Genomic DNA, 139304 nt, shown 5'->3' with positions numbered 1-139304 from the left:
TTGATGTTCAGTTTCCTGAAAATAACTGGATTAGCCCGGAAAAGCTTTCAGTAAGTAGTTTTTCAAGCGTAAATGTGGTGTCTTGACAGAGTGTGCAACGAACCTATGTTGTACCTCATGGGCTTGCTTTTAGTGCTTAAATTTAGATTCAAGTTCTTTTAACCTTTTTTATGGGCCATGTGTTACATGGAAGTACCCCTTGAAAAACGAATTTATGGAAGCTGCGTTTAAGAGCTGTGCAGATGGTACACAGACGAGGGAAGGAGGAGAATCTTTCTGTTGCTGTGTGATAAGTTTACAGAGTGCAACTGTATTTACTGATTGCACTTTTGGTTGATGATACGAGGAGCTGTTGGTTTTATGGAGGTGGTGTCTTGAAGTTGTGGGGAAACCGGTCACTTTATTTAGGAGTTGTAGATGCGATACTGAATGCATTTCCTTTTTTGGGGCAGGAACTTGAAGATCTTCTGCCAGCTAGACCAGAATTTCCCAATGTAATTGGTGATGCAGAAGAGGTAGATCTTCAAGAATTTGATACCACTCGTGGTTCAGGTGGTGGCCAGAGACGTGAAGCTTATAATGATAGTTCTGATGAAGAAAGCAGCCATCATGGACCTGGGGTACAGTGTGCCCACCAGTAAACATTTGTCTAAAAAGTTGCACAAGGATTTTCTTTCAAATTTTGCCTGACTTGTTTTCAACAATCCAGCTGGATTGTATAAGTAATCCAGATGAACCAATGGACATCTATTGCTGTATGTGTAACTTTTAAATTGGTCTATAGTATCTACAGAGTGTAATTTAAACTAACCACAAGCTTACATCTTCATTTTGACTGTGTAGCAGAATAAAGCACTTGAAAGGAAGACGAGACTCCTTTTCACATGGGTTTTAAGTTTGTCCTCGTATCTGTGCTTGATTTTTACCAGTTTTGTGTAGATTTTAAGTTTCATATTTTAAATTCAAATTCTACATTGTAAAGTTTGTGTACAATTTGTCCTGAGGCTTGGTATTTGGCTGCACCTGCATAAGCTGCTACAAGTAGAATCAAGAATTTCATAGCCTGTATCTATCATCTAGATGCATGGTAAATGGGCTTTGCACATAATGGGTTTAGAGCTGACTGGGAACAATGAAAGACTAAATTAGAAGTGGTTGTAAGTTTTTTTCTACCATCTTGTGAACGGTTTCTGAAATTAAATAAAAGCAGTTGGTGTATAATATATTTCTTTTGCCTTGTAACTCTTACTTTTCCAGTGGCTTTAACTAGTCTGTGTATGAAGAGACTATGTAGATGATAGATATTTTATAAACACAGGGAGGCTGAAGCTGCTTTAAGACTAGGTGAAGGTTGGATAACAATTGTGTGCCACATTCTCAGGTCTTCCTGAAAGAGATGACTAAATGGGCACAGGGAAGGCTGCAGCCATGTCCCCTTTGTGTGAAGAAAACAAGGATATCTGAATTCAGTCTAAAGATAACAAGCCCCTTAAATGGGGAATGATTAAATTCTGAAATAATGGTGTCTTTCTCGTAGCCTTTGAATCCTATTCAAAGCCTGATTCAGCCTCACTTCCTAGAGAAATGTTTCCAGCTGAAATAAAAATTGTTTAAATTGGAAACGTAATAAATGGTAGATGGTTTTGTTACTTTTCTAGTAGTTTGCACTTTGGTTTAAGTATGAAGATACTAAGATCTCCAGCTGCAGTTCTATTACTATTAATTGGCAAAAATGCCAGAACAAAGCAAAAATGTGACCTTAACTAAGGAACTGTTGTGCATGAACAGTGTTGGGTTGGTAAGCTGCCTCTATAGCAAGGTTTCTCTCCTGTTTAAGTGAGAAAGTTGAAGCTCTACTTTCCTTTACAAATCTGAAGTGTGACTTGTTTAGTTATTTCTCTGATAGTTGTTGACATTTTATTGATGAGGTTGGAGGGACGAACTCCAAGGGTTTCAATGTGCTTGGGTAGGCATTGGCATTTGAGTGTTGCTGAACATCCTTGTTATAGACTCTAAAAATGAAGCAAAAATAAATACTGTTTGATCTGTATTTCAGTACTGACTTATGACGTGGCATTCTCTAGTGGGTCTTTTATTTTCATTTATTAAAACTTGGGGTTGCTTTTTGTGAAGCCATGGTTACATGCTGACCCTTTCTTCTGACTGATCTCACCAAGGAGTCAGTCCTTGTAACCGGCAATGCTTAAACAACTGCAACACCTGTCTTCTGCTTGTAAGTCCTTGCAAAATAGAGTAATGCTCAAAACCTTCACTCCCCATCAGATTGGTTTTTTTGAAGGGGAAGAGAGGAAGGGATTCATGGTAACTTTTCTCATTTGACTGATGTAAAGGGGTGGAAGAAGATCACTGATCACTGTAGGGCTGTTCTGCTTCAGTCCTCAGCTGGCATTAATTTGGGCTCCTGCCAGCAGCACCTGATAACAAATTCTAATTTTACCTGTCATCTGGCACATTACTGTCATGTCATACACAAGACTGAAAATAAATTTTATTCCTGTGTTAGATTCATATTTGCTACCACATAACTAAAGTGTCTCAAGGCTATTCAAAAACTTAGTTCCTTCTACTTCAGTTTATTTGTGAGCTGAATATTAGAGAAACTTATTTTCTATACAGCCTCTTACTGTTCATTTTGCTGTGAACTTAGTTAAAATCTAACCTAAGCCTTTTATAAAGAAAAGGTAGCATTTTCCTCTGCTTTGGTATCCTTCATAACAGGAACTTAATAAGACACATCACATGATATAAAAGCTTATAAAAACATTTACTGGGCAGTATACAGCTTTATTAAGACATCACAGACATAATTCCAACACTTTGGAGGCAGCAAGCACGAGCAGTCACAAATGTTCTGTAGTCACAACAGTTCCATTAACTTGGTTTAGGTGTTACCTTTCCACATAGTACAGTCAGCTCACTCTGAGGGGGGAAAAAATTCATTTTAGCTCAAGCTACCCAAAAGAAGTTGGAAGAAGAAAGGTCCCTGCTGTAAAAGCAAGCTGTGAGCACTTACTCCCCACTGTCTGCCTGCAGAGGCAGGGCCAGAACAAAGTACACAGAACAGCTCCCACACCTCTGGCTTGACCCAGCTGCCCTGGGCTCTATCCCTGCACAACTGTAAACTGGTTAATGCCTCTCATGTCTGCATAGATTTGCATTTCTTCAAACAGTGGCCCAGGTCCCCTCATCTTCAGGAGGGTTGGGCAGTATGTGCTACAAAGTTCTGTTCCACTTTATTTTGCTTCGCAACCATTGAGGCAGTTCCCGTTCAACTGCAGCAGAGAATTACCAGGTGTATAGTTCCTGCTCAGCAAGGGACACAGAATAATGGATTGTAAGAAGAATCAAAACTGAGCCGTAGCTTTGTCAGCCTTTGTGAATGAGAGATAAGAGAATGACAGTTTGCTCACGCGGTGGCACAGCCACCAGAGCACTGCAGAAGGAAGAGTTTATGCTCCTGTGGTCCCCCAGGCTATCACCAAACTGCACATGCTTATGTAAGTGCAGTTACTTTTACACATGATCCATGTGCAGCAGTTCTCCCCTCCCTCTTCCTCCCTCCAACTGATGCCAGCCAGTTTAGGGTTAAACTCCAAAGAGTTTCAATTTGCATTCATGACAGAATGTGACATGAAAGCCTGGGACCAGGTGTCTAAATCCACAGACCCGAAAGCCTCAAGCTTACCACCAGGTTATGGATGTGCTGTACTGTGTCCTGATGGAGGAGCTGCACATCGATATTCCGGAGGTCTCCACCAGCTGTACAGAGTGTCTGTGAAGACAAATAATTATAAGATTAAAAGATTTTTCCTGCATGCCCAGCTTCTCTGGAACTCATATGTTCCCCCCTACACCGCAAAACTTTGGCAACCATTTTTCCTTTTGTTCAGCAGCATCTCATTTAGGAATAGCAAGAGCTAACACTGTCAGACTATTTGCATTGGTCAGCTACTGTAAGCTGAAAATGTTAAAATAGAAAAAAGATATACCTGTCCATCAGCCAGGGGAATGTTGACAAATGGAACACTTTTATGTTGGGGTACTGATTTACTTCTTTTTAACATGCCTTGAACTCTTCCACTGGCAGGTAAAGTTCTTGAGACAGTCTGTTGTAATCCAGCACTAGAATACAATGAAAATGTTACTCTGAAGTTAACTTTCTATGCTCTGCTGGAAATTTTCAAGCATGAAGCAAATACAAGTAGTAGGAAATACACCTAGGAGAGAGGCAGTCATGTTTAAATTTTTCCTGTTCTGCCAGGAGACTACAAAAATCCAACCACGGGCAGCACTCGTTGGCACTGCTGGGTAACGTTTTATGACCCTGCCACTGCAGTAATCTTGTAAGCTGTGACACAAGATGACATTTTGGCCTCTCAGTAACAAGAATATCCACTCTCTGATATTAGCAGTGAATGTTTACAGTTTTGGGAAGAGGAAACTTCATGCCTCAGGGCTTGAGATAAGATGTGCTTTATCTGTCTACTACAGAGGGAGATACCAATAAATACCAAAGCTGCTACCTCTCAGAGGCACAGGGCATGCCTTATGCCATGCAGAATTCCTAGGTTTTCATGATACAACTGTTCTTATTTTACTTTAAAAATGTAAGATTTGTGTGTGTTCTGCATGGAAATAAGCCTCTGACATTTATAGCACGACAAGGTGAAACTGAACCACTTACTGGTTTCAGGACCCATTTAAGTTGTTCACCCCCTCACTTCAGCTTGTGCCAAAAGCAAACTCTGTAGTGTATGGAGAATGATAACTGAAAATCTTGGCTATTCAAGATGCCAAGAACTGACTATCAGTGTATTTGGTTGAGGAGTTTGTGGGGATTGGTTTATTTTAACAAAGCAATATTGGGGATATTTTAGTCAAGGTTGGGCTCTGAGAACAAGTTTGAGATGTAAGTCTGAAAATAGTGAGTGAGAATAGAATTTATACTCTAAATACTTTTTTTTAAAACTGACTTGCTTAGGACATCAAATCCTGTGCCTCTGTGATAATGTAAGTTAACACACCAGAGCAGGAGGTGTAACTGGTTTGGCATCCCTACTGTCACATTTAGTGACAGACCACAAAGATCTGCTACATCTAGATTGATAATAATACAGATACATAGTGGCTTGCTATTGAATAAAATTATTTATTAAGAACAAACTGAAAACCCCTTACCTTCTAGCTGCCTTTGGAGTGGCTTTGAGGTTTGTGGCACTGCAATGAAAACAGAGAGACTTAGCATCCTTCTGCAAGCTACACTAGCAGAGGAATAAACAGAGTAAAAAAAAAAAAGTAGTTATTGGTTTTGTGTTTTGTTGGGGGCTTTATTTTGTTAGTTTACTATTTTTATTTATTTCCTCCTCATGTACTTCCACTGTAAAGTTTTAGCTAGGATGAAGAAGTGCCCCATGGCAGGGATCTAGTGTGAAAAACACGTGAAAAAGCCCTCCTGAGGTAAACATGACATAGTGGGACCTAGACCATAGAGGAACACAATAATTTGTGTTATTAGAGAAGGGTGGGCTGCAATACCCGAGTTAGGTGTTTATTACACAGCAGTTCAGCAGTACTGGCACAGCAAAGATGCTTTCCTTCCATGCTCTCTTCCATTAGTATTGTTTGGGAATCTGCACTGCTCCCCTGAGTTCAGAACTGTGCGCCTTTATGCCTTCATCAGCTCCAGGTGCTTTTTTGTTCGGGTTCACATCACCACAGTGCATCTCAGTCAGGTTATGGAAGAATCCTTATCAGATGTATTCCCATTGGGCTCAAATCTCAGCTACCATCTTTAAAAATAATTGTGTTCAGCACTCGCAAATTCAGGTGAGTTAAACAAGCTATCAAAGGTCAGTCTTACCTAGAAAGAGAGTTCAGTTTGCCACTTAAACCAGAGGCCAAGGAAACCAGCGACCTGGTTTTGGAAATCTGAAATTTTATATGTAAGACTGCAGTTAAAAAGGTGACATTTGAAAGAAAAATGATAGGTATTTGCAGGAAACAATACTGTAAAAATTCCCTGTTGTACAAGGGTAGTTAAGCCCCATAGTGCTGCCTTTTATATATATATATATAAAATACCAAATATGCATTCTAAAAGAAGTTTCATAATGCCCAAACATATTTATTCCTACTGAAGGTCTGTATAACCACCCAGCTGTCTAATATACACCCTTACAACTTCTAAACCTTTTTACAGGAAAAGTCTGTAACTGCACAGAATCTTTTTTGTATTTGTTGTCATCTTGCTACATCAGTGTCAGGCTGAGGAGCTACACTGCACAGACAGACTGAGGTGGCAAAACTAGAACACTTGATTTGGTTTAGAGACAAGAATGCACTACTCAGTTATAGAAAAGGATGGAGTAAACACAAGATTGACTTAAAAATTTTTTTAAAAAAAAGTTTCAACAAAATATGGTTCCTCAAACCATCAAGACTTACTGGCAAGTCAAGAGAGAATGGCTATGCCAGTACTTGCCAGCCTATGTGAATTAGTCACTAGAAGTGCAGACACTATATTTCATTATGAAAATAATTTACTGTTCAGCCTTGCTTAGCTTCAAATATGTTACATTTAAAATAACTGACTTTTCCAACAGGGAGCAGAGCACTGGCCTGCCTGGTCATGGATCTAGCAGGGTTTGTGGCAGGTCAGAACTGATTAAGTCCTTATGTTTTTTGAATAAAAACAGAATAACTTACTTTTTTAGTTATTTTCTTTGCAGAACTGTGCTTGGCATCTTCATATTCGACAATTGTAGTTACCTTAACTAGAAATGTATTAGCGGGACAAGAAAAATAAAGATCTCATGACGAGCAGAAAACACCAGCCTTGTGTCTGAAGCCTGTTTCCCCCCTCTGGACAGCTTTGCCCCCTCTGCTGCCATCCAATGTCATTCACCTGGGACACAGGTCACAGCAAACCGTGTGCTCATCACAGGCACTGGGACACAGTTAAAAGACCCCAGATAATCCCTCAGCCCACAGACAGAACAGAACTACACCCCAGTGGTATTGTCCTCGTTATTGCATATTTGGGGATGTGAAGAGAAATGGTATTTTTCTTACAAAGCTTAATGGGTGGAATGTCAAGGGAAACCTAAGAAAAGAGGGGTGACTTTCCTAGCTCTCCTGCTATACTGTAAAGCCTTAAATCTGTCTCTTCTCATCATTCTCCCTGATAAATACAAAGAAAAGAAGCTCTTAGCTCATGCTTTAAAGTAACTCTACAGTAGCATAGCTCATGATCCTGCACACCGAATGCTGGGGGGTCTGTTGTGCACATTTCTCTCTTGTATTCTACTTAACATTCATTTTAAGAATGCTTAGTTCAAACCAGTAAAAAAGAAAAAGTAAGAACACAGGCTATATGTTAATGAGTTGACCTGCCTTTTTTGCTGTTGGTCCTCACCAGTTTGGGATTTGGCATGTCTTCTAGAGAGCAGTCAGTCTAAAAAAAATGTTTACCCAACAAGGGAAGGTTGTCAGATTTTTCCCAGTCGATGCATATTATGTTACAAAAGGCAGTGATCTAAAAGGGCATGAAAGCAACTGAGAGAGAATGGGACTGGCTAAACACCAGTTTGGGGTTTTGTTGGAAACATCTGAATTTCTGCCAGCAGATGACCCTAAAGCTTTAGGTAATGTTCACAACTGCACCATGGCTGGCTGTCTAGTCTTTTCATATCATCTTGTATTTAAACACACAGCCAAACAAAATCATTTGTCTGAAGTATTTACAGCAGGGAAAGAAGAATTCTATATTGTAAACTGTGATAGAATTTGAAAACACACTTACCACTGCAGCAGCAAGAGCCACTTCCTCCCGTCCTTGCAAATCTGCAACTCAAGAAATTATAACCTATTTAGATACTATTACTTGCATAATTTTTATCTTCAGATCCTTATCTTACGGGCTCGGAAGCCAAACAAGTAATTCAGGATTACAGTGGTTAAATAGATAACCTTAGGTCAGCAGATGTGTTACATTTGAACAAGATTCCAGTCTTGTAGGACTGTGGTCACTCCTACAAAACAACAGCGAAAATCTAAGGCCGTTTCAGGGTTTAATCCTTGAAAGAATCCTGAGTGTAGTCACACAGGGTGTCCCCCGAATTCAGAGAGCCACCACATTGCACTGCAGACAGCTAATGCTCTTAAGGCAGGAGTTTCTCCAGAAGGACACCAAAATACATTCTCAGCCTTACAGTTAAACTCAAGTTCTTCCAGAGGTTCAGGTTTGATCTCTGTGTGGCCTCTACAATTTCCATCTGCAAGGCAGATTCCAGAAACATCAGTTCTCAGCAGAATATACATCTGATGCTGAGTGTACACATCTTAAACCTCTGCATCAATGGGAGTTAAACTTGTTTGCTTATCGTCACAGGTCTATGACTAGCTTAGAATGGCTCAGGAGAGTTCAAATTGACAGAAAATAATCTCTGTGGCTAAGGACAAACAGATTCAGATGAACAAAAATGCTTATTTTTACACACAGAAAACACTAGGTTTGTAATTATTTCTTGTCTCTTCAGACTTTAAATAAGATTACTTAAGTGCACGCAGAACAGTACTCTCCAGAATAGTCACCAACTAATTCTATACCCTGTGATACACCGATCAGTCTACTTGAACATGAGCGCTCAGCGAGCATCTGCTGGGTAACAGCGCTGCTGATCTGCTGAAGTACAGGGCAGACAAAGCAAAGCTTTTCACGGAAGCCACGAGGTTCCCAGGTTTTCTCCCGTAGCCGCGGGCACATCGCTGCCCGCACCCCGAGCGCAGGGCCACGCAACTCTCACCGAGCACCTCTCTCCTTTTCATCTTCCTGACGGCAGCCGGCATCGTCAGCAGCTCCACGGCGAACGCCTTCTCCGCTGTCTGCAAAAGCGAATCGAGCTCCTTCTTCATCTCCTGGACGTGCTCTTTGGCTTGAAAACAAAACGCGCTTTTATCGCCATGCGTGTTACACGTTTCCAAGTGCAAGCGCCGCAAGACCGCGCTACAAAAGAAAGTTGAAGCGGCGGTTTATCCGGAGAAATGCGAGCTGGGGCTCGGAGCGCCTGGAGCCTCCATCAGCCGCCAACCCGGGGCGCGGGGCAGGCGGCCCTGCCCGAGGGCCGGGCTCTCCCGGCCCGGAGCCGCCGTTCCCTCCCCACCCCGGGCAGCCCCGGCCCTACCCTGCTGGTCGAAGTCGCTGAGGAAGAGCGCGATGCGCTGGTCCTTCTTCTTCTGGGAGAGCGCGGCGCGCTGGTCCCTGTCCCGGGGCAGCGCCCCGCGGTCCGGCTCCACGCCCGAGTCGCTGCTGCGCCGCCGGCACGGAGCCTTCCCCGGGGCCATGGCCAAGAGCGGCGCCGGCCGGACACACCCCGGGCCGGGCCGGGCGGGGCCGGGCAGGGCCGGGCAGGGCCGGGCAGGGCCGGGGGACGAGCGGAGCCCGCGCTGCCCGGGCCCGGTCGGAAGGGAGGGCACGGCCTGAGGGGAGGGAGGTGTGCGAGTGCCCCGCCTTGGCCGTGCCTCAGGCGTTGGCACGTGTAGGGGACGGGCCAAGGAGAAACGGGCGCAAATCGAAAAGGAGAAAGCCGAGGTTAGATAATAGAGAGAAATTATTGACTGTGAGGGCGGTGGAGACACTGGAAGCCAGGGAGGTTGTGCATGCCACAACGCTGGCAGTGCTCAAGGCCAGGCTGGGCCGTGTGGGAGCTGCCCCTGCCCGGCCGGGGGCGGTGGGACGAGCTGGCCTTTAAGGCCCATTCCAACCTCTCAACATTGGACGATTCTACGATTTCACGATCCTTACGGCCTGGCAGGAGCTGGGCAGGCCCACACACACAGACGTACAGACACGACACGCTCGGTGCCGGCGGCACAAACGAATTGCGCTGTCCTGTTCCCTGTTGGGAGCGGCCCAGGTGAGCGTTTCCATCCCGGGCACTGTGAGCCGAGCCGGGCTGCCCGGGGCTGGGGCAGGCGGTGCTTGTGCTGCCAGGGCTTCCCCACGTGCCGGGAATCCTCCGTGCTCCAAAGGAAGGCGCCCGTTTCAGAGCTCAGCTTTGGGTTTAGCTAAATTACTGCTCTTCAGTGAGCAGAACAGGCAGGGTTTCAGAGCTAAGCAAGGGAATAACCTGCCCTCTGCAGTGCAAACGGTCACAGCTCGTGCAAATTCTGATCAGGTGAAGACAGGATTTAATAGACACATAGGAACAGGGAACATCAGAAAGGCATGGCTACGCTAAGTACTGAATATATAAAAATATTCAAATTCATATAGTTAAAAATAGAATTCCTTGAAGAAACTTATATGTATCTAAATTAAAAAAAAAACAACAGAGGTATGAGTATGTTGGGTTTTGTACAAATTTGAGCAAGGAACTGTGCAAAAAGGCTTTTAGATAATGCTTTAGAACGCTAATGGTTTTCACAGGCTGTATACGGATGCTGCAAGCTCTCTGAAGTGAGAAGCTTTTTCTGTATCATATGCATCTGGCACATCTCCTGAGCCAGATGGGACCCACTACATCACTCAAAAAGAGCTGTAAAAAATCTGACTGACAATTCATAATATAAGCATTTTGTATCAGGTCACCTTCGTGTTTGTAAAACAAACAACATACTCCACTTCCCACATTCATCCAAAAAACCCTTCCAGACAAACAGATGTTTCTGTTCCAGAAAACACTCAAAATCCTGATATAAAGAAAAGAATATTCTGCTTTTGGTGGTTCTGGCATATGCATATATGTTTACGGAAGCAGGGCTAGTTTCCTTTTCCCTAAATTTTGTTTTCTTTGAAATTACCAAACAAACACCACTGAAGTAATTCTGAGGCGTCACTGCAAAAAGACAAGATAGTGTTGCTCTGTAAGTTTAATCTCCTACAAGCCATGTAAGAAGTTTTTTAAAAGGAAATTGACAACACCAAGCAAACCTCTCACCAAAGCTTTCAGGACACAGTTGATCAGCTTCAGCTGCCTGGCTGATCCTCTCTGTGAAGAAAGAAGTCTGCTTGACTCCTGGTTACAACTCCTTACATTACAGGATTAATCGTGAGCATGAACTTGCCCAAGACCATCTCTATTTGCAGTTCTGCCCTGGCAGGGAATAGTTTTGCGGCAATAAGTTGGACAAACATTAAGTCCAAAAACTGGAGTGATGCAGAAATTAATGATCTGGTACATGGGTACTAAATATGAGTAAATACTGGTTTGAGCATGGGATTAAATGTGTCATAGTGTGATCCAGCTGGTGTTGCTCCAGTGACATAGAAAATGGAGAAGTATTACCATTTTTTTAGCATGTGCTTTATTATTTGGAAGTTTCATACATCTGAAGTACTGTTATAAGGAGCACCTGGAGGAAGATCAAACCTAGAAGCATGCATTTGAAAGGAAGGATTGTCTGTTATTTATGAAATATTTCAAAGACATGGAAAACGAGCCTTTTTGTTGTAGGTTTACAGGATTGTTCCACAAAAATGCACATTAACCTTATCACAATACATACAAATGTTGTGGATGGACAATAGAAATCACCACCCTTCCATATGAGATGCATCAAGAATAAATTGTTATCCCTTATGTCAGAAACAGAAAAGGCACCATAATAGAATGTTTAGAAAAAACTCAGTTTATGCCATTATAGTTTGATTCAAAAGAGTAAGAATTGCTTTCCCGACTTAAAACAAAAAGCCTTTCACACCTGTAAATCATCATTATAAACTTGTAAATCTTTACATTTTTTTCCCAGAAGTATCAGGTGCAAATGCAAGGCAAATATAAAATCTATTGACTTATTAGATTACAAATACTACCCCATGAAAAAGCTGTAGTTACAAAAATATAAAAAATATTCTAACTCCCATTGTTAGATTTTAGTTTCAGTCTACACTGCATTAAGAGTCCAAAGCCAGATTTGATTTGGACACATTCCTAGAGTAGGAAAGTGCTGTTTGTCTTATTTTCACATCATTATTCTGACCTCCTCCCACAGTTTTGCTTTCTGGGTTTGCTTTATTAGTGCATATTAAGGATGCCAAGTGGAGAGTGCTGACAGGTTGTATTTCTCAATGGATGGTAGCAGCATAAGTGTTCTTCTCAGTGTGCTCTCCTCCCAGAAGTGCACTGCTCTGAGGAGAAAACCCTAATTTTTTTCCCCCCAATCCTCCACAGTAGTTTTGTGTAGCAGCCTTGCCATTTTCATCCATAACCTGGGAGCTCTGGCAAGTGACTGAGAGAAATAAATTCTTCCCACAAGCCTCAGTAAGGAACTGTGAGAAGCTGCTAATGCTGGGTCACAGACCGGGGCTGCTGGGCAAGGACAGTTATTGGCAACACCTCGTCTTCCTCACGTGATAAATTGGCACAGGTTTATCTGGACGGTGTTTCTCTAGCCCTTGGCTTTAGTAAGCTGCATCAGCAGAGGGTGTTGAACCAGCTACAACAGCAGCCTCACAAAGTGCCAGTGGACATCAAAATGAGTTTACTTCTAAATAAGAACTTCAAATGAACGACTAGATTGAATGTGATATTCTTGATGAATAAACTCTGTAAATGCTGCGCCTAAGCCTGACAAATGCTAATGCTTCCACATACGAATACTGAAAGCTCTGTTTCTTTAGCCCTTCATCAGAGCTAGCAGAAGGTGTCCAGCTTCCAGCTCCAGAGAAACAGAAGCTGTCTTTTGTTTTGCAGAGAAGCTGGCAGAGATTAGTGGAGTCACTCAGCTGTATTCCTAGATAGCCACCTTGTTCAGCTGACCTTTGAGAAGCACTCAGGATCATTCAGCCAGCAGTAGGACTGTGGAAGATTCAAGTGTCAGCTTATCATTATCTTTAGGTTTGGTGCAAGACATTTTCCTTTAAATACCTTCCTCTTCATTGGAAATCGGCCCCAGCATTTCTCCTGGTAGCAACATGTCAGTCCTTGCAAGTTCCAGCTGGATTTTGGCCAGCTAGAGGGGCTGTGTGATGTTTCCCAACAAATGCTGCCCACAGACAGAGCAGCTCTGAAAGGGCTGTGTTTTACCCTACTTGAAAGGATTGACTGTACTCACATCTGCTCTGGGACAGTAACTTACTCTGTTCCATGTGTATAAAAGATGTGAGTTTACAGGAGACTCCTGGAATTGCTATGGCAGGAAGTGTTCAGTGCTCTTGTGCTGGAATCATGTGTTGAACAGCACAGGAAAAAGACAATTGTATTCCTTGTTCTGTTTCAGTTTCATAAAAATATGGTTCAAGCAGACACCACGGTTCACTCCTCTGATCAAAACTGTATATTCCATTCCAGCTATGCTGGGATGGCAGGATTTCTCTTCAGCACAATTTCAAAGGTATCTGCACACATCTGCTGAGGATTTTTTAAAATAAGCACGCTGTCCCTACATGTTGATCAGGTTTGGAGAACACTTCACACTTAACAACAAAAACAACAAAAAATCAAACCAAGCGATACCTATAATGTAGGAGTTTGGATTTTTGTTTAGTAGAATTTTAAGATGGGAAACACATTCCTATCTAAACAATTGAACTTGGCATTTCCATTTTGTTAAAAAACCCCACGTGACTAGTAATTTTAATGAGCAATTCCCTTCCCCAACCTATTGAGTCAAAAGTTCACAAATGTAACTTTCAATCAAGGCACAAAAACATTTACTGACTCTTTCTTCTCACAGCTTTCTTCACATTCTTCCCCTTCCCCTTAATAAAAAAAACAAACTTGGTGTAACAATGTCTTCTACACCAGACATAATTTTAATAGTCCAATAAGTTGGAGCAGTATCTGAGTCTGGTTCTATCTATTTTGAATTTAGTTTAATTAGATAAAGAGCACATTCTCAGCACATCATTGTTCGTCGTCTGCATTTGCCTTGAAGGGGAGGGGATGAGGGGGGAAAAGCCACAGAAGTTTCATGCATATTTTTCAAGAAACTTTATGTGGAAGTCTTTCACTTTCTCCAGTAGGATCTTCAGCTTCTCTACTGGAGGAAGAATGGTCATTCTGAAAAATAATATTTAAAGAAATAAAAAAACCCAACCCATATTATCTTTAGAACCAACTAAACTGTGATCTTTGCACACATCTTGATTCATCTCAAGGCACAGCAAATAATATATTAACATCTGTTTTGATGTGATTCTCTCATTTTTTGCATTTATGCTTTAATTGAACTACACTATAAACTAGAGCAATTTGTTTCTATTGGTTAGAATACAGGAATTCAAGAACTGTCAAGATCATCAGTAAGAAATAACAGCAACTCACTTTCCACCATTGGGCAGTTATGCCAAATTATACTCAGTTTTTTGAACTTTAATAATTGTCAGTTAGGAGTAAATGTACATTTTTTCTTTCATTAAAAACTGAGTTCAGAAGCACTAAAACAATGCAACATCCCATTCTGCATGTTTTAGTCCCTTTTTCCCTTCGTCTTTTCACACCCTGAAAATCCCATGGGGTGTGGATGCCTGGCTGTGTGCATGACCCACAAAACACAATGGTTTTCCCACACTGGTGCAGGAATGGATGCTCCTGGCTTTTCCTGGAGCTGTGTGTACTCAGGGATCTGACCCAGCTGGCTTGGGACAGTGTTGCAGAACTGTCAAGGCTAAAGATACCTCTGCTGTGTTGTTTCAGACTGAGGAAGACTAAATTCTGTGATAAATTCTAGCTATCAGTGGCTCGGCTGGAGCAAAGTTCTGTTTATTGGAAGCAAAAGCAGCAGTTTTGGTATTAGAATACTTAGTTCAACATCTTGTTTTGGTAAAGTTATACAGAGTGTTTAGGAGCAGATTTATAGGGAAGATACTGCATTTTTCATGCAGTTTCTCCATATGGAAACACAGTTTAACCCCCTCCTCCCCCAAAAAGAATGCAGGGCAATTTTTGCAATTCCAGAGCCAACTTTAAAATTAAAGTCTAAACTATTACTATTGTTTGTATTCAGGGAGAAGGCATTTCAAATGCCAGTATGTAAAAATAGAATAAAATCACGCCAGCAAGCTGTGAAAACAACATAAAAACTTGTATAGCTCATCCGGCAGACCATGTCTTTGACCTTGCTGTCAGTCCACAGAAACTGTCCAGTAGAAACTGAGACAACATAAACTGAAATAAAAATCCTTGTATTTAATCAGAAGAGAAAGAACTGGGATGATAACTTTGCTTACTACTGCTAATTTGCTTTTAAATAAAGAAAGATTGTACCTGAAATGGTAGGTTCCTTCTCTCTGGCCAAATCCACTTCCAGGAACAACACATATTCCAGTCTCTTCCAGAAGTTTCATGCAATAGAACATATCAGGTGCCATTTTATGAGCCTGAGGGAATGGATGCCTTGGAATTATTGAAGTCAAAATATTTCTAATATATAGAATGATTGCTTTTTCCCCCCCTGAAACCTAATGTCATATTATTAGTTTCTTATTCAATTTACTAAAGAAGATAAGGAACAATTGCTAATGGGGCAGTTCACACTGAATTAAATAACAGTACTTCATGGAGGAACAGGGCTGAAGAACTTACAAAAAACTCACTTCAAAAGAAAGGGTTTAGGTAATTTTGTTATTCCCCTTGACTTGCTTGTAACTTCTGTAAAAAGTCTGAAAGTTGCACTTGGAAAAATCTAAGGCACTGACATTTGATAAGATTAAATTAATTTGAGAACTGTGTGTTCCAGTTCTGTTGGCAGTTACTATTTTTTTCCCCCGGAATAATCTGCTGCCTAGGAAGTCCCCTGATTAATAACTATGAAAAGTTCTTAAATATATACAGGTTATATACCTAATCAAATAAGCACCTGATAAACAGTCCTATTTTTGTTCTCAGCTGTGCTAATAAAATTCCCTTTACAAAATGAATATTACAAATTAGGTTTCAGAGCTCTACTTAGGAACAGAAAGACTTATCATTTATTAACACAGGTTACTGTCCCAAAGGCAAAAAGGTGAAATTTGTGAGGAAACCTCCAGGCCTGTTTCCCATTCCTGGTGAATGGGGCTTCTCTTGTAGGGCCAGTAGCACACTGCCACTCACACATGCTGGTCTCCTTAACCCAGGCATGGGCAGCAATTTGGAACTGCACAGGACCAGCTACTTGTGTGACTTAAACACCAACATCCTTGGGGACACTCTCAACGTGGGAGCCTTAGCACTGGGATGAAATGATCTGTCCTGTTCTCCTCCCTTCAAATAAAGGTCATGTTATATTTAAGATCATACACAGCCCATGAAATACTGCTTTTGAACTCCATCTCCGGAATCAAAGTTCATCATCAGAACTGGCAGGCACAGGTAAGAGGAGGTTGAAATGGATTGGGGTAAGAATGACTGACTGACCTTTGCTTCCTCAATGGCTTTGGAAGGAATAAAGATCCGTGGGAAAGCGTACATAGCTCCTTGAAGGGGGTTGCAGTGAACTCCTGGGATCTTGTTAAACATGTCTTCTGTTAGTTTGGCTTTTTTGGCAAGATTGTTCAAAACAGATTCCTTCTCCTGTTTAAAAGGAAGATGTTCGGTTGGACACATTTCAAGTAGCGATAAAAACACTGGGAGAAACAATGATGTTTCAAAAGGGCTTCCCCAAATGAAACACCGGTAGGGCTTTGCTGAGCTGTTAGAGCAAACCATGTTCCAAATTCCAGGCCTGCTCTTAAAAACTGCAGTACAAAAAGGCTTCAGCAGGGTACAATGACAGTGTTGCAGACAGATAATAACCTGCAGAAGCCTCTGTGTGTCCTCTTCTTACAGTCTTCTTCCTCAGCATCCACTCCTGCCTACTTTTAGAGACCATGTTAATTGAACCTTTGATCTGACTTGATAATGTAGTATCTTAAGGCAGACTTAGCTTCCTTTTTACAAGTGAGAAATTATATGTATACTTCAATACAGACTTTCATGTTGCTCAGTATATAGAGGCAGTGGATATTTAAGGTAAAGATTGATTTTATAACTTAATTTAAACTTATATTCCTGTTTAGATTTTAGTAACAGCAAATCTTTTTTAGTAAACCTTTTGTCATATTAAACACAGGAAAAATGCTGAATGTATCAGAAAGCAAGCTGATTTGATAATGCCTTCCTAGTATCTTTGAATGTCACACCGAGTTAATTTTCAATACACTGCATAGTTCTGTAAATTGGTGTTAAGGCCACATTGTTCAAGGAGAAAGGAAAGAAAACTCTTTGGTCTCTGTGCATAATCTGAGTTCCCAATAGTTAGGATAGGTTTGGGAAATGCACCAAAGAACAAGCACGTTATTGCTGACCTTTATGAACTGTGCATAAGATTCTTCTCCAGGTACTGGAGGATTCACCACGATATCCATGGCTGCTTGTCCTGAGACTGGAGGACAAAGGCGAACAGAAAGCAGCTTAACGAGCTGTCCTTTAATTTCTGGGTGCAAGTTTATGACCTCCATGTAACCTCCTCTGTAGCCACATCTGGGACAAAGTGAAGAGAAGCGATTGGTTAAGCTCAAGTCTCTAAATACAACAAAACAATGAAAATGACTGCACAAGTGGAAAGACAATTGATGAGAATCTCACAATAGGTAAGATACAGCTTGTTGAAACAGCTGCCACACTGATAATGGTTTAAGATGGAGCTGCATGACATGTCATTAAGTCTTAGTACCCCATACACAGATAAAGGTGGACATGCAGCTTCTCTGGTAGGCAAGTTAACAATTAACATGGATCTTTAATCTTCAGAACAAGAGCATATGGCTGTAGCAGCATACATTTAATCAAAAAATTCTTTTTCTTCCATCTCCTCCTCCCCAAAACAACCAAACCCTAACATTTGTAATATCCCAGTGATTATTGAGCTGTTCCCTTGAATGTTGGAGGCCAATTTTCCTTTATCACAGGTCCAGATTGGGACTGTAGGATTTCACCTTTGGGACTGAGGCATTAGGTGTCTGAAATAAATAGGCTTTTTATTTGGTTCTTTGAAAACCACTGAGTTAATCCATTACTCTGTGCTTGTTTTTCTTTTCTTAATAGTCTTTAGTTAAAATTATTAGAGGATTAATTATGATGGATTACCTTCAGGTCAGTAATATGAAAGGGCTGTCCAACCGGATTAATGAGGAAGATGAAATAGAAAAAAACTAAATCAGACTTACTCGCCCATGTATCCCTTAGAGGTGGAGTGAAAAGAGGCCAGCTCAACATTGTTATAGTACTCGGGTCCCATCTCATACAGAATCTTTTTGAAAGAATGAAACTGGCATCCTTCAGAGTACACATTGTCCTGGTAAACCTGAACAGTCAGAAGACATTAATGTGCTCTGTTCCCCCAACTAAGAATAAAACACGGCCTTTTAGAGAGGCAGATCTGAACTGAAGAAACAGTGCTTACACTCACGACTCAAAAGCTGTTAGAAGACACAAGGTTCTTTGTTAAGTAATAGTTACTGTAATGATACTTTTTATCTGATGTGACCACACTTAAGGGCTGGGCCTTTGGAAGAACAGTGAGCTTCTCCGGATGATTTAACCTTTACTTGTATGTTTAAATTGATTTTTCTTCTCTTTCTTCCATTTGAAGTGGTTTGAGCACCATGTAGGTTTTTAGGCCTGTTCCAGCAAAGTTCTTCCTTGTGTCCTCTACACTTTCTCTCCAGTTCAAACCCAGATCAAGCCACCTGTTATACTGATCCTTTGATATTAAGAATCTTATATGTCTGTTCATGTCTCAGTATGATAACAGCGAGTCTCTTCCCTGTACTTAAAAAATACCAATACCACACATGGAACAAAATTATACCTCATATGAGTACTCATAGCTGTGCTTTTGAGAGAACAGATTATTCCATTACCTCATCAGCCAGAAGAAAAAGTTTCTCTTCCCAAGCAAAGTGTATCACATCTTCAATGCACTTTCTGTTTTGCACCTGTCCTGTAGTTTGATTTTTAAAGCAAGAAGAAAGTTAGTGGAGTGTACACACACAAGTCTTTTCACCCACACCTACTGAGATTAGCAACTTTTCAAGAAGATATCCCTCTTCCTCAGAGAAGTGCTACTGAACTTCAGAATTCAGTTCACTGAGTATGAAATTGAGGAGCATTTTGGGGAGAATTATGGTACAACTTAGTCCATCTCAAGCAAAGAGAGCGTGAGATACAGTAATCAGTCATGGCCTTATTGAGAGGACTCTCTGTGTAGCAAATCATTGTAAATGCTCACATGCATGATGGTTAGACGGGAAATAACTTCTCACCAATCAACCTCAACTACTCAAAAAGCTAAATTCGGAGGGAGGCTTGCCACTGAGTTCTGAGTTATTACAGTCATTGCCTCTCAGAAGTCAAGAGGCCACAGGCCGTGCCAGAGGCAAGATCTTTCCTAAAGTAACTGAAAGTCATTCCACAGGTCTGGAAAACTTCAGTGGAAGCGCTGGCTTCAAATGGGATCCAGTGAAGTGATTCTGCTTCCTCCTTTCCAGGGTTCCATGATACTGAAAATACATTTCTAAAAGTAAAGCATACTGTCCTACTTAGAGCACCTAGCAATCACTGGAATTCAGCCTGACATATTTGATCTATGCTTAGGATTTGCCTGCAATGTCGAACGAATGAAAAAGGAAAGAAAATGGTCTTAAAAGCTCTTCATTAAGCAAAATTCCTACAGACCTGTGGGATTTCCAGGGTTGATGATGCAGAGGACTTTTGGATTGCAGTATGCCTTAGCTTCATTCAAGGCACGGCGAAGTTCGTTCACATTTAGAGCCCAGCAATTTTCTTCATCCAAATAGTAGTTCACCTGGATAGCATCCAGCTCAGAGATGGCTGCTGAGTATAAGGGATACTGGGGTATAGGAATCATCACTCCTGTTCGGGATTTGCCACCTCCTGAGATCAGGATCTTTAAAATTGCCTGGGGAAAAAGTAGGAATTAAAAAAATAAAAAAGGTCACGCACCAGAGTTAATAGTATACTCTGGAATAAGTTACTAAACTTCCTTCCTAAAAAAGTGTAGAGTTAAGGTGGGTTTCTGTCCTAGAAGCAGATAGTCCAAGAGAATTATTTTTTTCAAGTTGTTACTGGCTGGGTGAGGATGGCCTAAGCTTATTGGAATCCTCTCATGTCATAGCTTCCAAAGATCTGCCTGATCAGCCGCAGAATTTAGGAAGAACATTCTGAGCACAAGGCTAGAGGGCAAGTTGGAAACAGGAATATCAAGATCGTCATTTTTTCTGCTGCACTCTGTTGTAAGCAAAGAAGCTTTAGCTAGTTCTTGCTCATTGCCTTCCATTCATTTTATCTCATTAACCACAAGAGACCAACAAATAAAACCAGAAATTAGAACTGGGGCCTGTGCAGATTCTTCCTTGGAACAGAGAAACCTGTTTCACATTAGGAGCAATTATGTTTTCATTTTCCAGTAATAGAACAGACCAAGATCTGCATGTCTTGGTACGGAAATAAAGTCACAGGTAGCTTATGGCCAGAAGATACAGGCAGAAAGGTAATGCTTGTGCTAAGGTCAGTCCAGACAATTTCCTTGTGCCCAGTGTCTGGGTGATGTGGAGACTTTTTACTCGTGAATTAAATAAAACAGCTCCTGAGGGGCAGGAAGCAGAGAGATTTCTCGCCTTTAGAACCACGGGAGAACTCTGAAGTCAAGGTGCAATCAAAGCAAGCATCCTTATCAGCATGTAACTGGCATCTAAACCCCAAAATATCTTTTCTCTCAGCAGCAGTTTCCTTTAGTTTCTTCATGGTTCTAGTACAAAATCTGCTGTTCTGTGCCTCTCATCACATACTCAGCTGCTAAGCTAATGATTTATAATCAACATAATTTTGTACCCACCACCGGTTTAAAAATACCAAGCATCCAAAACATATAATCAGGACCAAATGCATATTTAAAAACTCCTTAACACCCTCTCTTCCCTGAGGTGTGAAACAATAGTTGTTTTATCTTCAGAAGGGCCAAAGAATGAGAACTCGCTGTAGTGCTGACTTTACATCAGTGGTGAAATCAAATCAGCATGGTGCAGCTTCGATGCGCTGCACTGCCATTCCTGACAAGCTGCCAGTGGCAGAAACTCTGGAAAGCCCATTGCCTGCAGAGCTCTGGAGAGCTGCTCCTGCCGGATCGCGGTCGTTCTGAGCTCTGCCACTAGATGTCCTTTAGAAAAGCACCTTCACCAACACCCGGTCAAGGGCTGTCCCCAGAAAAGCCAAACTGCTGCTCTACTATCAGTAAATGTGTCGGTGTAAAGGAGCAGTCTGACAGAGACTGGCATTCCTGTCTTAACAGAGGACCATCTTTGAACCTTGGTTGAACCCAAAACCTGAAGTTTTTCTCAAACTACATTACACAAACAGAAATAAATCTTCGGGATTTTCACTGGCGTTGATCTGTACTAGCACAGTTGACCTGGAAGAAGAGCTGAGACTTCTCACCTCTGAGGTCATTCCCTCTTCCCTCTGCCACTGATTGACACTCTCTAATCTTCAGTGTTTGCGTCTTAACCACTGAGAACAACCATTATCTAGTCTGAACGTACTGAATCTTCTAAATTTTTATTTAGGCACCTGTAGTTCACTCCATATTACCTTTACAGAAAGGTACAATTTAATGTGTACCAAGAGACTTTGCACACACTTTTTAGCTGGCTCCTGACATTCGCACTGGTTCATTCACAGTATTGGACAGTCATTGAACGTGGCTCCAGTATGTGCCAGTATGTGCCAAACTCACAGGACTTTGTGAGACCAGAGGTTCAACAGGGATCTGTATTTGCAGAGGTAACTGCTAAGCTACAGTTTGTACCAAGAAGGGACAGGTTTCAATTGAACACTTACAGAAATGCCATCACTTGCCCCAGTGGTGAGATAGATGTTATCTGGATCTGCAGGAACCCCTCCATCTCTCCTTTCAATATATGAAGCAACATCTTCACGGATGCAATTTATACCTTGACTGGCAGTGTAGGATCCTGTGAAAAATATAGAATGAGATGAGAATTGAGTGCAATGTACATCAGATTTTCTGTTTGCTAGCAAAACTCCTGAGCTAGTATTGAATGGAGTAGTTTGTATATAGGAGCCATATTTATATGGATGCCCAGGACGGGCTTGCTTTTTTTCCATGGAGGAGGAAAGGGAGCTGGTTTGTACCTAGAGCAAAAGAACTAATTCAGAAGTAGAAAAATACACTAAGTATTACTAAAATACAAAATAACATATTGGACTGGTAAAAAGTGTGATTTCAAACCGATTTTGCTAACTGGGACAGCAATCCCGTTTTTACTATCTTTCAGTTGCTTTCTTTATGTTGGAAGCACTCCTGAATGTAAACATACTCCTATTTAAGTAATGGGAACAAAGAACAAAGGTAGTATGTGCAACAGAAAGGAAAGTAACTTCTTTTAATCCATGATAAATATAAGGGGTTTATTTGCAACATGAAAATAACATATCATTTTCTCCCACAGTCTGAAACCAAAAAAATCCCCAACTGCTTCTCTCCTTCCCCCACAGCATCTCCCACAACCACTTTTCAGCAGAAATGTCTAGAATCACCCCAATCTCATGTGCAGTTTACAGAGCACAACTAATAACTGGAAATAAAATGTTAGATGCCTGTGTGCATCACTGCTGAGAATGTTCAACAAATAAAGAGTAAAAATAAGCCTAGGTCGAGGTGAGGAATGAACTCAAGCTATGAAGCCTAAGACTGATGGACAAAGAAGTGACAAGCGTACATCTATTTTAGAACACTGTCAGGAAGCTGCAGAATCTTCTTTGCCTGTTGGGTGGAGTGGAATAATTACGCCTGACTTAACTACTCGGTTATCTGCTGGTAGTCTGCCTGGGTGGACTTCCATGAAAGCATGATTTAAAAAGAAAAAGAACCTTTGCAAGTACTGCAAAATTGCATGGGACAAAATGGTGATTCAGGGCACGAAGTTCCCTGATGTCCTAAACGTTTACTTTTACAGGACTAGAAGTTTTATTGGGTCTGTACAGGGATCTTTGATCACAGCCACGAGGATGCTGTTAAGGGAGGAGAACAAAGCTACGCTGTCATTCTGCCTTGTGCTCCATTGGGTGCTGAGTCCTACCACTCTGAGCATATACAGAACATTCAATTGCACTGTACTTCTACACTTAACTGTACTCAGTTGATGGCTGTGACTAGAACCCTTGTTTGCACTGTGGGATGCAAATAAATAAACCCAACCCAAAAAGCCGCATGTATTATGTATTTTTATATACAGGAGCCATGTCTCAAATTCCTGGAAAGATATGCCAGTTATCCCACATGCAAATTAAGTGGTGTCAGTAGAATCCCAGAGTGTTTGGACACAAGAGAAGCTGAGGACACATCTGAGCCTTCATACATGGCCTGGGAGTAGCAAGGCTCAAAATTGTGAGTAGGGTTTTGCCAAATGAACACTCACTGGAAGTGAGGGTACTCTAGTTCACTTCCAGAGAAAATTTCATATTCCTATTACCTTTGCAATTAATACCTTTAAATAGGCTGGTATAGATATGGGTGTGACACTTCAAAGGGCTTTGACCATATGTAGTGATTTTACCTTTGTGTTGGATTGACAAATTGGTTGAAAAATAAGGTTTCGAACACGACACAGTGGGGCCAGTTTTTAATTTTTGGTTTTTCACAAGAAAGGCTGTTTCTCCTTCTCAGCCATGAAGAGAACAGCAGTTAAGTTGTCAGATTACCAACAAAGTGATAGGGGTGACTTCCATTCAGCTGCATATCCCTGTGCCTCTGACTGTGTCTTTTGGGATGCTGTACAGAGGCTGAGGAGCTCCAGAGGCCAAGAGCTGACACACGGTACTAGAGACAGGCAGGCTGGAGAGGGGCAGAAATCAGCACAACGCATCAGTAAGGTCTACAGTGGTTTTAGTTGTCAGGAATTTAGAGGTACAGCTGTTCTTGGTATCAGTAATTTCAAGATTAAAAAAACATTTAGACTCCAGTTACTTACAGAACTTCAATTTAGCCACTGAAATTAACAGGGAGTGTTCAGAATTATCATTTTATTTGAATACTGCAACCATTTCAGGCCTACTTCTCAGGATCTAGTGAGCTAATAGAAATGACGGGAAATGTGTGATCTTCTGAAGAAGAGGAACATATTTCTGAAATATTATGCAAGGCTGAACTCCTCACATCTTCCTCCAACACAGGGCTGTGGTGTCTCACACTACCATGCCCTTAAGGGGAAGGGAGCACCAAGGGCCAAGACTGATCATTCTGAGAACTCCTTCCACATCCCTGAATTTGAGAATCACTACAAAGAAAGACTGAGTCAAAATTCAAATGTATCCCCAGTCACTCCTATGTGCCAACAGTACTTTGTGGATTTACTGTTCCACAGTAAGACAGGAAACAGATTTGTTGAGCTAGAGGAACTTCTCAGTTTTGATAAATGTGTTTTTAATGGTCTACATTAAAAGACAAATCAATACAAAGAAGGTGAAGATAAAATACATTCTGTATTAGGCTGTGTTGTTAGCAATAGTCCAAGCTTGAAATACTGCTAATGCAATCACTGTTTATGTTTTATTTTATTATATTTTGTTTATTCTATTAAGTTTCACAGCATCTACTGTCAAAACATACCAGCGCAAATAGGCACTGCAATCACAAAGATTAAGAAATATGCCAATTACTGTAATAAGTCCTCTGAAATGTCATTGTTTGCCTACTTGAAGGAAGGTAAGTGTGCCAGATTCTTTGCTGCACCCAGCAGCTGTAGCAGTATCTGCAGAGTAGAAATTCTCATGGCATTTGCCAGGTACAGGTAGGCAGCACAATCACTAGATAAGAAAGGAATTGTCTCTTCCACTTCCTTTCTACTGAATATGCAAAGTTTGTACTTATGTGGATGTGACATGTACACTCTTGTAGGGACAGTGGTTGAAGAACAGAGCTCTGTAGTTCTTTCAAGAGTTTTCTTAACTTGGACAAAAAGAGCTTCGACACTTCAGTCAGGTAAAAGACTACCACCTTTCATCAGTGTAGCTTCCTTTCGCACAGGATGCACCCTGGTACCTGAGTTTCTGATACCCCAGAAAACATACTTGAACTGATGGTTCACAATTAAGATCCAGGAGTGTGCACTGGATCAGCCAAGGTGGACACACATTGTTGGCACCAGCATTACAGGGACAGTGGACTCCTTGGCAGAGAAACAACTGGAGAAGGTAAAACTGTAAACCTGCCCCCATGAGCTGCAGGTATTGAAAGCACCTTTGTTGTTTCTAACAGCAACAGGAGCAACTGGAGGAGAGCCTTACCTAAGCTGTTTCCTCCACAGCCCTGCAAGATCCGCCTGGCGCGCTTCTTGGCGTCTTCTGGAAAGCTCGGGCTGTCCAACAGGTTTGGGTATGTGCACAGGGCCACCACCTGGAGTGCCAAGAAAATGCCAGTTGGCCACTTCTCAATGGTTCTTGTTAACTTGATGATATTATGTTAACTTTCCTTGGAAATGAAGGTCACAAATACCGGCTAATTTAAAAAACAGGTTATTGGTGGAGAGTTTGCAGTTGGGTTTTTTTAAGGGTTGCGCTCACAGAAGAGAAAAAATCTTATCAGGTTCCAAGTTAGGCTATAAAAACAGTTCTAGAATTATTAACTATTTATATTACAGACAGTAAAGATTCCAGGTGAGCTAAGCATAGTGCAAACACAGTAAAGCACAGTTAATTATTCCTTGGTTATCTCTAAGCAGGTCTATCCTCCCCTCTTTGTGTATTACTAGCCCACTTTTATTGACAAGAAATCAAGACTTTAAATATGAAGCAGAACTGAGAAATACAACCAAATTGTGAAGTCACAAAGGTATGTTCTAATAGTCCTTCCCCAAAATAACTTCTAGTTCTTACTGATTTGAATTAATGGGAAATACTTAATTATAAAAAGAAATGGTGATACAGAACACAGTAAAAGTAGAAACACAACCCAGCAGAATTAAGTTAATGAAGGAATGTAAGACACAAAGAATTGAGAGGTCTCTCTCGAGATCAGCTTAATATATTCCAGTCTCTCTCATTTTTATGCTTACATGGTGTACTATGGCTAGGCTGTTGTCACGTTGTGGGAAAATGACAATGAATTAATCCATGTGTGCACACAGCCATGGGGAGAAAGGATTTCCCATTCTCTTTAATAACACTGGAATGACCTGTAATACATTTGAATGATGTCTAAGAAGCTCAGGTCTCCCTAGTATGCTGCATGGCTCAGTTTCATAATCTCATCACCTGGACCCTCGATTTGGTAAGACTTCCATTTGTCCCACAGCTCTCTGAATTAACATCATTATAGATAGAGGATTTTACATGAGGGTGTGAGGGATGCTCAGTAAATAAGATAATACTCATTTTAACCTTATTTGTGTTTTAGGAATAATATGCAAATATGAATTCTGTTGTAATCTTTCCTAAAAGTTAACCTACCAGTTAGGTTGACCAGAGGCAAAATGTGCAAAGTGAGACACAGTACAAGCAGTTGAACCCAGCTACGTGCAGATTTCAAAGTATTTTTTTCAGATGAAGAAAGGCTTCTGCCTTTTTCTTTAAAGAGAACCACTTCCTTTCTTGAAGAGCATTATTGATAATGAATGTGCTGACTGATAACACAGAAGTGGCAGGAAAAAATATGGGTGGGGAATGATATGGAAACTAAGGAAAGCTACTGTGTTAAAAGAGAACAATCAGCAAACAATGGGACTTCGGCTCAAAGATGAACATTTTTAATTCTTTACCAAAGAACTATTTTAAATCTAATTGCATCTAGGGAATCTTTTATACTACTACCTATACAGACAGCTTTAAGGCATTCTAATTTAAAAAAAATGAATAAATATTTGATAGTAGTCTTACCTGACGGAGGAAGGTGATTGGTCTCTGTCCCATTGCATGTGCATCTCCAATGTTGGCTTTAATCACTTCAGTAAAAGGTTTTTTGATTCCCTAGAAAGGGATCATTCAGAATGGTTTGTTAGGCTGAAGTAGAAGATTCTTTTTTAGTATCTGTCATGTGGTTTTAACTAAACAGTGCCTGATCTCAGAACAGCTACAGTGTTTAATGTAAAGCTTAACGCATTTCTTATACAATACTGCCAGTAAATCTTGAATGGCATACAGAAATTGCGTTGACTGTGACACATTTTTAAAAGATAGGCTGGCTTTTATTTTTCTGCTAGCTGCAAGTAAGAGACTGACCTGGCTGGAAACTAGCATTGAAGTAGAGAAGATGAAAGAAGGCATTTTAAATTGTCCATATTAGAGCAACTTCTTTGAGATACCTAAGGGAGGGATGGATCAGTCAAGAAGCTAGAAAGACTTGAGGATATTTGAGAAACCACCAACAAAGGAAACCCCAAAACCTTTAGTTCTTTCAGAGTAAAAACAGTAAAGATACCGCTTGCTTATTTATTTTATATTTAGATTAAGTATTCCTTGTATGATGACCCCACTTTTCCATGCAGAGATGCTTCACAAAATATATCATAGTGAGGCTCTGTATGATAAACAGCAGAAGTGCTAAATAATCACCATGAATATTTACAAGCTTCCTAGTCTCCAAAATCTGAACAGCCAGCCATTTTTCCTGTGAGAAACTGAATGCATCATGAGAACACAGGGAAAGAAGTTAATGAATGTTGATTAGCAATCACAGCTCTTTAAAAAGCAAAATAAAATAAGGGGGAAAAAAAGGCAAGGAACTGACTGGTTGAAAAAACCACCAGTGGTTTAAATAAAAAAAAAAGATTAACTGCAAGTAAGGGCCAACATTACAAGAAGAATAGGTGAGAGATGCAGTAATAAATTTTGAGTTGTTCTAATGTCTATTTCAGAGATAGCAGAGAGGCATCCTAACAGTGACAGAATTGTCATGTGGACTAAGGAACTGCAAAATCTGACTGGTTAGTTTTCTGTAGAAAATCATCTATAACAACTTGCTCTGGGTATGAACTCAGAAAGCCTCTTCCAGGTCCCTGTATTTACAGCCAGTTACTGGATTTGGATATAGAATATGTGGCTGGCAAGCCTTAAGTAAATTTTGCTTTTCCACCATGGACTATGGTGTTGGACTTCAATAACAGACAGAAGCCAGATGTGCAAATAACAATAGTACAGGTTGTCACCAGGGTTACAGAGTCCCAGGTATGCCAAGATTTGGAGGTTTAAGGCCACACAATCCCCAGTACCTCACTGGATGGATCCAGTCCATCATATATCTGAGAGCCTTTGGGGATTTTTTTCTTTTAAAATTAATTATGGAGTTAGAAATGGCATTAGGACCAGACAATTGGGCTTACATGATCCTGATTGAAAAGGGCCGATTTTATATGGCCTTACATTTAGCAGCAATTGAAAAAAAAACAGAAGTTCACTTAAAATAATTGAAAGTGACACACTGAGTCCATCAAGTCATTTGCTTTTATGCTTGTTGATCTAAGTGTCCCCCAAATTAAGAGGGGATTCAGCTCTAAAATATTAGAAAGAGGGATGCCAGACAGACATTATCTTATCTGAGGCTGACTGACATTACACTTATCTGAGGCTGAAGTTTAGTAATTTATGAGTAATATAAACAGCTAAAAATGTGTTCTCTTCAAGCTATCTGGGGTCCACTGACAGCACAACACTGTTTCATTCTAATTACAAATAAGCGGGAAGAAAAAGGTGTATGTAGAAGAACAAATCCCATTTGCTTGAAATGAAGAAAAATTCCCAAGTATTTTGGTTGCACTTGGTCCTTCCAGCAAATTGAATCAGTTTCACTGGATTTGCACAGTAATACAAATCTGTTAAGGAATATGGATGATACTTTCTTTGCCTTAAGTTAGGCAGTCTGAAAAGACAGCAACATGAAATAGAAATACTCTGATTTATCAGACTAAAACCAAAACAAACCAACTCCTTAATAATAGAAATACATTACCTTAGACTAATTAGATTTTTTTGCTCACAAATCCTATTGTGCTCTGCAATAAAAAAACAGCTGCTTCTTTGGTTGGGGAAATGCTGAAAGGTACCTGGCATTTTAGAATGTACTTTTGGAGTTTTTACAGTGGTACAGCCTTTAAAACAAAGGTAACAGACCATTTTTGGTGCCTGTGTCAGGTTTATCATAAATAATGTTGCAGCTTATTAGCATTGATGCCATTTATATCTTTACTAGGGCCAAACTCAAGTGTTTTTGCCATCACTGCAAGTGTAGAATCATCACCTACTCCACAAACCCCACACTCCCTTTGCTTCTCAAATGATGGATCTGGAACAAATAGTAAACCATACACAATAGTTCTCCCACCATAAACTCTTGTTAGAGAAGGAATGCTGCATTTCCTGTGTGATACACACAGTTCCCACGAGGGCTTAAAGGCCTATGGTTCTCTTGACTAATTTATATTTCTTTGTCTCAGCTACAAGAGCTGTTGTCTTTTTTGTCTTTCAAAAGAGAAATACTTTTAAATAACCTTCTCCTTCCCTGACAACGAGTTAAATGTCAGCAATTCTTTAGAACTGTCTTCATGAGACTCGCTATATCCTCTCCTAGTGAAATCTATACAAAAATTGCCATGGCCACTTAGGATTTTTCTATTACTTGCTTTCCAACCTCTCTATGGAAAAAAAAATAAAAAGGAGTATCAGAAGTTGTTCAGATTTAATTTGGAATAAAAAGTTCTAAACAAGTTCTTTAAAAAAAATCTAAAGAAGTAATTTAGAACAAAAAGTCCCATTTTACCGTTTTAAAAAAAAAAAAAAGGAACAGAAAGCAACAACAAGTGCAAGAAACAAGTGCCGAATGTTAATGGGTCAAAGTGTCAAAGCAGGATATCAGAAGCTGGCAGCAAGGGAAGTGTACACAGTGCCTGTGACTCTGCAGATGGGCTCAAGGCAGAATCCTGCCCAGATCCTTCAGACACAGCAGAATCAGTCACTACTTGTGTCAAGGTTTCTCCTGTGGTGATGGGTGTGGGTATCCAAGGGAAGGGTTATGCCAAATATCTTTTGGAAAGTCTGTGGAAAGATCTGTATGAAAGGAGGAAATGCGAATGTGATGTTGATAACCTCAATATCAAATTGTAGAGCAGCAGGAAAAGGGCTGCAACAGGTCATGGATTTATTTCACTGCAGAAGCCTACACAGGTTTTAACCATGTCAGCAACACACCTGAGCTGAGCTATGTCCCTGCAAGCCAAGGCAGACACGGGGGGAGCAGGAACTGGGCCACTGGAGCTGTTTTGCTCTTCTCTCGGGATCCCTCACCACAGCACGCTAGCCTGTGCCTCATCCCCTCCCTCTCTCCGGGGGCAGGCAGGCTTACACAAGGTGTGCTCCGGAGGCAGCCAGGCTGCATGGACACAGGCAGAGCTTTGCCAAAGGGAAGCTTGCATAACAGGAGCTCTAATAACAAACTTGTGAGCAGTAAGTTCCAGATTGATTCTCCTGCCTCGTGAAGAGGGTAGAAACCACATCAAGGAGGAGAAGCAATGCCCAGCCCTACAAAACAAGCTCTGCTCCAGCCTCCTGCCCTTGGCGGCACCACACACTGTGCTCACAACGTCATCCAGCTCCAGCTCGGAGCCAGCCAGGCTCCTGCCACTCTTCTGACAGTGGGAGCAAACACGTTCATGATAGTAGCGCTTTTTTAACGCTGTGGAAGCCATTTTCACTTCCACATGTAAAACATGGACTTTTTTTGTAGCCATCTTCTGCGTAATGAAAGGATTTTAATGGAATAAAAGAATCTTCCAGGATTTGGAATATGCTCTTTGGAAATTGCTTCCTTCAATGCTAATTTCCGTCTCTGCTCTTTTTAGAGGAAATGGATCTTTTAAGAAACTTGGTGAAACCTGAAGCAAGCCAGACACAATTATTCTAACAACTGTATCTAAATATCACACAAGGTTGGAAGAAGGGATTTTTATCCATGAACTAGAATTCGTCGGTGCAAAGTCAAGACAAATCTTTATGCAGTTAACCAGGTTTGGGGAAGGTTCCTCTTCCCTAGACATCCCCAGAGCCTCAGGAAAACCCATCGGGAAAGAACAGTATGAAATGATGAGCTGCCTCTCAAGGAGAGAGTCATGATGCAAGAAGTGTTGGGAGAATTACTTGATCAAAGCAGCAATGTGAGGCCAGAACATACACCACCCCAAAGAGCCACCATGAGGGCAATGCCCTGCCAGGAGCTGCTCTGTCTCTTAGGAGTTTTAGTGCACCTGGAGGTCCCCTTTATAAAGGTACCATCTGACAGTGCTGCCAAACTGCAAAACACCACCGTGCCCAGAGAGAGTAAAGAAGGGTGCAAACCGACCTGACACTGTCTTTGTTAATTCTTCAGCAAATTTCAAAGGAAAACCATCAGTCTGGAGAGAGCATGTGTGGATTTGGTAATAGCAATAGGAAAGAATTGAAAAAAATTCCCTTGAGGAGGCCACAAAAATGTGAGCTGCTTTTAATCCCAGAATAGAACCTTGATAAAACAGCTATTTCTGAATTTCAGAATTTGCCTGCTCCTGGCTGCTCCCAATTGTTTCATTTTCATCACCACTGCTTTGTGCCTCTTCTTGACGTTTATCAGGCACTAACATCACACTGTGAAACACTGTGCTGTTTCCCTGAGACTGCTTTTGCTGTGACTTGCACAAACAAGCTGAACAATCAGAGCTGGCAAACCCAAACATTTCAGCATAGCTGAGATCTACGCTGTAGTAGCCAAGTTGCTTGCTTGCTTTTTTCTCTCCTCCTCTCAAGAGGCCAAGAAAGCACTGCCCAGAGGCCCTTAACTAATTGGGACCTGAAGACCTGAATTAGCATTCCAATCTTTTTATTAAAACAGCTCACAGCAGAAAAATAAACCTGACCTGCTTACCATGGAGTAAGGCTTTGAGTTTGTATTGTGCTTGGGTAATTCAAGCTGACATGAGCTGTTTTGGGGAGGAAGGAGAAGGCAAATTCTGGAGTTTGACTTAAAATGGCAGTGATGACTTGCATGCCCCCTCATATCACATGACAAAATCGGTGGGGCTGACCATTCAGTGGCAGATCTGATTCAGAGATTACAGAACAGGACTTGTCCTCATGTTACTTTTGCCTGACACATTGATCAAAGTTGACTCGCATTCAGAATTTTTGACTATATAGATAAAGCACTAGATTTCATAACAGAATGAAGTGACAGAATTAAAATAATGCTCATTAGAAAGTGATTAGACATTAAGACGCTCTTAACTTGAGGAGTTATTGGAAAATGTCTATTTTAGAATAAATTTTGCTAATGTATTCAACCAGAAAATACCAAAAACTGGATTCTGTGGGTTGCGAGCTTCTGAACACATTATTTTGATAATTGTGCTCTTGAAACCAGTTTTCTTTCACCTTCATCTGCAGTAGTTTTTGCCCTCTTAAAAACCATGGGGTTTACTACAGATTCACTTATGTATGCAACGTGTACAGACAACTGAGGAACAACAGTTCTGTCTTAATGAGGTCAGATGCTCTTGCCTGGAAGATACTTTCTTCGTGTGCACACAGTCACGTATTCAAAGCAGAAAATTATAGGATGGTAATTTAAGCTTAACATCTTTCATTACTGGGTGTACCAGTCAATCTTGTATCTTTTTCTTGGCATGTTAAATCATATTTCTGCATGTCATTGTCTAAATTGTGCTTTATCTTTCCAAAACTCTCAGGGACACAGTCAACTCACATTTACAATGAAGGCTGGATTCTAAGTCAGATATTTTCTATTCAATTTAAAAACCTGATGAATTAGTGAGGAAAAAAAAAATCTACAGTATTTTAACCAAAATACTTTAGCAGACGCTGCCTGAGATTTCAGCTACCAAAGCAGAAGGATTTTGGTAGTTTTATTGTCTAAATAGCAAAGTAGGGAGTGAACAAGTGGCTTGAATAAACGTGAAACAGGAACCTATTTGCAAGAGTTATGCAAATGAAAAGCGTGGGCACAGGAGATGAATGTACATCCCTTTCAGTGTAAGGGTAACATTAAAACAGGGGCTTCAGTGTACAGAAACTGTATCATGCCATTGAAGGCCCATGGCTCCAGGCCCAGGGTTGGGATGTGTTACTCACCTGTGCTATCTGAAGGAACTTCCTACATGCTACAAATATATCCCTGCACACCATCCCACTCCCCCTTTCCACCCTACAACTCTCTTTCAGTAGCTTGAAAGTTTGGGAGGACCTTGTGTGCCTTTCCCTGAGCCAGGCACTGCTCCCAGTGTTACCTGAGCTGACTTGTGGATCCTGAAATGCTGTTTAATACGCACACGCTTTGCAAGGAGATGCGAGGCAACTTCACCTAACACAGAACTTGACATCACGTAAAACCCAATCAGGAATCGGGGAGAAAAGGAGAGTATAAGTGAAATGTCAGAGTAACAGACAGATATGAAGGGAATTTCCATAACAAGGTCAGTTAAAATTAGCATGGATGCAAAGCACCAAATCAGGTGTGTGTCCTGCCTGTGTAAAGATAGCTTACTTTGTTACTACTGATTAGGTAAAGAAAAGGGCTCTGTTCAGAGATTGCATTATTCTTGCATTGAATTTGTATTCAGGAGCAATTTTCTAGTCTGAAATGTAATTAAAGTCAATACTTGATACCGTGGCCATCTGTTAGCAAGTCTACACAAAGGGGGTAGAAAAAAGGTCTTATTTGACTCCTATTTAGAGTGTAATCATTTATTAAAACATGCTTCTGATCTAGCTTGCTTTAAAAAGTTGCCAGAAACACCAAGGAAAATGATGGGAATCGGTTCTTTCTGTCATCTGAGTAACTCGGAATCAGCTGATTGCTACCAATAGCAGAGGAAGAGAAAAAGGGTTTTCACTTTCGAGGCATAACACAATTTCAAAATTATGACCAAAAAAAAAAAAAAAAGGTTCAGGAAAGTAATTCAATCACTGATTTTGCATGAAGATTTCCATCTTGAAAGACTTAATGTAGATCAAACCCCTGATTTTCCACCTAGAAGAATACAGGTCACAAGCCAACAAAACTTGTGAAATCCAGCAGAGCATGCCCCACCTGTATTGGGCAATCAATCTGCTTTAATTGAGTATTTTACTTGTCACTTACATTGGCTTAGTCCCAGGCACGCGAGCTAAAACTAATACCTCATTTTTATTTATTCTCTTAAGGAATATCCCTTCAGTTGTCCAGTCAGAGACTCCTTGAGTAACATTATAGTGCTTATTTCTGTGTGCACCGTGGAGTTACAGCTCCTGTTGTGATCATTTGCAGTTAATATAGAGAAGCAGCAAGTGCCAGCAGGAATAACAGAGGAGCTGCTCTTTGGGATCTGAGACAGCAGAACAAACCTCAAGGCAGATGAAAGCTTACACCGTGCAAACAGCTGCAAGTAGCTGTTTTACAGTCTCCATAACAGCTGTATGAGTTACACAAGTATGAAGAGGAACCCAATGGAACCACGTTTAAACAGGGAGAGCCTCTATCACATCTGATTAGACAATGGCTGCATTTAGTTTAGGAACAAATTACCTAAAGGCATCTGGGCAGAACAGGATAAATGCAGATTTACTTCACCCCTGCCTGGTTTTGCTACCCAGAGCCACTGCAGCGCTTCCACCTCATACCAGGGAGCCTGCGCTCTCCTGCCTGTGCGAATCTCCCTCCCCATCAGATGGAGAAGAGTTGTCATGGGGCCATTCTTGCTGTTAGTGAAGAGTGGCCATGGATCTAGACGTGCTGTGGGCCATCCCCTTCCCCTGTCAACCACTTCAGCTCTTCCCTTTATCCAGCAGTGTTAATTCTGCTGGCAGTACTTGGCCTAACTCTGTGGGCTAAGATTGAGAGGGATGGAAAAAGCTGCGCAACTTGATAAAAAGGAAACAAAGAAGTGCCACTGACGTGTGAGCACACAGAATTAAATTTCAGACACACATGCATGCAAAAAATAGACAATTAGACAACCTATAATTTTTCATTTATAAGGAACCCAGGTATTACTCAACACTGTATGCTTTAGCAGACAGCTTGATTAAACAACAGAATGAATAACAGCATTTTTATCAGAAAAGCAAAGAGGAATGAGTAACTTTAGAAGAGCAGAAACAACTAAATTATTTCTTTAAAGTAAAGCACTTCTGCTCCCTTAAGTTGATTAGTGTTCTCTGCAGATCCACGGCCTCAACTTTTGCAGTAATTTTGTCCTCTTTCCCTGCCAGCTGGGAGGTTTGTTTGCCTTACTTGTGTTAAAGCACAGTCACCTCTCGGAATGTTGGTAGCCATTATCAATGGCAAACATTATTTCATGAGACCGGTTCCAGGGGAAAAAAAAAAATTCAAATGGAAAATGCCACATTAGTAGGCACAACACAAAACTGACATTAAAATCTTTTAATAAAGCGATTGGCAATGATTTGCTGTTATATTTTTTCAGAAGTGCACAGTAGATTTTTCTCTCTGCCAGTGATTCAGCTGGTAACTGGAGTAAGCAGGGGAGCTGGGAGGAGTTTGTGAAGGGCCTTTTATATTTGTTTTGTCAAGTAATATGTCCAGCTCTGTGGTGTTAACTTGAAAACAAACATACTCAGTGAGAACACTGGAAGATTTTATAGTCTGGAAAATGCATCCACTAGGGAACCTAGTTGCATAAACACAATGACACCTTTATAAACAAGTTTTAAGGCAAAAATCAAAACTGATGTTCCGAAATTAATTCTTCATCACCACTCTACAGTTTTCAAGTGGAATTCTAAAAATAAAAAGAAGCTGTTTGCAATAATTATTGAGTTATACATAAATAGTTGATGCATATACTACAGTGAACTGAAAACATGCTTTACCTTCTAAAACAAGGGAAACCAAGTAACATGAAGACCAGAGAATTAATCACTTAGGGTTAGAATTGCTGTAGCACTTTTTTGTTCAAAGCACTTTACATGAACTAATGAAAAGGGTCTTGCAGTACCTGTAATAAGACATTAGAAAGACTCTCTAAAGCAGTGACAGCAAGGAATAATATCTAAAATTACAGAAAAACTGCTCAGACAGATGCTTTATTCAAAACAAAAATGAGCCCTTGTGATGAGAGGGGAAGCTGTGGTTCGAACAGTAGAAACAAAAAGCCATGTCTGTATTGCTAAGGGGGTGTTTAAATCTTTTTTTCAAGGAATAAGAAAGAAATATGAAGAACAAAATACAAGCACTGACCGATTTGGATGCTTTATTTAGCACATACTGGCCCAGACCCTTAGGATCTGCTTTATTATTTGATCGGCCAAAGCGTACCAACCACCTACAACTCTGGGCAGCGTTACTGAGTGTTTGTGCTCTGAAGGTTCGTCCTCAGGCACCTCAACTTCTGCAACTAGAAGAAAAGGAGCATATTTTCGGTGATCTCCTTGGACGACCCAGGGCAGCGCTGGGTGAGGCTGCGGAGCAGTGCCTGGGAGAGCCGGGCCAGCTCACCTGTCAGGAGCCCGCTGCCTCCCTGCCCCGGCCGAGGCAGTATCTCTAAAATCCTCATGAACGACTTCAACGCTCTATCAGCATGATGCAAGCCGGTCACTCACCCCCTTGTATAACACAAAGGACACAGGATTGCAGCAAAGGGTCAAAGCGGCCGGAGAAATGTAAACAGTGCTTTACGGGGATGTCCCGTATCTGCCTTGGGCAGCCAGCGACACCAGACAGACAGTAGCCGGCCAGCGGGTTCCTTTGTTTGTGCCTCCGCCGCCTCCCGTGGGAAGGGGCGCGGGGCCGGGGGTGCCGCAGCGGAGCGGGGCCGGGGCGGGAGGCGCACAGCGCGTCCGGCCACGGCTCGGGGCAGCGGACGGGTGGGGGAAAGGCTGCTGCGCTCTCAGAGTTTTCAACTTGGTAGGAGGCACTGCAGCGGCACTCGTGGTGCCTCCCGCTTTCCCGACGCTTCCACAGGGTCACGTCTCAGCCCCGCGGGGTGTCACGTCCCCGCCGAGCCCCGCGACATCCCACCCGGGAGCGGCGGCGGAGGAGCGCCCGGGGCAGAGCCGGTGCGGCTGCGGGGAGCGCGCCCTGCCCGGCCCGGCCCTGCCCTGCCCCGCCGCCCCTGCCTCACCTTCCGCAGCTCCTTCTCGATCTCCCCGGCTTTCAGAACGATGGGGCCGCGCACCGCGTATTCCACCGCCTTCACTTGCGGGTTCATGGACTCCAGCGTCAGGATCTTCTCCCTGCTCGCCTTCTCGTTGATCTTCACGGCGGAGGGCTTGGCAGCGCTGCTCCAGCGCATCGCCCCCTCCCGCCGGGGACCCCGCGGCTGCCGCCCGGCCGCCAGCGAAGCGGCGCAGCGCAGAGCCACGTCCGTCCTTCCGCCCCGGCAGCCCCCCGGCCCGCGGCCGCACAGCCTCGCCGCAGCTTGCCTGGCAACCGAGACAAACCGATGCATGGTCGTTCGGGTAGTTCCCAAAGCCAGATTAAGGATACGAGTGCCGGGGATCGGCGGATTTTGTAGTCGGAACCGGGCGCTAGTCAGATGCAGGCGAGCAGGAGGTGCGGTCAGGAGAAATGCCGAAGAGCTGGCACAGTTACACGTACGCGCTCGATCCTCTCATGTCCAGCTCCCGCAAACTTAATTGCAATGGATACAACTGATCTTGCAGCGTTGCGATGCCACCACGGGAGCAACAGATCCCACCATTGCATCCGAACAGCGCTGCAGCCCCCTGCCCCGACAGAAGTGCCCGCGCTAGTGATCTGGAAGAGTCCCGGGCAAACCCATCCTTCTCCCAGCCGCCGCTGCCCCGGCCCCGGGGCGTGCTAAGGTGTGATTGCACCAGCCGGGCTGCGGGCGCGCTGCCTGCCGGGAGCTGTAGTCCCGGCTGCGGCTGCCCACGGCGTCAGGTGATGGGCAGAGAACTACCGCACCCAGAGGCCTCCCCGGGCCGCTCCCGCATTGTCTGCAGGGCGGGGCGCGCTCCCGCTGCTGGAGATGCCGGGGGAACCGGGGTCAGGGCAAGTCCGGGGGATTTTCCTAAGGGAAGGGCGAAGCCAAGCGTTCCCGGTGCTGGGGAGCGCTTCGCTGCCGCTCGGAGCCCGCGGTGCCGCCGCCTGCCCGCGCACAGAGCGCTCCCTTTGTCTGGGGGTGCTTTTCTGCTGTGGGTGTGAGAAGCGCGGCGTTGCCCACGCCGATTCTCCTCTGGCCCTGGGGAAAGGCCGCCTGCGCTGGTTTCGCAGCCTGGGCGTGCGGCGGGGGCTCTGCCCTGGGTCACCTGTTGCGGGGCTGCTGGAGAGCGGCTCCGGAGTCGGGCAGGCAGCGAGGCTGAACGAGCGCCAGAGCCCCGTCCCTCACCCTGTCACTCTGCCAGGGGAGCATTTGCTCCTGATCCTTGCCTCCCGCAGGAACAAGCCGGTCCTCTTTCACAGTTTCCTCATTGTTTCCAGATGATGAAAATGTTTTTATCTCTCGGGTTCAGTTCAGCTTTCATAGCAAATGACTGGAGGTCTGCCATGAAATACAACAGCAGCAGAATTCAGTGGGGGAGAGAGGTAAATGCTCTCTCCTTCTTGCTGCCCGTGGGGAGGAGAAGGCCCTTTTTACCCGTCCTGGGTGCCCAGAAGTGCCTCCTTGTTTGTGCTCAGAGAGTGGAATAAGGGATCATTCACTCGGGAATATTCCTATGACCTAATGTTACCTCCCTGAGTAGGAGCCTGGGCTGTAAATCAGCCTTTTTTGTGAATTGTTTTTGTAGAAGCTTCTTTTTACTTTCTCTTTCTCCACTTAAAATATGGCAACCCAGCTTCCTAATTTTAGGTGCCTAAATTAAATGGTTTGAGACTTGGGTTCTCTTCTGTTTTGGTGTTTTCCTCCTCAGATGAAGAGCGAGGAAGCTGCTTTTGCTGTGTTTGATTTTATTTCATTACATACAATTATGTCTTGAGCCTTTTTTTTCTGTCTTTACTACTTTTTTTTTTTCTAGCAAGCTTCTGCTTGCCATAGTAGTTTCACTAGTAATTTGCTCCAGTCCTTTTTCAAGTGCAGTATTTTTCAGCACTTGCTTTGCGCTAGTTTAAAAATAATTGCTACCTGAGGATTTTAGTCGATTCACAGTTAACAGAATAACAGAGATGGGATTTTTTTTTTTTTTCTGCTGAAGGAACGTTCTTGAGGTGGTGCAGAAAACTCATTTGTTTTTTGTTTCCAGTCATTGGTCTGATTTTATTAAGAGCTCTTTCTTGTTTACTGTTCAGTTTGTGAAGGCCACGTGGAGTATTTCTGGCCCTGCTTGTCCTCCCTCCAAAATTCTGCCCACAGAATGACCCAATAGAGTGTTGTGTTAGAAATTCAAGTTCCAAGAACTCCATTTTTGTTTACTTGAAGCCGCAGCAGTTGTTCCAGGACATTGCATCTGATTTTTTTCCCCCGTATTTTAAGCCTTTTTAACTTTTGAAATGTCAGGTTTTGGAACCTGTATGTTTTGACACTTTACTTTTAAAGTTGTCATCAGTCATGTATCTGGAAAGCCGGGTGCTCTCTGAATCTGGCAGTTTGATAATTAACAGCATCATGGTGCCTTTTCTCTAGGTTTGATAAAAAGTAGTTCGGAAGAAAATATTTCAAGCTATGGTGAGACATGTCAAGGTTGGATTTACTACAAAACCAGATTGGATTTTATATTAAGCTTTTATCAGATTACCTGAAATGTTCACATTCTTTTTAATTCTAATATTGCATTCAGTGGATACAAGTAGACTTCCTAGGTATCTTAATTCAAGTGTATTTCATGGTTCCTTAGAAGTCAAGGTTGAAATGCTACCTAGACTATTAAAAACCAGTTTGGATTGTAATTGGGAAACACTAATTTTGCTGGGGGAAGTACACAAGTTAACCTTTGCTCTTGGTCCACGCTCTGCTGTTCCACCCCCAATCCGCCCCCCCAGAAAGAGCTGGCGTAGCAGAAAGTGTCCAGCCAGCACCGCCCCCGTGTCTCTGATGGATCCCCCACCAGTAAATGTACAGATCCCTGACATCTCTCTTTCTCTACTGGTGACAATCCAAGCAAGCCCTCAGACCTTGCTTGCAAATCCTGTAAGGCTGCTGGTTAGCGTGTAACGCGGGGCAGCCTTGGAATGGAGCTCGGCACCTGCAAATGCACTCGGCACAAGCCAAAATGGCTTTAGTGAAACATTGGAATAAATATATGCAAAAACCGGCATTCAATAGTCCGGGTAATGCCTTAGAAATGCACACGGGAAATAAAAGGGATGAAAACAAAGCTTTCCCATGGTAAATGCAGTATGAAGTGGTGTTAGAGAAAAGTCTCTCTCTCTTTACAGGTGGTAAGTGTATCTCCAAAGGTTATTTTAATACAGATGTTTTCCTGAAAGTGAATAGTGTAGGATGAACTTGCAGTGTTGAGGCAAAGTCGTTCCCAAATGAATGTGCAAATCGTATGAACACAAGTTTCAGACAAACCAGACACTCAAGGTGGGCAGTGCTGCTTACCAAGGTTCTCTGATCTCCATGTTTCATTCCACCTTTAGTCATAAAGACACAGGCTGCTTTGCTTGCAGTTATAAGAAGCTAAAATACTGAATTTCACATTGATGGCGCTGAGCTAGAGATACAGAACAGCAGCAAATGCATAAATACATAGAAAGGTGGATGGAGACTTGTAGAAATGAGGGCGATAAACAGACTAACAGCTGCTGTCACATGTTTCCATTCTGACAGACCTTCAACGAGCTGCTTTGCCATGAATAGCTGCATGGTTTAAACCCCATGATTACAATAATGACATGTGGTAACTGAGCATTCATTCTGCTGCTGCTGTTTCATTGAAATAGACACAGGATAGAAAACTGCTCGCAGTAGCTTAAAATGCCAAAGTGTTTTTTAATGATATTTGGGAGTCTTTGAGCACGCTAAGTAAATGGAAACCACATTATGAAAAGGCATTATTTATTCAGACAAAAAGAGCAAGGTTTTCTGTATTCTGTGTTTTACAAGTAAGGAGGATGTTTTTTTCCTGTGGACTACAGCTCATGGTAGCAGTTCAGAATATAAGGAGCATCCTCAGAGAAATTACTGTGTCTGCTGTTCTTCAAACTGAACATAAAACTTCAAGATTGGGTGCAGAGCTCAATGCAGTCCACTGCAAAAGTGTCAGTTAAGTGACTTCATATCTTAATGTTTAACAACTCTCATACAAAAAAAAAAAAGAGCCCAACCTCCTACCCCAAAACCAAAGTCAGATGGAATGTGTAAATTAATCTTTGGAATTCTCTTCATAAGAACTAATTGAAAAGATGCTCTATGAAAATAATGTAGGCTTTTGGTGAAACTATATTAACTGGTAGAAACGGAACTGTTCTGAACACCATGTGGATTTTAAAAAAGTTTCCCACAAAAAAGGCCTGATATGTGAGAATAAAATGTTGGAAGCCTTTTGTAGGGAACAATAGGTATTCCTGCTATTAAATAGTTTAAATTATTGATTTTTAAAGAAAAGCTTCTTTTTAAAATCTAAGGCTGTGGCCTTTTTTTCCTCAGGCAAGCTTTAATGTGCTCAGCTGAGCCAGAGTCAGGAGCCAGCCTAAGCCTAGGCTTCCTGAAACCAAGAGGCATCAATGCTTAACAACTGTGAATTAGAAAATGGTTTGTAATTGGGAGACACTCAATATTTAGCTGTACTTGGAGAAAAAAGCCAATATTGGTGCCGCCTAAATGTTGGTCTTGCCCAAATTCAGAGTAATAGGATTGAAGCTTGTCTGTATAATCAGTGTATTTTTCATACAGTACTTTCTTCTTGCCAGTTGAATACTGTCACATAAAAATATTATTCATTCAATAACATTCAATACTTTCATGGTAACATTGCAGTTATTATCATCCAGCCCTTCCTGTTATTTGTAATTTTGCTCTCATGCATCCTAACCTTGTATTTTAGATAAAACTTAAGAGTTCTCTAGACAGCACATTGGCCGTGGAAAGAATAATACCCCTGCTGACTATGGCTGACTAATTAGGAAGTTGTTACTTAACCAGGATGTGTTTTATAACCTTTTTGACACAAGGTTGCCCAGCACTTTAGGAATTTGATTTCTCAATCTGCTGTGTTTTGTCAGCACATTGGGGCTGGCAGAGCCCAGGGCTGTCAGCTCTCCCAAGGTACACTGCAGGAAAGTGGGATGCTTCCAAATTGCCTGGAGTGCTGAGCAGAAATACAACTCAAGAGTGCTTCTCTTTCCCACTCTAAGGTGGATGAGATGTGTGAATTGTTCCTACTCTGGAATTTTTGTTTCCTTGTGAAGTTGTAGTTGCACACCAAAATACTGCTGTGTGCAGGCAGTCGATGTGTCAGGAACTGGAAACATCTGAGGCCATTCAGCTCAGCTGGAGTCTGTGGTGGCAGCAGCAAAGAAAAGAAGCCATCAGGCATTTCCAAAGTCATGTGCAGCTTTTCATAAGATAGAGAAATTGCATCATTTTCTTTATGTTCTATTTTAAATTGGTGTAAAACTCATTTTAAGTGAGGCTTGGTCTTGCAAAGTGCCTTGACTCTGTTAAGAGAGAAAGTACCTGTACCCTTAAAACGGTATTTGTTGTTTTTATCTCAGTGCTGGATTAAACTTCTGAAATTACGTAAAATAAATAGTCTTGGACTATTTCTTTTCTAGGACTCAAAACTAACATGTTAAAAGAATTACAATAACATGAAAAATACATGTCTGGTAAATCAGTTTTCTAGCTAGGAACTCTCTTGTTTGCATTCAAGAGGGAAAACATTTTTGGGTTTTTGGAGTAGTTGAACAGCTATCCCTGACTACTTTATTTGCTCTACAAAGAAAAGCAGGGTGTTGTCACAGATCTCCGTGAGCTCTCATGTATATTCATTAATTTATTTACCAGATACTGTTATTATACTCAGCAGAGCCCCCTGCCGTTTTAAATCCTCCTCAAATACCTTTCTATATTTCGCTGCGTCTGGACCTTATCAATTAAGGAAAAAAAAAATAAAAATCCAAATGTAAGCTCAAGGTCCTGGTTGCATGGATTTGTTCTGGATTCAGGAATGAAATGTGGACGTTGTGCCTAAATAGAACACATTTGCATTTTGGCAGCGCTCAGAGTTTATATGGAAAATAAACGTGTCTTGTCTCTGTGTATCTCTGGAGAAACACCTGTGCCAGTGGACTGGTATAGGCTGGAAAAAAATCTTCAGGGAGAACAGGGAAACAAATCCACCCTCTGAGTCATAACTTAAAGACTGAGGAGGAAAGGAAAAGGGCAAATGAGGCAGCTTAGGAACTGTGTACACAGCCAAAAACCACCTCGCACGGGGGGAGCCCCGCTGCTCGCAAGGACAGAGCAGGACGTTCTCATGCCCTCGGTGGGAACCAGGCCCAAGGCAGAGACTCGTGGAAGAGGAAGAAAAAAAAAAAATCAACAGGTAGTACTGGCACAGGAGAGGACATTGCAAACAATGTTTGATTCTTTATTCATCATCCTGTGTTGGTAGGAAGGATGGAGAGGGCTGGCGTGACAATCCGGAGGATACTCGCTAGGACGTAAATGCAATTTATGTGTCAGAAATTCAGGCCCGGCTGAGATAGATGTTCCTGTTGCTCTGGTCCTGGTCCTGATAGTGGTCTGGCAGTGGCACACTGATGTCTGAGCACATCGTACTCGAAAACATGCCATTTGTGAGCGTCACGCCACTAAGAAGCACGTCCAGACAAACAGCTCTTGGACCGCCAGCCACCCAACGGCACCACCAGTGCAGTCTTTTTCTGAATTGAGATAGAGACCAGAGAAATGGTGTTTGGTTCTTCCCGTCGGCAGGCACATTTCAGCCGGCCTCCGTCATCCCCGCTCCCCTCAGCGATCCCTCTCCTCCCTCAGCGCCCGGGCCGTTCCCAGCGCGGCCGCCAGGGGGCCCCGAGCGCCGCCCGCGCGCAGCCAATCCGGCGGCGCGGGCGGGGCCGGCCGCTCGCGCGCAGCCAATCCGGCGGCGCGGGCGGGGCCGGCCGCTCGCGCGCACGGGGGTGGGCGGGGCTTGACCTTCGTCGGGGGCGCGCGGGGCTCCTCCCGCCGCCTCCTCCTCTGGCCGCCTCCTCCCGCCGGCTCCTCTCTCCACCTCCTTCCTCCCGCTCCTCCCGCCGGCTCCTCTCTCCACCTCCTCCTCTGGCCGCCTCCTCCCGCCGGCTCCTCTCTCCACCTCCTTCCTCCCGCTCCTCCCGCCGGCTCCTCCCGGGGCGGGCGCTCCGGCCGCGGCCGTGTCAGCCCAGCCACGGCAGCAGCGAGCATGTCCTCCAGTCGGGCCAAGAAAGTGAAGATGGCCACCAAGTCGTGCCCCGAGTGCGACCAGCAGGTGAGCGGCTGCCGGCGGGGCGCTGGGCTGCGCAGGGCCGGGCGGGCGGAGCGGCTCCGTGCGGCTGCCGGTCGGTGTTTGTGTGGGCTAAACGGTTGTTGCCTCTGCAGCTTCTGCATGGGACGTGGGTCGTGGAGCGGTTGTGTTGTGCCGAGGGGCTCTCTGCGCGACTGCGGAACCTCTTGTTTATGTGCTTGCGCTGTCGATGTGCTGTGATCTGTTACAAACACGATGAACCGGGTGATTTATATAATGCACTTTGCCCTTTGGATGGCTGGGCTGCGCGGGAGAGGGCTCAGCGGTGTTCTTTTCCCCGGGGTGGTCGGCAAGCGGCGAAATCGAGACCTTTGCTGCGGTTTGTGCCCAAGTGCCCGCGAGAGCTGTTGGTGTCCCGCTGCGGGTTCTTGTGTGCTCAAAATGGAGCTGCTCACACACACACACACACACACACCAGCGGCGGCTGCCGTGCCGGGAGCTTGTCTCCGTTTTCTGGGAGCGATGCGAGTGTTAAAAGCCGGCGGGTTCGCTCCGGCGGAGCCCCGAACAATGGCCCGGCGCCTGTCACACGCGCTCCTGGGGACATCGGCGCTGGGATGTGACCCCGGAAAGCCACCCCTCCTCACGGGTGTAGCCGTACTTACCGAAAAAATAAATAGCCTCATGTAATTTTTCTCTACTTGCATCGCTTTAAAAACAAAAACAAAAAAAAAAACAAAAAAAGGACGTTTTTTGTTCTGACTTGCATAGTTTGTGCAGCATTCCTAGCCCTCCTGGCACGGTTGGGAGTGCTGAGCCGTGTGTGGGCGTCGTTTCATGTTTTAACCAACGGATCAAGCGCTGCGAATGCACGCTGGGCACGTCACTGAAATACTATTTCTGAGAAGGAAATCGTGTGCCAGGTTCTGGGTATTCCGCTGGTGAAAGGAGAAACGAAAGGAGAAGTCGTACATGAGAGTGGTGGTTTTTCGGTGTGTTTTGGGTTTTTAAAATGAGTGTAGTGAATGTCAAACTGCAGACAATAAGTGAGCAAACGTGGGCTCTTTGGGCTGACGTGAAAACTGTCGCTTTGATCTGCACTTACATGCGGATCGTGCGTTTGAGTTTTTGTCAATGCAGATGTTCTGTTAGCAGCTCTTCTGCGGCTTCCATGGATTTTAGGTGCTTACATGTCCTGCCCCTGCACACATTGCTCATAGGACCACGTTTTCCACTGCCAAATATTTGAGGGGGAGCAAGGAACTAAGGCCTACGGTACAGGTCCACCCTTGGCAGAGTTTGAGGAGACTCTCATATAATTCTTAACCGACTGTGTCGTGTACTGGTGTTTCTTAAATTCTTCCATAAGCAAGGGCTTAGCATTTGTTTTTGATTTTTTTCGGTTGAAGTGGCATGCGTGGAAATACTTAGACAGCCACAATTATTGGAGCGAAATATTGAGTAACACTTTTTAGACTTCAAAACATTTTTCTGTTGTAATTTAGTTATTATATCGTATTTCAGCCTTTTTACAAAGCGCAGCTCCATTAAACTAGGGAGCCTGAAGTACTTACAGTCAATCTGAGGAAATAATTATCACTTCTTAATTTAGCATCAGGTAAAATGCCTTGTATGAGAAGATTTCCTTTTTGTAGGAAAATGTTGAAACCGTGTGAAATAGCGCTTAGGACTCTGTTGCCTTGATTATGTTGCGGGATGTTATCAGCTTGGGTCTTCAAAGGATAACTGATAGGTTTCAGTGATAAGCCCCTTCCCCCAGGCCCCCCGCCCTGCAGTGGTGCACACCCCTACGAGCTAAACCTGTAACACGAGAACAGGATTGTTCTCTTCAACGCAGCTGAGTTGGTTGAAAAATACTCACTCTGCTCCAATCCCCTTGGGTGGCTTTGCCAAAGTGGTTTTTTTGGTTGTTGTTGTTGTTGTTTTTGTTTAGGCCAAGCCTGGAAAGGTAATTATTGGAGAGACCCAAGTGTTCGGGAATGGATTTCGCTGGAGCTCTGTATCGCCTTTAGAACACACGCAGATTATTTGCAGGATAGTGGCGCTTTAGTACTGGCCTTTAAAGTTCAGTGAACCTCTACTGGACTCGCTTTTGTTATGTCAGTGTCTCCATAAAGGGAGTTAAAATTTCTAGTTCTGCAAAACCCGGATCAAAAACTCTATCTGTAAGCTTTTTGTCGGGTGAAGTGCAGGAGTTCAGATGTGCTACAGAAAGCAAAATAATTTGTTTATTGTGAGTAGCAGTTTAGTTCCCCTTTACAAATTGACGTACTAATTTGGTAGAGTTTTTTGAGTCAATTGAACTTTGGAACTTGGTTCTTCTCCATGTCTGCTTAAACTGGGGAGGCAGCTGTGGTTCTGTGCTCCTGTTCGTTTCAGTGGACACTGGCAAACTTGTAGTGACCTGTCTTAAAGAATTAACATTTGAGAAATTACCTCCTGCCTTTTTTCCCCCCCCACTATCATGCTTCAGCACGACTCCGCTTTAATGCGTGTTATTTAATCTCTTCCAGATCTTTGCCCAAACTTGCTTTGATTTGTGTTTTCAGTCTCAAACCTAATCAAAGCAACGTGGTGTATCCCTTACTGCTCTAAAAGATCTCAAAAGATCTTGGCACTGAGGTAATGAGTGTAGTGATTTGTCGGTGTCGCTTTTTAAAAATTGCTCGGAGTGGATTTTTGTTATTTTTCGTATTAAAAGTGGCGTTTCTTGTTTTACATTGTTCTTTCCTGGGGGAGCATGCTGCTGCTGTCTGCCTAGCTGACCAGAGGCGCTGTACTCTCTCAAACTGCTGGGCCTGCACTCAGTTCTTGCCTGCCTGGGCTGGGTTATTTGCATTTTGAATTAACGAGGTCCTTCTGTACCCACCCGGCCCTGTCTGCAGCGCTGGAGCGCAGTGTGCTACGAATGCATCTGTTTTGCTTCGGGCTCTATTGTGCCTCTGAAGCTGCTCCTCTCTAAAGGAGCTGCTTTCAAATGCTGCTGCAAGCGGACGCATTCACAATGTACTGACGGGTTTAACTCATAATGATTTTTTTTTTTACAAGTAGAGGAAGCAAAACTGGAAACGTCTGACTGATTTGACTGCTGATATTTGAGAGCTCTGAAGAGAAATTGTAATTCTATTTTAATTCAGCCTTCCTTTAATGCTCTCTTCTTTCCCCCCACCCCCTTCCTGTCAGTCTGGGGGAAAGCAGTGCAAAGCAATCACAACAGCTGTACATTTCAAGCCTGATTTTTAACAACTGCATAAAGAAAAGGCTTGGTGAGTGATTTACAGCAGAATCTGGTTTTATTGTGTTTAAATACAGTAATAGGACAGGCCTAGCTTGCAGCACAGACTGAGTTTGAAGAATTATCTCTGAGGACAAAATGTGAGTTACTAAGTGTGGTTTTCTTTTTCCTTCATGGGACAGGAATTTTGTCATAATTTAAAATCACCTGAAAATTTTGTCTTTTTGTTTTCCCAGGTTCCTGTTGCATGTAAATCATGTCCCTGTGGCTACATATTTATCAGTCGAAAACTCTTGCATGCTAAACGTGCTGAGAGATCACCACCCATCACAGGTAATACTTACACAGGGGGAAAAGGGAGCAACAATTCTTTCCCCATATTTCCCGGAGGCAAAGAGAGGGTGTTTTACTTCTCTGTGTAACTTGACTGTTGTTTTCAGCTCACTTTCCCTGGAATTTGTGAGTGGTGGACTTCGAATATGTTAATTTTTCTTGAATTTTGGGGAGAGGAGGAAAGCTGATGGTTTCAGTCTTCCTTTGTGCTGGTGATGTTGGCGTTTATTCTGTGTATGGCCTTGCTGCACACATTGATCGTTATGCAAAACAACCCCTTACAGAATGCTTTGTGTTAATCCTGTTTTGAAGCTAAATGCATAGAGGCCCCAAAAGGATCTGATTTCAGAGCACATGCTGATTGAAGCTGGGTTTTCTGAAAATAAAAAATTGGTCGTAATGTTTAATCTAAAACTGGGTGGACCTTGCTTCTCTCTCCATGATTAAATTAAATAGTGCTTTTTTTGGTGCCTGTCTTGTGTGTCTTTTGTTGATGGACGCAGTAAGAAGTCAGTTGAATGTGCTTTCTGGCATGAATAGCATTCTCCTTGTGTTCATTTCTATCACTTCCTCCAGTAGTAGGAATTAGGCAGAAAAAGAGCTTGACAGGGAAGATATATATATTTAAAAAACAAACAAACAAACAAAAAACCTGACCCAAACCCAACAAATATCTGATCTATCATATCTACTTTTTAAAATGATCTGCCGGACCTACAAAATGGAAGTCAGCTATTTGATGTTTTGTATCAGTGTTTTGAAGGAGAGCTGTAGATTACCCCTTGTAGGAATGAAGTGACATTATGCTGACAACTGAACTTTGAAGGTGGAAGAGGTTAAGAAACGTCTGTGGTAGATTGGAAGTGTTAGTCAATTTTCTTTCCTCTTCCCTCTTTTTTGATCAAGTTCCCAAACGAAGGCTATAATCTGGTTGTATAATTCAGCTTTGTACGGAGGAAATGCACCAGGGGAGGCAGGATGAATCTATGCTGGGGGCCATCCTGCTGGGAAGCAGCTCTGGAAAGTGCTTTCTGCTGTGAGTGTGAGCAAGCACTGGCAAAGGTTGTCCAAGAGGTTGTGGAGTCTCCTTCCTTGGAGGTACTCAAAAGCCTTCTGGACATGGTCCTGGGCAGCTGGCTCCTGACCCCCGTGGGTCTGCAGAGGTTCCCCTGCTGCCTCACCCTGGCTGTGACACTGAAATAGGGCTCCTGTAGGAGCGTTAGTGAGGGGACCCTGCTGTCCAACTTGTGCCTGTGTCTGTGCAAGGTTAATGGGACAGCTGCAGCCAAAGGACATCAGTTCCTCTGAGAGACACAGGAGGAGACTCTGGATGCCCATACTGTGCTCCTAAGGTAACCACAACGTCTTTTAGAAAATGTTGTTGCAGCATTTTCAGCAGCGCAGTTACTGTAGGGTGGGTGCTGCAGCCTTACAGTGCAGCTAATCCACCAGTGTGCTGTGGTGACTGTACTATATTTGGTACCCAAGCTCATTAATACTTAACTTCCAGATAAAACTCATGTAAATGCTCCTTTCTTTGAGTGACTTTGGCGTTCAGGAAAGCAGTGCACCTGCTGGGCAGTGAGCATGAGGAGGCCCTGTCCCAGGCTGGATGTGGTGGGACACGTGCGCTGTGTTTTGTGGCGTTTACTGACAGCACCATTGACTCAGCGTTCAGAAATCATTGTCTGAGCAGCAGCAATGATTCCATTGTCGGCGTCATAAGAAGCCCAAGTGCTGTGGCGTTTGCTGTATGATAAACTTCTCCTTGTGTAACAGTTACAATGGGGTGTCTTAAAGGCTGTGGTGCGTGCAGTTTGTGTCACCATCTTATTTGGGAAACAGCTTCCTGTGTACCAGCAAACATCTCGTGCTGCAAAATGCTTTCGAGGTCGTTAAAGGTTTGATCCTTGGAATCGGGAAGTGAAGTGTCCTCCTGGGTCTGGCACCTTTATTTCTGCACGGATATCACGCAGATGCGATTGTTGTGTAAAGGTACAGGCGTCTGACCCCTTCAAAGGAAAGGGTTGATAGGGTGGGCTCAGCATTAAGAGTGAATTAAGAACCAAGGTGAAAACAACCCTGGATCATGCCATGTCTGTTCATTTGCACAGAAAACAAGAGTGAGGCCAAAAGGAGGCGGACAGAGAGAGTTAAGCGAGAGAAGATAAATTCTGCAGTAAATAAAGACTTAGAAAACCGAAAAAGATCCAGGTCTAACAGCCATTCAGATCATAGCAGACGAGGAAGAGGAAGACCTAAGAGTGCCTCAGCGAAAAAGCACGAGGAGGAAAGAGGTATGAGAGCTGGAGAAATCTGTTTGTTGGATTTTCTGTTTGTATCTTTTTTTGATCAGTAAACCTTTATACCCGTCAAACCATTTAACTAGACTAGTTCAGCCAGTACCTGATACCTTAATGTGGGGAAGGGACTGATTTGCATGTGTAGAGACCTCTGGTTTTATGTTTCAGTGTCCGATGAAACTAACTGCAAAGATCCAAATCTGTATTTTTAGCCACTGTATCAACTTTCAACATGCAGGTTGAAAGCCATTGAGCTGAAGTGTTAAGTAGGTTTTTTTTTTATTTTTATTTTGTTGGGTTTTTTTGTTGTTTTGGTTGTTTGGGGTTTTTTTTGAGGTGCTGCTGCTCTGCATCACAAGGACAAACCATATAATGATATCTGTTGTCAGAGAGAGGATTAGGATGACTGGATTACTTTAAAAGTTTCTTCAAACCTTTTGAAGGGCCAAAGTAAAAAGGGCATCTTGAAACACTACTGTGACCTGAATTTTGGTCCCATATTTCTGGAGGAAGGGATGTCACCTTGCCTGTTAAAGTTCCTTGGTGCCCTGCTGGTTTTAATCATTATACAGTAAAGAGGCTGTTACATAGCAAGAGTAATTCTAGAACCCCTCAAGAATGTCACTGTCACTTAGGGTTCCTCTTGTTTTAAGAGCCTATTGACACTGCGTTTGCTCGCTGTGTTTTTGGAGATAGTAATTTTAGACCTGAATTATGAATCCAAAACTTAGCATGGGCTTCAGAAAGTTGGAAGGCAGATAAAAGGAGAATGGCAAGACTTCATACAAATATTCAGCAGATATTGTTCCTAAAACTCCTGAAGTCTTGAAGTATTTCATGTGGCATAACTCAGACATGCCATTATTTCTTCCTTTCCACCTTACAAAAAAAAAGAAAAAGTGTTGATCCGTGTTGAAAATTCCTTTAATTTCTGACTTCTCCAAACCAATTTTGATATCTCTTCTGCTTAATATAAATCTTAATGTTTCTTTCATGTAAAAAACAAGTATAAATTTGGATTTGTTGGGGGGGTTTGAGTGCTTTCGGTGTGGGAAAAGGAGGTGGAATTTCATTTGTGTACATTTTCCAGATGGCAGTTATTTTACTGTAATAGAAATGCACTTTGTGTTAGCTAATCTCTTCCCTGTTGCATATGACTTAGTGATGTGTGTAGCTTCCCTATTTGTTAGTGACCCAAGCTGGACTTTGTCTGGTAGCTTTAGGATCCTTTCTAGGCATTTAACTGCCAGGGTGGTTCACAAACAGCCTTGGTTTTAAAGGTTGCCCTATAGAAGTGAATCTTCTTTTCCGCCCTCTGACAAAGAGGAAAACAACCAAAGGAAAAGATCCATTTTCTGAAGACATGTTTTACAGTTTCCAAAAAGCAAGAGTTTGACGGCGGGAGGGATATTTAGAGAACGTGATTTCCTATCCAAAACCAGGCTGAACGTTTCTAACCTCTTACTGCAAACTCTGAAGTGTGACAATACTGCAGTGCTATGAGGTGGAAGACTAGAGATCTATGCCTAAGAGAGTGCATGATGTGCCTTTTCTTGGTGTTTTCTTAAAGCTGAGTCTTGATAAGATTGCCTTCATCTTCTTGTGCTGTTTTTACCATCCCATTTCCTTGCTCTTGGGATGGCTATTTCTTTCTCAGCCTCTTGTGCAGGGATTTGGCTCACACTTATTTGTCTTTGCCCCAGTGCAGCTCATCTTACTGTTCAGGACTGAGTAGGCTTAGAGTATTTTCTTACTTCTGGTTATGTCAGACTGTAGTGTGTGTAGACCACTGTGATGATTTTCAGGCAGATGAAGAAAAAATTATATATAAGGTTGTCATGGTTTTAAAAACAAATTCAGCTGGGAACTCATCCTTTTGTAAGTAATTACTAAAACAAGTTAACATTGACCTCTCCCTTTTCAAGTTGCTTTCAAAATTGAAATTACTATGTGTGGAGCAATTAGCAGGAATTTTAGAAAATTGTATTCCTTTTCCACATCTGCTGCTTGATAGTGTTGTTTGTGTATGTTAAGCAACTGTAATAATACCACAGTTAAGGTGGTTTTTGTGTGAGTGGTTGCTAGTCCCTGTAGCAGTCTGTGTGTGCTGAAAGTCAGCTCTGGAGTGCAAGATGTCAGTATCCTATTTCCTTGCCTGTTGTATGTCTTGGGGATATTTTGGGTACGTGTTGCTTGCCACTAGAGGTTACGCTTTTGCCCCAAAGACTTGAAAAGAAGCCACTGCTTTGCATGGGTGTTTAAATATTTGGTTCCTAATGCATTTGTAGATGGAAGACCAGGCATTTGTCCTGTTTTTTCTCAGTTGTATTAACATGGAAGAGCAGATTATCTGTACATTTGAAGACCAGCCAGCTGTGAAAAGTTCCTTCCTAAAGACCCTCATGACATCTGTAGCTTTGCTTTCTTGCTCGTCATGCAATTCCATCCACGCTGTGCTTGTTCCCAGTTATGTCTGTGCCTTTGACTGGTTCTTTTGTGTCCATGACTGGCTCACATTAGAGCAAAGAGCTGCAGCAATTAAGAAGAATAGAATAAGCAAAAAGGCTTTTTAAAACAAGCTATTTTTTTCTACAGATTTAGCAAGAAGGAATGGAGAGGGAGGGAAGAGGAAGCAGTTGTAGATTCAGGGGGTATGGCACTACTGGGACCCAGAAAATTATCCTATCACGTGTTTCAGAGCTGGGTGATGACCCTGGAAAATAGGAACTGGTCCCTGCAGCCTTGGCTTGTCAAAATTGTCATTTAATTTCTTGGTCAGACGTACTACAGTGTGTTTTGAAAACACAAACGCTCCATAATAATTTGACTCTGGTTTTGTGGCGGAGGTGTGTTCTTTGTTTTAGCGTGCGGGGCTGTGACACGCATCTCGACTGGTTCCCAGGTTGCCTTGTTATCTGGGTAATAACCCTGATTGTATTAAAGCAAACAGAAACCTTTACATACTGGAGGAAGTGGTATTGGTTATTCTGAAAGAGGTTACCAGCAAGTAAGTCTCAGTCAGAGCAGTAGACTGGTTAAAGCAGGCTTGTTACTTAGCAAGCCAAATCTTCATAAAGGTATATACATACATTTCGGTATCCTCATAAAACTCAAGCTGAATACATCTTCTTGATGCAAGTTTTCTTTTTTCAGTGATTTCCAGCTGCATTACTCACACATTTGCTCGCCCATCGTGCATATTTGTAGTAACTTGCTATCTTGAAAACTGAATCCATGCAAAATGTGTGAAGGGGGAGGCCCATGTGTGATTGACACATAATCACTGTTTTAGGGGCTGCAGTATAAAGGGGTTGCGGGAGATCTGGGAATGCAAGAGACGTGATCCAGAAAAACTATTTTTGTCTAAATAGTCTCTTAGCTGGAGAGCAAACCCCTCTGGTTTTTAATGTCTTACTGTCTTGCAGAAACACAATACTGTTTTTCTTTTGCTCCTAATAGAGAAATGAGTCAGAACTGCTCTCAGATAAGACTGAAGTGGAAAGTTTTCAGAGTGTGTGTGGAAGCTGTGCTATCCTAGGAGTGGTGTATGATAAAACGTCATGCAGGTGTGAGCTCTTCACTTCTTACTGATGAGAACTGCGGTTGTCCTGAGGGTGCATGAAGCTTGCACACCTGTTAATCCTCGTACTCTTTGATAGCAAGATTTCAGGCAGCTGGGGTCTCAGAATAAGGCTGATCTGGGAGGATGGGGAGGAAGGGAAACTGAGAAATCCACAGTCTGTTAACAGCAACCAGGGCACGATGCAGGGGGAGTATTTTTAATTTTGCTGGGTGCTGGTATGTTTCAAGTTGTGGCTGGATTCGTTTGGATCAGGAAGTATGAAACAAGAGGTGGAGCTTAGATACAAAAATAGAAAAGGTTAATGTGGAATAACCAGTGTGTGTAGTGTCTGTGCTCAGAACAACTCCCAGCATTGTTAATTTTTCAATGGCGAGAGGGAGGAAGTGGAGCAACCCAGAATGTACATACAGAAGCTGATTTGTCTTAAACTGTGGAGTAGGACTGGCAGCAAAACTCACTCTCAAACTCAATGCACTAGAGGATATTGCCTCGCTTATCCAGGAAGTCAGCAAAAAGCTGGTTTCTGCTGTTTCTTACCAGTATTACCTGAGAACACAGTGGTAAAGGATTTTGGAGCTTCTCCCACCCAGTTGTGGAACACAAGCACTTGATTTCACACAGGAGGCAGTCTGCTGGAGCTCTCTCCACAGCTGTAACACAAATGTGATGCCCAGTCTGAATCCACTGTGATGATTGTGGAGCCACTGAGGGGTGGCTGTGTGGATAGGTGAAGACAGGAGATACTGGGATCTTTTCTCCTGGTCATGCTTTCTGTTATTTTCCAGCGCTGCCTTTTCTTTGGCTTTCCGGTGCTGGTTTAGGTGTCTTGGTGGAGCAGTGGCTGGAGTGTGGATGTGTGTGAGACAGAGGGGTCTCTCAGGTGAGCTTTGTGTTGTGATTGTCAATGAGTCCAGGCCACTGTGGAACCTGGGTTAGAGATGGAGTTGCGCAGCTGAAAGCTCTGAATGTATTTCTCTCCTTCTGCCTACAAGCCTGGTCTTCTGCTGACAAAACTGTTTCTTTGTTGGCTTTCTTTTCTTTACAATTTGTGACAGCTACCTGTGTCTAGCTACACTGGGATAGAACTACTCGTGATCTGGAGGAGGTGGTGTTTATGATAAAGTGGTATTTCTCAAATTGTATTGTTTTATGAATTTGTGGAGTGTAACATAGTTTATTTGAGCACTGCGGTACAGAAACTTTTTGATGGCTTCCTGTTGTGTGTCTGTGGCATTGAAGCAAGCCAACATCAGCACAGGGAGCTCAGGGGCTTCTGCTTGCTCAGTGAGGTGTTACCATTGTTCTTCAGCTGGGATAAGATGGGAAGTCTGTAGTGTAGAAAGTCCAGAAATGTGCATGAGGATAAATCTGGTGCCTGACTTTATTCAAGTATCTCCTCTTTGACCTTTGACAGTCAGTAAACTCTTGGGTTTCCTTCATGTAGTTGTAAAGTAAGGGGACAGATCTTGTGTTTAATGATGATACTGTAAAATAACTTTGTTTTCTTGGATGGGAGGTCGTTATGTAAAAGGAAAAAAAAACAAAACCCAAACCACTGAAACAAAAGAGACCCTGAAGAAACACTTGAATACTTGTTTGTCTTTGTTAACGACTCATTCTTCCTTCTTCATTAAAGAAGAAAAATTCAGTCATGCTTTTGGCTGACTCATTCTGTGGCTCTTCCAGCACCTTTGTGTGCCTCTGTTACTTCCTCCTCTTTCTCACTCCCTCTGTGCATTGGAGTTAATTGTCTAACTTCAATTCCACTACTTCACATAAATTACTAATTTCTGTGTAATTTGCATTAACTTCGAATAACGGGAAAAGCTTCTAATAGTAACTTTTTTTTCTTCTGCAGAGAAACAAGAAAAAGAAGTTGACATGTATGCTAACCTTTCAGATGAAAAGGCCTTCGTATTTTCAGTGGCCTTGGCGGAAATAAACAGAAAAATTATCAATCAAAGACTTATTCTGTAACTTGTGAGCACAATCTGATGCAGTTTTATGCAGGATGGCTAGCAGATTTCCAAGGTGCCGTGGACTCTCGGAAGGTGTGTTGTCTGCACCAACAAGGACCATAGCATTGCCTGTTAAAATTCTGCTCCTGTCTTTGGAAATTGAATTCTATCTCTACAAGTCAGAATGAAAGAGGTCACAAGATTATGCTGTGAACAATCAGAAAGCAGATGTTTGACGCCTTGAAGACAAATGCTAGACAAACGCACAGAGAGACTGCACCCATTCCAGAGCACTTCTTTTGAATTTGCTGCCAGAAATGCAATATTTTAAATATTTTCAGAAATAAATGATTTTCCTTTAAAATTATATATTTCAGATTTTTCAGCTATATTGCAGTTTATGTATGTACAGTTCACGTAACTTTTTAATAAATTGATATTCCAATATTTTATTGAACTGAGAATTAAGTACATTTGTGATACTCGGGGTGTGTTGGTTTTAATCCTCTTCTAAATCTGGTATTCATCCTAGGTATGACTTCAGTTTTACATTTTTTAATAGGTGTGATGGAATTCTGGTAGGAAGCCAATTAAAGTGGGGGAGGATTATTTTGTTAGACAACTTCATTTTTTTTTATGATTTATCTCTAGAAAATAATTTCTTGCTCCAGTAGAGTTGTTTTTTAAAAACCATATACTTTGGGGGTCAGACTCCTGATGTTTGAGAGCCGAGCACTTGTTTTGTAGCGATTATTTGCTGAGCGTCTGCCTTGTCCAGCTGGTAAGTTCTTGTCCTGTGCTCTTTCTTGGCCCATTATTTACTGGAGAGGGAGAGAAGGAGGCATCAGAAATGTAGATCTGCTGCTGGCATCCTGTGACTGGCATTTCCAAAGCACCAGGATGTGATTGTTCCTTTTGCTCCCCATGGCTTTTTTTGTCTGTCTGTTAAAAGCGTAATTCTTTTTGGTATTGTGTTTGGATTGCTGACTGTAAACGCCAAAGCAAAGTCTACCTGAGTGTGCAAAAATGAGCTGTTTTGGTAGAAACAGTTCTGGGGAAGACAAAGTAATCTTTCTTAAAGTGGTTCAGTGCAATTTCAGCCAAAACTCTTCCTTTAGGAACTATATGGGGGCTTGGTTTTACCGAGAAAAAAACTCCAAGGCCTCAAGCTGTGTAAAATCCTGCGGGAGGAGGTGTAGGAGATAATTACATTCATAAAATCTGACACACTGGGGTTTATTCACCTTTCATTTGTTCTGTTGTAGGAGGGGGAATGCAACTAAATGTCTTTTTCTTCAGTATTACTGGTGCTTTTCAACATCACATCGAGGAATGAGAATTGCCTAATGAGGTTCAGCTACAGAACTGATCTCTGGGTGGAAGCCAAGATGTTTATTAATAAAGTTGGACTATCAAACACTGGCTGTTTATTAGTTACTGATTAACAGAAGGAGCTGTGAGAGCTTCAAGTTAAGCCACAAGGCTCTGATCAAATGCAAACTCTGTAAGTAGAAGCAGGAGGCACGGAGAGTGGTTTTTACTTCTTAACTCCAAAGGAATAATTTGCATCCTTATTAACGCTGGATGAGAGAGATGGTGTGGAAATGTGCTTAAGCCCCTAAAACGCGTTTGTCTTTATTCCAGTAAATGAGAAATTGCAAATACAAGACTGACTTCTCTGCATCGTTCAACTTGTTCTTCCCAGAACTGTAGCCTCTCACAGATCCCAGAAGTAAGGACAGATGGGTCAATCTTAAGGGTAGAGAATATGTTTTCATGGTAAGTTGTTGAAGTCCCAGTGACAAAAGGGAAGTTCTGACTTAGGGGTATGATCAGGTTGGTGGTGCTTCTGTTGCTGGAATGAGATGTGCTGTGTTGGGAAGGGACAGAGGGAGCTGCCAAGGCAGCCTCTGGTGCTCTGGCCTGCCTTCCTGCAAGTTCCCATCTCTTTCTGCTCCTGCACATGGAATTGGTTGCTGTCACGGGACCAAAGTTAATGTGGAATGTGACAAAACTGTCAGTTAATTTCTACGTTTAGATTAGTGCCTTTTCGAATCAGTACTTTTGAAAAACACGTTGGTACCTCTCGGATGTGCACTGCCATGTTTTCTCCTTCATTGGTGGAGGCTCTCCTGAAGCAGAGGTTGAGTTCTATTTCTGTATTTCTGCTCCTTGTGTTCCCCAGGTCTCTTCTGTCGTCTCTTTCCCACATATCCTCATGCTACAGTTCTCGCCCTGATGGCTTCCAGTGTATTTGACAAAGCTGTGGTGGAAGCAGGTGGCTTTGAAAACACCCTCGGGAGGGAGTGAGTCTTTGCCAGGGGATCTGGCAAAGCAAGAAACCTGTTTTCTCTTCCCACTAACCAGAAACAAGCCCTCTTTCCTATGCAGACAGGACCTTTCGGCCTCTTCCAAAAGCCCTGGTAGCTGTGGTGTGCCAAGACAAATTTCTTGGAGCACATTCAGTGATGGAACTGTACAAAATAGGCATCAACACGATGGATCTCGAGAACTCTTTCTTTTGTGTATTAGAGATGATCCATGAGTGAAACACTGGCAAATCACTGCAGATTATAACTGTAAATTGTATTTGTTCTGGGTCTGTGAAACTCAAATAAAGCCAGTGACAGCTGGATGATGGAAGAGTAAAATTCTATGTACTGCAGCTCTGACTTGCTTGGAAACTGCATCGTTTCTGAGAAGCAAGAATAAATATGGTAAGGCTTCAGGAAGTTGCTTACGTGAAGGTTTTCTTGTGACTCTGGTTTCAGTGTAAGATTTTAGGCTCTGCCTTTGACTGTCAGTGTGGTTCTGGCCGACTTCATTTGTTTCACTGCCTTTTTTTGTAGCCTGCAATCTCACACACAAAAATAGTCTTTCAGAAAAAGTGAATTAGGCTGCAGTTTTTTAATGAACAAAAGAAGATAAAGTGAAATACCACTGCACCTCTGTACTTGTTGACTTGCCTGACTGGATAAACTGTTGTGAACCAAATAGTCTGGGATTGTATTGGGAACTGTCTGCGAGCCACCTTTTAACAAGTTCTGCTTTCTGCCGCTTCTTTTCCGTTTTTTTTTTTTCCCCTGGAGATCTGTGCTTCCAGTGTTTACAGCTTTGTGTAATAGCATGTCTGACCATGGAGTGGGCTCACAGTTCAGTATTTGGCCAGAGATTTCTCTGCATTTCCTCTGCGCTGCTCCTAGATGGCAGCCGTATTCTAAACAGCTCACTGGTGCTCAGGCATCCTCTCCATGGAGACCAGGAAGAGGGAAGCGGTTTGTTTTCAGTGAAAGCAACGTGAAAAAAGATTTTTCTGTAGTACATCACTCCTACCTAACATGGGAACTTAAGATCCTGCGATTGGGTGTTACTGGTTGTCTGCACTAAAACATTGCTACGTCAGTTCTGGAGGTGTGAGGATTGGTGGAGTTGGGTAATTTGTCAGGACCGGAGAATTCTTAACTTGAAATTGGCAATCAAATAGAAAGTGGTTTAAGGAAACTCTTCACTTCCCCTGGAAGTCCCCTGGAAGTTTTCTTTTGTCAGATTTTACAAACATCTTATAACTGTCCAGTTGTTTTTGTTCTGATACTCTTAGGGATGATTAAAAACAGTTGAAATTGGGAAAAAGTATTTGGGAATACTTTGCAGATCATCACTGCCCTCTGGTTGGGCAGGGTTTATTGAGAAAGACACTAAAAATGATATACTGGCTTTGAACATCAGTTCCCAAACAAGGTGTTTAGGTTGCTTTTGCATAGTGCTTTTTAATTTTGTTTTTTCTTTTGTAGCTTTTCTAGGTTTTGGGGTGTTTTAGAGTGAAACAATGATCATGTAGGCTATTAGCAGCTCTCTGTCTGTTCCTTGTATCTTGGACTATATTTGAATCTTGGTTGCAGTGGTGGTAGGACTCTAATAAATAATAGAATAATTTTATTTCCTCTTTTTTTAGGTTACCACTTTCAGAACAGGTTACAGGATTTTAAGTCTGGTGTCCCAACGTTATAAATGATTAAGCAGGGTTTTTTTGGTTGAGATGAAGACCAGTTTTTCTGCATTGTGGCAGATCAGACACGACGTGATTTCCATAGATACTGTGAGTTCATAATGAACTGAAAATATCTGTGAATCAATGTAGTAAAGTGATTATTTTTTTCCCCTGCACTTACTTTAAAAGGGTTTCTGGCACTGCCAGCTGTTGGTTGGGATGTGCCATCCAAGTAAGAGGCAAGGAGTTGATTAGGCAGGAGGCAATGAGAGTGGATAAATCTCTGTATTTCCTTTTTTCTGCAGAAGAAAACTTAAACCTGCTTTCACCAAAGTTGTTTAAAATTTCAAGCCCAGAACATGGTTCACATGAATTATTTGGTGTCATCATGCAGCATTTCCCCAGGAAAAGGTCAGGTACCTCTTCTTCATCTTCCCCTCACTCCCCCTCTCAAGCTGCTTTTTTGGTGCTTTTTTACTGTGTACATCAAACCTGAGCTCTGTCTTAGTTTACTGTCCTTGGTCTTCTACTGTGTGTTATTTCTCACAATTATAACTTACCAATTTTGTTAATAAGAGTCAAGAATTAAATACTATTTTTAATCCTGGACAGTGTTGAGGACCATAAAATGCTGTTAAGAAAAGTGAGAGTTCCAGGTACCAGGAGTACAAATATTAATAGTCTGGCAGTTTAGCAAGTTTCTGTGGTTTCTGTTTTGTCTTGGAACAAACAACTTATGAATATTTAATGGAAAATATCGTGCTAATAAAGAGAAATCTTTAGACTGAGGCCAGAGTTGCTTTTTTTGGAGAAGTTGTGGAGCAAAACGTGTGCGTGGCCATGTGAGCAGGTGTGATGAGAGGTTGAGTCTCTGCTGTGAAGGTGCCCTGGGCCCCAGCTCCTGGTTCTCAGGAACACCAAAGAAGTATTTCAGGGTCAGTGAACTCCATGGAGTGACCCAAGAGGTGACCCAGGAGTTCTGGTTTTCAGTAACATGAGTAAATGATTTTACTGGCACGGCAGCGCATAATGTATTTGAAAATAGCGTTCATTGGCGGAGTTGACTTCTTCGGCAAATAAAAACTTCTGATGTGCTAAAGGACATTTTTAAGGGATGGCGTAGAGTTTACTAACAGCAGAGTTCAGGGATCTTTAGATCCAGACTTGTCATGACCTGCAGAAGAGTGCAGTAGCTATGAAATCTGTCTGTAAACCATGCAGTGTCCTGGAGGTGGTGCAGGTTTTGTTGTACAGAGTCAGAGGAAAGGCAGGAGTGTAAGAAGCTCGGGGAAAGAACAGCTGTTTAGTTTGCATGATCCTCTCAGCTGGGGACTGTTAAAGCTGTGAAACCTTGGTGTGTAACCTCAGGTGAATGAAGTTAGAATAAAACTCCATTTGTTAAAGTTCACTGGGGAGCTGTGGGCTGAGGCTTACGGTAAAAGCGCATTCTGTTGTAGCTGTCTGAAACAGTGGAGGATAGAGACTGTTCCTGTCATCTTAGCAAACTAACAAAGATCTCTGTTCTTTAGCACGGGGAAGGAAATTCCAAAGAAGGAAAAGTGGTGCAGTAAGTTGGGAAATGCTTAAGCAGAGATATATTGAGTCTTGGCCAAGTACTGATTCAGTGCCTCATCCTGAGGTAGTTTGACCTCTGATTGTGTTGACAAACAAGAAACTAAATTAGAAACTATTAAAAAAATGTGTTTTTTAATTGCACAACTAGAATTCCCCACTAAACTGTGTGGACAAATCTCTATTAAGATTAGAAAATGAGCATTAGCATTTACTTTTAAGATTTTTTTTTTTACAATGGCAGGTCTTGACATCCGTGGAAAAGTTTTCAAAAAGACACTTTAAAAACAAACTTTTTATTTAGCTGCATGATCACAATTATTATTTCTAACACTCAACAAAGAGGAATGTTTTGAAAACAGCACCTCAAAGCAGTGTATAACGGGCTGAGTGGAAATTGAGCAAGAAGCCTCTTTTAGATAAATACTAATAGCTGCGTCCTGAAATACAGCCCGAGTGTTCTGATAGGGAAAAGTGTCCCGCAGCATTAGGATTACTCATCAGTCTGGTCATCTCGAGATCTATTTATCTTTCATTGTTGCCCACACCCATTTTAAGAAGATTGGGAGTCTCATCCAAAATATTCAGCTTACATTTCTTGACGCTGACCGAATTCCAAACTTGGCAGCTGTGGTGCTGTTGCTTACAACAGTGGCAGGGCTGGCTCTGGCACACAGTTACTTAGCAACAGGGAAGCTCACGTTTGCTTACAGCTCCTGCGTGTGCATCTAAATGTAGTTCTGGAAAAAAAAAAAAAAAGAAAAGGTTAAGGGAGTTTGGAAGGGGAAACAGATACTTGAACAATTTGTACTGTTCAGTGGTTGAGGCTGATGGCAGTAGTGTGTAGGAAAATTGGTCTCAAAATATTTTGTCTTTTAAAATCTTTATTAGACCGTTAGTGTATTGCAAAAAATTTGAAATCCCGATGAACGGAACCCTACTCTGTACCAACTACAGAAAGATCAAAAATAAAAACACAGCAAATGGTAAAGAGCAGGGGGACATGTTCTGTTTTGAATGCCCGTGTTAAAAATGCATTCCTTGGAAACAAGAAGATTCATTATTTGAACACTGGGAATCTGAGAAAGTCATAAAAAATTGTTTTGTGAGACTAACAGATGGGTTGAGATTATGTTAGATTAATTACTACTGATTGTTGATTGTTGCTTGTCAGTTTACCAGTGCTTTTTTTGGTGATCAAGCTGTGAAATCTTACTGGGTTTTTGACAGCTTGCACTCTGTGACTGCAGCATTACTCAAAAGCACAGTGACTTAAAAGGCCACTGTCAGACTGTTATTGGACTGTATTACGATCACAGTAATCTCATTTTCTGGGGTTTCAGGCATGCAGTTTTCCTTGTTAGCCAGCACTGGAGCTGCAGTGGGGTTTCCTTATATAGCAAAGGCAGGAAGGTGATTGCAGCTGGCTCCAGACAGGAGGGGGAGGCAGGACCAGGGAGAGCAAGCCAGGAATGGAGAGGGTAGGAAAAAAGACAAGCTGGACTTGGCCAGAGAATGGAGAAAGGTCTGATGATGGGAATTAACAATGAGCATGTCCAGGCTGTTTGGGAGAGTGAAGTGGAAAGCTGCAGGATATCACTGGAGGAAGCAGTGCTTTGTGTGCATTGCTGCAGCCTTGGGGAGCTGGGGGAGAGCAGGGCAGTTTGGAGAACAAGAAGTGACTGCAGGGGTGCTGCATTTGCAGAGGAGTAAGGATACTGCTATTCCAGCTGTTCCCAGAGTTGAGCAGTTCCTTTACACCTAGAAATTAAGTGGTTGGAAAAAGGAATTCTCCTGAGGCTGGCTTCTTTTGTTCCTGTGTTTGGTCTTCCCCGTCTGTACCCTTCCTAGTGAGTTTACTGGGCTTTTCTGTGGGAAACAGACACGATGTGGAAGGTGAACGAGATCCCACCTCCACTGGGAATGGGATTGACAGTGTTAATCCTTGTTTTTCAGAGCTGAGTCAAAATGGGGAAACACCTTGTGAAGAGGGTTTTTGAGGGCAAGAATGAGCCTGGTTAGGGGACAGTGATTTAAGGATAGGGGGAAAAAGTCATCAATCCAGGCTGCCAAAATTAAAGCACAGCTAAAATATTTACCTTTGAATTTCAAGTTCAGTCTAGAGGATTCTGTAATTCTGGTTTCCACATGTATATTCATATGTATTTTCTGGGGCTTACTCACTTGCCTGTCTCCTCTAGTTAATGGACCATTAAATGAGAGGCTGTAATTACCACTCTGTGGCTGCCTCAGAGTGGGCAAGAGGATATGTGTTAATTCTTTATAAAAATGACAGGATAGTGCATCTGCAGAATAGGAGTTTGATAAAAATCTCTCATCCCATGCAAGTGACAGCCTACTCATCCCATGCTGGGAAATGTGCCCGGTCTGCTCCTCCCTGCTGAAGGCTTTTTTGAAGGCAAGCAGAAGAATGATGTCAAATACTTTTGTTTCCAGTTTCCTCTCCATGTTTTAAACTAACAGGCTTTTGAACATGAAATCTGTGCTGCAGTAACTTGTACCTTTTGTTAAGGTTCGCTTTTCCTTTTGCTTTTGCTGTTCATTCCTTCAGCAGTGGAGACTGGAGGGGGATACAGGTGCTGACCTGTGTAACAAGGCTCGGTGTTCCACTGAAGGCAGAGACTGCTACCCAAAAACTGAGCCCCATCCTTAGAAGAGAAGGCTTCAATCTCTTCTCCTTTGCATCTTTCTTCTGACCATCAGAGCCCGGTTTGCTGTGTAGTGTGGTAGCTCTCAGTGCAAAACCATCTAAATGACCCACCCATGTTTGCCAGAAGACAAAGTACCTATTGAGTCACTTTGTCTCTTAATTTGGTTTCTTTCTGGTGGTTGTAGCTATTTTCAAGTCTTCCCTCTGTAAGTTGCCTTTTGTGAGTTTATTCAGCTGCAGACATTATATGCACTTGCTTTGGCAGCTGGAACAAAAGCACAATAATGACAGAATTAAAATTCCTGGCAGTTGTATTTGTGCTTTGCAGGCAGGATTTGTTGTAGTGCAAATCTTTGTGGGCTAATGAAGTTAAAGCAGGGCTTTAGATAGTATTCTTTTAAACAAAAGCAGCTTGCCTAAAACTGTCTCTGCTAGTGTTTTCCTTCAGAAACAATGGGAGCAAATGCTGCAGGTTTAAAAATGGAATATAATTTATGAGGCTCCTAGCCTTGGGCATGAGTCCTTGTGTAACTGGAATTTTAAATCTCAAATGAATATTAATGAGGTGGGGAGGCTTGCAGACCTGTCCTTTAATACTAATCCATTGTGAGTGGAGCAGCTCTAGCAGTGAGCTGATGCTGGCACAGAGACAACCAGGAATTGACTGCTCTTAGAAAATGCCTCATCAGTCAAAGTCTTCACGGGCTCCTGAATACTTGTCCTGATCAGCTCCAGAAGGGCACCTGAGCATTTCTGGTATCAGTACCCTGCCTGCTGATGCTGTGTGCATTTCCCTGGGGACACTCCTGTATGCTGGCTTGCAGCTCTAGCTTGTTGCATGGATGGAAGCGTAATGGAAGGGTAAGTCACCAGTGCAGGCTGGAAGTGCCTTTGGAGGAGAACTGGGAACTTCAGTTTGATGTTTAGGGCATAGTCATGGTGACTTAGACTGGCTGACAGCAGTGTTTGTGGATCCCTGTCTCTGATTATTAGTGACAAAAAGGTTCTAAAATGCTTAAGTGATGTCATAACTCTCAAGTGAGTGTAAAAGAAATGTGCCAAGTGACTGAAACTTCCCCTCATTTTCAGGAAGGAAGATAGTTTGTATTAACTGTTTGATCTAAGTCATGCTTAGTTTATAAATTCCCTGAAAATGGGATGTTTGTGGACCAGTGCACCTCCTTCTAATTCACAGAGGCTGATGCTGGGAGATGAGAGAGGTCACCTCAAAAATGCTGAGCCCCTTCATTTTACTCTGTAGTTAGGGCAGGAGTTGGCAAATCTGTCAGCAGCTGGCTGGAGAAGCCAGCCAGTCATAACAAATCTCTTTGCCTCTTCCCTTGTCTTGGTTTGTGCTCCAAATGCACTGATGTGCTGCTATCTTCTCTAGTTTGAGAGAGGAGTGTCGGAGTGTAAGTGTAGCAGATTGGAAGAGCTCCTCTAAACGCTGAAGTACTAACCTTGGTCTTGATTTCATTTGTTGGATGTTATGTGCATGACTTTTGGTAAAGTTCTGCCTTTATCCTATAAGTAAATGGTGTCCCGTGACACCTACAAAGCCCATACTCAAAGGGATCACTTTCCTTGCCTCTAGCTCAAGGGCAAAGCACCAGGATCTATATTTCCTTATATGTAAAATCCATTAGATTTTACCCAGGTACTGAAGATAACATAGTCCTGTGTCCATTGTCACAGAAATACATTAAACTTTGTGAAAAGTGGACTATTTCCTTGTTGGGGATTGAAAATTATACAGTTGCTACTAAATTGTTGCATTTAATACTCACGGAATCACACAGTGCATTACTGACACTGTGAGATTGGAAATTAAACTGGGGGAGAGAAAAGCTCCAAATTAATTATTTTTCTGAACCTAAATGGAGAAAAAGCAGTCAGTGAAACTCATCATAATAATGATATTCTTAATATTAATTAATGCAAATACTGCAGGAAGGTGTTGTTTTACACTATGGTTCTGTATTTAGATCTGCTAATGGAAGCTTGCAGGCTGAGCATTGCTTGTTCCAGAGCTCTTGCCAAAGTTTCTAAAGGATTCTCTTTGTCATGCAAGCTTTCCTCCGTGGCATGGTGCTTGCATGCTGTACATGCCTCTGCTGCCACATTAAGTAATAGCGTCTCTTTACTAAATCTAGAGTAACTACATGGTTATTTGTGCTATTGGAAGAAGTCACAAATATATAAAAATACTCCTTTCCCTCCCTTGGGTGTGTCATCATCGTTAAGCCCCGCACCTTTTGAGCAGCTCCAGTATTTGTTCTTTTCTTGGGTGCTGGAATGGGGGTCTTTAATTCCCTCTGTCAGTTACATGGTAGTGAAAAAGCTGAAGGTTGTGTTCAGGAGCTAGGTGCCCATGTGGATGGTCTCCTGTTCCACTGAGAGTGGCTGGGTGGTGTTCCCAGTGCCAGGAATGCTGTTGGAGGTGCTGCCGCAAGGCCAGCAGCATCCCTGCCCTGTCCATGTGGAATGGCTCAGCGAGGGCAGGGCTTTCAGCTCAGAGGGCACCAGTATTCCTGTGCCACTGCGTGCCCTAACTGATCGGTCTCAAGAATCTTGGGGCAGTTTGACTTAGAATTTATGGTTTACTCTTGCCCTTTAAAAGGGCCGAATGGTAATAATAGATCTTAAAGCTGTGAAAATATTCTATGAGCTAGGAAAGGTCTAACTCTGTTTTGCAGGTGGAAAAGCCAAGGCACAGAGCTTGAGTTAGGAACTACACAGGGGTCTGGCAGTTGAGTCTGGTCTCATCTCTGGGGGTTTAAGTCCAGCATCTGAGGCAGCCCTCACAAGCTGTGCTCAAGTCATCCTGTACCTCAGGCAACCCCTGTTCACTTGTTTGTTAAGTAGCCTGACAAACATTCCCTTCCAGGCAGTAAAGCAAGCATGGCTATCTCCTCCCTGGCTTCTGCCCTGCAAGAGTTCCTCACTCACCTGGTTCTGGTTTTGGCTGTACTTACGTTGGTTTCATTTTGTTTTTTAACAGTGTATTTGTTATTTTGCTGTACAAACCCAGCTGGAAGCACGCCACTTGTTTTTGCTGTGAGAGGGGCAGCCAGCTCCGTGCCCACACATCTGGACCTGACATCTCTTAGATCATAATGATAAAGGTACAGTATCTTATTCCATCCCTCCGATTGTTTCGGGGGAGAGTGCGTGTGCACCCATCCTGTGGCAGAACACACTTCTGGTGGGATGGGAGTAGTGAAGATGTGGCCTTTGCCAGACCCTGAGGTGCTTGTCCTCCTGCTCAAAGGCAGGGCCATAGTGAGAGGCTGTCATTTGGTGTGCCCATGCCTGATGGATTTGTCTTAATGTCAGATCACTTGCAGCTTGTAATCAGAGATAATTCTATTACAGCTTGTTGGCTGAGGGGGAAAGGAAGGCACAGATTAAAACTGAAAGCAGATTTGCTTCTACTTCTCTAGAACTAATTTCCTTCTTAGGTCATCCAGCATCTTGGTATTTGGTCTGTTTGTATATTTGTCCTCCATGGACACAAACTCACAGGTAAGAACTCTATTTAAAAAAAAAAAAAAAGTGTATCTTACACAAGGCCAAATAAAAAGGAATTGATTAGCTGAGAACCAAATGCATGAGGATCATAATTTGGGTGCATTGTGGCTGCTTATTTAACTGTGTAGGTAGAAATAAATTAAAAGATCCTAGGTCAAGGGGGGGTTCACAAAAATGCCCTTATGGACTTCATGGCAACGTGCACTTTTGCAAATAAGCAAGATGTTTTAGAGACTGAAGGGAATGGCTCTGTGTACATAGCATCAGATGTAGAAACCGTGCTTAAGGCATAATAGGTATGTCAGTTCTGATGGAGGATGAACCCTCCTAAATGGTCATTTTGAGTCCATTCATTGTTCCTTCCCTCTACTCCTGTGCTTAAGAAACTGGACATGCAAGAAATTCCCACATGCGTTATATTCGTGTTGTGTTGAAGCCAATATCCTGCAGCAGTTATCAGTGTCTCTGAAAAATAGAATGGCACTTGGATAAATGACACTCTTGTCACTGCTTGGCTGAAGACAACGTGCTGTCCTTAAGTTACAGTTAAGCAAAGTAAAATTGGACTAAAATAAGAAAAGGAACAAAGAAATGCAGAGAAGGGACGGCTCAGTGACTCCAGAGGTCTGGCTGTCATCTTGTGTTGTTTCCATACCCTGGAGGATCTGTTATCAGTGATTCAGGAAGTGAACTGCTGGGATATGGATAGAACTTAGTGCTGCTGATAGGCACTGAGATGATTGGAATGCCTGGTGTAGTGGCAGATAAGATGAAATGCCTGGTTTATCACACAAGCAGAATTCTAGAAAGATCCAGGCAGGCTGTGCAGCTTTATTCAGTAAAAGGCTGCAGGCTACCAGGGTGGCCACCAGACAAGACAAACAGAATGGGGACTTTATATCAAGAGTCTGCCCTGCACAGATCCCTACGTTTGAGCATGGGAGGATTTTGTGTTTCAGATTACATAAAGAGATTTACGGTAAGGGACTCCTTTGTGCCTTATTGTGAGCCTGGTTTGAAACGGAAAGCTTTCTGGATGGCACAGAAATGGTTTCTGTGCCGTTTGCAACGTGCTGTGTGTGTTTGACATTCTTGGCCAGGTTGTGCAGCCTGCTGGCTTGCAAAACACCTGCCAGCATCAAGGAGGTGTTTCTGAAATGATGACTGCAAGCTTTGCCTTTGTAAATAAGTTTCATGGAAGCCTTGACACATTTAAACTTTTATTCTGACTGGAATACTTGTATGGGATGGCAGACTGACATTCAGATTAACTAGAGGTTGGTTGTTACTGCTTTTTGCTTTGCTTGTCGTATGTCTGTGAGTTTTAGGACGGTGACTGTTGGGCAGGCTGACCCTGAGGTGGTTCAGTGAGCAGCCAAGTTCTGCATGAGCCCGTTTGACCTGTGGTAAAAGCAGTGCCATCACCTTGAGCGGTGGCACTCAGTGCCTCCAGGGGTGCTCTGGGGTAGTCCTGGGAGGCTGTGAGATCAGAACCCCACGGTGCAAAGGGCTGAGGAACAAAGCAGAAGAGAGCTCTCTCCAAAGCTGAATCACTGATGGACAGAGCACAGCCCCTGTGAGCGCAGAGAGCCGTGGAGACGCCACTGGTGGAACAGAGAATGGGAATCTGCTTTTCTACCTTTGTAAGCTACTCATTCAAACCCACTGTGCTGTCAAGCCACCTGGGAAGTTCAGTTGCTACCATGGTAGAGAGTCTAGGAAAAGTATTTGTTTTCAGCAGCCTGTTTGCATTTACCTAATTTTTGAGCTGCTGAAAGACCAGTAGCAGAAAATGAAAAGAAAATGGAAAAAGATCAGTAGCAGAAACTTAAGCAACTTTAAAAAGAAGTCCATAGACGTGTAATAATGTTCAAGTAATTAAAAAAAAATTGTAGGAGTTGCATTTTAAATTAGAATAGATCAGATTGTTGTGGGTTTTGAAACTGTTCTCTTTCAAGATTTTGAAGAAAGGGTTTTCTCATGTGTTTTGTTCGATAATAGCTGTAATGACTTTTCTTAAAGAGCTTGTATTTGTAATCAATTTGTTTTTAAAGAGCCAGTTGAAGAAAGGATAAAATTTTTTCTAATTTCAATAATTGGAATATTGTTCCAAGGTCTTAAATTCCTCTAATGTAGCAACACGTTGTGGATTTAATAGCCAGGAGTACAACACGATTTTTTTTAACCATACATTACATAAGAAACAGGTTCAGTTGACCATTTCATATCCCAGTGACTGCATGTTTTGTTGTCTATTTATGGCAATGTAGCAGAAAAACGTTTTGGTTTATTAATTTGAATATACTACTCAACCGTCGTTCCAGTTGAAGAGATAATGGTGTGTTAAATTGTTTGTATTCAGCTTTTTGTTAAAGGTAATAAACAGCCTGAAATAGATGCGATTTTCTCTTGCTTTTTTCTGAAGGAGTGCAGATGAAAGATGCTTTCAGTGCTACAGAAGGTGGCCCTAGAACCATAAAAACAAATGAGCCAGGGGTTTTTTGGTCTAGTCGTGTCTTGGGGGTAAAGAAGTCAGTACTGCAGTTATCTGTCTCCATGGCATTCTGTGGTTTGGCTCTGTGCAGAGCAGAGTTAGTGTTTTGCAATGAAGACTATAATGAGATTCAGAATATCTTGTTTCTCTGTAATTGATCTGTTGGGTGACTGAGTAATTCTTTCATATTCATTACTTCAGTTTCCTTTTCTCTAAAATTAGTGATAATGGTTTCTCTCCTGGGAAGAGGCCCACAGGTAAAAGTTATCTGAGATTTTGTTTTTTTATTGGTTTTCCTTGTCCCCAGTGCACTAACAATCAAAACCAACTTTGTTTTGGATGTCTCGTGTTGGATTACATCACTCTGGCCAGTTTACCAAACTCATTATGTTTATCTCTTGGAAAATCATTCTTTGTTTTGATCACAAAGCTAGTACTCAAATTCATGGAACATTGCAGAGGGAAGGATGCTTTTGGAGGATGGGGCCAGCAGAGAACATAAAAGGATGAATAGTCTTGGACCACATGTGCAATTCTTAGTAAAGGTGGTGAGAACTGCTCTAATTAACCCTAGGGAGAGCTCTCTTCTCCCAGTGTCAGCCTACAGGTCAGGTTGAGCCTGTCCCAGCAGGGTGCAGTGGGTGTGTGTACAGTTCTGATGTCAGTGGTTGAGGGGGAAATCTGTTGTTTGCGTGTTTGTCGACTGGTGCAGTACCTGGGGTTCTGCTGCTGCTCACTCAAGTGGCTGGCTCAGCTGACTGGGCTGGTGTGGAAGGACTCAACCCCAGGCAGCTCTGCAATAGTGCCCTGCACTTTTTACAGATTGATTGGAAATCTGTTATTGCTCAGAGGGACAGTGCAGGGGGGAGTTGGTGCTCAAGCAATAAGATGAGGCATTTTTTTCTCTGAAATTAATTGGACTCTTAGGAGAGGCACTGACAGGAGTGTTCTAACATGTGCCTGAAGATCAAGTCTCCTGTACTTCCTTCAGGCTTTTCCTTTCTGGAACTGAACAGCTTTGATGTTCACCTTCATCAATCCTTTTAACCTGAGTGGTGCTGCTGTCTTTCCTCTGACTTGCTGGTCCCGATTTGTTTTTTATCTTCTTTTAGGACACAGCTGCTTAATGAGATATTTCAAGTCACCTAGTCATTCCCATAAGTTAATCTTGCTGCTCCTCTCCTCATTCATGTTTGTGATTGGGGATATGTGTCCCACTCTGTGGGGTTTTTCTGGAGGGGCTAACATCTTGCTGCTTTTGCTACTCAGAGATATTTTTTCTGAGTCCTGTGTAGAGTTATTTGGAACTCCTCAGGTGCTGTTGATTCACATCATCAGCTTCCTGTTCTTGCACTGTGCAACAATTGCCTTTAATTTCTTTAAGCAGTTGTCTCCTGTTTTGTGGAGTTGATGCTTGGACTGCAGAGGTGCTGATGGAGATCAGGCTTTGGCACCTGCCGTTCAGGCTCCTGTTTACTTGGGGAATCACTCCTCTCTCTTCTCAGCAGAGCAGCTCTGGGATCCAGGCTCTTGACAGTCCATGTACTGCAGGGCCCAAAGAGCCCCCCTGGGGTCCAGGTTCTTGGCAGGCTGTGTGCACACTGCTGTGGAGAGCTCACAGACAGGCAAACAGACTGAAAGAAATGAATGGAATTGGTAAACCATTCTGAAGGATTGGGATTTTTAGAAAAATACATGATTGAAAAACTTCCGAGCATCTTAGTTGTTAACGCTGTCTCCCCAGGATTTGTGGAAACTCAAGAGGAAGATGTCATGTGCTCCATTTTAAATTTTGCACCATAGTGGTCTGCAGTCTAAATATACTCTATTGAGTATCCTTTCAGACAGTTCATATCCCAGAAACTAAAGTAGTAAACTATATATAGTCTCTGACATTACAAACCAGGTTTGTTTTCACCTTCTCCATGGCTGAATTGAGATAGCAGGAGCTAACAGGTCCTCCTCCTGTTGTCTTCTATATTTGGGGCTCACCTTTCACTCTCCCATTTGTGTCCTTGTTTTGTTTTTCAGGCTTGAGCAGTCCATGTCCTTTCTGACTCACCTATCTTAGGCATGCTTCTGCTTTCAGGTCCTGAATGCTTTCCTTCAGAGACCTGTTCCCTTCCAGCATTGTCATGCCATGCTCACTGATACTATGTGGGGCTGGGCAGAGATGAAAAGAAATGCCCTTTTTTTGTAAATACCTCTGTTCTGGATGTTTTCTTGGTGGGTTTCTGTCCCCACTTTCAACTGAAGTCCCCAGAAGCCCAGTGTGGGAAGCTTCAGGGTCTGGTTAATTCTCAGTACCCCTTTAGGAATCAGCACAGCTTGATTTGCAACTACTTTGACCTGTCTTGCTATAGAAAGAAAATAGTTTGCTGCAGATTTGATGACTGCCTGACCTTCTCATTTCTAGGTTTGCTTCATGCAGAATTACCAGGTTTAGGAGCAGAAAACTTTGGCACAAACTACCAAGTGGCTGTGGGTCATCCCACTGTGTGAGACTGTTGTCACCACGGCCACCAGGGATGGTTTGGCGTGGTAAGGCAGGTAGAAAGCTGCCAGTCATTGCTGTGCCACACTGAGCTTGTTTTGGGGCACTTGTATCTGTTTTATGGTCAGTGCAGGATCCACTCTTCACTGGATTGATTGAGTTCAGACAAACTTTGCCAGAATTTTCCTGTTTCTCCTTTCGTGGTGGAACAAGAGCACGAGACCCCTGCATTTCACCATTTTCAGGGATATTATGTAGGGACTCTGGCCAGCTGTAACTTGCTTACCTCTTTGCAGAATATTACAGCAGTGTTTTCCAGCATCCAGCCCTGAGTTTTAACTCCTCTCCTAACTTCTTACAATGAGAAGATCTTGATGTACCGTTACTGGATTTCTGGCTGGCACTGCCCTACTACCCATTGGTGACAAATACTGCTGGTATCAGCTAAAATGAAATCCAAACCATTTCTATCCTGGGTCTTTTATCGGCACTGTTATTTGCTTGCTTTCCTCTGAGTGATTTTGGCTTTCTGGTGCCAGGCCTTGGGGCTGTTTTTGTAGTCTAGCACTGATAATCAGTGTGTCTGCATTTACACTACAGCTGTCTCTGCAATGTTGCTGGTGATTAATTTGTCACTGATCTAATAGCAGAATTCCAGAATCGGTGATTTATTAGTTTTAATTCAGGAGCCTTCTATGAATGCAGAGAAATGTCTGTGTGGTTGAGGAAAATTAATACTCCGGAGTCTGTTGCCTGCTGATTTAAGGTAGCAAGGTGGTTCAGAAGCAGAACTTCCTGAGTCCTGATAGAAGGCTTGCAGAGAAGCACTGTGGGGTACTTACTGTTTTGGGAGTGGAAATGGCTGTACCAAATGTGCTCTGCATTTCTGTTTTTACCAGATATTTGTACTGAGATACTAACCTCGGATGGAAGAACGGATCACTGTGCTTAATCATGCCTCTGGAGCCCTAATTCAAGGCTTCTAATTCACACGCAACTGGTCTTAAGCTATCTGCTTTAGAGAGATAAATTTAAAAAAATTGTCTTCTCATTCCTTGCTCTGAGAAACTTGATTCCTGTTGGTAGTTGCTTTCTGCAGTTCCCCTGGCATGTGGTATAATGTTGCTTTAGGGAAACTTTTCAGTAGATCACATTCTTTTGTTTGTTTTCTGTATACTTCTTCCAACCTAACACAAACCATTATAAGTTTAGCTGGAGTTGTTTTTCACAGCTGAGATGGATACAGCAATTTTTCTCCTTTTTGCCAGACATTGAAACATTCACCTAAAGGACAGCAAGTGGCTTTGGTTACTGAGAAGAGTTTGCAAAACCACTGCTTTTTGTACACAAACTCTTTTTATTCCAAATCTTTTTCAAAGCAGTTTGTATCAAGACTAAGCCTAAACTGATGGTTATTCCTGTGTTTGTGAATGATGTCAAAGCAAAATATCAGACATCTAAATCAGCAGGTGAATATAGCACATAACAGACTTCATTATAGGGCAGGTAAGGATTTACTTGATCTACAATTTTGTTAACATGGTGGTTTGAGTTTTAGTGAGGAATAGCAATGTCAAAGAGTTCTTACTTTAAAAAATCCCCCCCACTGTTGAATTCCTGTGAAGACCATTGGCAGCAAGGAGCAGCGAATGCAGTGCTTGGTGTTTGCTGTACCACAGCTGGGAGCTGTCAGGTGGGAATGTGAGTGAGAGAAAAAATCAGGGACTGAGACTCCAGCTTACACAAGACCTGACATGATGGCAGGAGCTGCTTTTGTAAACTCCACCTGGGAGGAGTTTCCAAGGATGTGTGGCAGTAGCCAAGGGATGCTGGAGCCCAGTTGGATGGTTTTGGAGGCTGCCTCTTGCGAGGCTGCCTGGGAACTTTTCTGTCACTTAATTCCCATGCAATCCAGCATGATTTGAGGTGCTTGGGTGTTTTACCTGTCAAAGACCTAAACCACTGCAAAGTCAAAGTGTGCTCAAGGTGATCCTACTTCTGTCACTATCCATGAAGGGCAGAAGGGGGCTGGAGGGCAGAGTTCTTGCCTTTCACCCTTGGGAATGTAAGTGGAGAAGCAAAGAAAACAGTATGGTGGGTTCTTAGAACAATTGTCAGTCATGGTGGTGAGAAAGGTGGAGCTGGAAATGATGGTTTCAAATTAACAAGTACCGCTCTGAGCATGCATTTTTGTTGTATCTTATCAGACTTGAAGCTAAAAAGATCTTCTGAAGTAGGAAGGGAGCAGAAATGCAGAAAGCACTGTGTAGTTAGGGGATTTGCATCTTCTCAAACAAAAGCACTCTGCTGGCAAAGTAGAAGCTTTTCTGAGGGATTTGATTTGAGGCCAGTCAAATTTCAAGTCAGCAAGAACAATTGTGCTGGTTTTAATGTGTTTTGGAGCAAACTCTGGATTATGTTTGTTTTTCAGAAAAGTTGACTGTCTAGAAATAACCCTTTTGTGTGCATCAGGTTTGTTCCCTGCATGTGTACCCTGAGAGCCCTATCTCATCACTTCAGTGAGGAGAATTTGCTTTTACTGGTTTTCTTCCTGTTGGCATTACTGCACAGCCAGGCCTGCTCTTGTGTTGTGGCAGGTCCCTAGTGACACAGAATGACTTGTACCTGAGCAAACTGCCATTGACACAAGAGCCTTTGGCAGGTGTCAAGTGGCCCTCAGGGCTCTCTGCTGAGCTCCCAGGAGTACTGAGAGAGCATTTGGAAATAAGAGACTTCTTGAATCTGAGGGAAACTTTTGTGGCTGACCCTTAAAATCAGCAGGCTTTATGAGGAACTGACTGCATTAGCTATAAAACCACTGAAATCCAGGGCAAGCAGGAACAACATGACTTTTTTTGTTCAGTTTCCAGAGGAGAGGTCTTTGTTGGAGAGTGTGGAGGAGTGGGAGGCTGAATCCTTACCACCACACCAGGGAAACTTTCTCAGTTACCACTATTCTGCTCCAAGTTGGTTAAATAGTTTAATAGCTGCTTAAAAAGATAATAAATCCAAAGGATGAAAATTCCAAGTAATGAGCTTCTTAATGAAGCTTCTGTGAATAACAGCCTTGGGGGTGAGAATAAGCTCTGGGGTCAAGTGAGTGAAAGTGGATGGACAGCAGGTGTCCTGTTGGCCTCCTGAGAGACAGAGTAACCTGGTGGAAGGACTGTGGGCAAATAGTAAACAGTGTTATCAAGAAATCTCATCACTGTGATGTAAATGAAATGTCACAATTGATCTGTTCAGCTCTCTGCTGTCAGCTGCCTGACTGAGATGCATTACAACAGTGCACATGGTATCAGGTTCAGTAACCTATCCCTAGCTGTGCTGCTGCCTGGAGACATCCTTAGATTCAGTTGTCTGAAAAATAATGCAATGGAAGGGGGGGAAGAAAGTCAGGACATGCAAGGGTGTTTCCTAATTGACTGTGTTAGCAGTTTTCTCTCATTAAATACATAGAAACCCCAAGTTTCCCTAGTGGTTGTTAAGGCTGTGTGTACCTGGCACCACAGTGATGTTGTGACAGAGACAATATTGAGTTGGTCTTGCCAGGGTCACTTGGGGACACCAACAGTGTTCCACAGGTCCTTTTACTGGGCAGGTGGATTGCAACCAGCAGTGATATGAGTGGGACATTAAATGTGGGGTTCTTGGCCTTCTAAAGCAGGTGTGGTCCAGTTCCTGGGATGATGTGGTCCCAGCAGGAAAGCCAGCCGTTGGATTTATCCAGGCTCTATGGCATATCTTGCCTTTGGAAGTTACTCCTCTAAATTACAGCCAATTCCTCCTTTGTGCTTGCTGTTGTTAGAATTGATCTGTTGCTGCACCATTACCCTGTGGATATAATGAATTTTTCTTCAATGAATAGGAAATTAGGTTTAGTATTTCAAAAGTTTAGGTACCCTAAAAAGGTTCAGTTAACCTTTCATTTGCTGGGGAGAAAAATAGGAAATGTATGTTAATGTGCTGCAGCAATTAGAGGTAGATTAAGTAAATTTCCATTATAACTTGAAAAAGCTGACATCTAGTTTCTAAATATATTAGAGATATTTGTATAATAATTTACGTTTTTTTTTCCTTTGGCCTGAACAGTGTTTATCAGAGGTAGCCAGACTGCTTTGAGCTTATTTGGTTTGGTTTTTCCTTTTGTAATCTCCTGATGTTTTGCCACATTGAGTTCTCCATCTCCTTTGAACTCTGTTGCACTGCAAACTTTTCCCAAAGACTTTAAGTTCTGTATTAAGCTTTGGCTTTTTATAGGCCATATAAAAAGTTATTTTTTCATTTTCTCATGTATTGTCAGCCATCTCCAGTTTTACAATGTTGTTGGAAGCAATGCAACAATGTAATGAGATGATCTGTTTGAGCAGCTGGTTTTAACCTCTGTGACATGTCTTGTTTGGGGTATAAGTCTCTGCTGTCACTTCAGTACATGGTGTCGATTTTTTAAAAAAATATTTTGTTTTCTATTCACTCCATCTTCGAGGACTTTTTCCTTCCTTTGGGTCAGACCTAGCAAGGAGGAATTGTAACTTAACTGCCATATGGTAGATTTTCTGTGCCGAATCTGAATTTTTCTCCTGTTTCCTGACATCTCTCTCTCACAACTGGGAGAGTGTGTGTGTGAGGTGTGAGCCAAAAAGGAATAAACTCTTCTCCCCCTTGGGAATAGGAATCTCTTTGGCTCAAGGTCGCTTGTAGCTCTGTTTCTCCAGCATGTGTGTTCCTTTTCTCTGCATTCCTGAGATAGCTGATACCTTGGAGGTGTTTGAAAGGGATCAGAGCAGTTCATTTCAGTCCAGCAGACAATGGAATCAAGGCAGTTGCCTGCACAGTCCAGATCCTAGTGCTCATTTTTTGTTACCTGGAGGAAATGAGCAGGAACCCACAGGAGACCAATTGCCATCAGAAACTTTGTTCAAGCTGCATCCAGACAATGATGGAGGTCTCGTGGGTGACTAGTTTTGGCAATGCCAGCAGAGGTGGCTGAACATAACTCTGCTCCCTGCAGAGGTCCTGCAGTGTTCCCTGGTATTTATTGTTCATGCACCACTCTGTGAAATTGGGGGACTGAAGATGAAGCAGCCTGTGTTGTGGGATCTAAGTGCAAAATGTCATTGTGAGCAATAGCTCCTCACAAAGAAAAAGTGAATTTGATAGGCTGGGGCACTTGTCACAACAGCTGTGCTTTTTTTGTGGCATCAGGCATTTTAGGATTTTTCCCTTATTTTTTGGTAACTATTGAAAGGCTTGGGACTGGCAATGGAAATAAATACTCTCTGCAGGCTGCTCAAGCAAGATCTGAACACTGGGCACTGAATCAATGTTCTGAACAGCAACTGCCTGCTTTTGTAATTCAAAGCAAAAGCAGTAAAAGGGTTTTTGCCAGTACTTGGGCATATTATCATCATGAAGGCAAGACAAACTGTTAGACTTGCCAGAGCCATTTTTTCTGTTTGTGTGTTTGCCAGCAGTGCAAAAGGGAAGAGAGTGGAGGAGAAAATGAAAAGAATAAAGAAAAGCTGACCTTAACAGATGTTTAAAACTTTTTACTTTGGTCCAAATGAGGTTTCCTTCTCTGTCCTTCATCCCATCTGTAATTTTGCAGCTGTTTATGGATGCACAGTTTGATGTAAGTAGTATAATACAATATCAAACAGCTGTATCTGAGAAGGAGGCAGTTATGGCTGTATGTTCCCTGTTCCTCAGACAGCACTGGCAAGGAATATTTGTTGCATATTTTCAACAAGAATTCGACCTAGAGCATTATCTCAAACATCTCTCAGTGCACTGTGTGAGCAGTTGGGTGGTGAAATCTGTTCCATGTAGTTGGAATACAGCAGTGCATGTGGCTGAATCCAGAGGAGAAAGGGATGGGATTTTTTTCTTTTTTTTAAGCCCCAGTTTTTGCTTTAGACAGTATTTACCACAGTCCATTGTACGTGAGGAGGATTAAATCAGCAATTCCATGAATAACAACTCCAGATAATAACAACCGGGCAGCATTTCTGCTTTTTGCTCTCAGTTGTTAAATACCTAAGAAGGCAGCTCAAGGTTGCAGGACTCCTGCTTGCCCCCAAGCACACCCAGAGGCCAATTGTGCTCGCTGGATGTACTTGCATTGTTTCCTGGCCGTGTGCTGTGCCTGGAGTAGCCCACTGGTGGTGGCAGCTGGAGTTCTGAGTGTGCACTTGGGGATGACTTCCTGTGGCTAATCTTCCTTGTTGAAGTATTTGCTGTAAGTTGTCTGGCTTTAAATACAACACTCTGATGACTCCACCACTTTCTTCTTGTTCCTAACAGGACAATATACAGCAGGTACTCTTGATTTAGTGAATTATGTTGGTTGTTTTTATTTTTTGTCATCGAGCATGTTTGTGGGCTTGAAAGAATTAATTACTTGGAGACATTTGGCTAAAAACTCTGATTCTTTAACTGTGGTAGTAGAGTTGCAAGGCATTTATTGCCCATGTCCTAAACCTTCGGGACAGAGCTGTATATTTTACAGTGTTGTGTGGGATATCACAAAGCTTACACCATTCTATCCCGAACCACTGTGGAAACACCAGTGACTTTAAAATACCTTTTTGGTCAGGAGAAGTGACATAGCACCAAGTGCCAGGTTTTCTCCTGAAGTCATTGCTTGGTATTCAAACTCTTTTGTGGAGGTGATGAACAGTCCAAGTCTCACTTTGGACTCAAGAGTCTCACTCATGGCTTTGGCTGTGTTTGCTAAAGCTGGTTATTGGCCTCTAAACGTCACAGAACCACCAGGCTGGCTATAATTATATGATGGCCTTGGTGGATGTAACACTTTTTAAAAACTGTAAATAAAAATTCTGGTCTTACAGAAGTGGCAAGGGGTCAACATTGTCTTGAGAGGGTTATACAGATAACTACATATCACTTATTTACAATTATGTGCCAATGCCTATTACCTATACTAAAGGGGTCAACTCTACTCTGACCCAATCTCCTTTAAGTACTTTGTGCCACCGTCACATCAGAAGATGGAGGCCAGGGGAGAAGGAAAAGAACCCAGGGCACCGCCCTAAATCCTCCATCTTGTTCCCCATTCACCTCTATTCTAAGAACTCCAAAACCGCAAAATTTTCTACCCAGTGATAAACTGCACTACTGTCTGACACACCTTTGTGACTTGTAATTCTTCTCTCAGTGTTAGAAGCTTTTTCCCATGGGCTGAAGTCAAAGACTCTGTCCTCCTGGGCTCTGTGCCAGAGTTTATAACCTCCCTGTACAGATTCCAGACCCCCCTGTACAGATTCTGAACCCTCTTGCTCGGGTCCCAGACCTCTCTGCCGAGGTCTGTGGCCATCCAGGACACCCAAAAGGATGTCCTGGACTCCAACAAGAGGGTAACTTTAATGCTGCTACTGCTCTGTGGGAAGGGTTTTAATGCATGGAATGTCCTATGTCATACAGGAAATTCTCTTTAAGAGTGACATTTTCTTTCCATATGCCCTTTACAAAAGCTGAGGAAGGGACTTTGGAGGCAGAGGGGTGCTGAGTATCCCAAAGGCTGTGGCTTTGCTGTGGTTCCATGGTTTCTCCTCCCTGTCCTACACTCAGCAGTGCAAAGGGACCTGGGAGGACCAGTCACAGTCGTGTGACAGTGTCACATCTGGCAGGGGACAAACTGCTCTCTCTCTATGCCACAGTTCATCCTCTGTGGCGGAGAACTGACTCCCCTTCTGTGTGCTATTGTAAGGGGACATTCATTAATGTTTCTAAAGCATTCTGAACTGTGGCAGTGGAGCCTGTGCAGTGTGAAGTGACTTTGTCTGTTCTCTAGTGACTGTAATTTGTATAGTAGATATGCTGTGATTCAGAAGTGAAAAGCAAGTCAATAAGAAATCCTTTAAGATTTGTGATTTAAAAGTTTCATTGCTAATGGTTAGACTAATTCTGCTGTGCCTTCATTATGATTTTTTTTTTACTTGGTTCATTTCTATAACCTAGGAGAAAGATTTAATTTTAGAAGTTTCAGTTGACTAAGACATGCTGGTGCTAGATACGTATTTCAGATCATTGTCATTGTACTCTATTTTTAAATTCAAGTGCCAGCCAACTGAAAGAGCACCCTGTGTCTCTGCTGGGTGTTCTGCATCCGTGCTGCAAAGCTGAATTCGTCCAGGCTTCAGCACAAGGCCAGCCAGTTTACTTTTGTTGTTTCTTTCCTGTTTAATGAAGGGAAATTTCTAGCACCTTTTCATTATCACAGAACTAAAACTGGTCATGAAAACAATCCCCCACCCTCCAGAGGCCTGTGCAGGCATTGGCCATTGTTAAGATGCTTGCCTATCAACAGCCACTCCAGAAAGAATTTTAAATGGTTTTGTGACGTCAAGGAGGCACAAGAAAACATAATCTGGTGCCAAATTGCCTCCATCATTGAAAGCACACAGTAAGAAATAGATAACACAGAAATAAATCTTTTGTGCAGTAGCTATCTCATGATATGCTCTAGCGACTCCAGTAAGTGAGCTTGTCTGGTATAGGAATAGCAGAAGAAGGTGAACTTTCAGAACCTCATTTTTTAATTTATGATTAATGAAAAGCCAGCCTAATCTGTCTGACTTCCTGCTGTCTGGACACAATGTCTGCGGGGAGCTTGGACCTCGCAGAGGGAAATGCCCTGACAAAGTTCCAGCCTACAAAAGCGAACAGTTTAAGTACGGTGGACAAAAAACTGTATCTCTTGAACGAAAAGGTGGACAAACTGTTGCATTTCCAAGAAGACCTGACAGGCAAACTGCAGCGAGTTGACAGAGGGCTTGCTGGTGTAGAAAATGGCATTAACAAGCTCTCAGTATCCCGAGCAGCTCCTGATGACACAGATGCCATGCAGAAAGGCCTGCAGGTACCGGACAGTGCTGCCCAGGCTGACGTCCAGAGCATGTGCTCAGAAGTGTTGAATTTGATGAAAGCTGCCCAGCTAGATGCCTCCAGGCATAAGGAGAGGCTGGCAAAGATAGAGAAAAGAGTTGATACCCTGGATAAAGTTATTACGTTTGTGGGAGAAGTATTAAAAAATTCTAAAGTAGTGGATTTCATTCTCAAAGGCATTGTGCCCTGGAAGAAGGGGAGTCTGCTGGAAGTCCCTGTTGAGGTTGGTTTAGTTTTACTGTTCTTCATTTCACTTTATGACATAGCAGGGCTTTAGGCTCTCCTGTCAATCTCTTGCATGATGTTTAGTTCAAGTTTTCCTTTCTGTATTGCTGGTACAGGTTACTGCTGGGACCTTTGCATTGCAAGGCTCTTAAGGCAGGGAACAAGCTCAGAACAGTGTCTGAGGTTCCTGAAGGGTGCTGGGCAGTCCTGTAATGACTGTGAGAAGGAGATTGCTACTGGAAAGGAAAATTCAGCTTCTACCAGTGCTCAAAGCTCAGCAATGTCACCCAAATTAGTGACTGAGTTGAGGCCCCAGTGAAAAGTATGAGTAACATACTAGAAGCTTTTGGGTTTTTTTAAGAGAAGCTTCTATTTTCTTGTTTGTTCACAAATTCTGAACACAGCGCCAGTTCCTGAGACGTGTGCTGACTTATGGTCATTTTACTGAGCAGATTTACATGTCTTTAGACATCCTAGTTGTCTTCAGCTACATTTTTGTGATGCAACTGTGACTTTGTCAACTATATTGACATGGTTCACTCCTGAAATCAAGTAGTTCTTGTGTTTGTAAGTTCCCAGACATCAGTTCCCAGGCATTTCTTAATTACTGAAGACAGTGAGGGAGGAACAGGCAAGACAAGTACTTAGTTGATACAGTGCTCTAAAATGGATTAACTTTTTTTTTTAAACAGTTACAAGCATCTGAAATTAGTTCTAGGTAATGGGAGTTTCCATTTTTCACTATGGCTTCTACCCCACCATGGGAATGAAAGAGAAGGAAACTGCAAGAGCTTTTTTCATGATTCATTCTAAGAATCTCCTTGTATGCCGAGATGTGATTAAGTAAGCTCAAATGAAAATGTCCATTTGTATCTTAATCCAAATATTTTTCACCAAAACTGTAAAATCCTTTGATGGGAAGGTACATCTAACCCATTAGAAGAGCAGGGCAGCGTTTGATGCCAGTGTACCTTTGCAGGCTTTCAGTGCTCTCCTGGTCTCCCTTTTTTAGGTGCCAAATGCTGGCAAGTGAGCTGGACTTTTAGGAGACAGAAGAATTTATAAAGTGCTTCCATTAGTGTTGAGAACAATAAATCATGCATTAGTTAGCAACCTTAAATCTGGATAGAGATAAAGCTCTTACTTGCGGTTCCAGCTTCAGTTTTGAAGGTTTTTGGAGAAATGGGCAAGTCTGGTGTGTTTTGGGTAAAGCTGTGGTATTACTGTCACTGCCTGCTGTCACTGCAAAATGCCTGGAGACAGATACTGTCCTTTGCTTGATTTTGCGCATAGGCAGATAGAGTTTGAGGTGAAATGACCTGCTGCTGACAACCTGGTGGGCTGGGAGGGCGTGGAGGTCTGTGTCCCAGGCTCTAACCTGTGCCTGGGTTGGAGACCAGTCGGGGTGTAATGGACGAGCAGCTTTGTGGCAAACTCCAGTTTTGCGATATGACCATCGTTGTCCTCCTTTTTTGTTTCTGGTCATAAACACTTTTTGAAATTGGAGCATGAGGTCAGTTATAAGACCTTAAGTAAGTCTGTGCTTTGATCACAGTCTGCTGAGTGATATCTGACCTAGGCTCGAATTAGTGAGGTGGTGTGTGTGCGTGACCTGGCTAGGAAACGTGGAGCAAGGCACAGGTGAACGTAAGAACAGATTACCTTGTGCTGAGCCATCTGCTAACTTGGGGCTGGGTTTTGCAGCCTGTTGTGTTATAGCAGCACAGACATGTCCAGAGAGCTCCACAGTTGCATGGGGGCACAGAAAAAGAACTTGCTGCCTGCTTGTTCCTGTTTCCCAGCCTTGGCTGTTTGTACCAGGGCTCTGCTTATCACGGGATGGGCTGGGAGCCGGGAGGTCGTGTTTGCATTTCTGGGTGAAACTTTGTTGACAGCATTCCAGGGATGCCTTGGGAATGCTTATGGAAGAAGTTTTGTGGGGTTGGAGTCAACAAAAGACTGTGAATTGAGCTTCCTAGGTTCCAAACCTCTAACTTCTTAAAAACCAGAAAAAAACGCACCAGCATTAAACTGTCACTTACCCAAGGCTTTCTTTGCATGTAGGATTGTGCCAGAATAATGTTCACCCTGGTCATTGTTGCAGGTTTGCTTAGAGCTGTAATAAAAAGGGTAATGATTTTTTTCCTACTTTTACTCTTTGGGTGTTTTGGGTTTTTTGGGAATGGGGAGGTGGGGAGGCTCTGTTCAGTCTGTAGGGTTGGTGCATGAAATCCTTAACTGCTTTACTAACAGGTGAAGGACTAATATGCAGCTGTCTTGTAATCAGTTACCTGCAGAAATATTTTACATGTTGCTTATTTGCTTGTACAAATCAGGATAGGAGGCTAGATCATCACTAGATTTTTAACTACTTGCCAACCACAGGAAATATTATGCTTTTTCCTAATTTTGTGTAATGCTTTTTGCTACATAGAAGTCAGTGGTAATTTGATTTCCCGTGTATTGCTGTGTGAAGACTTTAGTTGTCCTGTTACAAAATATCCTTCCTGTCAAATTAACTGGGGGAAAAACACTGCTTAAAGATAAAAATCTGCTTCTGTTTTTAATAATTCTAAAGGTGACATGTGAAATGTCAAGTATATCACAAGAGTTGAAATAAAGCTAGAGGTTCTTTTTTGCTATCGCCTATTATCAGGTCAAATAATGAATTTTCAGATACCTTGAGGCAAATCTGTCTTGACAAATATATTCAGAAACATCACTTTTCATTCTGTCACCAGCCAAAAAGCAACAGAAATACAGTGTCATTTCTTTCTACTGTCTCATGTTTCACATGTCATACTTTTTAATCAATGTGAGTAAAGATGACAGGAGGCAAAAACCCTGAGAGTGAAAATTTTGGAAAGCAGTGAGCTAATGTATTAATCAGTTGTGTTGTTTTAAAAGGATGCCTGCCTGCAAAGGCAGGGAGAGATTGGAAGAAGGAGGTAAAACACAGCACTGACTAATAACTCAGAAGAGGTGTCACTGTCCATTTTACAGGCTGAAGGCCTACATAGTTGCAGGAACTAGTGGGAAATAGACACTCTTGGCTGTAACTATAATTTCTGTCTTCCCCTGTCATTTTTAGGCCAAAGATAAGTCTGAGGAGAGTGGTGCAAAACCTAAGCATGTGTTTAGTAACAGAGGAACCCAGACTGAAAGCAAGAAGCCTCTGGAAGGTATGTATCACTCCAGGCATGCTGCAAGCTTTGACTCCAGAATATGCAGCAGACAAACTGGAAATTAATAGGCTGCTATTTCCCACTGCCTGAATTACTCAAATGTAATTGAGGAACTTTGCCCCTCAGAACTGGGAAAATAGAATTGTTCTCACTGCCTTCACAAGATGATTTATCCCCAGGATCAAGCACCACAAAAATCTAGAAGATAAAGAAATTAAAAGGAGCACCTTTGTTTAGCTGAAGTGCTGGGGTTTTTTGAGTTGCCTTTCAGTGAGCTGAATTCAGAGAGCAGAGCTTGTTTGGAGATACTGTGAAGATAGTGGCCCTATCACATAGCAAACCTAATAAGTCCTTTTCCATTAATATGTCTGAAGCAGCCCTCCCTCTTCCCTCTCTCTGAAAAAGGGACGTGTTGACACTGGGAATATCTTCTTTTGATCAGCAAGTTTCACTGGCGTGTCAGGGCCAGATTCCTATTTTGGGTGCATCTGTCAGGGCATTGCCCTGTTGCGTCCATTGTTAATGCCTGTGGAGTTGCTACAGGGGTGAGTGTGATGTTGAGCAGGCCCTGTCATGCTGTTGTCTTCACAAATTGTCAGTGAATCCTTTGCCTTATGGGCAACCCCCTTTTTAGCTCCATCCCTTTGGAAGTGGCAAGAACAAAGCAAATGGTCACAATTCTGACGCAGAAGTGAGATGGGGTCGTGAGCAAACCTTGGCTGCTGGTGATCTGGTCGTACTGAAGGTTAATAATCACAGCCCTTGTCATGGGAAGGGAAGCAAGAACCTTTTAGTCCTTCTGTGGAAACTGCACTGGGTGCTGTCTCATGCCTCAGTGTCCCTTGGAGTCTTGCTGGGTGTGTCTGTACCCCTCTAACTGGGATCAGGAGGGTCCTGCAGGATCTGCAGTGCCTTGGACTACCTGTTATATTTGCCCACAAAGTGATTTCAGATTTTAGATACAATGAACTTGAGCCTTGCAGGTTTTTTGTGTGCTTTAAGGGATCCATGTTCAGTCTGTGGCACTGCTGAAAAGCCACCAGAGCAGGTAAATCTCTGGTTTTAAGCCATGAGCCATTAGTCTTGAGCCTGATGCTGTAAGGATTTTGAATCTTTTGGGGGATTCTTGCTATCTTTTCAGGTGTAACTCTGTAGGTTATTTTGAGAGGTGTGTTGCTTTATTCCTTCTCTGTTTTGCCATCACTTTTGCCAAGGATGGTTTATTAATGGATCGTTTTATTCAGAGACAAAAAACGTGAAAAAGCTGGATGAAAACAGGGGAGCATGTGAGAAGGTGAACACTTCCAGTGCTGTAGCCCACAAACCTGACTCCAAACCCCAGCTTAAAGACAGGACGGCACAGCAGCAAGAGGTAGAAGGTGCTGGCAAACCACAGAGCTCTAAGAGCTGTCCACAGCAAAAGGACATCGATGCCAAAACTTTGAATCAACACAATGGTCTTCCCTTCGTGCATCAAGATCATGCAGACAACCAAAAGGCTCCTGCCAAAGCACAGAACGTGGACAGAGCCCCACACCTTGATGAGTGCCACAGGCAGCCTGTTCCTCAGAAGGCTGGGAAGAAGGAAAACAAACCCACAGCTGCGAGTGCGGCGTCACGGGAAGCCGTGCCCTCCACATCCCGGGCTATATCTGACACGGGCTGTGAGGTGACACATACCAGGTAATGCCTCCTTGGGAGCTTTCTGTGTGACCTGGAGCCTTCTCATGTGTTAGAGGGGAGAAAAGGAAAGCCAGGCCATTAAAGGAGGCAGCTCCTGTGTGCTGGGGTGGGAGTGGAGAAGGCCTTACAAGGGTTAAGGCAGGAGGCTCGGGGGGCCCTGTGTGAAGTTCTGTGCAGCCCAGGGCCCAGATGGGAGGGAGGGGTTTGAGGTATCAGCACTTCTGTGTGCTGGCAAAGAAAGGTGACCACCACAGAGGAGCTCAGGTAGTTATAAACCACTCAGTCCCTCCCAGCTCCTTGGTTTCTATAGCCATGGAGGTGAAAGGAATTGGAGATATTTAATAGTGCATGACAAAACCAAAGAACTTGTGTTTGTTGTCCTCAGTGTTTTCAATGTCTTGGTCACCTCAAGATTGTTCATTTATTCATCTCTATCAGGCTAATGTTTTCCTCATATAGGTGTTTCATAGTCCATTTTCCTTCAGATTATTTGTCTAGGATTTTGTTTTAATCTCTTTTATCGAAAATTTAAAAAGCTCACACAACAGAAAACAATAAAACTCCACAACCAAAAGACCCCTACCAACTAAACCCCAACAAACGGAACTTCTGTGGCAGATTTTAACTGCCAGTACTTTCTCTGTCTGGGTGGGTGGCTGTAAAGTGGTTTATATATGTGCGTGTGGGGGTGATAGACGCTCATCCATACACACCCACCAATGTATGAATGACTTTGGTGGGGAATTTCTCCACTGTTCATATGTACAAATTTGGTGTCTGAGCCCCAGATTTTGGTTTGGGGATGAGGGAGGCCAGCAGGTAACTGGAAGGCAGAAGCTGGACTAAACTCCAGAAGCAGCAGCAGCCCAGGGCATTGTCATTGGGTGGTAAACACCTCTCTAAAATGGATGCAACTGTTAATGAAGTTTGTAAGCCCACACAGAGGCGTCAAAGGAACATTGTGTTCCCCAGCTTGGAGAAATGCCCAAGAGTCCCACTGAGTTCAGGCTTGTCTAGATAGCAGAGGAAGTGTTTGCTCAGAGCAGGCTTCAGCTGCTCTCACAGCTCACACCAGAGCAGCTTACATCCACAGCACAGCACCAAGCTGTTAAGGGTGCAGAAACTTTCAGACTCGTGTTTTATTTTCTTTCATAGTATCTTTTGTAATGAGGTTGCTTCACCAAAAGAGACAATAACCTTTGTGAAAATGAGGCACGTTGTCTCCCAGACCTCAGAAACTCTCTTCATTTGCCACTGTATAAAATCTACTTTACAATTTCCCAAGTTTCAATTCAGCCTCGGTAAAATCAGACTGCTTATGACAGTTGGAGCAGTAACAGTTGACTCAAACATTATCACATGGATGTCTTTGATGGAGTTTAGGAGCACAGAGAATTGGTTCTAACCTGTATTCTTTCTAGGTAACACAAGAAGGGAAAAATCATTAAACTTCTCCCGTAGTTAAAATGCCAAGGAAAATAGTATTGATGGAGTGAGAGAGTTTATCAAAGTTATATTCTCAAGAGAAAGCTGTGGAAACAGTGCTATCCCATCAGAAGACCCAAACACAGATGGCTGAGTGTGCACGTCAGCCAGCTGGAAAAGGATACAAACCATTAGATTTGTAGAGCCATATGAACAGCCAGCCATTTAGATAATCAGCCTGTAATTTGTGAAAGCAATCACTATCCTCTCTCTGACCAGATGAGTGGTGTTTTATTAGACCAACTGTAATAATTGCAAAAAGTGGGTAAGTTTTCAAATGTGGGATTAACTCTTTGCAGGGTGAGACATTTTGTTCAGCAGAAGGGCAGACATGTAGAGAGATGAGGACACAGAAAAAGAAGCAGTTTTTTGGTGCTCTGCCCTTGGTGTTCATGAGTCTTTCCCAGCAAGACTGGCACAGCTAGGTTTATCAATGCTATGGAATTTTATGAGTTTGGAAATTTACAGATTTTCCCTCCCCCACAAAGTTACAAAAACCAGGCTGTCCACCAGCAACAATATCAAATGTCTCCTGTTTGCACTGCAGGATATCCATCAGTGTACACATGACTGACATGAAGGAAAAGGTTGAGATGGCCAAGGAGGGAAACGTAAGTGACAGCAGAGGTAAAAGTCCCAAAGTGAAATCCACACCAGCAGACTTGAAAGGAGTCAAACAGCTGCCTGACAAATTAAAACTTCAACAGAGTCCTAAAAACATCAGCTCCAAGCCAAATACAGAAGTTAAAGGGGACAATAAGCAAAATGAACTTGCACCTCCAACAGGGAAGCAACAGCTATTCCCAAGCAAGCCCAAACCAGGTGAAAAAGCTGAAGAGAAACCAGAATTAAAGTGTGAGCCCAAAACCTCACAGAATATCTCTGCAAAGGAGCCTGTGAAAGATGCAGGGGTAGAAGTGAAAACCCATCAAGAAACAGCAAAAGCAAAAAAACCCCCAACAGATACTAAGTCTGAGAGGAGAGAATCTGAGACTGCAGGGGGAAGCAGACACGATGCCCAGCAGTGTACAGGAGAGGCACCAGAGAAGAGCAAGTCTCTGGAAGCTGGCAGAGCTCTTCCCACTCAAGGAGAAATCATTGGTAAGTTGCTCACAGTTATTTTTGAAACTTGCACATTGAGTGAGGATTTTGTGCTGTTCCTGCCAATTGTATAGACAATAAGAGCAGGAGCAGTGCTCAGCAGAACACCCATGTCTTATACTTCAAGGGCATTTTGCATTGGTACCTTTGACTGTGTGAATAACAATTCACAGATTCTTTTAATAGTAACTTTCCTTTCAAAGTGTGTTTGGTGAAAAAAAAATCATTTAAAATAAAATAGCAATAAGTGTATATGTGATGGGAAGTACGAGAATTTTGGAAAAATCCATTTTCTTTAGATGAAGCATTTGTTCCTTCAGACAGAGCATGCAAACCAGGCACACTTTAGCAACTATGGACTGGAGATCCAGAGCACAGCGCACAACACTGCAGGAAATGTTTCTTGTTGTGGCCTGCTGTGTTGTTGGCCATGGATCTCTTGGCTCCTGAGGGAACCTTGGTTGCATTGTCTCAGGGAATGCTCTCTCCTGGCAGCACACAGGTGTGTATGTTCCAGAATGTGCAGACTTGGGCACATGACCTGACTGCTCTGGTGTTCTCAGCAGGGGCTGGAGATGAGCTGAGTAAATTGCAGCCTGAGATACCTGGAGATTCATTATAAAATTGCTTTCAGTGAGGGACATAAAAATGGGTTTAATGGAGCTTTACCCTAGAAAACCTTGGACATTAAGTGATCACAGTTAACTAATTTAGCTTATGACAAACAGACTAAACTTAATAGTTCTAATGCTAATAATTGCAGCTTTAATTTGGAAATTGAAATATTCTTGCAGCTAAGAGAAACCTCATGATTTTATCAATGACTGTTCTTATTCCTCAGTGCTGTCTATTTTTGCTGGTTTTTCTGGCTGTCGTGTAACAATTAAAAGATGATAAGTGTAATTTTTTTTCAAACTTCCAGATAATATTTTCTGGTGACCCTTTCTGTTAATGCATAAATTAAGATGTTGCTCCCCTGAAGGTGTCCAGTGGGTTTACTATGCTAAAAAAACCGAGCAGAGATTCAGGAGGAGGGATCCTGATCTCAGTTCTGGGGCAGTATTCCTTGTCTGTAAAAGGGATTTAGCAGTGAAAGCCCCTGCCATCCTGTGGGGTGAGATGTGTGGTGTGAGGAGGCGAAACAGGGCAGTGATGTGTGTAGCAATGTCAGTGACCATCCTGTCTCCCTGCAGATGACAGCCCCTCTCCTCCAGCTCCCTTCGAGCACCGCATTGTCAGTGTCAGGCAAGCAGAGGTGACCACGAGCTACTCGGTGTGTCGTCACGAGGTGCTGGGGGGGTAAGTGTGCCTGTGCCTGTGCTCTGCTGCTGCTGGGGACTTGCAGGGAGCTGCAGAGCTCTGCAGCTGGCCCCAAGGTGTGTGTGTGAGGCACAGACTAGCTCTCTGCAGCCAGAGGGACTGGGTTCATCCTTTGGGTGATCACAGCTGCTCCTACATCAAGGATGTCCCTTAGATGGCTGGTTTCTGCCCCAGCCCCATTGTCAGATGCCTGACTGCCATCCTGGTGACTGGTTTTTTCATTTGTTATAATAATCCTGGCCTCAGTGTTGTGAGAAGAACCTGTACCCTTAAGGCAGTCAGATTCAGAGCATTTGAAAAATCAACAAAGCCCATCAGGTCAGGCCACTTCCAAAATCTCTTTTCTTCTGTGCTGAGCTGCACATTAAAGAAAATTAAGGAAGAGTTATAATTACTTTGACCTTATGTTTAGTTTTCACTCATAGGAAGTCTGCAGCTGCTTCAGCTTTTGTATTCCTGTATCCTTACTTATGTGACAAGAAGGCTTGATTTACACATTGATCCACGTACAAATATGGCTTAATAAGCATAAGCAATGTGATGCAACAGCAGGGAGGATGGTATTCAGGAACCATCCCAAGGGGCATTAACATATCTACGTGACATGGGGGAGAATTTCCAGCACGCCAGAAATGCAGGCTCTGGAGGGGCTACAGTTACTGGTCTTATGGTCATTTAAAAAGTTCTGAGATCAGGACAGAAATATCCTTGTTAATATACCCACTAACGCATCCCTGAAGGACAGCGAGGGGGTCCAGTTACAGGAGGGAGCCAGAGCATGGCCAGGCCATCATACCTCAGCAGGACCAACGGGGCTTAATATTTTAATGTAAGCACTGAACAACTGGCTGGAAAGATAAAACTAATCCTTCATAAGCTGAGAGAAAGAGGAGCTCCATGCTGCTGGCCACCCGACTCCGTTCACTTTGTACTGGGCTATTTTTGCTCGTGGTAAGAATAGTTCTAGGAGAGGTTTCTGTGCTGAGCTGTGCTGAGCTGCTTCCCGTCTTTTCCTTGGCATCCACAGGGGGCGTTTTGGGCAAGTCCACAAGTGCACGGAAATATCGACGGGGCTCAACCTGGCGGCCAAAATCATAAAAGTGAAAGGAGCCAAAGAGAAGGTAACCACCCTGCTGGGAGCTCTGACCCTGCCCTCCCTGCCAGACCCAACACCACTGCCCCCAGCTGTGCCATCCTTGGGTATCATCAAATACTGCAAAATCTTGGGTTTGGTGTGACTCTTCATCATCTCCAATATTCATGATTAAACCCTGAATCCCCTTGAGATCTGTGATGTAGCCGTTGTTGGGCTTTATAAATAGTTCTGTTTTGGTATGTTGAAACTTAGGAGCGGATTTTGCTCAGTTTTTGTTGCTTTATTTATTTCAGGAGGAAGTAAAAAATGAAATTAACATCATGAACCAGTTAAATCACGTGAATCTGATCCAGCTTTATGATGCTTTTGAAGCCAAAAATAATATCACTTTGATCATGGAATAGTAAGTTTCAATGATCTCAGGAATTGTCAGATGCTTGGGTTTTCTCAGGTCACTGAAGCAAATAGGGGATGATAATTCTGAGCTGTGAAGAAGTAAGTGGTTTCCCAACCTAATGGAGAGTTGATCTCACTTTCAGAGGGAAAAAACCCAATGGTTTAAAGGTAATTTCTTCAGGTTAAAAGCTTGTCAGAACTTTATCTCTGACTAATTTTCCCTTAACTTCTGTGCAGAATTAAGTTCAGTTGTCAGCTTAGGTGAAACAGCTTTCAGTTTGAGTTCCATTTACTAAATTTGTAGGTTGAAGACTTATTTTCCCATGACTAGTAAGATGAATGAATAACAGATACTTTAGTAGTCCCTGAGGGTTCTCCAGGACCCTTAGGATCACCAGGTCATGTGGGTTTGGGTTTGACATGTGACAAACACTAGTGACAACTTTCCCATTTTTGAAGTTAGATTGATACTTAATTTCAAGAGAAACAAGTCTTTTGAAGTCATTGTGGCTGCGGATACACTTTATATTGGATGTTTTGTCAGGACCCTCAATTACAGAGCCTAATTCCCAATTTGGAAACAAATCGAATTTTAGGGTTTTTAATGCTTTTCTATGTGAAAATTGTAGTCTTGATGGTGGGGAATTATTTGACCGGATCACAGATGAAAATTACCATCTGACAGAGCTGGATGCCATCCTGTTCACCAAGCAGATTTGTGAAGGAGTGCACTACTTGCACCAGCATTACATTCTCCACTTGGATCTGAAGGTCAGTTGTTTGTGCTCTCTGTGCTTTAGTGGTGCTGGTTTAGGCACCACAGAGTCTCTGATTACTGAGAATAATTTCTCATTTCATGGACCCTTGTCATAAAGGAATAGACTTAACACATACAATGAATGGAGCTTTGGAGATTGATTGCTTTTTTCCCATGTCTGTTCAGTAGCTTTCTTGGAATCATCGGGATTCTGGGCTTTTGCCTTTCTTAAATCAGAAGCTTTTCATTCTCTGTAGCATTAAACAATCCCCTTTTATTATCAATGAAAAAAAACCCCACCCAAAACCTCCTGGGCTGGAAATGCCCACAATCTTCCCTTTATTTCCCCTACCCCTTTTTAACAGTGTACAAATACCTGTTCAATCATCTTCTATAGTTTGTACTTTTTACTGCCTGGAACCAGCCTGAAGCAAGATTGCCATGTTTTCCTAATGGTCCATTAATAACTGATATTTTTAAACAGAAATACAAACTGTTTTTTTTCCTGCCTGTTTATGTAGCACCTTACACAAATGACATTAGACCAGGCTGGCTCACAGACAGTTCTGCAGCTGTAATATGTTTGGACTCTGTTACCCCCCTCCCCACCTGGAAAAATATTCTCATTGGAAATAAAAAAATAATTTTGGGTGCATTTGATCTGGTTTTTGTGGCTTTTTTATGGAGAGAGTTTTATACTATCTTTTGCTAGATATCTCTCTCAAACATTTAACTCAAAATGCCCTCTTCTCTTTTTGTAGCCTGAAAACATCCTATGTGTAAATCACACAGGAAACCAGATTAAAATTATTGACTTTGGATTAGCAAGGAGGTAAGAAAGTTCAGTCGTGAATTATTTTAAAAAAACAAAACTTAATCAAACCACAAACCTCTGACGTGTTTCTGGTAGTTCTTTGGTGGGGGTTGTGTTTTGATGGCTCTGTAATAATTCTGTGTGAATGAGCTAAGCATTGTGCTTTTGCAGGCATGAGTTTTCTGCTGTGTGCACTAATTATCTAATTACTTTTTCAAATAACATTTCTCTTGGATAAAGCTTTACTACTGTTCTAATTATCTCAAAGTTATTCCCCATGTAGAGCTTTTACTCTAGGGACTCTGTGAAGGCTCCCAGAGACTTCTTGATTGCAGGGTTTCATGGTACACGTTCTAATTGTAGAAATTATCTGCTAAACTCTTTCAGTAGCTATGTTGATTGAAGAAAAAAAAAAAAAAGAAAAGCATGTTTGAGCCATCCCATGTGAAACACGAAACCCTCAGAAAAATCGGGACTTTTCTCCATTCTTTCATTTTGCTTGCATGAGTTTAAAGAAAAGCTGTGAGAACATAAGTCAATTGCTCTAGAATAAAAAGGAATTATATCTATTACTGTGACAGTAAGAACAATAATATTTTCCTAATTATTTTCTAAACTCTTTGAGATTTTTCTTAAGCTAAAAGCTGGTACATTCATGCATATATATATATGTATATTTATGTGCTTGTATATAAGCATCTGTTCAAGGACTTTGTTTACATAAAATACTTGTGAAAGAAAAAAAATGTACATTGAATTTGGGGGGTTGGTTGGTTGGTTTTTAAATTGGGTAAAGATACAAGCCTCTACTGAAGCAATTTTGTGAACAAGATATCCAGGAGAAAGAGACTTACAAGAAGTGCTTTGGTGGTTTGCTCTGTCTGAACACAGATGTTACTCCAACTTCTGCCAGTGGCAGTTGTTACTTGTTCAGTCTGGTAACCTTCCCCTGTTTGGCAGCAGCAGAAAGAATAGAGTCATTTCCCCTATATGGGGTCACTGTTACTTGTTCCTGAGCCCAAATAATCCTCTTCAGTCCCACCTTAGTGGTTAGATTGTGTTCACATCTGTGATGCAGGCGTTTACCCTGGGTGCATCCCACTAATAAATGCTCTCCAAATCTTGTATAATCAAAACTGCTTTGTTTGTTTTATGGATTTTGGACAACATCTGCTGAAAAGCATGCTGTGGGGCCTGGCAGAGGGTAAAGCTGCTACCAGTCTTTGGGGGAGCCCTTTGCAGGGTTTAATGTCCTTGTTCTTCCTCCTGGCTTTGCTCTGGCAGAGGGATAATGATGGAATATTCCCCTGAGGTCACCCCAGTGCTGCCCTGCCTGCTGGGCGCTTTTGCCACACTCCCAAAAGCCCTGCCTTGCTCTTCCCTCGGTGAGATGAGCTCCCCAGCTCCTGACTCGTGGCTCCTTTCCCTTTACAGGTACAAACCCTGTGAGAAGCTGAAGGTGAATTTCGGGACTCCGGAGTTCCTGGCTCCCGAGGTGGTGAACTATGACTTTGTTTCCTTCCCCACGGACATGTGGAGCGTGGGGGTCATCACCTACATGCTGTGAGTGTCCTGCCAGGGCTCGTGTGCTGCCTCCAAGGGCCCTGGGGGCAGGAATGCAGCAGTCACCAAGTCCTGGCTGTGACTCCTCCTAATTAATTCTGTTCACCCCCAACTTTTCATACAGAGGCACCTCCCCGTGTGTCCGAAGTGTCTGAACAACAAACGATCCTTTTGATAAATCTGTAAATGTTCATCTCCCTATTCATCTTCCTAAGTAAAGTAAAATGGGTCAGGTTTGGGGTTTTTTTAACTCTGAAAAGTTGCCCAAAATATGTGAGAATTTATATTTTGATTGTGTTTTTTTTGGACTTGAATTCATGTTTAAATTTGTAATCTGATCATTTTATAATCTTAGACTAGATGTGCATCTGCACAGGAGAATTAATATTATCTGTGTTGGGCCATGGGTCTAAGAAATGACCTGTCATGAATAGGGCTAAAACTTCTCTCTGACATCTGGATGGCAACCATGGACAGCTTGTCTGTCCAAAGTCTCTTCTGATCTCATCACCTTCTGACGAGCTTGTTTTGCATCCCAGAATCTTTCACAGACATTTTCTGTGAACTGGATAAATTTCTAGTTTAAATTTGTATGTTAGCCAAAACCCAACTGAATGAAGTATTGAATGATGGAAACAATAAATCTGGGCTTAGAGAGTAGCTGTTAAAAGTCATTTACTGTTCAGAATTCTGCTTAATTCAAGCCACATATGGATATGGGCCCCGATTTGGGAAAGCTCTTGAGTCCCTCTAGCTTTCCTAGCTGGGAAGGCACTGAAGGATGTACCTAAATCCTCACTGAATCCATTCCTTGGGGATCTATTAATGGTGCTCCCTGACCTGAGTGAACTCCCAGGGTGTAACACTAAATTACAACACTTCATGGCCCTAAACTGTTGCCTTATCATGGCAGGGACTGGGCAGTGGAACCCTCCATAGCTGAGAGCCTTTTTTCCTCCCTAAGATAACAACAGTTAAAAAGCAGTTTTTCACAGAAGAAAAAACACACCTTGCATATGATAACTGCTCTTCTCCCCCCACCCCATCTTTCTTTTTTTAAGGCTTAGTGGCCTGTCCCCATTCCTGGGAGAGACTGATGCAGAGACAATGAATTATGTAGTCAATTGCAGCTGGGATTTTGACGCAGAAGCATTTGAACAGCTCTCAGAGGATGCCAAAGACTTTATTTCCAGACTGCTGGTGAAGGAGAAAAGGTACCTCAGTGTCTGTTGTGAGGACAAGTGGCAGCAATGATATTAAATTCTTACCAACCAGTTGTTTGGATTGCAGCCAACAATGAGAACTTACTATGTGACATTTTTGTGTGCTGGCTCTGGGCTTGCTGGGCAGTTCCTCAGTGATACAGAAGCCCTGTTTTAAAGGAAGGTGTCTGTGTACCCTGACTGAGGAAAGCTGCTTTTCACAGGAGCATTAACACAGGCAGAATACAGGAAATCTGGAAGGATTTCAGTATAGGAATCTGCCTCTAAAGCTTTTGCTTCTCTGTGCAAAAACTATTTCTATTGTTAGTTTGGACTCCCACAAGCCTTGACAGAAATTGCAAAAATGCCTCTTGAATGCCATGGAGGATAAATGGAAGCTGCAGCTGCGGAAATGTGCATTGTTCTCTTCTAAAGTGGTCTACAGGCTTTTGGGAGATAATTCTCTCAAAAATACAGCCTTTGGGATTTAACTCTGCTTGTGGCTTCTCATTCTTGGCTCCACTGCGACAAAAAGTGAGCACATACAAAACAAAGCGGAGAATGAGGATCATACTGATGTCAGACCATGGCTGGGGGATTGGCTGGGTACAGAAATTTTTCTCCTGCTGAGTAGTGATACAAAACTAATCAAATCAGGAAATGATGCATACAGTATCAGATTTTGTGTTTGAGAGGAATTCAAAGGAGTGCTTAGAATATTAACAACTTCCAGATCATTACCTAAATCAGACGAATCAGTTCTAGTACTAATTCCATTTTGAACAACAGGTTCCTATGAAAAACAAAGAATTAACTGAAACGTAGCCTATTGCCAGCAGGAGAGACCTAAGGACTTTTTTTTTTTCTCAGACTGTAATGATGATTTGCTGTGAGACTGTAAACTTTGGAGTCTTCAGGTTTCCTGTGCAATGGGATTAGGGTATCCAGAGGGACGCTCTGCAAAGTTTGGTCAGAAGCTGTGAATGAAAGGAGCCCGTGAGAGAGGAGTGCTGGCAGCGAGGTGCGGAGAGCAGCGAATAGCTGGCCCAGTTGCTCACAAGGTGTGCGGCAGCCCCTGCTCTCCTGCAGCCCGGGCACTCTGCCCTGCCGGGACAGTGGGACCGGCCTTGTGCGGACCTGCAGCCCCCTGCCCTGGCTGCCGGAATCGGGCTCAGCAGGCAGGACTTGTCTTTCCATCGTCCCGTGACAGCTCAGAGCTCAGGAGTTAGGCTTTTGATTCGAAAAAAAAGGCAAATTAAACCTTTTTTTTTCTCAAAACCTCTACCACAGGGTTTCCTCTATTACCATATACTCCTCAAACGTTTTAGGATAGGCGGTGGCATCTGGGCCATTGCTGGATGTCAGGATAGAAAGTGTGCTCAGCCTGATCCAAGTTTAGGGTGAATAGACGATTGTGCTTTTTTAAATATGAGGCACAGAACGAGCTTGTGCTATCAGGACAGACAGATAACGCCACAAATGCTACTTTTCTGTTAGCGAAGTTCTGAATTTTCGTAACAAAGCGATACTTTACCTCATGAACTTCACCGCAGCTGAACCAAGGCGCTGCAGAGCCGCCGGCAGGCCCTGATCCCGCTCCCCCCGTCCTGCCGGGCAGCGCAGGCTGCTGTTGGGACCCCACGCACGGGGCCGAGCAGCATTTGCCCTCGTGTGCCGCCACTGGAGGCGGTTTATCACCTCCCGAGGGGCGCTGAGGGGCAGAAGGGCCGGCCCTCACGGCAGCTCTCTCCCCGCAGCTGCCGGATGAGCGCCGCGCAGTGCCTGAAGCACGAGTGGCTCACCGACCTCCCCGCCAAGGCCCACAAGTGCCGGCTCCGCCTCAAGTCCCAGCTGCTGCTGCAGAGCTACATGGCCCACAGGAAATGGAAGGTAAGTACACAAAGGCTGGCAAATCTGCTTCCACGGGGAAGATCAGCGCGACGCGGGCAGAGCCATTCCCTCCTCTTGTGTGGGAGCTCGCTGGTGTCCACAGGCTTCTTGGTTGTATCAGTTGCGAAGTCTGTTTTTACCTGTAAATGAAGTGTTTTGTCCTGCGGAAGGATATTGCTTCTATTTCTAGCAAGTTTGGTTTCGATTTTTATGCTGATTGGTGTTTAGAAGTTTTTTGCATCTTTCTTTCTACGCGATCAGAGGCTTCAGATGCTACTTCATATTAAAAGTTCGTTCTCTTTAAACCTTTTCCATTGCTAACAGTTGCATTGATCTGTTGTCACTAAGGGGTAGGGATATAACTTAAGGCAGTTTGTGCCTCCCGCTGCAGAATGGAAGTGTGGGAGAGAGAGAGAAAAAAAATTGGACTTAAACCCATTGAGAGAACTCTTCAGGATCTTACTGAGAACCTCAGGCTCCTTCTGAACTAAGTTTTAATGAAGTGATAGGTAATAGTTTGTGCTTGAGTCTCTGTTTGATTGCAGATTATTGACCCTAAAAGGTGAACACAGTGGTCTGGTTAGAAAGAAGCCTGTGGAATTGTGAGGCAAACTCAGTGAGGACCATTTCCTTCTCCTCTGTCACTGGGGAGTTGCATTTCCTTGCCAAGGAGTTAACCCAGAGGCTAACGCTTTTCAGTCCTGCACTGCAACTGCTTGGTGGCAAACTTCTGCACTTGCATTTTAAGGATGACACGATCTAAAGACCTATCACTGTACAATTCACAATAACACTGAAGAACCTCGCAGTGCCAGCTGCTGTGCAGGAACGGCTGCAACCCACACAAGCTGGGGGTCACTAGAGGGAAATGAATTTACCGGGAAAAAATCCCTGTCAGGTGCAGAAAAGTTCCTTTGCCTTGGTTGCACTCACACCTGGACTGTTCTGTTCTGTTCACAGAAACACTTCTATGTGGTGGCTGCTGCTAACAGGCTGAAGAGATTTCAGAGTATGTCTGTCAAGCTTCCGTGAGCTTGCATGAAACCTCCACCACTCCTGGAGATGGACATGAAGCCGTGGAAGGAGGACTCCGTGTCTCCAAACATTTCTATCCCTGTTTTATAACAGAAGGGTTTGGGACTGTCTTCCTCAATTATTTTATGTGTTACTGCTGCAGTTCCAGAAGTGCCTTAAGGAAGAGGCACAAGATTTCTAAAAGCAGAAGCTACTTTGTTTGTTTTTACAAGTTTTTAGTTGTTCTGTACCGTGGTGAAAAAACACGGCTGTTACTGGGGCTGACTTCTTGCTGAAGGCTTTGATTCTGCAGAGTATTGTTGGTGTGTTTATAGCAGAAAACCCCTGGCAGTTTTCTGGTCTCACACCAAGCACGGGATGTCTAAAGACTTTCTTCCTGACTGATGTATGTGTGTTATCAGCTTTAGAGAACTGCTACGCAGTGGCACAACTTGTCCCTCAGGTGTTTGCTACTTAAAACAAAAGACACAGACATCATTTTCTTGTTTTTCTTTCCAAAAGGTAATTTCCCCACAACATGAAGCTGCTTTAGTACAATTCCAGCTTGGATGGTTTGGGTTTGTTTTTTTGGTTTTTAATTATTCTACTCTTATTTAAAGAATAGTCACTGCATAGTTAGAAACTATGAGGAACCCTGGTTTGAAGTAACTTAAGTCAGTCTATTGCTGCTGTTTCTTAGGGCAAGTTGAATTGAGCTGAACTGATTGAACTTCTGGAAGGAGATGTGTGAAACTGCCATGAATACAAATCACCTCACGACTGTTGGGTCTATGCAAAAAGATCTCATGTTGTAGAGAAAAGAGGAGAGTTTCAGAGATTTTATGTTTTTAATACTTATAAGTGCTTTTCATTATCCATGACTGCAGCCCTTAAGTTGCTAAGTTTTAGTTTGAGGATTTAATTCTCCTCTCTGGAAATTTTAATGCAGTCTGAGGAGCTGGTATGGTGTGACATGCAAAACAGTTTTCACTTCTAATCGGCTCAGTGACAGGGAAACGAGTGTTGCCAGACTCTGCCTTTAGTCCAGTTAGGAGGTTGAAGCCCTTTTTTTCCCCTCACTTTGCTCTTGAACATTAAACCTTTTCTTCACAGTATTAACTTATTTTGGATGTTAAACTCTTTTCTTATGCGTAGAGTGGGAGCCACTTAAAATCTCTCAGATAAAAGTTCAACACTGTTTATTAAACCTGTGGCTTCCTGTTCTGAATTCTGCAAAACTCAGTGTGAACTGGATGGGCTCTCAGGAAAAAATGGAAACTAATATTACTAAAAGTAGCTTTCCAGCAAAGGCACCTGTAAAGCTCCTTTGAACTTCATGGACTTTCACATCCCTTGAATTTGCAGAAGTGTTGGTTGCCAATGATGAGGTTTGTAAGACTGGCTTACTCCAGTCTAGCTATCTTTTCCACTCAAGTGCTTCTCACTTTGCTTAGTCCTGACTTCTACAGCATTTCCAGAACTGGGACAGAGAAGAATCTTGGTAATTTATCACCTTCTATGAAGGCCCACTTTTGTTCATGTTTTCCTTCCACAGTGTTTCTGCATGCTGAATGTCATTGTATTCATTGGTCTGTATATTTCTGAATTAATAACTAATAAATTTCATGAAAGTGCAACAAGAATATTCATCAACTTTGGTTTAAGCCCCCCTGCCAAACAAACCTGAAAGTATTTCTGGGTAGGTCCAGAGATACAGGCCAGGCAGAAAACATGCAAGAGAAATGGAACAAAGACCTCCTCTGAGCTTATGACTGCGAGACACTAAAAATCTGTCACCCAGTCAACATCCTTTTCCTCTGGATATCTTCCTTCTGAAGGCACAGGCATCTCCTCTATGTTTTTTATTTTGCATTCCAAGTACCTGAGCCAAGAACATGATGTCATAATACAAAGCTTTTCCTTCCAGTACTTTTATTGTTTCTTGGAATATTCGGGATCCCTTACAAAAGCACAAGAGACTTCATTCCTATACACATAAAAACAAGTCAAATTCATTGACTAAACAATATTTATTTAAAAAACCCCCCAAAAAATAAAAAAATAAGGCTTTATTTCTCTGTTGGCTTTGCAGTTTATCAAGGCACTGTTAGTTCCCCTTCCTCTTATTTCACTGACTGCTTCCAGGCAGGGGCCCAAGGCCTGTAACTTATAACTTATTTACACTTAAACTAGCATTAGAATGTTACCTGCTTCTGCAGCAAGAGAATGAAGCTATTCTACCCCTAATGCCTCAGCCTGGTGAGCAGTCACACACACTTCCTGTAAAATCCCATCACTCTGTGGTCTCATTTATTAAAAATAACATTCTTAAATACTTAAAACCTAAATAAAATCAGCTGTCTGCCAGGCAGCCATCACTCTTATGCTACTGGATCTCTTGTTAGAGCAGAGGGAGAGGTAAAATTAAGAGCCAGCAGCAGTTACATTACTGGGTGGCATCACAGAGTCAGTACTCCTTGTCTCTCGTGCTTTAGCAGCATTTTCCAGGATTTTCTTTTTCCATTCTTCATAGTCCTGATTTGTTTCAGTCTTTGGTCGTTTATATGGTGTTTCCTCATCCTCTTCAGAGTCTGTGAGGAAGCAAGAAAGCCCATGAGAGGCCATCATGGGCAGCATGCTGCTGGGGTAACAGGCAATGAGCAGATGTGCAGACGTCAGGAGGGGGCTGTCCCTGTGGTATCTAATCCTGGTTACTGCACCCCTCACCTGCTGGGACAGTCACCTCTGTGTCTGAAACAGAGCACCACTCCTTCATTCTACTGGGCCTACTCAGTGTAAACTCCACTGTCCTGCTGCCAGGCTCTTTGTGCTTCCACAAAGGTTTGCAGGATTGAGGGAGCTGCTGGGAGTTGGAGCATCATAGCCCAGCCCACAACTACAACACTGAGCAGCAAGAAAGCTCAGAACTACTCCAGTGAGGTGATTTTCACTCACAGCTAAACACAACTTACCAGCTTCCTGCTCACACTGCTCCAGGGCACTCTGCAAGCTGTCAGGTGTCTCTGCAGCCACTGGAACATCTTCTAAAAAAAACAAGTTGCTTTGCTTTTGAATGGTATTTGGGGCTCCAAGGGTGGCTTAAAGGTAATTCTTTGAATGCAGTGCTATCTTCCACGAGTACTGTTGTCCAGTCAGAGCAGTTCCCTGGTCCAGACTGATGCTCAAGCTCTACAAGAGGTGCCAGCACTTCTAGTATGGCATAGACTGACTGGCTGCTTTAATTAGCAGGCCGCTAATTAGCAGCAAACTGCTGCTGCATTGGTAACCACAATGATCCACCGTGTTCACTGCCCCAAACCACACTGGTACCCTTCTAGGTCACTCAGGCAGGATTATCAATTATTTCTTTTCCTTCTATTCCATCCCCACAATTTTTATAGATACACATAACAGGCAGGGGGCTATCCAGATGCACATTCTTCCCTGAATTCTTATGGAAATTCCCAGTTTGCTGTAGTGCTGGGGTAATGTTTGGGTTTTTATAGGGCACTTGCCTAGGAGAAAGTAGCAGCTTTTGGGTTAGATTCAGGCAGCATGTTGCAGACAATGGCAGGGCATGAAGACACAGTGAGAGAGGATAACTTTCAGTGAGAAAGTAAGAAATGAAAGCCTGGAAAAGGAAAAAGGAGAAAGAGGAAGCAGCAGACATACAAGGACATTAGAGCACATACTGTATTTCAGGCTTTCTCCCCCACAAAAAGGAGCGGAGAGAGCTCAACAATGGGCAAGAAATATTCCTGATACCTGCCCATGTATGAGGAGAGGTGGTGCCAGGGAATGGCTGAGTTGGTACCAGAACAGCAAGGCTTATGCTTGGTAATCCTGCAGTGGGGGAAAGGAAAGCACAGGAGTGAGTCAGCCTGAGGAAGATGTTTGTGGTAATTTGTGTGTCAGGTTGCCATGTTAACTGGATGCAGAAACCAGGCAAGAGGGAGGAATCCAAGATAGGTCAGGTAGTATGGGAGAAGCAAGGAATAAATTGCAGCAGCAGTAAAGAGCAGTGAGCATTTGAGAAGAGAGGAAAATATTATTTTTGTCCTTGCCACTTTTTTCCCTTTTTGTCCTTGCTAAGCTATTGCAACTTGCCCAGAAGCAAGGACTGGGAGTGGAACTGGGCTGCAGGAAACACGTTGGAATGGATGGGCAGATTTGGTTGAAAGGGGACAGCTGAAAGTGCTCAGGCTGAAATCACCAGGGGAACAGGATGGGGCACTGTGAGGCCATGGCATGGGTGTGCTGTCTTACAGGGACAAAGCCAAACACTTACTGCTGAGTTGGTGGCTTATCTTCTCCAGCTGATTGCACAGCCGGTCAAATATTGCTTTTTTCACTCCAGATGTAGCCAACATTTTAGTTTTGTCCACTTTTAGCTTCAAACACCTACAAGAGAAAGTTATCTCTGTACAAAGCAACACTCGAGCAACTATCACTTAGGTGAGGTGATGATTACTGTACCAACACTGCCTGTGAGAATGAGGAAGGCAGGCCTGACTTTTTGTGCCACCTATCCTTGTCTCACTCAGAAACAAATCTGCTTAAGAAACAGACCCCCACACTATTCAGTCAATACAGCTCACTTGAAACTCAGGGTGAGCTCAACTTACACAAGGAATTGTTTTAGGAAAAGGCAACTTTTCAGATTTTCAGGGAACCAGGACAAAATACCACTGCAACAAAAAGCTGAATCTGACTTGGTGTCAAGAGAGCCCTTGTCAGCAGCTGTGCAACTGCACAGCACCTGTACTGCTGAATAACTGTCCCAAGGGGTAATGCTGAGGGAGGAAGACCTCTGCATACAAGCAAATTCCTCCCAAGTGCTGGCTGAGTCACACACCTCTCTTAGCTGATATGGGCCTACAGGTATTACAGCCATCTCCCAAATGCTACAGCACCCTCAGGATGTGATGGTGTAGCTCTCGGGGCTTTTCTTTCTTCAGAATGGCTGCCTCTTGGTGCTCAGAAGCCCCTCTTGCACTTGGAGCAGTATTTCACCAGAAGCCATGGATGTTTTTGCTTTGTGCAGTGCGCGTTGAAGACTTCCCTATGAGGAAAGGCCTGGTTTGCTCCAGCTGTCTCCCTTTGCAGGAGCAGGGCAGCAGGATATGCCAAGCAAGACCCTGAATGAATGAGCTGCTGGCAGTGGCTGTGTCCCAGCAGGCATTTCAGCCTGGAGAAGGTCCCCCAGGCCACACTCACCTGCATGCAGTGCACAGTGCAGCTGTTATGAACAGGGGCTTGGAGAAATCCAGGTCCGCTCGCTGTGCTTCGGAGAGGCTGCATTCATACCTGGGAACAGCAAGGGATAAGTGCACAGTGCATCTGCCTCACAGGAAGCTCTCAAATCCACCTGTCACGTGGCACTCAGACCTTGAACAGGTCTGCTGGGCCTCTGCAACCCAGTCAAGCAGAAACAGCTGCTACTGGCTGAGTGGAGCAAAACAGATGAGGGAAGGAAGGGGGTTGGCATGACCTCCTCTTCTGGAATTAGAGGTATTTTAAATTGGGGGTCTGGATCAAGGCATGTCAGTAAAAGCTACTTCTTTTGCTCCTGCTCCATACAGCACTTTTAGTTCTCCCTAACATCTTAAAATTTACAGTGAGATGCTTTGCATAAATCCACCCTACAATAGAAGGCATCATTATAGTTTCTTTGATTCCTGTAATGTGTATGTTACAGAGAGGAAGGCTTGTAAATGGAAAATGACACAGTGGATGTGCAGCACTGTAGAATGACATTTTTTATTGTCCACCTGCCCCAGGCTATTTTTTTTTTCCAGTTTGTATTAAGCAGCACCAAGCAAGCACAGCCTTTGTGCACTGACCTAACAGCATTTAAACCTGTGCTATCAGGGTGACAGCACTGCAGAACAGAGCTCCTCAGGGACTGCTCTGGTTAAAGCAGGTGATACAGAATGGAAAATTTTAGTTAACTCTGTTGAATCTCCACTGGACTGTTCCAACTATTGGTTTTACAGGTAGAGTGATGTGCATTTTAAGAGACCTGTATCCCCAAAAGGGAGAATTTATTTCTACTGAGCATTCCTTCTGAACTGTGCCATGATCAGCAGTTAAATAGATGACAATGTGATGCTATGGGCAAATACAGGGACTAAGAGTCCTATATTTTTTACACTATTCCCAGCTGAAAAATTCTGAGTTGGATAATGACTTGCTGAGATTCACAGACTAAATCTTTCTAACAGGTATTATAAAAAATGGTCCAGATCATGGCTGGAATTTCAGTGCTAAGAACTCACCTCAGCAGGAGATATCTGGCCCTTCCAAACATCAAGCTCTTTACACCCCTAAAGAACCTTACTTGTGGTTCCCAGTGTGCCCACAAGAGCTTCCTCACCTCTGCAGGATCTCTGAAGCCAGGTTCACTGCCTCTGAGCAGCAAAACTGCACAGCCAAGTCTCGCATCCCCAGCCTTTGGTTCACCTCTAGCAAGCACTCCAAAGACTTCATGGAGCTCTGGTAGGTGGTCTTGTTCAAACCAGAGAGTTTAACACAATAGCTCTGTCAAGAAGCCAAAGACAAGCCCCAAGAATTAGCAAGATTCCTTCCTGACATCTTAATCAGGCAACCAACACGACCATTAAGTTCAGTTGCTACATTAAACAAATTTGTGCAACGAATGATGTATGTTTTGACCACACACAGAAAGATTAACCACCTAGGAATGCCACATCTCCTAATGCAGTGATATTTTTAGATGGTTTCACTGGAAGCGAGCTTTGACATTTCCATATATGACACGGCCCCTTTATCACAAGGTGACAAAATTACCAAAGTCTGGGTTGAAGACACAAGCAACACCGTCACGGAGTCAGGTCCAATTAAATCTCCTCTGCTGTGAACGGACAATCATGAATAGGTCATACCAGGCATTATTTTGACAGCTCAGTGCTATTCACCTGGCAGATTTACAGATGCAGGTTTACAGTGAGAGATTTCTCGAAGCAGCTGCTTTCTTCCCACAGTAAAAGGGGACAGATCTTAAATTTAACATCCTTGTTGGTAATTTATTTGTTACTACAAGAGTTGAAATGATACCAAAGCAAGCTTAATTTGTGAAGGGACTATGACAACGATCTCAATTTTCACTGCTTCAGACTGGACAGTGGAAGGTCGAACACTGCAAACTGCAGGATTTAGGGGAAAGTTAGTTATTAATTCCCATTCCTGCTCCCAACACACACTACAGAACAAGGGTTTTGTGGAGTCAGGCAGAATGCACCAACCAGCCAAGTCACACAATCTTACTTTGTCAACTGGTTGTTTCATGAAACTCGCCGCCAGGTCCAGGCACATCACGGCACTGCTTGTCGCCGTCATTTGAGCCATTAACCCCGTGCACTTCACCTGGGACAGCCGCAGATACTCCTCAGCTTTTCTGCAAAACACCCAGAACACAAAGCCCTCGTCAAAACCACAGCTACAACACAGAACGTCCCACAGGATTCGATCCAAGGCTCCGCAGCACGGCTGCAGCACGGCCTTAGGGGGACTTCCAGCACATCCACCAGAGCCAAGGCGGGCAGGGCTGCCCGGGGGCGCACCGGAGCCGCTGAGGCGGGCAGGAAGAAGAGCAGCGGGCGGGCTGCGGGCAGGGGAGCGCGGGGCGGCCCGCGGCGGGGCCGGCGGTACCTGAGCACGGCGGGCTCGGCCAGGCCCAGCCGGGCCGCCATGGCCCGCACGGCCCCGCGCTCCATCGCCCGCCGCGCCTGGCGCGCCCGCAGCCCATTGGCGGCCCGCGCCGCCAATCACCGCCCGCTCCGCCAATGGGCGCGCGGCGCGGCACTTCCTCGGAACGGGCCAATGGGCGGCGAGCGGCGGCGGGGCGGGTCGGGGCGGCGCGCGCGGCGCGGTCACATGACGGGGCGGCGCTGGCGGGGGCGGCGGCGGCGCGACCATGGTGAGGGGCAGCGGGCGGGGGCCGCGGGGCCGGGAGCCCTGCCGCGGGGAGCCTTGCCGCGGGCTGGCTGGGGCGGCCGGCGGCCCAGGGACGGGCCCCGCCTGCTCCCGGGGCAGCGCCCTGAGCGGCCGCGCTGGGCCGGCGGCGCGGCGGGCCCGGCCGGGTGCGGGGCTGCGGCGGGCGCGGAGGCCGCACGGTCCGGCCCGGGCGGGGCTGAGGTGCGGGCCGGGCCCGTTGTGTCGGCGGTAGCGCTGCCTGCGGCCGGCGCCGGGTCACCGCCTCGTTGCCTTCAGCCCGTTCGTTCGCAGGGGCGCGGGGAAGGTGGTGTTTTTTACTGGGGAATCGCGGCCGTACCAGCGGTCAGTTTCGCTCTCTTTTGCCGTGCTGCCCCTGTGTTAAAGCCGGGCTTGTGTCATTGCCGGTTCTGTGCACGTGTGCCGTGCTGTCCGCCTTGCAGCCTGCGCTCCGGTCTCTCCCGATCCGCCAAGACTGCTGCCGTCGGCTTCCCGAGTAAACTTCCTTTCTTTTCCGGCAGAAGGGGTGGTTGTGCACTGGTGGGCGCAGCTCATTAGCGCTCTTTGCCGCAAATGTTGATGTTTGTTAGGCAGGGAGGCAGCGAGGCGAGGGTCAGCCGCTTCTCCCAGGCTGTTAGCAATATGACAACAAGGCTCGTCTTAAGATGTGCCGGGAGAGGTTCAAACTGGACATTTGGAGGAATTTATTCACAAAGCGGGTGGTTAGACATAGGAATGGACTGCCCACGGAGGGAGTGGAGTCACGGTCCCTGGAGGTGTTTGAGGAAAGACTGGACACTGGACATGGCACTGAGTGCCGTGGTCTGGTTGACGAAGTGGTGTTCGGCCACAGGTTGGACTTGATCTTTCCAATCTCATTCATTCTGTGAAACCTGAAGTTTCCACATGGAAATAATGCCTACTGAGATATACTTTTCAGTCCTCAATGAAAGTAAGGGGACAATCCAATTTCCTCATAAAACACAAATATCTTTAATTTGCCTTCAGTGGTATGTAGTATTCAATAAAATTTTAAGCAGCGCTTGCTGTAAGCACCACAGTGTGTAATTAAGCTAAGTGTGGTGTGTAAACAGTACCAGCAGTATATAGATAGTGAGGTAGACAATAACTGAATCCTTTATAAAGAAGGGATTGCTCAGTTCTCAGGTTTTCGGATCAGACTTTCTTTTTAAAGTTTTATGTATGTTGATCTCTGTATCTTTGGGGCTGGGCAAAGCCTGTAGTGTTACTTGAAAGAGGAATGTGTAATACTGAAATGGGTAATGAGAAATGCTAAATCTGTATAGCCACTGGTCTCTGTCCCCCACACAAATATTTTGTGGTAGTCATTAATTCAGCAATGAAATTACTTTTCTCTGCCTGTCATTTCCATGGGAACTGGCCAGACACTTGTCTGGTCTCATGGCTTCTTTCTCAGAATAGCTGTTGTCAGGTGATTCGGAAAAAATAAAGTTACAGATGTTGAACATGGGATAATCACAGGTGTTAAACGTGGGATAATTCCCAAATTAGGCTCCCCTGGGATTTCCTGTGACTGAGCTTGGTTTAAACCTTGAAGCTGAATGCTTAAGTACTTTTAACATGACTTGTTTTAAGAGGGCTCTGGTGGCTTTTGATCATACCCTGAATAAAAAGTCCATCTCTTTAATACTTAATAGTGTCTTGTGGCTTCCTGTAGCAGTAAGTACCAGTTTCAACACGTGAAAAATGCTTTCATCTCTCTGGTTTATCTCTGAGCTCCTATACTGTGAGATACAATAGAAGTTCTGGGGCCTCCAGTGTTGCAGAGAAATGCTGCCTGTATGGTATCAAATGCTTATGGGTTTGTGGTTTTTTTTGGGGGGGAGGGATAATTCCCTCAGTGGCTTAGCCAGCAGTGCAGTGTGTGCCTCCAGGCCCCAGCTGTAGGCTGGCAGTGTGCTGAAGTGCTGCTGGAGCTTCCCCATCCTCTCCTGGGCAGCAGTCACTTGAAATGTCTCAGGAGTGTGGGCAGGGAGTTTTAACAACACCCCTCTGGGAGGAGGCAGGGAAAGCTCCTTAGGTAAATGTCATTTGTTGTGGTGCTCAATGCAGGCGTGTGAGCAAACAGAAGGATGTGCCATGTGGAACAGGCTGTGAGCACATCAGTTAACTAAAGGAAAGGACTTTTGGTGATTAGATGCAAATGCACTTTCCAATGGAATGGAAGCAAAACCTTTTACTCGTTACTATTTTTACTCTGCATGCAGCTTAAGGCACCTGTGTGTCAGAACATGAGCTTTTAGGCTTGACAAGCTCCCTTGAACTCTGCTCTCTTTCAGTACTGTCATTCTTGAGTACTCCAAGGTACCAGATTCTTAAGTGAAATAAGTCAGCGCAGTGGTTATTATTTTGGGCCCTCTCTAGAGCGCAGCTCAGTGTCAAATACGGAACTAGAAACGAATCTGATGGAACTCAGTGTTAGAAAATGAGTGAATCTTACACAATAGGTGCAATGTTTGCTTTGTATGTTCAGGAGGAATTGCTGTTATGAGGATAGGCGTGATCCAGAATAATGTTTGCTGCTGCAGTAATGCGCTTCCCTAATTGTTATCTGCAGGATAACTTGTATTAACTATTCTGGTTAGCTGGTTTCAAGTTGTTTTGAGATTAAAAAAAAATTATTTTCCAACGAAACTTACAGTTTAGTTTACTGGCTTTTATTAAAAAAAAAACAAAAAGCCAAAGGAACAAAAAAAGCATACCAAAAACCCCACACCAAAAGCTAGCTTTCTTTACTCCCCCCTCCAAAGTCATCTGCTGTGACTTTTGACTTCCATTACTTGTATGTGGTAACTTAGACTAGCCCTGTGCTCAGAGCCAGCAAAAAGCTTTTGTCTCTTGTGCAGAAACTGCTGCTGCAGCTGGGAGAGGCAGTTCTGTCCCTTCTCCACTGCTCACTTGCTTCCTCATTACTTCAGAGGAAAAATGAGTGAAGCAAAACTCTTCACGTCAACCGTCCTTTTTCCCTACAGCATTTGCAGTGTATCTAGTATGGGTATTGCTCAGACATTTCTAAAGTCTAAGTAGCTGTGTAATTGCTATAATTTGCTTCTCTTGTGCTCAGGCAGGGGTTTGTACCTTATTGTACATGTAGTTGACAAGGCAGGATATTCTGTACTGCTGCTTTTGCCCAGGGTCAAAGTATCTTCCACTTCAAAAGCTGATGTTCAGGATTGTTTTTGTAGATGGGCTTAGGGCTCCACAGTTGCTTTTTTGATAAAATTACACTTGAAAATACCATCTTATGTTACTAGGTTGGTATTTTCAGGGTAAGATACAGAACATAAACAGCCTTATTCACCATGGAATCTGACAGAACTGTGTTCTGGTTCAGTGTGTGCCTTGCTGGATGTCACTGCTTTTGCTCTGTTCTCTTTCCTTCATTTGCCTTTTGTCACCACAGCCTCAAACTTCAGCCACGTGTTAGTAGGGTATGTGTGTCCTGATGTGATCTTGTGTATCACTTGATAAACAACCAGGTTATGTTTGGGAACCCCTGCAGTTCTAAAGCTTGAAGTATTTTGCCTTTTGAAGTTTGAAGAAAAGGGTAAGCTGATACATATTCAGACTTTGAAAAGTAAGAATTGCAACTTGTTCGCTAGTGCGGCTGTTGTTTTCTATTCCTGCAGAAGTAAAGCTGCTACAAACAATCCCTCAGGTGACACCACTGCTCCTGTTGTATGCTTCTAACAGCAGTGTAGATTCTTTTGCTACCCATGCCACTTGAAAATGCTACAGCTGTCTTTTCTTCAGACATGATGTATAGTGCCCTTGTAGTAAAGACAACTTTGTTTAGACTGATCACCTTCTCAGTCCTCAAATCAGCACACATACAAATTGAATTTTCACCTTTCTTAATTCTCCGTATCTTGGAGAGATACTGAAGAAATAAATTACTATCTTGTGTTAATATGAAAATGCTTCTGTTGATGAACTCAGTACTTAGTCCCAGTGTTGAATACAACATGGGACCTGGCTGTTCAAATTTAGAGCAGAAATTGAAGTTCCTGGTCTTCTGTTAATGCAGACAGAGTTTGATGTAAAGCTGACACTATAAATGAATGAAACTCCAGTTTTTCCCCAACTGCTGCTCAACTGCAGTGGTTAAAGTTCTGTGAGAAGATACAAATGTATCTGCTGAGCTCATAGGTGGTGTAATGAAAAGTGTAGTCCCGAACTTGTAGCCATGATTCTGTAACCAACGTTTTTGCACACCAAAAGTAACGAACCAATGCACGTCGATTCAGCCAAATGCTTCTTGGGGTTGTAGCAAATATGTGCATGTTTCAGTAGTGCTTTGGCTTGATGTTGCTGTTAAGAAGCCTTTTCACAGCCCTGCTTGCAGTGTTTTATGTGGCTTTAGGCTGACCCAGGTGAATGGTAATCGGTTAATCAGTTTACAGCCCAAAGTGCTCTCCCGGCTCTGTCTGCCCCGTGAGCAGCTGGGGATGGAAGAGCAGGGCTGGCGGCTGTGGAAGTGTAGTGCCCATCAGGAGAAGGGGCTTAGGAGGTGGTGGTCAGTGTTGGCATTGCTGCATTGTTCCTAGCTGTGCTTTAATAGAGATTTGGCGTGCTCAGAGCATATGGCATTCAGCTCAGCAGTGATTTATTTTCTCTAAAGCACTGGTATGGATTCAGGGGACTGTAGAGTGTAACCAGCATTCTGGCACAGACATAACTCAGCAAGTCTATTATGTGATGTTCTGATATTGATTACTGCACACTAGTCCCTGCACTGTCATTTTATATTCCTTAAAAGTCTGATCTGCCATTGAATAATTAAAGCTTAGCAATTACAGCAAACTTCTGCTGGCAGAACATACTTGTTTGACAGTTTGAGGTTGTCTAAGGGTTTGTAGCTATTGAATTGCCTTGAAATGGGATCATCTAGCCATGGCTGCTGCTTTTTCCTTACGCTTAAATCATTTTTGGAAGACCTGCACGTTGATTAATTATGTACTGAGAGAGCTTTGTAAGAGATGCAGCCACTCTAATTAGCAGAGATGGCTTTTTCTGTTGACTAAATACATTTCTTAATTAGTTATTGTGCATAGTTGGGGTATTACTGAGGTACACAGAGTCACAGAAGTGTTGGTTGGAAGGAACCTTTTTGTCATATAACCTACCTGAAGCAGGTTTGTCACCTGTGTTGGATCAGATCAGCCTTGGTTTTGTCCAGCTGGGTGATTGAGGAGCTTCAAGAGCAGAGTTTCATTAGGGCATGATCAAGGCAGGAACAGTATCGCAGAGCACTCTGTTTTCTGGATGTGGAAAAGGATAGTGGGCAGATTGCGACTGCAGAACAAGAACCCAATTAAATGTGGGAAGTAACAGGTGTGAAATGCTCTGTAACATTAAATTGGTGTTAAACTAAAACTTCTCTGCTTTAATGAAGGCCTCAATTTTAATCTCAGTCCTCAGCAGATACTTCTGGGGACTCCACACATGGAACATGTGGGAGTTGGTACTGAAGATAGAGTTTTTAAATACATTAGAGTGATGTAATTCATGCCCTTCCAGCTTGTTTCTGAAATGCAGTTAAAAGGAGGAGACCAGAGACCTGAGCACAGTGGATGAAGGGAGCAAGTATAAATAGCTGAGAATATACTGAAGCTGAAGGCTCAGAGAAGCTGCTGTGCAAATCACTATGTACTTGGTATTTTTCAAGACTAGAGAAGATGTGGCTGAGATACTGCATCAGTGCTTTTGTCTCCAGCACTATTTCATAGGGGCCATCTGAAAACAAACTGCAAGAATTGAGAGAAGTGGAGATGCTCTAATGAGGTTTTGAAGGCTGATCCTGAACAAGAGGTGCATGACAGTGTTTTCTTGTAAAGCCTTAGGAGGAAGGCTGGATGCAGGGGGGAGCAGCAGTTCTGACCTGTGTAAGTTTGGACATCTTGGCAAATAACTTAAAGATGGTTGTAGAAACTGATCTCACTATTGTGGTAGAGGGAGGGTAGCTGCTGCAGTAGAAGGCCTGTTATAGCTGGATTGAGGGGAAATATAAGGTTGTAAGCAATGGATTTATTTAATATCTTAAGAAAATGCAGTGTGAACCTTGGAAAGTCAAAAGATGGTGAAAGTTTCAGTTGAATGTGTAGAATGTGCCTCTGAGGGGGAGCAAGAATGTCACTCTGACAGTGTGACTGGGACAAGGACACACGAAGAGTTGTTTCTCTTCAGCTTTCTGATCCAATCTGCAAGTAGCTTCCACCTTCTGGAATGCACTAACTGTACTTTATCCTTTGCTTATCTGAAACTTGTGCTGAATGGAATGGTGTGGCTCAGATAGCAGTTGGGAACTTGTGAGCACAGAAAGCATCTGTGCAGCTGCAGTGTGTGGTCTGGGCGCTGCTTTGAAGCTCTGTGGACAGAAGTAACATCAGCACAGTCGTGTCTCTGCATTCTCTTGGAGCTTTTCTTCCCAGGTACTTGCACTGGATTCTTGTCCTCTAAATGTTGGTGAGGAAAAGTTGGCCCTGCTCTGCCCCCATGGCTTTGCTGTCCAAGAAGCAGTGGTGCTCACAGGCTACCTGTAACCTCCCCCCAGGTTTTTGCAGGGCGCTTGAACTTTCTCCATTACATTTCACACAACTATTTCTGACAGTCCCTCAGTGGTCGTGCTGCAGTGTCACTTGCAGTGCATTCTCAAGTGTGGGAATCCACGTTTAGTCAAGTCATAAACAACTTCATAAAAATAATTGCATTCTGTTTTGTTTGGTTTCTTTTTTCCTCCAGCCAACAACACAGCAATCTCCTCAGGATGAACAGGAAAAGCTCCTGGATGAAGCCATTCAGGCTGTGAAGGTGCAGTCGTTCCAGATGAAGAGATGCTTGGTAAGAATGTGACTTTAAAATGCAATGAAGCTTCTTGTCTGCTAGGAATAAAACAATAAATCAATACCAATCTCCAGTGCTGTGAGGAAAATTAACCCTTTATGTGTCTTTGTGCAAGAGGCTTTGCCAATAAATGAGGCAGCTGCTCGTTGAGAGTGAGCCTTGGGTATTCTCTGAATGTGTCTTCCTGATTCTGCTCCAGTATTTGACAAGATAAGTTAAAGATGTACCTTTGTAATTACATGCTTGCATTTAAATAAACCTAAGATGAGCTTTATTATGAGCTCATTGTTTATGTTGACCATTCTGTTGGTTTTTTTCATGTAGCCTTTTGTTGGTGTGACTGTCAGACTGAGAGGTTGTGTAGGATCAGTTTTGTAGGGATTAACTGTAGATGGATATGTGAATTCTTCTGTGACTGGGAAATACCATGGGCTACTGTTGTGCTGAGATTTTTATCTATGAATTGTAGCCAGTTCAGGCAGATTATGTAATCACACATAGCTTTCCTGGGTTTGAGAAGCCTCAGTTTTTATTTGGAGAAACTGCTTAAAGTTGCAATGAAAGCTTAAATATTCCCATATGTTTTCATGTGGTTAGCCAAGCCGACTTTTGTTTGCAGCCAAATGAGAGTAGCAAGAAGTGTAACACCTCTTCCAGTTTTGTGCTCAGTGGAATGCTTTGGAAATCTTGAAGTAGCTGCAGCCGCACTTTTCACTGCTATCTGTGATTAAGTGGCAGTATAAATACACTAAGTGGATCACACTAGCAACTCTTTTTGTTCTCCCTCTAAACTTGCTGCTACTGCTTATGATGGGTTGCTCAAGTCTGTGTAAGTGGTAGATTAGAGGTTTGTGGTTGTAGCCTGTGATGCCAGGTGATTAAATTCACCAGAAGTGTAATTTAAATGCAGACTAGTAAGGGGTGGCTTTCAGTGAGGTGTTTTTTGTGGGTGAGAAGGAGGGGAAGGTGATGATGGCAGTGTGTATTGTCTGTCTCCTTGAGGTTTCTAGGAGAGCTGTGAGATCTGAGCAAAACAACAGACCAGATTTGGAGGAGGGGAACCTGTTCTGTTTAGCGTGCTGGATAGAATCCTAGTGTTGGGTGCAGATTGCTGCATAAGCAGAATGATTTTAGATTTTTCTACCATTAGTATTGTGATTTATTACTGTCGCTCTGTCTTCAGATGCATCTTCTTATCACTCCAGGTAAAATGTTCACTTAGTTAGCATGGTGCTGTAGTATAAGGTGGATATTAGAGCACTTGAGGGTGTTTTTTTTAATAAATAAAAAATCCTGCAGTTGCCTAGTGTCATTTCTAACAGACTTTTCTTTCTTCCTCTGAAGGACAAGAACAAGCTGATGGATGCTCTGAAACATGCTTCCAACATGCTTGGGGAGCTGCGGACTTCTATGTTGTCTCCAAAGAGCTATTATGAGCTCTGTATCCTTTCCAGACGAAACTAATAGTTGAAATGTATTTGGAATGGGATGTTCATCTGCTTTTTTTGGTACAATGGTGTCTTGTGTCAGATAGTTAATTAGCACTTTTCTCCCCAGTATTCAATTATGTGTATATATTGTAGGAGAATATATGCTTTGCTCACTGTGTAAGTTCAGTTTTTCACTCTGGTATAAAACAGGTCTTTATTGTCTTTCATATCTTCCTCTGGGAAATTTCAGGAGACTAGTTATGAAAACAGTATCAGCTCTGTAAAACAGCTCTTTCATTCCCACTTTTATTCTCTTTTCTAATATGCTAAAAATTGATTAAAGGTTTGAGGTTAATTTTGCACATTTATCCCAATCATGATTACTGTTGAGAAGTACTGCCTGCTTGGGCATGTTTGTATTTGGTGTAGCATCTTTCTTCCTGGGTGTGAATGAACAAATTACTATGAAAATATATTGTGGACATTCTAACTTAAAATCCTTAACTATGAGAAAAAGACATGGCAATTTCTGATGAGCTGCACTACTTGGAAGTCTACCTGACAGATGAATTTGCCAAAGGCAGGAAAGTGGCAGACCTTTATGAGCTAGTACAGTATGCTGGAAATATCATTCCAAGACTGTAAGTGTGTGTGTGTTGTGTCTGGCTTTGTTTGCTTTTTCTTTTTTAAACTGGTGAATAGTTGTCCAGCTCTGTGTTCAGACAGTGATTGGCTTCTCAGTCAGTTTACAGTGGTCATTAGTATTTCTGCCTATCTGGAGTAGATTACTATCAAACTTCTGAGATTAGGCCAAAGGTGCAGGTGCAGAAGGTCAGTTCTTCCTGTCAGTGTGTTAATTTTGCACATGACCAAGATGAAAGCACTTCAATACTGGAATGAAGCTGACTTTTGGGTAAAGAGCTGGTCAGGGGAAGATAACCAAGTACCACACTGATCAGGGAGATTAACTATGCACTTTATTGACTGTTTCTCTTACCTGAGGCTCTTGATCTTACCTTCTCCCACAGAGTAGTTGCTTCATAACCTCCTGCCTTTTTAGAGAATCAGAAGTGTGAGAAGGATGCTGAAAGTTTGATTTCATTCTTAGAGTCTGTTTCTTAGTAATTTTTTTTTTTTGCAAAGTGATAGCTTGCCAGAAGTGATATTTGAAGGCCTGTGAGGCTTACATTTAAATATGTGACCGTTGGGCTGCAGTACATCTTTGACATAGTCAGTTTTGGGATTTAGGTTTTGCCTGGTACTCAAGTTTTTCATTCCTGACCTTATGTTCATGCCAGGAAGAGGCTCTGGACACACCAGACTGCGTCTTCATGCAATTTCTGGAGTCTGGCTGATGGCTACTACAGTGTCTTCACCTCTGTGTGTAACCATCAGAGTTGTCTTCCTGCCTGTAGACTCTGGTTCTCCCTGATGAAACTTGTGGTGCTTTCATGGAGGTCCTGTGCATGGGGCAGAGGAGCAGGCAGGGAGGGGTGAGGCCTCTTAACTGAGGCCTCTACCTGTAGGTTCTGAGTATTGTACTTTTTTTTCTTTTAAGCTGAAGGGGAGTCCAGATATACCTGAGCAGCAGTCTTCTGCATCTCACATATTCCTGCTGCCTGTTACCTGATGCAGAGGTGCTGAGGGAATGAGCACAAAGCCAGGAGTTCCTATCCTGCTAGACACAGTGTGAGAGAGGCTTGAGTACTTCCTCATCATAGGTTACTTATCTGTATGTGTCAGAGCTGTTTTCCAGCTTAGTGGGATGCTGGAAGTATAAATGAGCTGGTCTGAGAGCATTCAGAACTTGGTGAGCATTTACACATTCAGTGTATCTATCATGCATTGTAATGAGGTCTGGTGGCTGTTCAGACTTCCTGTGCTCTGGAGCAGAGGAGGATAGGAGTTGAAAGCTGACTAAATATCCAAAATTATGGGACCAAGGTGATAATTTTATTGCTTTTTTGTGTTTTGGTAATCCTGCCATCATGGACAAGAAGAACTATCACCTTTAAGTGTTGCCTAAAGTTGTTACTTTATGATTGATTGTTTGACTCTGTGCCTTTTGCAGGTATCTGCTGATAACAGTAGGTGTTGTCTATGTCAAGTCATTTCCTCAGTCCAGGAAAGATATTTTGAAAGACTTGGTGGAGATGTGCCGTGGAGTGCAGCATCCTCTTAGAGGCCTCTTCCTTAGAAACTATCTCCTGCAGTGTACCAGGAATATCTTACCAGATGAAGGCGAGCAAGCAGAGTAAGAAAGATGGGCTATAACTTATTGAAATTACTTTTAATAGAGCTTATTTAAATTTTCTGTGCGACTTACTTCAGATTTGAAAGAAGTAGCTATGCTGGAATTCCATAGACTTGTCAGGTGTTTTGTCCCTTAAGAATTCCCTTCTAGCACTGAAGTTCCTAACAAGTGAGGATGTGAACCCAGAAATCCCACCCCACTCTTCCCCACCCTCTTACCTTAAAACTTGTGTGTTCACCAGCAGCTGGAAGGATGGATACCTCTGACAGGCTTTTCTCTTCTTAACCTCTTATCAATTGCAGTGAAGAAACCACTGGAGACATCAGTGACTCCATGGATTTTGTGCTGCTGAACTTTGCTGAGATGAACAAACTGTGGGTGCGGATGCAGCACCAGGGCCACAGTCGGGACAGAGAGAAAAGGGAGCGCGAGAGGCAGGAGCTGAGGATCCTCGTGGGGACAAACCTGGTTCGCCTCAGTCAGCTGGAAGGGGTTAATGTGGAGCGATACAAGCAGGTGGGATGGCTCCCCATCCTTTTTGACTTCTGTTTGCCAAACTAAACTAGTTTGGACTTTCCGATGAGGAGCTGGAAGTGTTACGGCTTTGCTAAAAGTTCAGTAATCCCAGTGCTTCTCAAACTCTTCACCTGAGGAAAAGTTGGGAATACTCATGGAGGTATACAGTGTATTCTCAGGCCAAGGGCATGATTCACATGTTTCCTGTAAGTCTGTCTGTAACAGTGACAAGAAATTGTAAAACTTTCCTTCCAGATTCCCATTTTTCTTGCAAAATAATGGTTTGGTCTAAGGGATATGTGCATGTCCAGGGTTCTGGGACAGACTTCACAAGTTATGAGGCTGTACTTCCCAAAGCATTCAAGAGAACTGTGACTGTGTGAAATGACAGTGAAGGAAATGCATTATTTAAAAGTCTGTCCCTTCTAAGTTCTACCATACAGCTGCTGAAAGCAGCTTTGAGAGGTGCTGCTGAGACCCTGGGTATGTGCCAGCAAAGTCAGTAGCACTGATTTGTGAAATCAAAGCTTGCATAATGTATGAAAGGGACAGACTTCTGAGACTGGTAGGTTTGTTTTTTTTTTTTTCCTCTGGTGGATGGAACTGCAGAAAAATGGGACTTTTTATGAGAAAGCCTTTAGGTAGAAAATCAGCTGAGAACTGTTAGAAATTCTGCCCTGTTTGGATAAAATGCATGTGTGAATATAACTTAGAAGGTAATTGTAAAATGACTGCAAGACCTTTTCCCCCTTTTCCAGATTGTGCTGCCTGGAATACTGGAGCAAGTTGTGAACTGTAGAGATGCTTTAGCTCAGGAGTACCTCATGGAGTGCATCATACAGGTGAGCTGCTTAAGTTCAGTTGCAGAGATGGGACACAGGGATACTTCTATACACTTAGTCAGAATCAGGCAGCTTTCACATCTTCCTCATGGACTGGAAAACTTCATCACTGGGACTTGTACACAGTGGCTTGTCCTTTACTTTTTACCAGATGGGCAGAGTGGAGATTTTGTGCTCCTTCTGTTGCAGTAGCTTGTAAGCATCTGGGCAGCAGTGCCTGTGTTAAGAGTTGTAATAGAAAGGTGGGCCCTTGAGTTACCCATTTGTCTTATATCTCTTGCTTCATGCATTTACCCAGTCAAGGTCAGCTTCATAGGCCAGAGTGTATTTACTGTGTGGCTATCTGCTTTGGAATTATTCTGTTGCATTTTTCTTCTGTGAAACAATGGGCAAATTCAGTTTATAACTTGATGACTATTGATCTAAAACTTCAGGTTTTCCCAGATGAATTTCACCTCCAAACCCTGAACCCATTTCTCAGAGCCTGTGCTGAGCTGCACCAAAATGTGAATGTGAAAAATATAATTATTGCTTTAATTGACAGGTGAGTGACTAAGGGGGTGGAACTTGACTCAAAATTAAGTTTGTGTTGTGCACAAGCAGATGATAATTCTTCTATCATGTGAAGATGTTTAATTTCTGATACCACTTCACTGTTTCCATGTCTTTCTATCAGCTGTAATTAAAGCTGTGAAGAATATTATTTCTGTAGCTTCTACTCTCTGGACTCTGCTTTTACAGCTTCCAATGAAACGTGCTTTATGGACTGATTTAAACTTGTAAACAGACTAAGCCAGGAAACAGCCCATTTAGTATTGAGCAGTTTCATGCTTCAGAACTGAAGTGACAGCAGTGCCCTGCTTTGACAGCCGTATCACTCATAGGTACCTCTTGAAAAGCTGAAGGTCCTAATGGCTAAATCATCTATCAGGGATACTTTACCTTGCAGGGTCAAAGATCAGAGAACATAACAATGCTTCTTCAGAACAGAGCTAGTAGGAAATGGGACTGCCTTCTTAATTCTTAACTTGCCACTAGCATCTTGAGTGTTCCCCCAAAAGCATGTTCTTCCTGTGGAGGTAGTGCTTAAAACTGCTTGCACTGAGTTCAGATTTGTGGGAGAAATCATAGAATCCTTTAGTTTGGAAAAGACTTTTATGGCAAACTGAAATTTTAATTTGTATCCTGAAAGGAAAGACAGATTTTCTGTGAGCACCTGCACTTTCTTGCTGCAGAAAGGAAATGCACTTGCATGGCCTGTCTCAGGCCCTAGGCAAACCTTGTCCTTTGCATTTGCATCCAGACATGTACCTTCATTGGTCCATGTATCAATGTGTGGACTTCAGTTACCACAGGGATCTTGGATCACCTGGCATTCAGCATTGGGTAGGATTACTGTGTCCTCTCCAGTGCCTCCAGAGGACTTGTGTGTATTGGGCATGACAGGTGTAACTTAGGATCTTGAATTTGTTACTTACCAGGTCTGTAGTTTGTTTTCTCCAGGTTATGTCAGACTTATATGTTCAAGACTTTGGTTTTATTGGAATATCTTTCAGTGTTTGTGCATTTGTCAGAGACACTGTGCTGCCTTTGTACAGAGGTGTTCACAGGAGTTCATTGGTTTCCCACACTTCCATGCTGTGGCTCAGATTTTTCATAATTTTGTTAGCTTTTAAAAAAGCTCCAAAACTGTAAACCCCGAACACCACAAGACCCACAAATCCCAAGAAATGTTGCCTGTAACTGATTTTTGAGACTATCTTGATTACTTTTAAAAGAGGTCAGGGGATATTTTGCTAGGCTCTTACACTGGAGTGTGTCATTTTTGTGAGAAGACTTTCCTCGTGTAGCTTTTGCTGTTAAACTTTGGTATCATCTCCACAGTAAGGTTTTTGTGTTCTTACTATTCCAAACAGCAGTAAGGATCTGAGCAGCAGTGACCCTCTGTCCTCCTGGCCTTACCACTGCCGGGGTCTGTTGGGCCCTTAAAGGCTTCCAGAGCTCTGTCTTTGGGCTGCAGGACAAGGGCAGAGAGGTGGCCGTGTGATGGTTATCTTTGATAACAGCCTGAGATTTTGACTGTAATGTTGCTGCCAGTGTTGGAGCATGTGAGTGGATCTGTCCTTGGAATCCATGTGTGTAGGGAGGATGTTGCTCTTGTGTTTGTGTTGGAGCTGGTAGCAGCAATGGCCAAGAGCTTCAGTGTTGTGCAGTTAGGATGTGAAGCTGCCCTGTATAGGTTGTGCCTCTTGGCATTTCTCGTCTTTGTTTCAGCTGGCATTGGGTGATTGAATCTGAACATCAGTGACTGCTGAAGAAGCTTGTGAAAATTTTATCCTGATTCCTGTGGGGCTTTCCTGCTAAAGGAATCTCTGAAAATTGTCTTGCTGCTTTGGGATCTTTGCTGCCTTACTAAACCATTCATGACTTTTAATTATGCTGCCATCTGCCTGCAGCTTGTTCATACCTTGCAGCCTTGCCGGCTTTACACTGAGCTGTTGCCAAGGAAAGCTGTCTTGTGCCTCTAAGAAAAAGCAGTGATTGTTCCTGGCTTTAGAAAGTCTGCTTCTTACCACCCTAATCAAATATAAGGATAGTTCAATATCTTATTTTTCCCGGCAGTGAAGTTTTTTGGCCTCCTGGACTTTCCCTTTGTGTCTCTTTATTTCAGATCCAGGGTTCATTTGGAATCAAAATAGAGAAACCCTGTAGAATGAATTTTAAAAAGAAATTAATGCAATGCCTTTTCCTAAATATTTTTGTGTTCTTTTTCTAATTCAGAGTAGAATAATCTCAATCATTAAAAAAGTCAAGATAACAGTGCTGAGCTTCTTAAGCTGCAACTCTGTTAAGGTGTTAGCCTTCTGATAGTGGTGCTTTCTATCCTGTATCTCATTTTTGCAGAAATGGTTGGCATGACTTTCTCCTCTTACAGATAAAAATACCTCTCACCACCTCCTGAATGCTTGCTGGATGGCAATTTCTTGCTCCCACTCGCCCCCCCACCCAAAAACTATTCTTCACTTCTCAATTCTTCTCAGGTTCACTTTGTATTCTGTTCTCTGCAAATAGTGTAAGTTCCAAACATGTTGATTGGTCTTTAGTGACAAAGAATCATTAAGTCAGCATCTTCCTTTTGTGTGTTTTTTTTCTCCAGTGGCTGTTTTGTGGAGGATGCTATTGGGTGTCTAATTTCAGTAATATCACTGAATGAATAAATGCAGGATATTTGCTCTTCCATCAGCCTACTCTGTACCTCTTTATCTGCTGGAAAAGATAGAGCACTTGTTTCTAGCTGGACAACATCAATTATGAAATGTCCTTCCTGTTCCTTCTTCACTTTGCCTTTTCTGTCAGCAGTCTTTTCCAGGACTGATAGTTACCAGGCTCAGTTGCTCATAAGGGTTATGACTTCCATTAATTTCCTTTTTGCTTGTAATAGAGCTTCCAAATATACCTGAAGGACTTGCTATTTCTGCCAGTCCCTCTTTCTGCTCTGTATTTGAGGAGTGGAAAAGGGATCCTGACCAAGGTGCTTTCCTTGCTCTGTCACCAGGTTAGCTTTATTTGCACATCGTGAAGATGGACCTGGTATCCCAGCAGATATCAAACTGTTTGATATCTTTTCACAGCAGGTTGCTACTGTTATACAGGTATGTTGGGTATCCCTGCATGCAGTTTTGGGAGTGTTTCTTTGCAGACTTCTGTGCTTTAGTATCAACTTCGTGCTGTCTTAAATTTCAGTCTCGGCAGGATATGCCCTCAGAGGACGTGGTGTCTTTGCAAGTTTCTCTCATTAACCTGGCTATGAAATGCTACCCAGACCGTGTGGACTATGTTGACAAGGTGTTGGAGACTACTGTGGAAATATTCAACAAACTTAATCTGGAACAGTAAGTGTGTCTTGCATTTTCTTTGGCATGGCAATTAATACCCTAAAATCAGACCTTCTGCATTTCACCACGTTTGGTGAGATAGCAGAGCCGTTCTCTGGATGTGTAAGGTCAATGCCTTTGGACTGAGCTGCAGCAGCCCTGATGAACTCCTGACTAACCAGGACTTGCACCCCTGTGCATAAGTTGTGCTGTACAGCCACACAATGTGTGTGCATTTTGTAGGCATCCCTTACAGCACTCTAGAGTTGTGCTATTGTTGCATTTGCAGCCACACACTCTGCTTCTGCTGGCAGCAACTTAAAACATGCATTTGTTACTGTATGTCCCAAAGAGCAATCTCTGACTTCTTTTGATACTCATTTCCCTTCTCCCTATCACCAAGTTGCTTGGTGGTTGTTGCATACCTGAGAATTGATACTCTGAAGCAGACTTTAAACCTGTCTACATGTGTAAACCATTGACTAATTGTGGGTTTTTTTGCATATATTTTCTTTTAGTATCGCAACAAGCAGTGCTGTTTCGAAGGAGCTGACTAGACTTTTGAAAATCCCAGTTGATACTTACAACAATATCCTGACAGTTCTGAAACTAAAGCATTTTCACCCACTCTTTGAATACTTCGATTACGAGTCCAGGAAGAGCATGAGTTGTTACGTGCTTAGCAATGTATTGGATTATAACACAGAAATTGTGTCCCAAGATCAGGTATGATATATATAAGTTAACTTGAAATTCTAGGTATTTAAATGACTGTTCAAAGACCTGGAAACACACTTAGTGACTTCACGCAGGGCATGCTTTGTTTCCCAGCCTGCATGCCCCTGCCTCCACAGCACAGGCTTTATCCCACTTGGTAATTCTTCCTCTCGTGTTCTTAAATGTTTTTGAACATCTTACCTAACCTCATCCTAGAGGTTATTTCTGATATACCACACTTCAGCCTAGACAGTAATCTGTTAGGTGTGGACAAGGACCCTGAATCCCTTTAAAACTGGGTCTACTGTCTAAAGAAGGCTGCACAGCCTTTGCAATCTGAATTTTCTTCTGCACTGCTGTGCTGCTCTGTCCCACTTGTGCTGAGAGGGACCCTTCCTCAGGGTGTAAGGGACATAAGCATCACCACTGTGAGTGGCTGTGAAGATGTTCCCAGTCGCTGGCAATTTATGCTTATGGAGTACTGTAGTTTAAACAGAGCTTCTGTTGCCTTTACCAGGTTGATGCTATCATGAATTTGGTATCCACGCTGATCCAGGATCAGCCAGATCAGCCTGCTGAGGATCCTGACCCTGAGGACTTTGCTGATGAGCAGAGTCTTGTGGGAAGATTCATTCATCTGCTGCGTTCTGATGACCCTGACCAACAGTACCTGGTTGGTGACTGGTGCTTCTCAATGTCTGTGCTCTCTGAACTGTCACAGCTCTTGCGTTATTGACTGCACAATGCTTGGGTGAAGCTGGGGCATCACTGCTTTGGGACTACAGACTCAGTAGAGAACGTTACGTGTGACACCTTTAGTGGTAGAATGATAAGTTGTTTATTCAGAAGAAGCAGATGAGGACTTGAGCATTTGTTGATTTAAAGTTTTGATCCCATGAGGTGGCAACTGTCTGTATTAGTTTGTGGAACTTTTACTGTTCTGACAACTTCATATAACTATTGAAAACACAGCAAATGCTATTTGGAGTACTGTGCTATTTGTGTGGTTTGATGCCAAGAGAATGCAAAAAACCTCAGAAAAATACAGCTTAGTATGCTTGGCCCTAGGGATTTTAATTTCTGTAAGGATGGGGTCTTTATACAGCGTGTAGTATCCTGCTGCTTGGTTCTAAATGCTTTTCCTCTCTGCTTGGTCCATCTGTAACAGTAGATTTGACACGTCCTTGAAACTTGTGCATTATGGTACTTGTAATGGTTTGAGTTGATCTATGGCAGCTTAGTATAGTTCTCCATAGTTGTTAATCTGCTCTATCTGGCTTTAGGGAGGTCACTGAAACTTCAAATAAACTCTCTTGAGAAGCGTGTGTTAGATTAGAGGGCCAGGGATATTCTGTCCAAGCCAGATCCACTGGGGAAGCTGTGCTGAAGTTGGGTGCTGCGGCACATGGCACAGTTAGCTCGTGTCAGAGTCAGGCCTGCTTAGGGACTACTGTGAAGTTACAGTTTGTACCTGAAATAAAATTGACTGACTGTCCTGAAGTTGCAGCAACATCACCCTTCATAAACAGTGAGAACAGAGCAACAGAACAAAGTGCAAGCTATGCATAACACAACTAGCATTGATTTGGCTTGGCTTTAAGGTCTGGTGTAAAAAATTCTTGCTTGGAGTGTAATGAAACTTGTGTAATGGGGAGAAGCATAGCTTTACAAAAATTGGAGACTGTTGTGTTTCAGGACCTTATTGCTGGAGTAAAGCAGAAAGGTTTTTTTTGGTGGGTTGTGGTTTGGGGTTTTTTTGGGGTTTTTTTATGTTGGTTTTTTTTTACCTTACGGAGACCAAAGCTTCCCTCAAAGGAATGCTGGAACCAAGGAAATTGATATTTCTACCCCAAAAGAATTTACCTAGCTAGAGATGTTGAAGCTGTTTTTACAAAGATTCTGAGTGTCAGTCTGTCTTTCTCATCTAGCAGTGCTTTGCTTTAATCACACTGACCACCTTTAAATGCCATCAAAGGATTTGACACATTATCTTTTTGGGTACAATTCTATGAGCTACTTAAGACCTTTTAGTAATAATGCTTAATAGCTCCCTCAGCGTCACAAATGCTTGCATCAAATTTTTCTACAATAGAGCAGCAGCAGGAAAATATCCAAGGCTATAGGATTTTCACAGTATCTCACTTTAAATTATGCATTCTGTATGGAAGATGTATGAAATGCAAATTCAAACAGCCTAGTCCAAGTGTATTAGCCAGAGTGGCTAACCAGTGTGTAATGGGTGATTACAGACTTCTGTATAATCAGGTTAATTACATGAATTCTGCATCTAATCTAAAAATCCGTTTGGGGTGGGGCCCTGAGCTTCCCTTGAGTGCTGGTTTCTGTGCAGGATTCTCTGAGCTCACTGTGCTTCTGTTCCAGATCCTCAACACTGCCCGGAAGCACTTTGGGGCAGGGGGGAACCAGCGCATTCGTTTCACGCTGCCACCCTTGGTTTTTGCTGCCTACCAGCTCGCTTTTCGCTACAAAGAGAACTCCAAAGTGGTAAGTTCACCTCCAGCTTGCTCTTGTAAGCTTGCTTGGCTTTATTTTCTTGAAAATGCATTTTGTCTGGCTGCATAAGTATGCTCATACTTGATACACGAGACTAGGTTTGTTTGGGTTTTTTCTCAAGGCAGATTTTTTGTTCAAGTTTGAATGCTTTTTAATTTAATGAAGGTTTTTATGAAGTCATAGTAAATTTCTTTAGTACTTTAGAAGTGATGAAGCAGAAATTGGCCTGTTTTCTTTATTCATTAAGGTGACTGATTATGTGCCTTTACTGGGGACCAGAACTGATGGCATAAAACTGATTTAAATTTGGATATTGAAATGAATAAATTTCTAAATTGTAGCTGCATTATTGTAATGTTTCTAAACCTACAAAAAAGCACTTGCTTTAACTTACACAGTAGTACTAAAAGTGTACATTAAAATAATGACTGATCCATTTTGGCTCTTAAATGCTTTCTGATTGAGATAGTTACCTTAAATATGTATTTACTTATTTATTGTGGGTGTTATATTTTGGGGAAATAAGTTTAAATGTTTGTTAAAGTTCTCTTCAAAATGAAGGTTTTAAAATTCTCTTCCACTTCTGATTGTTCCAGACTGAACAGAATTTTTCTCCCCTTGGCTAGCTAGGCTTTTACTCAGTTATGTGCTAAGCCTAGCTGTCCTAACTGCAGTGTTAGTTCAGTGTAGGCTTCTGAGGAAGGCTCCTATGAGCTGGTAGGAAAAATGAGTGTGAAATTTTTGTGAATGAAAGAAATACTTTGTGCAGGCCCACTGAAGCCAACAGCGCACTGGTGGGGCACTGGAGTGGTATCAGAGGGCAACAGGCTGGAGCACTTAACAGATCTTAGAACAACTTCGATTCTCTTTTCCTTGTAGCAATGCTGTTGTTCAAGTCTTCACTTGTTTTTCTTGTCTAGGATGACAAATGGGAAAAGAAGTGCCAGAAGATCTTCTCGTTTGCTCATCAGACCATCAGTGCTCTGATCAAAGCCGAGCTGGCAGAGCTGCCTCTCCGACTCTTCCTGCAGGGAGCACTGGCTGCAGGAGAGATTGGCTTTGAGAATCATGAAACTGTGGCCTATGAGTTCATGTCCCAGGTGAGTGTCCCAGGTTTTGGGGCTGGTGTCCTGTGCTGCCTTCAATTTGATTTGGGTAGGTTTGCTGAACACTGAACCATCCGGTGTGACTAAAACACCTGAAATGATGGACAGCCAGTGCTACTAGGTAGAAACTCCTCATTTCATTCTTGCTTCCCAGGCTGCTGTGGAATTAAGCTCCATTGCTACTGATTTGAATACTCAGTCTGACAACAGTGGTATGTTGCAATGCTGCCTCCTGCTCGTGTAGCTGGCTCACTGGAGGAGTGTAGTTTTCTCAGCATAAAATGCTCCTTCACTGCTTCTGTCTCCAGCTCCTGATATCCAGCTGGTGTTGCCCTGACCACAAGCACTCTTTGGAAGTTTTCTAAAATCTGCAGTGTTCACAACTGCTATGCTGGGCTTTCCAATTAAACTCCTTATATTGGAACCTATTATAAACTACTAGGAAAATCAATTTGAACTTGTAACTTAAGCCTTTTGACTTGTTGCAAAAACCTTCCCTTCCTCCCATCACATAAAGAACCGATGTGTTCCATGTTATCCCTGTTGTAGCTTTGTCCTAATCTTTCCTCTAATACTGCTACTAAATGCATGTCTTTAAACAGAGTTGCTGATAAGCTGGGTTTGCTCACTGTGTTGTATCAGTTGCTGTTGTAGCACAGTTTTGATGATGAGAGGGGCATGGCAATTATGTACTTTCCATTAGAGATACAGTTCAAGATTTGTCAATTCTCTGAAGATTCTTCGTCTGTGTAGCAGCAGTGCAAGTGCTTTTCATATCTACTCTGTCATCACTGACCTGCCATCAACTTCTGCTCTGCTAATTTGTGTTTCAAAGAACCAGATCTTCTTTTGAGGACTATTTCTGCTGCTGAAGTTCTGTGTTTGAATAGGTGCTTGAGATGAGGAAAAATTTAATCTTCAGATGATATGTGGGATCTCACTTGTTTGCTATGACCACTTGAATACTATTTCTTGTAAGACTCTTTTCTGGTCTGTGGATTTATCTGATTTATACACTCTACACAAAAGATTTTTTTTTCCTGCCTGAAGCTTTTAACAAATGCAAATCTGGACAGTTTCTTGCTGTGTCAGTAGCAGGTGTGATTATTTTTTTTTTTCTGAGTGTTCTGATTGAATCTCGCTTTCTCCCTTGTCTAGGCCTTCTCTCTATATGAAGATGAAATCAGTGACTCAAAAGCACAGCTGGCTGCAATCACCTTGATAATTGGGACATTTGAGAGGATGAAGTGCTTCAGTGAGGAGAACCATGAGCCTTTGAGGACTCAGTGTGCACTGGCAGCCTCCAAACTCCTGAAGAAGCCAGACCAGTGCCGAGCTGTGAGCACTTGTGCCCATCTGTTCTGGTCTGGCCGAAACACTGACAAGAATGGAGAGGAGGTAAGAACAAAGTGACAGCAGTGGGACACATCCTGCCTCAGTTAACAGTTCTGCCTTCCTTCTATAGACACTTCTAAAGTAGATACATTGGTGAAGTAGGTTTGGTTTGGTTGGAATTTTATTCTAATTCATGAAACTTCTAATACTCGCTGCAGTGTAAACTGCATAAATAAAAAAAAATGGAGAAAACTCTAATTTAAGAGTGGAAGTACCAGGCAAGCTTCTGCGTGTCAGTTAGTTAAAGGCTAGTTGACTGTGCTGCGCTTGCTTGTATTTATATTAGCTCAGTTTGCATGTGAACTACTAAACTTCCAAATTCAAGTTACAAGTTGTTGAAGTAAAGGTAAAAATATCCTCTCTGTTCTTCAGGGCTTGTCACATAAGCTGTTGTCATTTTAAGGAGCAGTGTTTGAATCGTAGTTTTCCAAGTACGCATTATGGTACATGTTACAAAATTGAGTTAATTGGTCTCATAATTGAAGGCTTTCAACAACTGTTCATGTTTCTGTGCAATTTAACAAAATCTAATGTTGGTGGCAATCAGGCAGGGTGGGCTTTTAGTGACAGCTTGCTCTTTGCTTTTTTGCTCTTGCAGTTTGTGTAGTTTTGTGTTTCTGTGGCAGACCCCCAGGAAATGCTGTGTGTGCCAAGGGAAGATACTGGAGCTCCCTAAGGTTTTTTTATTTCTTGTAACTTTGGTGTTTGTCCTTCTAGCTTCATGGAGGAAAAAGAGTGATGGAATGCCTAAAGAAGGCTCTGAAGATAGCAAATCAGTGCATGGACCCTTCTCTGCAAGTCCAGCTTTTCATAGAAATTCTGAACAGATATATCTATTTTTATGAAAAGGAAAATGAGGCGGTGAGTGGAAATCCATTCTCTGTTGCGTCTTTTTAAAAAAGCATTTCTTTAAGCTCTTCATTCACACTTACACCCCAAATTCTGTTCAGCTTGTCTTGTAATCTCATGAGAGGCACAAATTCTTGTGATAAGAGAAGAGTCAGTTCTTCATGTGCTAGTAAAACTATTGGATTAAACTTTGTTCTTCTCACATTGGCGGGAAATGTTTGCAGTTTAGTTAGGAATTTAAATACTGTGAGACTTGTATACCTGAAATATTTTAGATTAAAATTTACTGGAACTTACATGAGAAAGTAGTAAGATCCTAGCTTTAGAGCTGCGCATTTATTAATAGGTACATAAGGGAAAGAAAGTTCTTTACAGGTGTTCTTGGTCACTGCTGACTCTGCCGGGTTGGTGTAAGCTTAAATTTCACAAAATAGATATGACACCACATGTACTCAGCCTAAATTGTTTGTGCGTATAATCTGTGATAGTTACCTGATCCATTTTCTGTTAGCAGATTTCTAAGAAGAGTTATGCAGTTTGCAAAACCTGCTTGGTCAAGTAGAGATCAGTGTCTCCTCTGATGTCATTGATTGAGAGCAGACATTAAAGAATATCCTGTAGTTCTGAGAGAATTCCTAAAGAAATTTGAGGGATTTGTTGACTTTCCAATAACTGAACTGGCTTCTCAGTATAGGAGTGCTCTAGTGTTGGGAGATGCTGTATCTGATGGAGATGAAAATAAAGCTTTGAATTTCAAAGCACTTGGCAGGAAAAATACTCTCGGGATACTCTGGTGGCTTGCAGTGTGTTTTGTGTAGTGCTGAACTTCAGCCCATAGGCAGCTATGACTTGTTCTCTAGGAATTACTTTAAATCTGATATTACCATCCTGGCTTCTATAAGAAACAATTATCTCACAGTGCATATACAATCTAATTGTGTGTGCCATTTGTTTGAAGCTTTTTAAATTCATATTGAATACACTGGAGACAAATGCTGTTGGAATACTTATGAAGCTCTCAGGCTAATGACAAGTTTTTCACATTTGCTGTGATTGGGGGAATTTCCACAGAACTCTGAAATTGGATGGAAGGGTCCTGTGAGGAGCCAGAGAAGGCAGTCCCCAACAGTTTGTCCGCATACAGTCTTATCAGCATATGGAAGGATTGTCCAAATACAGATAGCTTAAAGCCAAGTCTGTTAAAACTAATGTCTGTGCCTTTGTACACAGGTGGTGTTTATGACTTCTGTTTTATGTTCTGTAGGTGACAATTCAGGTTTTGAATCAGCTTATACAGAAGATCAGAGAAGATCTCCCAAACCTTGAGTCTACTGAAGAAACAGAACAAATTAACAAACACTTTCACAACACACTGGAGCACTTGCGTCTGAGGAGGGAATCACCAGAATCTGAGGGGCCAATTTATGAAGGTCTTGTTCTTTAGAAAGACACGCACTGTACCTGTTTTCATTACATACCGTTTTGGTTTTTTTTTAAGATAGGTTCCTAGGTTGTGCCTTTCAGAAATGTCAAATTAACGTTCATGTGTTCAGTCTGGCACTTCAAACACTTGTGTTGAGTACTCTTAACAAATTTGGAAGGTTGGACCAGCAACTACAGGTTTCATCAGTTAGCATGGCTGAAACTTTCTTTGAAATCCATGTGACATGGTAGGGCTCTTCAGTTCTGATTTCTCTTCTGTCTGTTCACTGTTGCTTCTGTAGCACTAGAGCTCTAAACTGGCAGTGACTGTCAGCTGAAACTGTGTCTGATCCTTACAGAGCATCAGATTTTTTGGGATTATTGTACGTCAAATTCTGCTTGTGCTTTTCTTTTAATGCGCGTTAAGACTAAGTGTAATATTTTTCCCTAAAACTAGAATATATTAATGCATGTTTGGAGAGTTTTAAAGTACCATGTTCAAAAACAGAAGTTATATTTTGCATATTAAGGCTCTGTGACGTTCAGTGAGGGCCAGTACTGTGCACAGGCCGTATTTATCAAGATAATTTTGTTCCAAATAGTATAAAATAAATAGAGAAATTGCAATCTATATAGATATGTATAACCTTCATTACTGTAAATTTAGGGGAAAATGCATTACACAAGTTTATTCAGTCTCATGATTTTGCACCAGTGAAACAATAAAGTTGCTATTAACACCTGTTGTTTCATGTCTCTTCAGAGCCCACTGTTGAACCCAAAGCTAATGTTGAACCTTCTGATAAAAGTGAAAGAACTTCTGTTTTGTAGGGACAGAAAAATCAAGGCATAGTTACCCTGACTGAGCCGGGTGACTGCTGGCATTTCTAATGTAGGAGTTTGTGATACAAATCCAGCGTTTCTCCACATGGTGCTGAGATGATGTGTGCTCACATTTCAGAATGCTTTTATGACCACCTGGAGTGAGGAAGAATCCTCCTGGATTCTGTGCCAGAGAGCTGAGTGGCAATTGAATGACAGCGCTGTAGGAAACTGAGCAGTAGAGCACAGCCATTGGCAGCTGCTGTGAAGCTGGTCCAGTCCATGGGTTAATGCCAGTTGCTGAAAGTTTTGACCTGTCTGGTTTGCCTTTACTGAGTGTGATGTCCTAAAGATAACTAATTGAATTGCATTACTCCTTGAGTGACCGCTCTTTTCTGAAAATGTGTTCTGGCTTGATTGCATAGTAAATGAAACTTTGGTGGGATTGTTCAGTAATTTAGTGATACCTGTTTTCTGAAAAAGGCAAATACAATCCTAGGAAACAATTGCAGAGTAGACAACAATTAAATCATTAATACACTGATGAATAAGTCTGGTTTGGAAGGGAGGAGGAATGAATGGGGAGATAATTTGAAGGCTTTACTTCCCCAGGTTTATAATTTATGCTAATTCAAAAATCTTCATGTTGCTCTGTATCTGTTGAAACTGTTCCTCATAGGAGAACTGTTAAGCTGTTTTGTTCTAGCACACCCATAGCAGAATATGGTGATGTTCATGTGGATATGTTTGTAGTGTAGGGATATGCCCTTCTAGTTTACAGTATTTGCTAACCATGTTTGTTTAGTTCTCAGTGTCAGTCCTTGTAACTTAGAAAGTGTCTTTGAAATACCAGTTTTGCAGTTTCAACTGCAGTCACCCAAATGTTGTAGACTGGTGCTTTTTCACCCTCTCCCACTTGTTGGGGCTACACAGTTAGGACTCTTCCACAGCTCTTAATTACTTTTATTGAAAGTTTACAAAGTAAATAATTTTACTGCCAGTAAACTTTAAGATCAATTGTATTACCATGCATTTTGACTGTGGCAATGGACAACTAGAGCTGTTCAGTAACTATCACAGTAACTATCACTTGTCAGCTAAGGCAAGCCTCTGTTAGGTTATGCAGTAAAGCTGGTAATGGTGGAACGAACTTGTATCATTAGTGATGCTCAATGTGACACCTTGTGGGACAAATCTACTCCAGACTCAGGATCAGTTGTGTGAGCTGCTCCTGTGGCACAGGAACAATGGCAGAGACACTCCTGGGCAGTAGCAAGGCTGTAAATTGTAACAGGCTTTGAGTCATGCCAGGCATGATGCATAACCTGGGAAATGTCTCAACACTTCAAGTGATACTTTCTTCACCACTAATGACTTGATGGATGGAAAGCTAAATGGGTGGGATAGGGGAAAACAACACTTTTTTCTTTTAATCTAACCAGAAGTAGTAAAGGTCCAACTGCAAATGTTTTAAAAATTACTGGAAGGGAAGTTTGCCTAAACCTCTGTCAGGGATCTCATAGAACTACTTAGGCTTACTCAGTCCTTACAGCAAAGCATAGAGTAATACCCTGAGCCCTGTAAGGAGTAGAGTTTTGACCTCAGTAGATTCCTGCCCATGCAGGATCCTGGTGGGGGGCAGGAAGTCACTGCTGAGGGAGGGAACTCCTAGTGAAACTCTTTCAGTGTATGAGTTACCATTTCTTGTATCTCCTATTACAAAGCTCAAACCCCTTTTATATTTTCTTCCTGGACTTTGTTCTACCAAGTAATCCACTCTCTTCTATTTCCATCACCTTTTCCACTCAAATCAGTGCTCCCTTATCTGCTGCAGTTGCTCAGCTTCTCTGGTAACATCACTGTTGTGCTGCCTCCTGTCCCATGCTTTTCCTGTATTTTTATCATTGGTCATGTCATGTCTGGCTTGCCATGAAGTGGAGGGGGAAGCATCCTAGACTTAACAACTGAGACCCTTGATGCCTTGAAGTGGGTTTGGAGTAAGATATAACAGATCCAAGATCAATGCTTTATGCATTATATTTAGTTATTAAAAGTGACAGAACCCGAACTCTTAATTATTGGCCACGAAAGTTATTGTTTTCAGCGCTTCAACACTAGTGCATCACTACTAGAAAATGTATCGTTGGTGTAATTTCCCAAAGAGCTTTGAAAAACGACCTTTCTTTTCATTGCTGTGATTTTCCCACCAATGTGAATGACTGTATTTCTACATGTTCATAAATATCTACACTTGTGCCGACTTACCAGTATTCCATAAATATTTGCAGGTATTGCAATACTTGCTTTTTGGTGCTGCCACCAAACACAACATGTGCTAATTTTCAGCCTTCCTACTTTTCACATCAAAATGTCAGGATGAATTTTGGCCTTTCGTGGACACAGGAGTTTTATGAAGGCTTTCCTAAAGCTCGTGTGACACAGTGGGTAGAGAACAGGGTTAATGGCTGAGTTCACCCACAGAAGCCAGAAGGAGATCTCATAGAGGGAGTAGGGCACACAGTGCCCATGGCAGGCTGCCCTGATGATCATCAGGAGTGTGTATGGAGCCCAGCACAACCCAAACACGCAGACAATAACTGCTAAAGACTTTGCTACTCTTTTATCCCGGGAAAGTCTAAATCTGTTTGCCATAATGTTAGCAACGTCCACTTTGCTGCTGGGGTGGCAAAGGCTTTCTGTTGCTTTGAAGAAGCCATTCCTAAGAAACCTGGTCTTTCCATCCCCCTGGAGGGGCGGAAGGTCGTGACTGGCACTCAGATTTGATGGCTGATTGCCAAGCTCAGCCGAGGCCTGAAGCCTTGGAGCTTTCCTTGGGGGAAGAAGGCTGCTTGCTCTCTTCTCGTGTTTGTCTCTGTTAGTTGGCTTTACAAAAAACACAGTGTGCTCCCTTTTTTCCCCCTGGAAATCCATTTCACAGTCCTCTTGACCAGGTGAGAGGTTTTCATTTCGGAGCAATGTGCGTTTCCTGATGTTAAGGTAAATGCTTAAGTTAAAGTACATAACAGTGATGAAAGGTGTAAAGAATTCTACAGTAGAGGCAATCATTAGGAAATACCAGTTGTAGAAGAATTCTGCGTGACATTCTCCTTCAGGCACGATGCTCTTTCGGGCAATGTGCTCCCAACTGAGAATGGCTGGCCCGTAGAGGAGAAAAGCAGCAATCCATACAGTCATCATCTTCAGTACTGCATTTCTGGTCATCCCTTGCTGAGCCCTGTAGCTGACCTGAGGGACAAAGTCATACATGTTACACGTATCCCAAGCAGTTACGTGGCTGCTGTGGAGCCCTCTCTGTCACTTGTGAGGATTGGTGAGAGACTGGTTTTGGGGTGAGGGTTAGACCAAGCTCACAGAAGAGTTATTTCTGAAATATGCCTTCCAAGAAACCTTATCAAGGTGATTGTGTAAGTTCTGAGAACATGCATCAGATCTTAAAAGCTCGAAAACCAAGTCTCCTTCAAAGCAAATAACTACTGCTCTTCCTAGAATGGATTGTCAGCAGTTGCTTCATATTTACTTGAATCAGCTCTGATACCTGTTTACAGAATGGTTAAAAATGTTTATTGGACCCTTTGTTTGGAATTTTTTAATCATTTGAATTCACAGAACATCATGCAAGTTCTTTTCTTTCTACTTTGCAGAGAGACTCTTCTTAATGTGAAAATCACACAAAAATTTATAACATCATCTTCTGTTTGATATACTTAATTTCTTTCTTTCATGAAGTACTTGCAGAATTCCTGTTTGCAGTTCAGGTGTATAGATGGGGTGTTCGAGTCTGCAAAGTGCTTTACAAAAGAATAACTGATTTCCATTATTTTAGAAAATAGAGCAGCTAAGGTGCAGAAATAAGTGTGTCAGTAATACTGAGTTAGTAAGCCATATCAGCAGTGGAATTCATCAGAATCTTAAAGTAAACATCATCTTCTCTATTCTGATTGCGTGGAATGTTTTGTCCCTGAGGCACTGGACAAATACTCATGTAGTGGCCTGGAATTCACCCTTCACATCCCACGGTGCAGCCACACAGTGTTTGGAATAGGAAGTCTTCAGCCTTAAATTCTGTACAGGGTTCATGTTTACCACCGCCATCTGTGGGCGTTGATCTCCACAGCCAGTCTTGTTCTGGTAGAGGAGCCACAGTGCTGAGTGTGTCTGAACTGGGTCTGATTTTGCAGTCTTTAACAAAGCTATGAATGATTTCAGGAGGAGATTTCAGGAGGAAGTTACCATTCTTATTGAGATGGAGAATAATTTGGAACTTTAGATATTCCTGTTTATATGTTCTCATGCTGCCCTAACCCAACAGTCACTTTCTGTACTCATGCTTGGGGAGGGATTTTTATATGAGGGATTTAATTTGAAGTATTTTAAAGTGGATGATTATTTTCATTTATTATGACCAGTTTCCATTTCTGTTTCTGAAACCATCTAGTTTATATATTTATACTATGTGCATAGTCATGAGAGATTGGTTTATGAAAGAAAAATTCGTGGCTAATTCAGAACCTAGAAAATAAAGGAATTGAGTGTTGTCTGTTTAAGAATTATCTGTTCATTTCTCCCCCTTCAAAAACAGCAGTTGGTAAAACTGCTGAATTGATTCTAAAGCTGCTCTGTATACTGTTTGTGATTTAAATGAGCAACAAACTTAAGTGAACATTTTAAGAAAATGTGGGTGGAACATAACCAAGAAGTGTGTGTAGAAGTGTGAAACCTATTAACAGGTAAAATGTGTTATTTTGACACCATCCAAAATACTTTGAGGCATTATGGTCTAGGTGAAAATTAAGTGCAAAGTCTAATCTTCTTTTTTTAATAAGTGGCATGCTGCAGACACGACTTGAGCTACTTCTGCGGCGGTTACATGGAAATGGCTTTTGCATCCTGTGCTAGATGTTAATTTATAATCTGCCACGTTTAACCCATATGCAGCGGTACACATCAAATTCCCCTGACAGTTTGATACCCACTGCGAGGAGGTCTCTGCCTTGTGCCGCAGCTGGGCTGCCCGGGGCTCTCAGCTGCCACGGGGGCATGGCGTGTCCTGGGGGAGCAGCTCTGGTTCAGCTGGGTAATACTTTTAACGCTTATTCAAGGTGTAGCTGGGAGGAAATAAGTACGCCTTGTTCCCTCTGCAGACACAGCCTGTGCCCGTTTCTAAAGCAGAGTACCTCTTCCACTGTAAAAGTGAGAAGGTAATGCATTTTCTGGCAAAGTCGATCACTCCCAGAACTATTTCCAGGACTGAGAGGAGCTGCCTCGCTCGCCCCTGTCTCATGTGCTGTTGGAGAGAGGCTCAAGGGCGTTGAAAGCCAGGCGCCCTAAGCAACCCCCCCGCCTGGAATGCCCGGAGCCCCTGCCGCCCCCGCTGGCACCCCTCGCCCAGCCCTTACCGCTCTGGTGACACAGATGAACCTGTCGAAGCTGATGAGGACGATGTTGAAGACGGAGGCGGTGCACACCAGGTAGTCCACCACCAGCCACAGCTTACACAAGCCCCTGCCGAGTCTCCACTCGCCCGTCAGCACGTAGGGGATGTAGAGGGGGATGCAGAAGCCGCCTGCGGACAGAGCTCGGCGGTGACACGGGCGAAGCCAACTCCCGCCCCGCGGCGTCCCGCTACTCACCCACCAGCAGGTCGGCGACGGCCAGGTTCAGGAAAAAGAAGTTTCCCTGCGTGCGGAGGCTCCGGTCCACCACGAACGCCAGAATGACCAGGGCATTGCCCAGCACCGTGGCCAGCACCAGCAGCCCCATGAGCGCGGCCAGCAGCGCGGCGGTGCCGGCGGGGAAGGGCCCGCCCGCCGCACAAGCGCTGCCGGACAGGTTGAGCCACGGCCCGTCCCGGCCCATGGTGCCGGCGGAGAGCCCGCGGCAGCGCCGGACCCGGAGCTCGGCTGCGGCACCGCCCCGCCGGGCGGAGCGAGGGGCCGGGCGGTGCAGCCCAGCCCAGTCCTGCCCTGCCCTGCTCAGCCCAGCCCAGCCCAGTCCTGCCCTGCCCTGCTCAGCCCTGCCCTGCTCAGCCCTGCCCTGCTCAGCCCAGCCCAGCCCAGCCCAGCCCAGCCCAGCCCAGCCCAGCCCAGCCCAGCCCAGCCCAGCCCAGCCCAGCCCAGCCCAGCCCAGCCCAGCCCAGCCCAGCCCAGCCCAGCCCAGCCCAGCCCAGCCCAGCCCAGCCCAGCCCAGCCCAGCCCAGCCCAGCCCAGCCCAGCCCAGCCCAGCCCAGCCCAGCCCAGCCCGCTGCCAGGGACGGCGCCGCTTCGGCAAAACTTCCCGGAGGCCGATGGCCGCGCTGGGGAGACGGGAGTGCGGCACCGAAGTCCAGCCCGCGGCTGAAGCCCGGAGCTCCGGGCTGGGCAGCAGCGCCCCGTGCCCGCTGCCCGCCCCTCCCCAGCGCGGCGGGGACGCTCCCAGTCTCTCCCAGTCTCTCCCGGTCCGTTCGCAGCCGCTGCCGGGGCAGGCTCTGTTGCCGGCCCCGTTCCCTGCACCGTACCCCAGCTCGTCCCCATGGCCCTCGGGGCTCCCCGATGCTCTCTGCCGTTCCGGGCGGGCTGTGCCCTCTCGCCCTCCGAGCGTCCATCCTCTGCCCTCGCCTCTGCCGCCGTGCGGCCGCCTCAGCCTTTCCCTCCGGGACAGCGCTAGCAAGGCCTCACTGCCCTGCCTGGCTGCTCCTTTCCACAAAATTTGCAGGAATGAGAGATTTCTGAGACGTCTCTTTTCAAAACTGGCAGTGGCCTTGGGCAGCGTTCAAAGCGCATTGTAGCGGTGATGTCAGGGAGCCAGTTTTACCACAGAAGGTAGTTCTGTTCCTAAAACCAAACCCCGGGGCGGCCAGGGAAGGGCCTGGGCCTCCCTCAGCCTCTGGCACGATGGCTGAGGTGGCCGGGGAGCAGGAGAGGGACACAGTGACCCCTGAACGAGCTGATCAGGCTGCTGAGGTTTGCTGACTTTGAAGGGTAATTCAGAAGAGGAAACACAGCTCTACCTCCACTCTTCTGATTTGGCCCACTGGATCTTCATCTGCCTTAAAATACGTGACCATTGAGGGATGGACTTTGCCTCCCTTTCTGTGGAGGCTGAGAGCACTTTGGGATTTGCTGCCTTCGGTAGGGCCCCTGTATCACTAAAAGACAACAGAACTTGCTCAAAACCAGTGCATAATCTTCCCTTACTTCAGCCGACGTTTTTACATGTGGTAAACTTCTCTTTTATAAAAGATTTGCATAAATCAGCAGTTTGAAATAAGTTTAGAAGCAATCACAGCGGCTTTCTAAAGAGAACTATTCCATTGGGCATCAGGTAAGACAACAAGAGCAGCTGAATAACTTCTCTATTATTTGTCTGCGGTGGACCATGTGTTCTCAGGGTAAGTGGACCAGCCTTTTTCCTCAGGGGGAAGGATCAAGCCTTTGTCAATGCTACAAGTACAAATTCCAGGCCAGTTAATCTCTGTAAATCAGGAGCTCCACTGAGGATGATTTGCAATTTAAACTGCTTATGATACTGCCAGTCCAGAGACAGAAACGGCATCTGCATATCC

The 139304-nt window shown here is 43.2% G+C and overlaps 8 protein-coding genes and 1 long non-coding RNA gene across 16 annotated transcripts in view; 4 read left to right on the top strand and 5 right to left on the bottom strand.

The window, feature by feature from the left end:
- The window catches only part of DNAJA2 (DnaJ heat shock protein family (Hsp40) member A2), a 10355-nt gene extending 9132 nt beyond the window's left edge, over nucleotides 1-1223 (top strand). Inside the window, exons 8-9 of the mRNA XM_066194289.1 lie at nucleotides 1-50; nucleotides 453-1223. The exon at nucleotides 1-50 is cut by the window's left edge and continues 78 nt beyond it. Of these exons, the coding sequence (XP_066050386.1) occupies nucleotides 1-50; nucleotides 453-641 (239 nt within the window). The 3' untranslated portion in view covers nucleotides 642-1223. The remainder of the gene's footprint in view (nucleotides 51-452) is intronic.
- Nucleotides 1224-2766: 1543 nt separating this feature from the next.
- On the bottom strand, nucleotides 2767-9626 carry LOC136295667 (borealin-2-like). The gene is made up of 10 exons (XM_066194236.1): nucleotides 9204-9626; nucleotides 8826-8954; nucleotides 7823-7863; nucleotides 7414-7474; nucleotides 6727-6794; nucleotides 5882-5949; nucleotides 5200-5238; nucleotides 4011-4143; nucleotides 3707-3793; nucleotides 2767-2940 (listed from the first exon to the last, which is right to left on the bottom strand). The coding sequence occupies exons 1-10, from the start codon at nucleotides 9361-9363 to the stop codon at nucleotides 2893-2895; spliced, it is 834 nt and encodes a 277-aa protein (XP_066050333.1). The 5' UTR covers nucleotides 9364-9626; the 3' UTR covers nucleotides 2767-2892.
- Nucleotides 9627-11403: 1777 nt separating this feature from the next.
- Nucleotides 11404-37822, bottom strand: GPT2 (glutamic--pyruvic transaminase 2). Its single transcript, XM_066194235.1, has 11 exons — nucleotides 37115-37822; nucleotides 26895-26984; nucleotides 25308-25416; nucleotides 21840-21973; nucleotides 19659-19902; nucleotides 18845-18924; nucleotides 18149-18285; nucleotides 17288-17462; nucleotides 16359-16514; nucleotides 15228-15340; nucleotides 11404-14021 (listed from the first exon to the last, which is right to left on the bottom strand). The coding sequence occupies exons 1-11, from the start codon at nucleotides 37439-37441 to the stop codon at nucleotides 13931-13933; spliced, it is 1656 nt and encodes a 551-aa protein (XP_066050332.1). The 5' UTR covers nucleotides 37442-37822; the 3' UTR covers nucleotides 11404-13930.
- LOC136296114 (uncharacterized) lies at nucleotides 36235-36702 on the bottom strand. Its single transcript, XR_010722864.1, has 2 exons — nucleotides 36490-36702; nucleotides 36235-36388 (listed from the first exon to the last, which is right to left on the bottom strand). It is a non-coding gene; the product is annotated as an uncharacterized lncRNA (long non-coding RNA).
- Nucleotides 37823-44123: 6301 nt separating the features above from the next.
- CUNH16orf87 (chromosome unknown C16orf87 homolog) lies at nucleotides 44124-57273 on the top strand. Of its 2 annotated transcripts, XM_066194620.1 has the most exons (4): nucleotides 44147-44366; nucleotides 47835-47931; nucleotides 50046-50228; nucleotides 55676-56249. In XM_066194620.1, the coding sequence occupies exons 1-4, from the start codon at nucleotides 44301-44303 to the stop codon at nucleotides 55792-55794; spliced, it is 465 nt and encodes a 154-aa protein (XP_066050717.1). In that variant the 5' UTR covers nucleotides 44147-44300; the 3' UTR covers nucleotides 55795-56249. The 2 variants fall into 2 exon arrangements, with proteins under 2 accessions (XP_066050718.1, XP_066050717.1); XM_066194621.1 differs by lacking the exon at nucleotides 50046-50228 and having other exon boundaries at nucleotides 44124-44366; nucleotides 55676-57273.
- A 7527-nt stretch (nucleotides 57274-64800) lies between these two features.
- MYLK3 (myosin light chain kinase 3) lies at nucleotides 64801-101085 on the top strand. Of its 6 annotated transcripts, none has more exons than XM_066194998.1 (14): nucleotides 64801-64867; nucleotides 67008-67131; nucleotides 84749-84839; nucleotides 86087-86525; nucleotides 88558-89111; nucleotides 90305-90410; nucleotides 91459-91552; nucleotides 91821-91930; nucleotides 92553-92694; nucleotides 93442-93512; nucleotides 94929-95057; nucleotides 96119-96271; nucleotides 98017-98149; nucleotides 99110-101085. In XM_066194998.1, the coding sequence occupies exons 2-14, from the start codon at nucleotides 67123-67125 to the stop codon at nucleotides 99179-99181; spliced, it is 2103 nt and encodes a 700-aa protein (XP_066051095.1). In that variant the 5' UTR covers nucleotides 64801-64867; nucleotides 67008-67122; the 3' UTR covers nucleotides 99182-101085. The 6 variants fall into 6 exon arrangements, with proteins under 6 accessions (XP_066051095.1, XP_066051090.1, XP_066051091.1 ...); XM_066194993.1 differs by lacking the exons at nucleotides 64801-64867; nucleotides 67008-67131 and adding exons at nucleotides 68358-68516; nucleotides 83722-83787; XM_066194996.1 differs by lacking the exons at nucleotides 64801-64867; nucleotides 67008-67131 and adding exons at nucleotides 69030-69180; nucleotides 83722-83787.
- ORC6 (origin recognition complex subunit 6) lies at nucleotides 101079-106911 on the bottom strand. The gene is made up of 7 exons (XM_066195002.1): nucleotides 106835-106911; nucleotides 106451-106580; nucleotides 105540-105703; nucleotides 104381-104470; nucleotides 103452-103564; nucleotides 102136-102207; nucleotides 101079-101754 (listed from the first exon to the last, which is right to left on the bottom strand). The coding sequence occupies exons 1-7, from the start codon at nucleotides 106897-106899 to the stop codon at nucleotides 101588-101590; spliced, it is 801 nt and encodes a 266-aa protein (XP_066051099.1). The 5' UTR covers nucleotides 106900-106911; the 3' UTR covers nucleotides 101079-101587.
- Nucleotides 106912-107052: 141 nt separating this feature from the next.
- Nucleotides 107053-131663, top strand: VPS35 (VPS35 retromer complex component). 2 transcript variants are annotated; one of them, XM_066194999.1, is made up of 17 exons: nucleotides 107053-107102; nucleotides 113900-113998; nucleotides 115346-115442; nucleotides 115949-116072; nucleotides 117503-117685; nucleotides 117988-118201; nucleotides 118960-119043; nucleotides 119478-119587; nucleotides 122600-122696; nucleotides 122788-122936; nucleotides 123437-123644; nucleotides 124153-124308; nucleotides 126018-126140; nucleotides 127070-127249; nucleotides 128414-128653; nucleotides 129368-129511; nucleotides 130764-131663. In XM_066194999.1, the coding sequence occupies exons 1-17, from the start codon at nucleotides 107100-107102 to the stop codon at nucleotides 130941-130943; spliced, it is 2391 nt and encodes a 796-aa protein (XP_066051096.1). In that variant the 5' UTR covers nucleotides 107053-107099; the 3' UTR covers nucleotides 130944-131663. The 2 variants fall into 2 exon arrangements, with proteins under 2 accessions (XP_066051096.1, XP_066051097.1); XM_066195000.1 differs by lacking the exon at nucleotides 107053-107102 and adding an exon at nucleotides 113528-113589.
- Nucleotides 131664-131749: 86 nt separating this feature from the next.
- LOC136296146 (histamine H3 receptor-like) lies at nucleotides 131750-137620 on the bottom strand. Its single transcript, XM_066195001.1, has 3 exons — nucleotides 137395-137620; nucleotides 137161-137327; nucleotides 131750-134989 (listed from the first exon to the last, which is right to left on the bottom strand). The coding sequence occupies exons 1-3, from the start codon at nucleotides 137618-137620 to the stop codon at nucleotides 134102-134104; spliced, it is 1281 nt and encodes a 426-aa protein (XP_066051098.1). The 3' UTR covers nucleotides 131750-134101.
- Nucleotides 137621-139304: the final 1684 nt, after the last annotated feature.

The sequence above is a fragment of the Chamaea fasciata genome, unplaced genomic scaffold (assembly GCF_029207755.1).
Source record: "Chamaea fasciata isolate MVZ Bird 193981 ecotype frontalis unplaced genomic scaffold, bChaFas1.0.hap1 SCAF_12, whole genome shotgun sequence".
NCBI lineage: Eukaryota > Metazoa > Chordata > Aves > Passeriformes > Sylviidae > Chamaea > Chamaea fasciata.
This window is presented reverse-complemented; position numbering and strand designations above follow the sequence as displayed.

Excerpts from the sequence above, each read along its gene's own strand:
- ORC6 (XM_066195002.1), bottom strand. The coding sequence starts at position 106,899 with ATGGAGCGCGGGGCCGTGCGGGCCATGGCGGCCCGGCTGGGCCTGGCC. Across the intron at positions 106,581-106,834 it reads GCCGAGCCCGCCGTGCTCAG|AAAAGCTGAGGAGTATCTGC; the intron begins GTACCGCCGGCC and ends GGTGTTTTGCAG. Across the intron at positions 103,565-104,380 it reads GCACTGTGCACTGCATGCAG|GTGTTTGAAGCTAAAAGTGG; the intron begins GTGAGTGTGGCC and ends TTTCTCTTGTAG.
- VPS35 (XM_066194999.1), top strand. Across the intron at positions 113,999-115,345 it reads TCCAGATGAAGAGATGCTTG|GACAAGAACAAGCTGATGGA; the intron begins GTAAGAATGTGA and ends CTTCCTCTGAAG. Across the intron at positions 129,512-130,763 it reads ATGAAAAGGAAAATGAGGCG|GTGACAATTCAGGTTTTGAA; the intron begins GTGAGTGGAAAT and ends TATGTTCTGTAG.
- GPT2 (XM_066194235.1), bottom strand. The coding sequence starts at position 37,441 with ATGCATCGGTTTGTCTCGGTTGCCAGGCAAGCTGCGGCGAGGCTGTGC. Across the intron at positions 25,417-26,894 it reads CAATCACCTTCCTCCGTCAG|GTGGTGGCCCTGTGCACATA; the intron begins GTAAGACTACTA and ends TTGGCACTCCAG. Across the intron at positions 15,341-16,358 it reads AAGCCATTGAGGAAGCAAAG|GCTCATAAAATGGCACCTGA; the intron begins GTCAGTCAGTCA and ends CCATTCCCTCAG.
- LOC136296146 (XM_066195001.1), bottom strand. The coding sequence starts at position 137,620 with ATGGGCCGGGACGGGCCGTGGCTCAACCTGTCCGGCAGCGCTTGTGCG. Across the intron at positions 137,328-137,394 it reads CGTCGCCGACCTGCTGGTGG|GCGGCTTCTGCATCCCCCTC; the intron begins GTGAGTAGCGGG and ends CTCTGTCCGCAG. Across the intron at positions 134,990-137,160 it reads TCATCTGTGTCACCAGAGCG|GTCAGCTACAGGGCTCAGCA; the intron begins GTAAGGGCTGGG and ends TTTGTCCCTCAG.
- CUNH16orf87 (XM_066194620.1), top strand. The coding sequence starts at position 44,301 with ATGTCCTCCAGTCGGGCCAAGAAAGTGAAGATGGCCACCAAGTCGTGC. Across the intron at positions 47,932-50,045 it reads GAGATCACCACCCATCACAG|AAAACAAGAGTGAGGCCAAA; the intron begins GTAATACTTACA and ends TCATTTGCACAG. Across the intron at positions 50,229-55,675 it reads AAAGCACGAGGAGGAAAGAG|AGAAACAAGAAAAAGAAGTT; the intron begins GTATGAGAGCTG and ends TTTCTTCTGCAG.
- LOC136295667 (XM_066194236.1), bottom strand. The coding sequence starts at position 9,363 with ATGGCCCCGGGGAAGGCTCCGTGCCGGCGGCGCAGCAGCGACTCGGGC. Across the intron at positions 5,950-6,726 it reads CAAAGAAAATAACTAAAAAA|ATTTCCAAAACCAGGTCGCT; the intron begins GTAAGTTATTCT and ends ATAAAATTTCAG. Across the intron at positions 2,941-3,706 it reads AGCACATCCATAACCTGGTG|AGTGAGCTGACTGTACTATG; the intron begins GTAAGCTTGAGG and ends TTCCCCCCTCAG.
- MYLK3 (XM_066194992.1), top strand. The coding sequence starts at position 81,143 with ATGTCTGCGGGGAGCTTGGACCTCGCAGAGGGAAATGCCCTGACAAAG. Across the intron at positions 81,656-84,748 it reads TGCTGGAAGTCCCTGTTGAG|GCCAAAGATAAGTCTGAGGA; the intron begins GTTGGTTTAGTT and ends TGTCATTTTTAG. Across the intron at positions 91,553-91,820 it reads TGAAAGGAGCCAAAGAGAAG|GAGGAAGTAAAAAATGAAAT; the intron begins GTAACCACCCTG and ends TATTTATTTCAG.